The following is a 142,484-nucleotide window of genomic DNA, read 5'->3' as shown; positions in this document are numbered from 1 at the left end:
AATCATGTGTCATCCAGCATCTGTCATCATATCACTTTGAATACCTGGATGGTGTTTTCCTGGAGCCAAGAGGAGCCCCGGAGCTCTGTGTACCCCCAATAAGATGACCCTCCCCCCACGGCCCCCAGCACCACTGGTGGAAGCGAAGAGGTGGCCTTGGGACTCTGGGTGCTCCTGGGAACCCCCCCGGTGCCACACTCTTGCGCCCCACCCCACCCCATGCTCCCATCCTGACCACCACTCTCTCTGCCTAGAGACCCTCAGAAATCACCTTTTTCTGCCCTTTATCCCTTTTCCCATTAGCCACCCAGGACTCCTTGGTCATCAACCCTCATGTCCTGTTCTAATCCCAAAAGGACTGGCTGAGCAGAGAAGCCAATCGCCCACCACCCACCCTGGCATTGCCCAATGCGTTGCTTTATTCTCTTCACACTCCTATCCCCGTCGGAATACATGTGTTTGTGTATATGGATGGGTGGAACCACATGTGCACCTGTGTGCATACTGTATACACGTATGTCTGAGGTATAAGCGTCTGTCTCCAAACGCTACGGCAGAAGCCCCGCAAGGGCAGGGTTTCCGTCTGCTCCATTCTGTGCGTATCTCCAGTGCCCACACCAATGCCTGGCTCACAGGAAGCGAAGCGTGTGTGTTGAACGAATGGGTGGATAATTTCAGTATGATTTAAAAAACAAACGCTACCATAAGCCTCCCCAAATCTTCACCCTCATTTAGAATTTCCTTTGGGTAGAATCTCAGAAGAACAATTTGCTGGGCCAAAAGAGAGAAGACAGGCCACACTTTTCACGATTTTTTTTTTTTAAAGGCACTTGGGCAAACTTCAGCATGCAGGATTTAGAAGGCCTATTTCTCTGCCCCTTCAGTGACACTCAGGGTTAGCACTTAAAAACCTTGCTCCCGTTCTGGGGAAGGTGATGCTATAGCGATAGTCACGTGAGCGGTGGGTGCTAGGGGTCTGGGCAGAGGGTGGAGGGGGAAGAGGTGGAGCACAGGGGATTTTTTTTTAAGGCAGTAAAAGTATTCTGCATCACATTGTCATGATGGAGACGAGAGAGTCTGCATCTTCCAAAGCCCATAGACCTTGAAAGCACAAAGAGCAAACCTTAATGAATACAACTTTAAAAAACCAGGGATCCCAGGAAGGAAGGAAGGCCGTGAGGAAGAATCTAATTGTGATACAAAGGTATGCAATGATCACACGATAGCAGGTGGGGGGGAAAGGTGCTTTGGAAACCTGTGGAGTCTGGAAGACTAAAGGCAAAAAGAAGTGCAGGTGAGCACCATCCTCTAGTCGATGAAGTCATTTTCCAGGGGGCACCGGTGAACAGTTCTATTACCGCTGCACGTGTGTGCTGGAATTGAAGAGGTCAGGAAATGGATGGCTCCGGGCAGGAGCCAGGTCTCCCCCTGCTGGAGGGGTGGTTTACAAATAAGCAAGAGTAGGAGGCTGGGTGACCCACACCTTAATGAATTCGAGCTAGAGACACTGGTGTGAACTCAAATGTGGCTTTGTACATGGATTGTCACACGGAGTCAGTGAGTATGTCACACGCACTAGGCTTTGAACCCACATCCGTCTAATGCCAGAATTTCCTAACCATCACGCTGCACTGCGAAACGCCAAGTGTGACATTGGCAGGGCAGGGGAGGGAATCCTGGCAGCTAGCTTGGTGATCGGGGACAACCAGACAACCATTGCTGTCTGCTTTAGTGTAGTGATGACAATACGTCACCAAAGAGAGGCGGCATGTGGCCCAAGAAGAAACTACGCTAGAAGCCCCCGAGCGGCCGCTGTGATAAACGGCTCACTGGGGCACCAGACTTCCTGTCTCAAGCAGAGGAACCAGAGCCGGTGGCTCCAGACTCTTCTGAGGACAGCAGAGTGGACTCTCTGGAGTCGTGCCTGGAAGCATTGATTGTCGGGGGCTAACAGGCAACACAGTCCCAGGTCCTGCATTATCATAATTTAATGTTAAGGCTCCGAAGACTGAAGCCAGGAAGGGGAGCCTCATCTCAGCATGGTGACATCTCAAATAGTGTCCCAGCTATCGGGGCCCCACTCACACGCACCTGCTTCTGAGGCCTTGACCCCAAGGAGTGGCACTGAAATCCAAAGGCACTGGACTCAGGGGAGGGGCTGTGACCTCTGGTTTGGCTGTGAGTCTCGTACAGCTCTGAACGAGTCCATTCGCCACTTCGGTCCTTGGTTTGTTCCTATCAGAATAGGAGTTGTAGCGCTTGTCTTAGTGACCTCACGGAATTTTCCACCAGGTACAGACCAGCATGGTGTCTGCATCCTCTCGTTTAACATGTTAATTTTAGCATATGTTTATCCTCATTTTATAGTCAGGAAAACAGGTCCAGAGGGATGACGTTGCTTGTCTGAGGTCACCCAGCTTGCAAAGATTAAGTCGGAATTTAGAGCCCAGAGGGTTTTGTCCCTCACCACATTCCACGGTGATGCTAGACGGAAGGAATGTTTGGAGGACTTGGGACGCCTGGGGAAGAAGTTAGGAGCAGTCTGGAGACGCCCGATAGGAGTGGCGTGGCTAGTGGCTGGGGCCTGCTGTTAACTCTGGGTGTGCAAGGGAAGGGCATTTGCAGAGAAAAATAATAAGCTTGACCAGAGAGCTGGCGTGGAGGGAGAAAGGAGAGGAGCAGCAGCTTCCGAATGAAATGGAAAGCGGGGGAAGACAGAGACGCCAAAGGGGATTTTTTAGGGAGTCTCGTTCTCAGGGATGCTTTGCTATCCCCGTCCCCGGGCCACATCTAAACCTTCCGTGAAACCCCCACTTTTGGTCAATGCCGCCACAGCTGGGTCCAGGTGTACCGTGACTGGCCACGGACAGGTGCTGCCCGAGAGGGGCCAGCCCCCATCTGTCCTGGCTCATAGGCCCAAGGCTGCCCCACGACTCTGCAGGCTACTGCTTCTAGGAGCTCCAGTTTGGAGTCCACGGTGGACACGGCTTTTCGAGCGAGTCAGCTGTGCGTGCTGTGGGGTCCTCTTGGGTACATGCAAGTGGATGAAACTGAGGCGGAATCATCTATCCCCCTCCTTCCCTTCCTTTCCGCCTTCTATTTTTCTTTCTCCCTCCCTCTTTCTCCTGTTTTCTTCCTTTTCTTCTCTCTCTCACCTCTCATCTTTTTATTCTGGCTCCCCCAGCCCTGCCTCCCGTTTTCCTATGCGGATCTTTCATCCACAGTGTGCAAGACACTATGCTCCGCCCCCACTCGACACGCAGATCCCCGGAGCCCCGGAGCGCCATGAGTGGTGCGCCGTGAGTTTTATTCTTACATTTACTACGTGCTCGCCACCGGGCAGCGGGGCTCGGAGCTGGTCACAAATATATCTCCGTATTTATATAAATCACAGTCCCTATTCCCCACGTGTGCAGATCCCGTAGGGGGGCGGGGCCGTAAACCCATCCCCAGAACACGCCCCCTCCGGAGGGTTCGGCTCTCCTGGACAACCAGGCCCTTGCGAGACTTCTCTCATCTTCTCATTTGGGTGAAGGACGGGTTTTCCCGCCTCCAACTCCCAGTGGCGTCCTCTAAGCATTTTTCCATGTTGCTACACGAGCTCCGTCCTATTACCGTAATGGCTGCATGCATCATACACCGCCACGAGGTAGCCTCATTTACATAACTGGCCCCCTGTTGTTGCTCATTAGGTGGTTTCTCGTTTCTTTTACCTTCCTAGGTAAAATGGTTAGCTTTTTGAGACCAGCTCTTTGGGGCGGGGCGGGGCGGGGGTGGGCAGGAGGGTTGTGGGTCCAATGTAGATGAAGGCATGAAAGGCACAGGGTAGAGGGTCACGGGCTGGCTCGTATTCCAGCACCTGTCTGCCCTTTCATCGTGGCCTCAGTGCAGTGGGGAGTGTACAGCGGTTGCTTCCTGGATGCTGAGACACCCACCCTGCCTTTATCCAAGCACCTGCCACATTGCCTTAGAACACTCCCACCTGACTGTGGCCTTCCAGTGGCCTTTTCGTCTCTGTGTCCCCAGCTCCCGGCACCAGGTAGCCAAGCCGCTCATGAAATGGAAGGGAAGGAAACAAAGGCAAGAGGAAGGAGGCAAGAGAACAGTTCGCTCTCCGACTCTGGCTGCCCTGCCTTGATAGGGCCGGCGGTCGCCGTGGGGCATCAGCGGCTGACGCGTTGACACCGTGTAATTTATTAGCCTGAACTGTACAAATTACACCGTCCCCCCCCAAGGACTCGCCCACCAGGAGAAGCTGCGTTTTATGAGTTTGTCCTGGGGACCCAAATAAATAACCAGAGAAACAAAAAACCTTGTGCATTTTTTAAAGAGCTTATTGGAATTGGAGGAAAACCTGGAGCTCCGAGGACAGAAGTCCCGATAGGTCTGCATTCATTTGTCTTTACCCTCCTAATCTATTTTTAATCCTCTTGCTTGCCAGTGTTAATCTGAGCTCTTTTTCCCCGAATTTCCCTCGGTTTGGGATCAGCGGAGAACAGCACCCACCACAGGGCTTCCAGCTGCTTCTCGGGCCCCCCCAGTGGGCACCCTGGTGCCCAGTCCCCTGGTGAAGGTTGGGCCTTGAACTCAGAGGTGGCACAACCCCATTCTCTGCCTGGGGTAAGACTAAGGGCGTGGGGTCACCATGCTGAGACCCTGCATGTCCTCTTAAAAAATGCTTCTTGGCTGTGAGCAACACCCGAGCTTATCATCCTGCAAACCTCAGCCTTGCTGAAAGTTAAGCAGTTTACAAGGTCTTGCTGAGAAATTCCATGTACTAGAAACTAATAGAAGGTCAGCATTTTTCATTTTGATTTTTTTTTCCTTCCCGCTGCCCAGGCTCCAGGTAATGCTCCCTTCAGCATTTTGAAGATGTTCTTTAAAATTCTGGCAAGGTAGCTCATCACCGGATGTGATTTATCGTCCCCAAGCCTGTGAAATGAGGGCTGTCATTGTTGCCGTTTTGTAAATGGGGCAACGGAGGCATTTTGAACAGAGAGAGATCCCGTGCCAGAAGTCACACACCACAAGTGACAGAGCTGGGCTCTGGAGTGACATCTGTCTTAATCCAGAGCCCATGCTCTGGTGCATTGGGATTAGTTCCTCTGCCTGGCAAGTCAAGAATGCTCCCTCTTCCCTGGCCAGGTAGCTTAGTTAAAGCATCATCTTGGTTCACAAGGGTTGTGAGTTCGATTCCTGCTCAGGGAACCTACAAAACTCAACGAAGGAATGCATGAATAAGTGCAACAACAAATTGACATTTCTCTCTCTTTCTCTCCCTCTTCTTCTCTTTTTCTCTAAAATCAACTTTAAAAAGAAGGTCCCTTCTCCTGCCCTGCCTGTCCTTTTGCAGTGAACCTGACATCTGAGGTAAGCAGCCTGAGATCAGAGTTAACTGCAGCCGGGAGTAGGTACAGTGGACGTTCCATCTCCTCTAATTTCCTAGAGCACACATCAGCAAACTACGGCCCGTGGTCCAGGTCTGGGCCTGTTTATATACATAAAATTTTATCGTCACGCAACCACGCTCAATCATTATACATTGTCTATGGCTGCTTTCACGCTACAAAAGCCCGTTCAGTTGTGTGAGAGTCACCACAGGGTCCACAGAGCCTACAACATGTACTTTCTGATGCTCAGAGAAAAGGTGTTCTGGCTCCTAGAATATGGAGTAATCATCATTTATTATCCCCGAATCTAGGATGATAGATGAAGCAACAGTCCTATGGATAGATTGCGTTTCTTGAGCGCTGACTGTGAGGCAGGGAGGGGCTCTGCTACTTGCTTTCCACGGATACTCTTCTGGAATCTTCCAACAATATTATCAGGCAGGTCTCGGATAGGTGAGCAACTGCCCACAGTCACAGGGCTGGAAAGTGGGGGCCCAGGACTGAACCATGGAACTAACTTGCCAGCTCTTTATACAATGAAAAGTGCTCTACAAATAGATCGTCTGCCTATGTGTGGTATCACGCTGCATGTGGGGCTGGGAAGTGACATAGGGTGAGCAAGGGATAGTCTCTGTCCTCAGGAAATTCGTGGGCCTGTCTGGGTGACAAGGACACATCCACCTGGCACCGCTCCAGGCCTTCCAAAAAGTTTCCACTTTGGGGTCGGCTCCAGGGAGCCCCTGGAGAGGGCCACTCCGGAAAAGGCTCCTATTTCCCCACCAGTGCGGAGATGGCAGAACCGTGTTCTTATGCCCTGAAACAACCGCTCTTCACTGTTGACCATTGGGTGGGCGGGCAGAGAAGGGGGGAGAGCCCAGCCTTTGGGGCATCAAGGTCCCGGCTCTGGTCGTGGGACCCTGGGCAGGTGCCCGAATTTCTAGAGCCTGAGTTTTCTCATTGACAAAACAGGGGTGCTCATTCCTATGTCATGGGGTCAGTATGATACAGGGACAGCCTGCCAGGTGGTACACACCCAAGGTATTGGTTATTGGTAATTATTTTTATTTTTATTAGTGATGAGATTTCTGTATGAGTCAACTTTTGCTGCAGTATGATGCCATAATGCCCAATAATCTGTGCGATATACAAGAGCATTTACTTATTTATTTTTCTCATAGTTCCATGGATTACCTGCGGATGGGTCTGCAGGTTAGGCTTAAGCCTGCTCCCCTTGTCTTTCATTTGGGGACCAGTGGGCCACTCAGGACGTGACCTTCTGAAAGCAGCAAACAGACATTTCAAGATGAGCGAGTGAAAACACAGGCGCCACCTAAGGCTTGAGCTCAGAGCTGGCCCCACAGCCCAAGCAAGTCACATGACTCAGCCCATGCACACTAGGGTCAGAGGGCACCCTGCACCCGCAGTGAACAACGGTGAGGATGGAGAACGGAAAAAGACTGTGAGCAAACTGCACCACTACCACAAATGTCAAAACCCCTAGCACAATAGCCGTATGATCCACCTGATGTTACTGTCTGCTTCTCAAGGCTCAGCAGTGCATCCAGGTCCTCGCCTCACTGATGCAGAAACTGGGGTTTCGGCCCCTTCCTGTGGTTGTCCCAGTCACAGGGAGGCTTAGGGATTGCCAGATTGCCACAAGGACGCTGTAGGCCTTCTCTCAGTGGGGTTTGGAGAGGCAGGTCTCCAGCATGAACGTCCAGAACAAAGCCTAACTTACTGCTGGAAGCCGGAGAGAGCCAACCTCCACTCCTACTGTGCGTCCAACGTGAGCGGAAAAAACAGAACAGCCCTGGGTTGGAGAGTGACCACTGACATTTAAGGATCAGGGCCCAACACTGCCCATGCAGTTTCCTCTGGCTGAGATTTTTGGCTCTTCCGCTAAAACCAGGTTGGCTATTTATTCTGGACACCAATGGCTGTTGTTACTATACTGATAAACAAAGCTTGCAAAATCATCTCAATACCAGAAGAGTTCATTTAAAACAATAACAGCAGCAACGACAAAATCTACATCTGTCATGTGGCGTCCACCCTAACCCAAGGGACCCTGCCGATGAGTATTTTTGGACACGGACCCGAGCCTGGCCCAGGTCCCCTTATTTTCTCAGTAGCTCTTTCCAGAGTCCGAATTATTTCCTAATTTGTTCCAGCTACACCCTCTTCCATGGCTCCATTTGGACACTGAGGTCCTCAGGAAATGAATGAGTTGGGAAATGGAGGAGGTAGGGGAAGGAAAGAAGTCCTTCACCTACCTCATGCATTCCCTCCCTAGTTGCTGGATGCCAACGGCATCCTGGGGGCTGGGGGTTCAAAGCTGAGGGAAGCAGAAGTTCCATTGTCCTGGCCACACCAGATTCTCATTTGAATGCATCTTTGCAGGGCAGGTAGTTGCCTCACTGTACTACAGATGATTGATTTAAGCTAACCACAGCCATATCATTCTCTTACCCATGATTGGTTTAGGGGTTATCATGTGATCCAGTTCTGCCCAATGAAAGTGAAAGAAAGTCTATTAGTGGCTTTGAAACACATATCCCCACTACTAAGAAGGAGCTATAGGAAAGAATAGACACTCTGCTCTGTTGCTTGGAGCACATGCCAATGTGACAACTGTGACATCAATGGCCATCTTGCTATGAGCTAGAAGATGGAAGGTGAAGCCAACTCTGACAAGGGTGGAGTGGAAAGATGAGAGGACCTACATTCTCACTGATGTTATTGAGCTGCTAAGTCTCTGACCCCCAAAGGCCACTGGACCCTTGGACTCCCTGTTTTATGGGAAAATAGATTTCCTCAGTGTTTTAGCCAGTATAGGTTAGGATTTCTGTTATCTGCCTATCAAAGCTCCCTAGTCAATGCAGCACTATTGTTGTCAAACCTTGACCTGTCTACAAAGGAGCAGACACAGAGAAGGGTGTTAACTCGTCCAGGGCTACGCAGCTGGGAAATGACTGAATTTGAATGTCCTCTCGATGTGGACGCCTTTTATATTTTCTTGTCTGATTGCTGTGGCTAGAACTTCCAGTACTATGTTGAATGAGAGTGGTGAACACAGACATCCCTACCTCATTCCTGATCTTAAGGGCAATGCTTTTAGTTTTTGCCCATTGAGTATGATGTTGGCTGTGAGTGTCTCATATACAGCCTTCATTATATGGAGGTGTGTTCCCTCTGGCCTCACCTTGCTGAGAGTTTGGATCAGAAACAGATATTGGCTTTTGTCAGAGGTTTTTTTCTGTATCTGTCGATATGATCATGTGATTTTTATCCTTCATTTTGTTTGTGTGGTCTATTGCATTTATTGATTTGTGGATACTGTACCAACCTTGCAACCCCAGACTAAATCCCACTGGATCATGGTATATGATCTTTGTAATGGATTTCTGTATTCAGTTTGCTAATATTTTGTTGAGGATTTTAGCATCTATGTTCATCAGAGACACTGGCCTATACTTTTTTTTCCTTGTAGTGTTTTATCTGGCTTTAAATTATGATAACACTGGTCTCATAAAATGATCTTGGGAGTCTTCCCTCCTCTTGAATTTTTTCGGGAATCGTTTGAGAAGGATAGGTTTAGTTCTTCTTTAAATGTTTAGTAAAATTAATCTGTGAAGCTGTCCAGTCCAGAATTTTTGTTCGTTGGGAGTTTTTTGATTACTGCCTCAATTTTATTAGATGTAATCTGTCTATTCAGATTTTCTGATTCTTCCTGATTCCATTTTGGAAGGTTGTATGTTTCTAGGAATTTATTCATGTTGTCCAGATTATTCTATTTGTGAGCATACAAGGGGAGAACCCCCCAGAACAGAATTAATATATTAAAAATTGTGTGTTTATTCTTACATGTTTAAACTTCAGTCACTTTCAAAGTACTCTTTTTTTGAGGCAGTATACCTATCTGTAGGGGACCAGTTTATTTTGGTTTGGCAAGTGTGACTCAGCTCTGTATGGAAAACCTACAGAAGTGAAGTGGTGGGCAGGAGCCAGACCTTCAAACTGAGTTTTCTTGTGGGAATCAGGCCTAGAAAATGCATACAGACTGTTATGGCTTGCTCTTGCTAAAACTCCATCACCCTGGTCTAAAACAACAATTGTGTATTGTCTGTCTTCAAGGTAATTTCCAAAGCCTGTATAAACTTTTCCAAGGACAGAGCTAATCAGCTCATCACCATTCCCCTCTGCATGTTATTTTCAATTTCTTGATTATACCTAAAATGTAGACAACAATATTCTATGTAATCGATAATAAATATTTCTATGATGTAAGACCCCAGAAAAACAATAAAGGCCTGTCTAGGCAAGGGTCGAGGCACTCCCCTCTGGAGGGAGTGACCGAGGCATCCATAGACACTCTCCCCTTGAGAGTAGCCATGCTATTCTCTTTTTCTCTACAGGATTGCTGTCACCTGTGCATTCATGCTCATCGTCAGCCACAACAGGCAGACTCTGCTGGCCAGGGTCCGCCACACCTATTGAGACATTTTGTCCACTGCTCAAAACAGTTTTTGAACTCATCAATTTTTATGCTTTTCAGTGCTTCTGCCATTTTTTGTTTCACTTCTGTTCACATCTGCAAAATGTTTCCCTTTTGAGAACTTTTTTCATCCAGGGAAACAAACAAAAAAATGTGGCTCAGGGCAAGATCCAGTAAATAGGGAGGGTGGGGCATGGGGGTCATGCCGTTTTTGAGCAATAAACTGCTGAACATTTAGTATGATGTGGGCAGGCATGCTCATAAATCACCCGTAACAAAATGGGCAACTGCAGTGAAAAAGTCCTAAAAAAAAAATTCACTGAAGCCAAACTCAGCCTCTCACAACAACACCAGCTGACACACTGATACAGATGAGTTTCTAGAACACTCACGTAGAAGGGGAACCCTATACTACAAGAGGCCTGCTCTCTGGAAGATAATTCTAATTTTGGGGGGGTTTCCCCCTCATATAGTTATTTGTAATATTTTTCTTATAATCCTTTGTATTTTTGTGGTATCAGTGTTACTTCTCCTCTTTCATTTCTGATTTTATTAGGGTCCTTTATTAGGGTCCTCTCTCTCTTTCTTCATGAGTGTGGTTAAAGGTTTGTTAATCTTGTTTGTATTTTCAAAGAACCAGCTTTCGGTTTCATTGATCTTTTATATTGTCTTTTTTTTTTTTTTAAGATTCTTTCATGTATTTCTCCTCTGATCTTTATTATTTTCTTTGTTATATTCACTTTAGGCTTTGTTCTTTTTCTAGTGCCTTTCAGTGTAAACTTAGATTGTGTGTTTGAGGTTTATCTTGTTCCTTGAGATAAACTAATGAATGCTATGAATTTCCCTCTTAGGATTACTCTTTCTGGGTACCATAAATTTGGGGTTGGTGGATTCTCATTTTCATCTGTTTCAAGGTATTTTGGAGTCCTTCCTTGATCTCATTGTTAACCCACTCATTGTTTAGTAACATGTCACTGAGCTTCCATGTTTTTGTGTGTTTTTCATTGTGTATGTGTGTGATTGCTTTCTGGTCTCCTACCATTGTGGTCAGAGAAGATGCTCAATATGATTTCAGTCTTCATAAATTTGCCGAGACTCGTTTTGTGTCCTCACATGTGGTCTATCCAAACAACATTCCATGTGCCCTTGAAAAGAATGTCTATTCTGCTGCTTTGGGGTAAAAATGCTCTGAAGATATCAATTCATCTGGTGTAGTGTGTCTTTTAGGGCTGCTATTTTTTTTGTTGATTTTCTGCCCGGAAGATCTATCTGCCGATGTCAGTGGGGTGCTAAAATCCCCTTCTGATACTGTATTACTGTTAATCTCCCCCTTTATGCCCATCAAGACTTGCTTTGTATATTTAGACGCTGCTATACAGGAGGCATAAATGTTTACAAGGGTTATAGCCTTTGTTGGATCGCCCTCCTGTATCATTAGGTAGCGTCCTTCTGTGTCTCTTTTTACAGCCTCTGCTTTGGGTCTATTTTGTTTGACATTAAGTATTGCTACCCCAGTTTTTCCTTTCATTTCCACTTACACAAAATGTCTTTTTCCATCCCTCTACTTTGAGTCTGTGTGTATCTTTATTCTGAGACGTGTCTCTTGTAGACAGTGTATATCTGGGTTATGAAAGATGTTCTTTGAAGAGAGGCTTAGGCTGGTTTAAATTTTTTTTTTTTAAGGCCTGAAAACTTCTAAATTAGATAACTAACTTCCTTGTGCTCAGTGGTCCACAGCACAAGCTTTGGAGCTCATCGCACCCAGGTTTACACGACAACTCTGGCGCCATCGTGGTTGATGGGGAAGCAGGCAACTTCCCGGGCCTGTTTCCAGTCATCTACCAGCCGCTCATGAACGGTTCCTTTCCCCTCATCTCTGCCAGCAGGAGGTGTTAAAACTCTTCTTTAATTTTTGCCAGTTCGATAGGTATTTCATTGTTATTTTAATTTGCATTTCTTTTTTAAAAATATTTATTTATTTATTTATTTGTTTGTTTGTTTGTTTGTTTATTTATAGAGTGAGGGGAAGGGAAGGAGAAAGAGTGGGAGAGTAACATCAGTGCGTGGTTGCCTCTCATGTGTCCCCTACTGGGGGACCTGGCCTGCAACCCAGGCATGTGCCCTGACTGGGAATCAAACCAGTGACCCTTTGCTTCACAGGTCTGTGCCCAATTCGCTGAGCTATACCTGCTAGGGCTAATTTGCATTTCTTCACTTCTAGAGAATTGAAGCGTAGTTTCCTATAGTTGTTTGGCTGGCCAATCAGATTTCTTTCATGAATTCTCATCCTTGGCTCATTTTTCTATGGTGTCGATTGTCATTTTTCTTGTTAATTTGGGAGGGCTGTTTATAAGAGTGTGGACATTACCCTAATGCGATGGAACTCCAACTTTTACCTGCACTACAGCTTTCTTCTAGGCCTGTCTTTTGTTCTTTTTTATCTCATAACAGTGATGCTCATTGCATGTCTTTTGAGGATTAAAACACTGAACAGAATTCCTAGTATATAGTTCAATAAAGTATCTCTATCATTTACAAGTCTTTGGTGTGGGTAGAGGGTTCTGGAGTTATTTGAATGTGGATGTGCTAAAATCCCATTGGCCAAAGCAAATCACGTGGCTGAGCTGAGTTAGAAAGGGCAAGTTCTATGGTCATAATGTCAAGGACAAGGGCACAGGGAGGGATGAAGAACTGAGGCCATCTCTGCCATCAGCACACGGGTGAGGCACAGAGATTAAGGTGTCAGGTTACGGAAACAGGAAGAGCTGGATTTCGGTGCCTCTCCCTGCCGGGGTCTGCACACCTCCCCCACTGCGCCCCTTGGTGCCTGAACCAAAGCTGGTTTTCCACGAGGCTTTGTTCCCAGCTAGCTCATGGCCAGAAATCTCTTTCCGATGTTGCTTTCCAGCTGCTAATGCCCTCTGTCTCTTGCAAGGATATTCACATTCAAAGATCCTTACTACATGTTCTGATGGTGAGGTAACACACATTCAGTGCACAGTGCTCTCAGGCAGTGCAGGTCACCACGGTCCGGTCCTGTGACCCACACCAGGTGGGTGGGGCCTTTGCACTGTTAACTGACCTCCCAGACTTTCTGATGTGCCCATTTGAGACCTCTTGTCTTTGTCAAGTACTGGGTCATATTCGACCCAACAAGTATGAAGTACATCCGGCACTTGGCAACACCAAAGTGGGGTGTTTTCATACACAGGGTGCAGTCAGTGGACTGTACATCAAAATCACCCAGGAAGGAGCCTAGAAAGGGCCTCATTCCTAAAGAGTCCACTTTAAGAAGTCCAAAGGGAGGCTCCAAAATCCATGTTTTTAACTCATCGTAAAGCCACATTTTTGTATTTTAACAGGGCCTCCTTGCCTGGCACTGATATTGGGTAATGGTGCTGGAAAAAGAAACACCCAATGGAAGGAATGACCCTGGCAGAGGTTCCAGACCCTGTGACAGGCAGGAGGGGAGACAACCATGGTCAAACCTCATCACCCGAGCAGGCCCGCCTTGTGCAGAGAAAGGGTCTTGCCTTGGCTTCAAGCCACAGTTTCCCTGGCACCCGCCCAGGTATGGGTCCCTAAGTAACCACCAACTCGGGTGTCCCTGGGCAAGTGGCTACCTCTCAGCCTCAGTCAGCTCATCTGTAACATGGGGACCCCTCCATCCACGTGGCAGGGCCATTGAGGGAAGTGATGAGCCCCCACAGAGAAAAACTCACTCCAGGCATAGACTCACAGTAGGTCTACCATAAACATAGCTGCCCTTCCCCCAGGAGAGGAGGAGGGCAGGGACCCACTGGGCGATGTGGAGGAAGCCAGAGGCCCCGAAGAGAGCAACAGCCACATCCAGTGTCTTGATGAGTTAATTATGGAAAATTAGGGCAAGTCAGGTTTCTGCCTCTAGGAATCTCATATTAAGGTCTGGACGATAGTGCGGGATTTTAATTCTTCTCTAGGGGCTGGTGACAGGCTCTTTCTGCTGGGACCGATAAGTAGGAGAACCAATCAGAATATGCAAATCCAGCCTGGGGACTGGCAAGGGACAGCTTCAGAGAGAGCCAGGGCCTTTTCTGAATGTTTGCTAGCTGGGCACGCTTACCCAGGCAGAACCTGAAGGGACAGCCCGAACTCCTGACTTCCGAGTTATAGGTCACAGAGGCAAAAACGGCCACCATTCTCCACCCTTTCCCCTGTCCAGTCCTTTCCAACCTGCCTTGGCAGCTGCTCCCATTCATACAATAAGTAGAGCCTGCGCGGGGTGGTGAGCACACAATACAGTGTACATACAGATCATGCGTTGTCACCCGATCTGTTCACTGTACCTGAAACCTGTATCATTTAGTTTGCAGTGTTGCCCCAATACATTGAATAAAAAGGAAAAAAAGGAGAAGCAGAGTCTGCTTCCCTCACGCCCTTGAGCCCGAGCTGACCCCGCCACTCGTTTGGGCTCACAGACTATGGGACAAGTAACCACGACAGTTGCCAGCCCATGGGTCCAGGGGACTAGAACGCCTCTGCCCTGTTTTGGAACCCTGCCCAGCTGCAGGGAAAGCCAGCCCAGGCTGGTCTGCTAGAGACATGGGGGAGAGCCATCACGTCCTCCAAGAACTGTAGGAAGGGCAAGAGCTACCATTTGCTGTTCTGGGGACTGTGCAAATGAATGCATATAATTCTTTCAATTGTCACAATGGCCCTGCAAGGTAACTGTTATCATTCTACATTTTACAGAGGAGGAAACTGAGGTTCGGGAAGGTTTACCTGAATTGCCCACTGTGAGTGGTTTTCAAGTGGAGAAACCAGGACTGCAACTCAGGTCTGCCTGACTCCAGAGCTGGCGCCGTGTAAGGGCACTTACGCACCTACAAAGAAGCTGTTCTCAGAGTAAGGTCAGCTTCCCCGGCCTGGCCTGGTGGGCCCTCTATGACCTGCTCCTGTTTCCGCTCTGGAACCTTCTCCAAAAACATCTATGCCTTTTCCCAAGGCAGCCCCTCTTCCGGGGTTGACCTTCCCTCCTTCTTCACCTAGAAAACTTGTATTCATCCTTCAAGACCCGGCTCAGTTTCACCCCTATTGGTTGTTAGCAGCAAGAAATAGCAACTCCTTGTTCGAATCAGCATGACCCAAAATACAATTTAGTTGGATACCCCACGTGAATGGGGCTCCAGAGGTGAGGAAGGAAGGAGAGTCTTGGCTCAGCTGAGGCTGCAGTGCAATGGGGTCTGCAAGGACCCGTCCCTCCCATTTCTTTGTTCTGCAAGTTCTACCCCAGGCAGGTGGCCAGGTGTCTACGGGAGACTTAGAATCACAGCCGGACCCGGGCACACGCAGAAATATCAGAGATTTTTATTTCCTTGTGTCTCATTTTGAGAACCAAGGAGACTTTTCTCTGCACCCTCTGGGCAGGCCCTCCCTTGTGTCTCCTTGGCCAGGGTTGGGTCACGTGCCCTCCTCTGAGCCAGTGGCTGGCGGGAAGAGGATTGCTTCCCAACCACTGGTTTTGTCACATCTGATCATCTCTGATGGAGAGGCTGTGGGCAAGCTGACCCCCATGGCCATAATCTGCCTTCCTTGGGAAGCCACCTCTGACTGGCCAGGCTGGACCAGGTGCCTCCCCGGGTTCTCACGGTACCCGGAGCCTGCGCACTGTAACACAGCTTGGGTGTTGTGACTCAGCCTCCAGCACGGCTCTGATCACCGTGTGTTATTAGCAGCCACTTCACTGGTAGGACGTCCCCAGCCCTGGCTTGGTAGCTCGGGTGGTTAGAGCGTCCTCCCCATATGCCCAGGTTGCAGGTTTGATCCCCAGTCAGGGCACATACAAGAATCACCCAAGGAATGCATCAATAAGTGGAGCAACAAATTGATGTTTCTTTCTCTTTCTCCCTCTCCCTCTCTCTCTAAAAATCAATACAAAATTATTATTGTAAGATATGTCCTCCGACTCAGCTCTGTCACTGTCATCCATTGTCCGCGGCACCATCCCCCCGGTTCCCACACTTGCAATGGCTTACCCCAAGTCCCCCCGCAGAATTTGGATTTCACAACAGCCCGTGTGGTAACTGACCATCACCTTGCTTACTCCTTTATTCCCAATGCCTAGCAGAGCACCGGGCCATCAAGGGGCCCAGTAAACATTTGTTTTGCCAACGTCTCGTTTGCTCGCAATGGAAGTCTGGACCCAAGCAGAAGGAGGAGCCATGAGGGAACTATCTCGACGTCCCTTTCAAGGGCACCTTCATGCAGATTTCCATCAGAACAACCTGATGCTCTGCTGGATGCCCGCTGAGCTGAGGACACTTCACCAGCCACTCCGCATCGCCATGCAAATGACCCCGAATAATCAACGACGGTGGGGTGGCAGAGGCTTACGTGTCCTCTGACCCTCACAGCGACCCCAAGAGTCACCTCATTGTATAGATGACTCCTGGAGAGGTGAAAGGACACGCCAAGGGGATTAAATGATGAGTCCGCTTTCATCTCACGCTCCTGCCTTCTGCTCCATACAAAAGCCAATGGGTTTCCAACTCTGTCACCATCCAGGTATCTGTCCTTGGGACAATGTATAACTATTGACCACCACCTCTCTTAGGTTTTATGGAAGGAGCATTTTTTCTCCCTCATAATAATAATATAGACCTTTTGTTAAATATATGGTGTTCTGTACTATTATCCAGCAAATATTTACTCTGCCCTCCATGGTGAGCGAGGAATGTGTTTCCTCACCCTGTGGATATAGGGCTTGACCATGGAGGTCGATTTCGCCAACAGAATGTGGGCAGAATTGACGATGTACCAGTTCTCGGCGATGGCGTTCAGGCATGGCTAGTTCCTTCCAGTTCTTGCTCTCCCCAGAAAACAGCATGCCCAGGTGGGAGCTGGTCTTTTACCCTGGGCCCAAAATGGGAAGACACATGGGGCATCCCCATGCTGACCCAACTAACCTCCAGACATGTGAGTGAGAAATAACCTTGTTGGAGCACCTGAGGTTTTGGTGGGGGAATGTTTGCAAAGCCCGTGCAAAGCCCTTTCTATGCATTTGCTCATTCAACCTCCCAGCCACCTCTGAGGGACGTGCTATTAAGTCATCTGCTGATCTAGGAGTCCTTTTGCCCATCCCAGTGCTAGCAGAGCCTAGAACACTGCCTGGCACATAGTACATGCACAGTAAATATTTTTAGGTGAATTATTGTATTTTGCTGTGCTTAATGCGCTCCTGTGTATAATGCACACCCACGTTCTTGTGCGTATTATACATGCGATTATCTCACCCATGGTAGGTAATCATTATACCCTCATATAATGCACATCTTTATTTTTCCCTCAAAGGCTTAGGCAAAAAAGTGTGTATTATACACAAGAATAGTACAATAATAACGTGAAAGTAGGAACGGCGTGGCACTTATCTGCTTCGTGACCAACATCTGTGTAGTAATAATGAACTACTATGTGCCAGGCCCTGTTAGGATTTATTTAATTAAATCTTAAATAACTCTAGCACATGTTTATCGAACATCTAATTCATTCAAGGCATTGTTCTGGGTGCTGGGAATACAGCATGGAGGGAAAAAAAAAAAAAACAGACAAAACCCAGACCTTTTGGAGCTAAAATTATACTGGGGAGAGAAGATAAACAAAATGTAAAAATCCATGGTGTAATATATTGCTAATAAGTGCTATTAAAAAATAAATGGAAGCCAGGAAAGGAGATGGAGAAGGCCAAAGGGCAAAGTTGCAATTTCTACCAAAGTGGGGAGGAAAGGTCTCTTGAGGAGGCGGCATTGGGACAATGTCACCAGGTGAACAAAAAGCCAGGAGAACATCGAAGATTGTCCAGAGAGAATGACAATTATTAATCTATCGTGTGGTTGAGGAAAGGGGCTCAGAGGGGTTCATTTGCTTGCCCTTTGTCGGCTGGCAGAGCTGGGATTTGGACTTGGACTTGGACTTGGATAGCCTGACCCCAATGCTTGTGCCCACCCTTACATGGTAGGTGGTCTTCACAGGGCTGCTCTCGGACTTCACAGCCACTCTTGGGAATCCATACACCAATCCTGGAGCCCACCCCGTGGACCCTGAGCTGTACCATCATCCAATTTCAGTGGAGGACAGTGGGCAACCACTTTGGCTCCTAATGGATTCAGCACTCTCCAAATGCTCCATCGTATTAGCTGTGGAAATGGCCTTTATCTCGTTGCTTGATGAAACAAGCAGGCAATCAACCTCCCTAAGCCAAAGGTGATCTAAAAATATTGGGAGAGCCAACCTCAGGGGAAGCGTATGCAAACAGTCTCTTTGATTTGATTAGGGGCGGCTGTGGCCCTCCCCGGGGGGCAGGCCAAGTTCCCCAGGCTGGGTGGTCAGCATCACCCCCCACCCCGCCCCTGCCCCCGTGAGCCTCCTCCTGCTGCAGCCCGGGAGCAAGGTTAACCTGGGGAGAAGAGACAGGGTCCAGACGCTCTCTCCCGCCTGCCAGCGGGCGGAGGCAGAGAACAGCTCCAGACCTTTTTTGGAGATGTTAGTCCTGCTTCCTGCTCATATGTCCTGAAAGATTCCCTTCCTAGTCTCCATTCTTCCTGTGTCTCCTCATCTTTTTTCTTTCCCAGCTCCACTTGTGCACCACCAAGCCTCTGTAAGCACAGAGGTCTTAGTCTACCAGGGTAACATATCGGCTGGATTTTGTAGACTTAGTGCAAAAAAAATTTTAACACAGAGTGGAAAAAAAATCTCAAGATATATATATATATAAAGATTTTATTTCTTTATTATTAGACAGCAGGGAAGAGAGGGAGAGACACATTGAAGTGTGAGAGAAACATTGATCGGTTGCTAATTGCACACCCCCAACCCAGGCATGTGCCCTGACCGGGAATCAAACTGGCAACCTGTTGCTTTGTGGGCTGACACCCAACCCACTGAGCCACACCGCTGAGGGGCTCGATAATATTTTATATTAAAATGCTAATATCTTTGAGAGGCCGGCTTCCATAAAATATTTAAAATAGTGTAATAACTCACCTGTTTCTTTTTCCTTTCTTAATGGGACTGCTAGAGAAAATTTAAAATTGCCTGTGGCCGGGGGCGTATCTCTGTTGGAAAACGCTAGCCTCGCACCTCTTCTCCACCACCTCCCGTTGATTCATTCAGATTTCTTTCTCCCAGGTGCCATCCAGGATTGCAGTATCAGGTTGAAGTTTTGGGAATCAATACAATGAAAAGGACCCACTGTGCTGGGAGCGGCCCCCACGCGGTGTCCCCCTTAGGGCTGTGCGATTGGCTTAGGTCGGGGTTTCTCAACAGCAGCACGGTGGGCATTTTGTGCTGGATAATTCTAGGGACGGGGCTGGGTGGAGGGGACGTTAATGCTGCCGTTATTAATGCTCCCCCAAGAATGTCTCCAGATATTGCCAAAGGTCCCCTAGGGGCAAAGTCCGCCTGGTGGGGCACTGACAGCGCCCCCTGCAGAGAGCCTGAGGGTCTGCACCCTAATGCACCACTAATGCAGTCTGAATGGAGAACAGCTCTGCCCCACAGCGTCGCCCTGGAAATGGGGTGTATCCCCAATACAGCAGGGGAATGTGCTCCAGAACTGGGCCAGCCAGACTCCCCTTGCAGGTCCTGGGACTCACCATCTCCTTTCTCTCCTGCCAGAAAGGGTTCAAACAGAGCAGAGGGCGGCTTCTGGAAAGGCTGCAGCCCCACAGCAGGGTGTGGAGGTGCCTTGCTGGGTTATTCTTAGCAGTGAGTCCAGGGAGGAAACTCACTTGGGGCCGCTGGGCTGCATAGTGCCTTCCAGAGGGAGCGGCCAGACCACAGTCCTTTCTGGCCGGCCAAGTTGGGTTGGAAATTCTTCACGCCCCAGGCAGTGGGGAATGTGGGAAATGCAGGGTGGGCCCACCGAGGGCCTTCAGAGACCCTTAAACTAAAATGTTTCAGCTCTGGGGAGGCCAGGCATAGGGAGCTGTTCAGGCAGGGGGGCCTGGCCAGCAGGACCCCCGGGTCTGGGCTCCTGGCCCAGCTGTAGCTTCCCTTCCCCTGCCCTAATGCCGTGATTCATGCAGGGACTGACGGGAGGTGGCGGGGAGCTTGCAGAGGTACGTGCCTTCCAAACCAAGGCAGGAGGTGGGCGGGACACTTGCCAGCTTTTGAAGGCTCAGGAAGAGCTGGATCTGATTACGATTTGGCCTTTCGGTCCAAGTTGCCCTCTGCGGTTGAACAAAGGGTCTTCTGTGAGGCAGCAGAGTGGGCAAGAGCATAGGTTCTGGACAGGAGTCCTGGGTTCTAATCCCGGCTCTGTTGCTCACGAGCTTTGTGGCACTGGAGGGGGTTATTTTACATCGCTGTCCCTTAGCTTCCTGAACTGTAATAATCCCTACACCGGGAGGTTGCTGTGACAGTTAAATGAGTCAATATAGCCCTGGCTGGTGTAGCTCAGTGGATTGAGCGCAGGCTGCAAACCAAAGGGTTGCTGGTTCGATTCCTAGTCAGGGCACATGCCTGGGTTGCAGGCCAGGTGCCCAGTGGGGGGCCACATGAGAGGCGACTACACATTGATGTTTCTCTAAATCTTTCTCCTTCCCTTCCCCTCTTTCTAAAAATAAATAAATAAAATCTTTACAAAAATGCGTCAATATAGTGCTTAGAACAGAGCCTGCCAATCCAAAAAACACTCAGTCAGTAGTAACCCGTGAGCCTGGCGAACGGAATACATTTCATAAATAAATAGTAACCATCATGCATGCCGGCTGCTTTTCCTTTCATCCACCCAGTCCTTTGTAGAGTGTTCTAGAATACCAGATCGGAAGAGAGGCAGGCCTGGCCTGGAATCTCTGAGTTACTCATGAGCCTCTGACTCAGGCTGTAGCCAACGAACAGCAAGTGACTCGTCGGCAAAATGGGATTAATCCTAATAATAGTCGCCGCTCCGTAGAGTTGAAGTGAGGATGGAGTAAAGGACTAGAAGCCGCTTAGCGCTCGGTCTAGCACTCAGTAAGCACAGTTTTTAATGTTATTGTTATGTTATTTGTTTTTGCTAGCGTTACTCAGCAGTCTTCAGAAACCAGCTCTCGGGCAGGAATTGAATGAGCTATTAACCCTCAACGGGCTAATTCTAAGTATCTGTGATGCCTCAGGAAAGTAGGATTTGTTTCTAGAAGAAAGAGGAGAGTGGGAAGGCAGAAATAATGATGTCCACACCAACTCCCGGGTCTGGGGGTGCCGTTGAGGGGCGAGCTGGTACTGCAAGTGGATGCGTGAGCAATGCTGGGAAGCGGGGCTCACTCCGTTCTTTCCGACTCTGAGCCTCTTCCCTGTTCCCCTTGGGAGACCCTGGACTCAGGGGTGGGGTAGATAGAAGAGGCCACAAGTCTTACAGAAGGGCACAGGCTATTTTCTCCTTCTGCGAATCTGGGTAGGCCTTGGGGACTCACTCAACCAATGGAACATGGCATAAGTGCCGTCCTGGGGTGCGCAAAGCTGGGCCATGAGAAACCTGGTACAGCAGTCTCTGGAACAAGCCGAGTCTCCCAGCTGGGCTGCAGACTGCCTTTTATGAGACCACCCAGGCACATGGGTGCTTGCTAGTTAAATAAACTTGGGCAACTGCACAGTAAACCTGCCCCCCGACCTCGTGCAAAAGAGAGCTCTGCTCACACCTTTGCATTTCCCCCAGTTCTGCATTAAGGAATCTTTTCATCTCTGTTTGACGCAGTTACCTTGTAACACCTACTAAGCCAATCGGCACTAGGGAATACTAGCCCAGACTCATGAATTAAAAGATCTTGGGGCAGAGGAGTTACACTTGGAGAAAAAGCCCTTGTCTCTCTTCTCAACCCCCACCCCACCTCACACATGCCCTCCTCTGGCTGTGAGGGGAGGGGGCCAAGCATTGCAAACCAGCTTCCGCAGCTGGGTCCCCTCTATAGGATAAAATGGCAACTTTAGAGAGAAATCTTGCTGCAGGCCTTGTCAAATTACCTCTCCTCTCCGGAGAAATGAACTAGGGGTACGGCCCAGAAATTGGGGAAAATGCAATGCATAATAACGACCATTCAAAAGAAAAAAACCAACAGAGGAAAATAATTTAGAGGATTATTAAGTGCCAGACCCCAAAGCTATAAACAGGATGTTTGAAATGATTTCAAGCATAAAGGTCACAATCTGCAATTTAAATGGAGAGTCTGTTGCCTTCTTTCTTGGTTATGGTTGGGTACCACCAATTAGGTGTGTGTGTGTGTGTGTGTGTGTGTGTGTGTGTATTTGGTTTTGCAAAAAGAACATTGGGATTCTCCATCAGGCCAGGTTCACTCGACAGCCTCCGAACCCACACAGGGGCGGGCACGGGCTTCACAGCATCTGAACGAGCAGAACTCTAGGCCACACTGTGAAGGACTCCCTCCTCCGTTCAGAAAAGCACAAAACTAAGGCAGCACCAATATTTCATCACTCCGACTCCGGGCTGTGGTTTTACCCCGAAGGAAGAAACCATGGACCAGCTGTCCCTGGGGCGGGATTGCTGCGGAGCCCCAAACATAGTCCTTATTAACCCAAATCCTTCGAGCCTTTGCTTAGTGGATCAGCACCAGTGTTACATTTTGTGGCCCGGGGAGAGGTCAGTGAGCCAATGGCCCATCTCACCTTTGGGACCTTCTCTGCTGCCCCTGGAAGGGCGGCTGTGGCGGAGTCAGGCAGACAAGGCTACACGAGGAGCAGCGGTCAGGACAGGGTTTCTCAAAGTGTAGTACGTGCGCGAGTCACAGTTGAGAGTTCGGCCACACGACTCCATAGTGGCGCTGCCTCAGCACCTGTTCGGTGTGGCCACCTGGCCTGCAGGGTCCTTGCACGGACATGAGTCCCTTTCCAGAAGCACAAGCTCTAGATAACAGCCTGCAAGGTCACAAGGAAACGTAAGTTCCTGACATGACCCCCAGCCCCCAAAGGTCCTCATGGCTCTCATGCTCCCTGCCTCATAGGACCAGGAAGCTCACCAAAACCCTACTCTTTTTGGTTTGAATGACCGATCCAGTATTAGCCTAGGAACCCCAAAGCACTCAGCCCACGGACTAATAAGGACATGTGCCCCTTGTACTCGGCCTTGGTCTCTCCGCGGGGCCCTTTGAATCAGCTGGTACCTCCTCCTCCGGGACTCGTGAGTAATAAAATTTCCCTTGCAGTCCTTCGTTTAACTGTGTTTCAGCATTCACCGCTCCCTGCTTCCCCACCCTCCCCCCAGTTTAGAACGGGAACGTAACAAAGTCGCAGCGATCCTGCAGAACGCGGCAGGTCTGTACGGAACTCGAGCTTCTGCATGTCCACTGCGCCCCCAGCTGAGGCTGTTGCTGTAGGTCTGGGGAACAGCCCTCTGTCGAGCAAGCCTCTGGGCCATTCTGTCGCTGTCCCATAGAAGGTTCTGGGCTGACAGTAACGGTCCATGTCTGTGCGGCCTGATCCAACAGCCACCAGCCACAGTGCCTATGGAGCACTTCAAATGTGGACAGCGAGACTGAGGAACTGAATTTTAGATTTTACTTAATTGTGATTACTTTAAGATCAAACAGCTACACGTGGATCATGGCCACTGCATCGGCCCCACTGCTCCAGACAGTGGGCTCTGTATGGGCGGGGCCATATTTTTCTCTCACTCTTGACTCTCCATCACTTAGCACAGTGTCTGGTTCATACCAGGTCCTGAACAAACATTTATGGACCACATTATAACATAACACAATTGGAGGAGTTTTAAACCATATTTGTTAGAACCCTATGGTTGTAAGGGACCAAAACCCACCTTGAACTTGAACCTATCAAAGACTTTATTGGCTCTTATGACCCAATTGCATGAAGATCAGGGCTATAGCTGATCTTGGGGAGGAGTGGAGTCAGAAACTGATCAACAACAAGCTTTTTCTCTAGCTTTTTGCCTTATGTTGGTTCATTCCCTCAAGCTAGTCATGCCCACTGGGTTTAGACCAATGTCATAGGTAGCTCTGGGCCTTCAAACCTAGGATCATATGAAATAGGGCTGTTTCTCACCAACATCAGTCGGAAAATTCCCAAGGAAGTGCTCTGATTGGCTAATTTTCGGTCATGTGCTAATCCCTAGACCAATCACTGTGCTGGGAGCAATAGATTCTACTGGCTCAGCTGGACTCAGGATGCCCCTCCACATGTAGGGGTATCTTCCCCCAGACACACAAGTTTCGAGCAAGGAGGAGCAGTTCTCACACAGATGGCGTGTCCTCTTCTGGGCAAATAGAAGGACAAATGTGAGGAGAGGGGTGGGGCAAAGGTTTCCCGCTTCCGAAAATGGTTGTTGAAATGTATTTCTTTGAGTTAGACTGATTATGTCAAAAGGCATAATGAGAATAAGAAGACCCTTTGGCCAAACCGGTTTTCCTCTGCCCTCCCTGACGCTGCTTCATAAGTGAGGACACAGGGTTCCAGGATCCAAGGCATTCCAGGGGAAGGCACCATTTGGTACTGCAAGCTGAGCTGGAATAGGTTGGGCTGAGAAGTGGAAGGAAGAAATGAACGTTCCAAGGAGGAGACCTGGCACAGGCCAAGGCGGGGTGTGGACCGAGCCCTGCCTGTCAGGGGGAATGAAGATTCTGCCCTGCAGCAGTGAGTGAGGGGGCCGGAAGTGGACCCGAGGCCAGGCCACAGGGGGCCTCAAGGGCTGACTGAAGGGGTTCGGGCTCTCAGAGGTGGGAGTCAGGAAGCCACTGAGAGGTCTCAAGCAGAGGCTGGTGCCGTCAGATTGCTGTGTCTGAGTCTGGAGGGTGGACAAGCCGGGGATGGGAGGCACGGTGCCAAGGACAAGGCTGTCCCCATATGCCTTGGAGGAGCTGCTGCCTCGGAGGTGAGTGGTGGAACTCCAAGCTCTGTTCTGGCTTTGGTGTCCTTTCATTTCACATTCAGACACTGATCACATGGGATCCTGAGATTCTCCACTGTGCCCCTTACCTGCTCTGTGACGTTGGGCATGTTGCCTTATTTCCCTGAGCCTCAGTTTCTCCACCTGGAAAATGGGGGCAGGAATAACCTGCCGTACATGGCAGCTGGGAGACTGGCGAGGCTAACGTGGCTGTGATGGCCCCAGACCAGCAAACCCCGGACCTGCACACAGTGAGGGCCCAGGAGCAGCGCCTGCTGTTACTAATGGACTGTTGCTCCCGAGTGTGTTTGCAGGCAGGAAGTTTGAACAGTGAAGACACAGCGGGGAGGGAGGGCAGGGAGATGACATCCAAATCACGGGAGCTTCTTGGAGCCGCTCTGTAACCGGGTCAGGCCGACTTCTTCTCCTTAACACCAAGGTAAAAATCCTCCAGCCTGCAAGCCCACGGTTCTCTCTTCTCCCAGGAGACACATACGTCTGTAAGTAGGAATGCGCCAGAAGAGGCTGGTTTCCAAGAGCATTTCCCTGAAGGCCAGCCTGGAGTCTCCGAGGAGAACCGAGGGCACCGTGCTGCAGTGTGGGCAGCACCTTAGTGTGACCTGATTGGCAGTCCTGACAGCCACGTGTCCCGGTGGAAAAATCCCGGGGTGGAGCCAGGGGGAACCAGGCCCGAAACTGCAAGTTTGCAAGTGCAGGCAAGTCACTGCGCCCCGGTGTGCCTTAGTTTCTCTATGCAGAGGATGGGTGCATTGCTGTCCACATGGGCCCTCTGTGGGGATTAAGTTAACTAGTGCCTGGGGCACAGGGTCACGTGGCTGTGTGTCCAGTTTGGCAGCAGGGGTGTGCATCTATTGGCCCCTATGATGTGAAAGCCCCTTGCTAAGTACTAACAATACACAGGCAAGTAAAATATGGACATTGGCTTCAAGGGCAGGCTTGGGGTACAGACGACTGAACACGCCACAGGTGATTTGAGACAGTCTATGCTCCGTGTGGTTCCTCTCCATAACAGGTGGGCCAGTGCATGTGGAGTAGGATTTTTCTACGGAAGTAATGATATACTTTGAGGTAGTATTCGTGTTTTGGGGTACGGGAGCCCTACAGTTTATTTAAATCATCACAAACACTGAAAGTAACTATTTACACATAAATCTGCTGATGTAATAATGATGATAAAAGTACTGTGATAGCAGCATCTCACTGGAACTCAAAACAGACAAGTGACAGTGGGTAGATATTGTCCCGTTCTACAGATGAGTTAACAAAGGCGCAGAGAGGTGAGGTGACTTGCCTAAGGTCACACAGATCAGAAGAGCTGGGTCTAAGGCCTACACCCAAACCCGACAGCCATTCCCTCGTCCTCGTCACTAGAATACACTGCACGGAACATCCTCAGGAAATGTATGGCAATCACCAAACACTGAGGAGCTGGTCTGGAGAGTTTGTCAGTCCACAGGTACTAACTGAGCATCTACTATATTCTAGACCTGCTGTCTGCAGGGGCTACCTCCCACCCTGTGCAGCTTACAGAGGGGAAGATGGCCATGCGGTAATAGTCCCAATGTTTTTAAGAGACACTGCTGCCCTGCTCATAACCCATGTACCAAATAAACTGATGCTCCCTCTGCCTTCTGTGAAACATGCCGACTGATCCCTCCATCTACTAACCACCAGCAGCCTGGGCCATCCCTGCCCAACCTGGGACTCCACCAACAGACAGTCCTCACTCGGGGCTCCCGCTGGGCTGGCCCAGCCTTTCTCAGAGCTGAGCTGTGCTCCGAGGCTCTTCCTGCCCAGTCTTCCTTCCCCTTCTCCTTTCCCAGGTGTCGGACCCGCATCCCCACCTGAAGGCTCTGCCTACTCAGTCCTGCTTCTGCTCTCTCCAACCTCCACAGAGGTTTCCTCCAACAAATCCACCCACGCACTTCTAATCCCTTCTCCACGCGGGCTTTGCAGAGGCCTCAACCTCACTGAGCCTCCGAGGCCTGATGCCGGAGGAGCTCCGGGAAGAGCCGGGAGCAGTGCCCCCGGGGGATGGGCTGGCGGGAGAGGGCGTGGCGGTGAGAGAGTAAGTTCACAAATCACCACGTCCACTCCCGTCTGGTGTTCACACTTGGGTGACGCATTGGACCCCTCTGTACCTCAGTTTCATCCCCTGAAAGATGGAAATAACCCCAGGGAGATCAGCTTCTTGCTCGGGCTGTCAGATGAAAAGAGCTCCTTGCTCAGTGGCTCAGACTGCGTCCTGAGGAGGCCGTGGGAGAGCCAGCCCTGGCGCAAAACTGGCCAGGGCACCTGCCCGGGGCCCCTGGGGATCCAGGGCTGTCTTGGCTGTTTCCATGGCCTCTGCAGACTCTCCCAGGGCCGCCACAGCTCCTCTTGCAGAAATTAGACCCGAGAGTGGCACAGCCTCTCTCCTCTCTGCCCACAAATATGGCCCCAGGGACAGGGTCCGCCTCATGGGTGTTTTGGCCGGAATGTGGGGCGTCGCCATGGCAGTCTGACCATTATCTGGGTTATTTGATGCCAGGAAATTGCCAAATCAGATAATCTGGGTGGTTCACCTGTCTCCCTGGATCGGATGTCCTGAGTAATGGCCCTTATCTCTATCTGGCCGAGTCCGGGGTAGACAATCCCCCTTTCAGTGAGCCTGAAATGGAAGCTGGTTTCAGTGGGTGTGTTCAAGGTCAAGGCTTAGGAAAGGATGTGGATTTCGAGGCCTACATCTCCCCTCTTCATTACATGGCTTGATTTGTGATGGCGCATAGGTATTGGTAACTAATAAAGGATGAAATTACTGGAACTGGCTAATTTTCACATTTAAAAAACATTTGAATTGAAGAGTAATACAGAGCCATAAAAGTGAAAATAATAAGTGTGCAGGTAACCAGCACCCAGATCCATAAAGAGAAGCATTATCAGCCCCATGACGCCCCTCCGAGCCCCTCCGTCAGTGGCCTCCCACTGAAGCATCCTCAGTGTTCTGACCTCTAACAGCATCTTTGGGTCTGACTTCTTCTTTTTCTAAATAATCACCAGAGGACATTTTTTCGTTGCATTTAGAGAGAGAGAAAGGGAAGGAGAGAGGAAGAGAGAGAGAAAAACATCGTTGTGGGAAAGAAACGTCGATCAGTTGCCTTCCGTGGGCACCCAGACGGGGAATCGAACCCACAGCCTTTTGGTTATGGGACGATCCTCCAACCCACTGAGCCACACCTGCCAGGGCTGGGTCTGGCTTCTTTTGTTCACAATATGTGACATTTATCCGTGTGGTCATGGGAGACGTAGTTCTTTTATTCCCACGGCGGGATAGTATTCTGTCAAATGCAACACTATTTATCCATTCTTCTGTTGATGGACATTTGAATTGTCTCCATTCTGGGACTGTTACAAAGAGTGCATTGTACCGTGTGTATTTTTGCGCTCACAGAGGCATATTTCTGTTAGGTGTCAGATGTTTTTACCATTTAAAAATCTAAATTAGAAATGGATGAGTGTATAACATTATTTTCAGCCTGTTTCATGATGAGGTAAAGGTGCTTTGGGACTCGGATAGAGAGGGTACAGCCACATCAGGGGTGTGCTGTACCCTTGGGATCCATGTCCCGCTGCCCCAAGCAGTGGGCCTCTCTCTGCAGCACCTTCCCCAGCAGGGTCCCCCCCCACACACCCCGGATCCTCCGTTCCGCCTTCACACACCCCATGACCTGAAACCATTTATTTCACCTCTCCAGCCTCACGGGTTTCATCCGTAAAGGTTACAAATGGGTGACCTTCTTGGATGTTTCCCACTCTCAAATAATTTGAAATGGACTGTTGTGGACAATTCATTATGAAAATAGCTATCATTTGTTGAGTGCTTTAAATAATTATACATATTATCTCATTTCATTTTTCCGGGATTTATTAGCCCCATTGTAATGTTGGGAAAACTGAAGCTCAGAGAGGTTAAATCCCTTCCTGAAGACACACAGCAAATGTCAGAACAGGAGTCAGAATCAGGCCAGTGCCACTCTAGCCTTCACTCTCAATTGTTGCCTTGGTTTTTTGTCATTTTTCTTTTTTCTTTAATGAAATGTTTCAGGCATACCAAAAAAAAAATGCAGAAAACAATAGAACTTCTACCTACCTACCACATTGCCTTAGGTCTGAAACATCAAAAACACCGTTGAAACTCCCTGCTCTCCTCCCCACTCCGCTCCCTCCCCAAGAAGCGGCGGCCTCTCCCTTGAATTGCACCTCCATCATTCCCACGTACGCATTCCTACTTTTACTATACATGTGTGCAGGCGCTCATAAAAATATACCGAATTGTTTTCCAGATTTCTGAACTTTATGCGGTGGCGTTTTTCTGCGTATGTCCTTTCACAACTGGAGCTTGCTCCCCCACTCGGCTATAATTTTGAACTTTATGCACGGCGACAGAGTTCTAGTTCATTAATTCTCACGGCTGCCCAGTGCTCCCCCTTTAGGAATATTTCCAAATTGATCCATCTATTCTCTTGTTGATGCGCATTTGGATTGTTTCGCTTTTCCGCCGTTAAAATGGGCCACAGCACACATTCTATGTACCGTTGCGTCTCTCACCGGGATTTTAACGAGCGGACTTCCCTCATCATACCAGGTTTTCTTTGCGTCTGTGTAATAACTGCAGTAATACCAGGCAGTTTTAGGGATTCACCAATTCTTTGCTGAGCACCTACGCGACAGACTGAACATTTGTCCCGCCAATAGTCATATGCTGACCCCTAATCCATGGCATGGTATTTGGAGGTAAGGCCTGTGGGCGGTGATTAGGTCATGAGGACAGAGTCCTGATGAGTGGGATTAGTCCCTCACTAAGGGACCCCAGAGAACTCCCTCCCTGCTCTGCTGTGTGCCGACCCAGCCAGAATACAGCCGTTGGTGAACCAGAAAGGGGCCCTCACTGGACACTGAATCTGCCAGGGCCTTAACTTGGACATTCTGCCTCCAGAACTGTGAGAGAAGGAATGTCTGTTGTTGATAAGCTGCTCGGTTCATGCTGTTTGTGCCACAGCAGCCTGAACGGACTAAGACAAGGACCGTGCTGAGTGCTAGGCAGGAGAGTGGTTAAAAGACACAGCTCTTGATGCCCAGGACTTTGCACGGCAGACCAAGGCCAGCCATGACCAGATGGGACAGGGGGTGGCTGAGAACTCACGGTCAGGCTGAGCGGACAACCCAGGGAGCAGACAGAGGGGCCTCAGAGGAAGCATGAATGCAGGTGGGAGTGGTCAGCCCACCTGGGCGTGGTACCCAAACTCCTTGCAATTAAAGGACCTCCTCCATCATGTATGTGCCCCCAAGACAATGTCACGTCGACCTTCGCCATTCCTTCCTCTCAACCCTAGTCTCTCCTCCACACCTTCACGGCGATGTGTGAGTCAGGGTTTCGTCCCTGAAAAGAAATCTGCCAGCGGGCCACCCACGCGTGCTGGAATTCTGGGTGTGCGTAACATGTCACACGTGTGGCAGGCACTGCGGTGAACTGTCTGTGTGTCTGTCATCTCTGTGTCTTTAAAGATGAGGCCCAGAAAGGTTAATTGATTTACCGGAGGCCACCCAGGTAGGAGGGGGCTGAACTGGGGCTCCACCCCAGGTCTGGTTGACTCCAGAGTCCTTCATCTTAACCCTTTGAGCCCTGACGGGGTTTGCCTGACATTTCTGGAGGCAAGTTCCCATCTTCCCACTTTGGAAACATGTCATCAGAAAGGAGTTGCTTACCACCCCGCATGGCCCACTCACTACCCCACCATCAGGTACTCAAGGAAATGAGAGCAAATCCTATTTTTAGACTCTGTGGCTCAAATGACAGTGATGTATCAGTCAGTGACTTGTGTTATGAATGTGGCTCAGAGGGGTTACTTGATCTTATGCTTGGAAACTCTCTTACATCACCCTGCTTTAATCTCTATGATTTATTTCAAAGATCACTGTGTTTCTTCTCTCTCCTCTGTGAGTCCTGCCATAGACTTTGGCTAGAAATAAAAATCTGAGCTGAAATGCAAGGCGTGGAAAGGGGCTGAGGTTCCTCTCAGACCCTGGAAGCACAGATCACGCCTGGGATTAGCAGAGAGCGGTGCAAATCTTTAGCCCAAGTTACAACGGTGTCTAGTGGTTGGGTCCAGGGGAAGGTGACCTCATCCCTTCCTGCCAAAGTTGACCGTGTGTGTGTGTGTGTGTGTGTGTGTGTGTGTTAGACAAAAATCCTGCCGCTTCACTACTTACTTTTTATAGCTAATCACAGCCTCTTCTTTGCAAAGGCCAGCAACAGGGCTAAACAGTGTTTGTGGGGAACTCTGGTGACCCTAAAACTTAGGCAAGGAAAGAGAAAAGAACAGAAGAGGCGGGAGGGAGACAGTGGGAAGTGAAAGGCGTAAATACGTGCTCAATAAGTGCTGGGAATGCCCACCTCCTTCAACCCACTTCATTCTCTTGTTAACACTGATTATAGGCAACCGAGGTCAGAGAGGTCACGCAACTTACACCAGGACACACAGCTGGTAACTGTGAGGTCCAGGTGGCAAGATTTAACAAATGAAAATACAGGACACCCACTTACATGTGAATTCCAGATAAACAATGAGAAAAAATTTAGGATGAGCAGATCCCGTGTAAAATTATAGACGTATACCTCAAATGTAACTGAGCGTCTTCTGTTTGACCTGGCAAACCTTGCTGAGATTCAAACTCAGTTTTATTCAGTTATTTCCAAGACACCCCTTTGCTAGGAAATAGATGTAATGCTGTAGAACATGACCTGTGATCGTCACAAGCCGGCGCAGGCCTCACGCTTTGCACCTGTTATTTCACTCAAAGCTGTTTCATCCTCACTCCATTCCATCAAGTTTTACTGTTCCCATTTGATGGATGAGGAAACGGAGGCTCAGTGAGATTAAGTAACTGGACCATGGCCCCACAGCCAGAGAGTAACCAAGCTCATGTTTGAACCCAATTCCATTTTGCTCAAGAATTCTCACATAAAACACAGCTTCTTCGCAAGTTAAGATTTAACGCGTGTACAGAAAAGTGCTCAATACGTCAACGCACGGATCAGCGACTTTACACAAACACGGGGGCAATTACCGGCCAGAGCAGGGAAGAAAAGATGCCCAGCGTGCCAGAAACCACACATGCTCCCTCCTGCAACGACAGCTCACACCCGCCTCAGGTGTCCCGCCATCCTGGCTTCTGACGCTGAAGCTGACTTCTGCCTCAACCTCATTCTGCCTCAAACATTGTGCAAATGAAAACATGCAGCAGAGAAGACAGGGCTCACCTCTTCACCCAACCACATCAAAACTACAAATGAAATATAGAACAACCATCACTCAGAACCATCAGAAATCGAGTTGAATACAAGTCTGACAACTACGAAGCTAAAGAAACCACATCCATCCAGACTGGTAGGAGGAACGGAGACATGGAACGGGCTGGCCCCACACCCACGTGTGGTGGATAAAAATTCTGGAGGGATATCTTGGGAGCGAGGAGTCCCAGTCTCACATCAGACCCCCCAGCCCAAGGTTCCAGTGCCAGGAAGATAAGTTCCCACAACTTCTAGCTGCAGAAACCAGTGGGGATTGAGTAGTGGAAGAAACTGCTAGAGCCCTAAGTAATTCCTCTTAAAGAAATCACGTACGGACTCACCTACTCAGACTCACTCCCTCTGGGCTCCGGCGATGACGGGTACCGGTGGCCTACAGGGTGAAATTGAAGTGTCTGGCATCAAGGTGAGCAGAGGCCATTGTCCATTTTCTAAACCCTCCCCACAGAGCCAGCAGACTGGTGCCGCGTCTGAGACTCCATCAACCTGGCTAACACTGTTTGACCTGCCTAGATCCCCAGAGACTCCGCCCCACCCAATTTAAGGGCCCACCCCAGCTGCTTTTCCATATGAATGGCTGGTGTTGGCTTAGGCTGCAGAACTTTCTAAATCCTATCAAACAAGCAACAGCTGGCTAGATTCACAGCTTGGCCTCACCTGGGACTCTCCAAGCCCAGCACAAGTAGCAGCCATCTCAGACTGTATTATAGCTCAGGCAGGGAGGCCCTGGACAGAACGCAGGTCGGGGCTGACCTTGACCTGCACCACCCAGGACACCCCAGAGCCTGTGCACTCGGTGCACAGCTGCAGACCATGTTAGAGCACCAGCACCCTGCCCCTGCATAGCCGATCCTCCATGGAGGGCAGAGATTGGTGCCCTTCATAACCGATCCTCACAGCTGACTGGCCTGGGTAAATCCCTCTCATTGACCTCCCAACAGCAACCAAGGCTCAATGACAGGAGGAGGCTGTACTCAGCCCGCACAAAGGGTGCTCCTTGAGTTCCCAGTTTGGGAGACAGGGGAGGCTGTGCCACTGGACCCTTCAGGACACCTACTCCATTAGGCCGCTCTACCAAGACAAGGAATCAAAGCAGCTCTACCTAATCCATAGAAACAAACCCAGGGATGCTGAGAGTGGATAAAACTGAGAATCAAATCAATAATTTGGAACTTAAGGAAGCAAAAAACAACCAACCAGAACAAGAAGAAAAAAGAATTAAAAAAAAGAGAGAACAGTGTAAGCAGTCTCTGGGAGAACTTCAAGAGGTCCAACGTTTGCATCATATGGGTACCAAAATGAGAAGAGAAAGAGCAAGAAATTGGAAATCTGTCTGAAAAAAATAATGAAGAAAAACCTCCCTAATTTGGTGAAAGAAATAGACATGCAAGTCCAGGAACTACAGAGTCCCAAACAGGGTGAATACAAAGAGGCCCACTCCAAAATACATCATAATTAAAACGTCAAAGGTTACCTGGCTGGTGTGGCTCAGTGGATTGAGCACCGGACTGCAAAGCAAAGAGTCACGGTTTCAATTCCCAGTCAGAACACATGCCTGGGTTGCAGGCCAGGTCCCCAGTAGGGGGCTCTAGAGAGGCAACCACACATTGAAAAAGGAAAAAAAAAAATCTTAAAATTCCAAAGGTTAGAGATAAAGAGAGAATCTTAAAAGCAGCAAGAGAAAAGCAGTGAGTTACCTATAGGGAAGCTCCCATAAGACTATCACCTGATTCTCAAAAGAAACTTTGCAGGCTAGAAGAAATTAGCAAGAAATATTCGAAGTCATGAAAAGCAGGACCCTAAAGCCAAGGTTGCTCTACCCAGCAAAGCTGTCATTTAGAATCAAAGGGCAGATAAAGAGCTTCCCAGACAAGAAAAACACTAAAGTACCTCATCATCACCAAATTATTATTATATGAAATGTTAAAGGGACTTATTGGAGAAAAAGAAGATCAAAACTATGAGCAATAAAATGGCAAAAATACATATCTACCATATCTCTTTGGTGTCATTTCTATCACTCAACATTATGCTTGTCAGATTCACCTGTGTAGTAGTTGCGTGTGGCTGGGAGTTGGTCATTTTCATTGCTGTATAGTATTCATTGTATGACCACACATACACACACTTAGCCTAGTCTACTGCTGGCACACATTTCAGCTGTTGGAGGCTATGAAAATCCCTGCACAAGGCCACAAAAATCACTGCTGCACACAGCCCGTCCTTGTCTTTGGAGGGACATAGCACCCATTTCTGTGGGCTGCGTCCTGGGAGTGGAAATGCTGGCCGTAGGGAGGGCATTTCTCGTAGATGATGCCACACAGTTTTTCAGAGCATTGGTTCCAACGCACACCCCTGCCAGCAGCATATTTCATTTCTGGTTGTCCCGCATTCTCACCAGCACTTGGGATCGTCCGTCCTTGCAATTTCAATGTAGATGTATCTCCTTACCATTTTAACAGGTATGTCCTGGATTTGTGATGAGGTTGAGCACCTTGTAGCGACTTTATTGGCTCTTTGAACATCCTTTTTGGTGAAATGTCTGTCCCGGCTTCTGGACATTTGGTTGGGCTTTCTGACTTTTACTTACCAATTTGTAGAAATTCTTTGCAGATTCTGGATTGGAGCCCCTCTTTAGTTATGCATGTTGAAAATATCTGTTTTCTGTGGTTTGACTTTTTACTCTCTTTTTAACGGAGTCTTTTCATAAAGAGAGGGTCTTCTGATTTTAATGGAATGACATATATCAGTGTGTTTCTTCCTGGCGAGTGCTTTCTGCCTCGTTCAGGAAATCATTTTTTCTTTTGCCCTAAAGATATAAAGATTATCCCATTTATAAGCTTCTGAAAGCTTTGTTGTTCTGCCTTTTATGTTTAGATGTACAGCCCAATCAGGATTGATTTGTGTGTGTGGTGTGAGGTAGGGGATGGGAAAACTCAATCTTAGAAAGATAACCAGCTCCTCACACTGACCCGTAGGCCCCATCCCAAACCGAACAGGTCTTTTGTTGCTGTCGGCGTGGCGTGAAGGATCTGATACTCAGATTCTCAGGTGCATATAGGCAAGTGCGAAAGGCCAGGGGTAATCTCGCAGGCAAAAAAAAAAAAGGAAGAACATGTTTTACTGATATCAAAACTCTTCTAAAACTGTAATGATTGAGACCATGTGATAAAGATGACCAAATACGACACAAAGATAACCAGATTGACCAGTAGAACTGACCTGGCCCCTCCATGCACAGGGACATAGGCTTTATGACAAAGGTGGCCTCACAGACTGGTGACAGAAAGACAGGTGTTTCAGTAAATCCTGATGGGTCAAGTGGCCATCCATATGGGGAAAACCAAACTCATCTTCAGAGTTCCCGCTTTCAACCTCCGCCAAATGCTGTAGCATTCTGTTCTTTTATATTTTGACGATGATGGTGGTGATGATTATAATATCACCAGTATATTTTTCCAGCTTTTGCCATTCTCAAGGTGCTTTATAATCTGTCGTTTCCCCAACAACCCCATCAAGCAGGCGGGGAAGATGGTCATCCTTGCATACATGCTGAGGCACAGGCTCCGGGGCACAAGTGACCAGCAGAGGGACACTTGCCCAGCGCTGGGGCCTCCCCTGCTCAATTCCAACCCTGGGGCTCTTTGACTTCATGGGGGGGCCCAATTCCCATCCCTAGAGGGCTATTAAGGAGACTCTCTTTGTGTCAAAAGCTTTTACATGCAGGTATAAAGATGTTATATATCAAAATGTTAACAACCATTATCTCTGGTGGTGGGAATAGACTTGATTAGTGTTTCTTCATACTTTTCAGCATTTTCAAATTATCTGCATTAAAGAAGGATTAGTTGGAAAAACCATATGCTTTCATAAAATAAATGGTGGTGCCAATTCTTATTGCTAGTCCCAACAAAGAATAGTCTGCTTGTGGCCACTCGAGAGCCTCTGGTTGAGTCCCAAGCTCAGCAGATCCTGGTTTGGAGTCAGAAAGTCCAGGATTTCAAACCCCAGCTCTGCTACTTTCCAGCCCTACCAACCAAAGGTGAGCCGCTTAACGTTCCTCAGCCTCGGTTCTCCCATCTGAGAAATGGAGATGGAATTAGCTGCCTCCTGGGTTGTTAAGAGGGCTTAATAAGACACCATGTTTAAAACCAGTGAACTGGGTGTCTAGCACCTAGAGAGCTCTGTCAAAGGTGGACCTTGTCACATGCCGCATCAGAAGATGAGTTCCTTTCCTGGAGCTTTGCTGTGGCTCCTTTGAAGATTCGTGTATCTATCACTCTTTACTGCTTCCACTTTGCAGATGAAGTTACAGAGGTTCAGAGTGCTGAGACATACCCACGGTCTCAGAACTCGGAAGGAGTCTTCTGAAACTAGCTCAGAGAGGGTAAGTGATCAGCCTGAGGTCACACAGCTTAAACCTACTGCCTCTGAACACAACAAACTATAAATACCAAAATCCAAACTGCCCTCTATCTGTGAGGTGCCCTGTTAAGTCTCGTGAACAAGAGCAGCGGCGGCAGCAGCGAGGAAAACTCTGCCATTTATTGAGTGCTTACTCAATGCCAGGCAGTTTGGCACTCAGCGTAATAGTCTCAGTTAATTCTCCAGACGCTCCTAGGACGGGGTCTCTCCAGCCCGTTTTTTCAGCAGAGTACACTGAGGCTGGCAGGCGGAGGCCTTGGCCCGAGCTCCGCAGCAGGCCTGGCACCGGGTCTGCCCAGCTCCCCGGGAGGCTGCGGGAGGGCCGGGTGGCATGCAAGGAGTTAAGCGGTAGGCAGTGCTGTGGTTCCGTGTGAGGAGCGCGCCGGGCCGAGGCTCTGCTGGAGGCAGCGGCGGCAGCAGCGGCAGCGGTTCGGGTTGCTGGGGCTGGCGACCTTAAGTCCAGGGTAGCGACGATCACGGCAGGGAGGAGGCAGCGAGCGAGAGGCTAGGCAGCGGGGGCCGGAGTCCAGCCGCATCCCGCGCCCCAGGCACCCCGGGCTCGGGCGTCCCTGGGACGGGTGTGCAAGCGGGGCCTCACCGTGGAGCGGGGGCCTCGCCGTGGCGCGGGGTCCCCGCAGTGCCGCCCGCCCGAGCGCCAGGCTCGCAGGAGCCCGGCTTTCACTTCCTCTGCCTCCGCCCGTCTCCCCAGCTCGCCGGCTGGCGTCGCCACCTCCTCCTCGTCCCCCGCCACCGCTGTCGCCGCTGCTGCTGCAATCCAGGACGCACACTTCCACTTTCCCGCTGGAGGCGCGGGGGATGCCCCTTGCACCAGACCCGGAGAAGTAACGCCCGGGCCCGGCTGGAGGAGCCTTGGTGGCCAGAAAAGGAAACCCAGATCTGCCTTCCTTAATACCACTGCAGCGGCCGCCAGCCGGGGAGGCGCCCACGGAGTGGCACGCCGAGCAAGCGGGGCGAGGGAGTCTCCGAGAGGAACCCCGGACGCCCGCGAGGCTCCGCGGGCAGAGTTTGCAAGTGGCTGAGACCCTCTCAGGTAAGGGTGGCGCGGGCTGAACCGGGTAAGAAGGTTCCCTACGGGAGTGGGGCGCCGAGCGGCTACTGCGAAACGCTTCTTCTTGCCCCCCGCCTGGGCTTGCAGTTCTAGCCACTTCTCCGCAGGCTCGGGGTTCAGCGTTCAGCGTCCAGAGCCCGGTGAGTAAAGAACCTACAGCGGTGACAGCCGGGCTCTGGGTAGATGACAAACTTTCCTCTGGCAGAGGGTGGGACGCGCTGGCTCATCCGCGGCATCCTTCCCCTGGACATCCTCCTGCCGGGTCCCCAAAGGCAGGCACTCAAGGGCTCCCCAGGCCGAGCTGGCCGGGGGCAAGGCAGGGAGCCCTGTTAATCTGATTGATGTATTGGTGCGTTCAGAGCTCTGAGGGAGAACTGGTCATGTTCTCAAGTTGGTTTTGCAAGGGATTTGCTGGGGGTTGACACTCTGGTAGATGAGGCTCCCTGGTATCTGCAACCAGCACCCAGGGTTGCCCAGGTGATGGGCGTTGTGTCCAGTGCTTTGCAGGCTTGCTTATGTCCATCCCAGTGTGTGTGTGTGTGTGTGTGTGTGTGTGTGTGTGTGTGTGTGTGTGTGTAAGGAGAGGGAGAGACTTGAGGGGCAGGGGGACCCATTCAGCTGGATCACCTCCATCCAAGCCCTTCCAGCAGCCCCAAGTGCCATAGCGGGAGAGAACTCGCCTCCCTGGCAGTGACCCCAGGGGAGGCGGGGATCACCTTCCGTTCCTTGCAGCTCCTGAGAGGAGCCCAAGATTGGGGGAAGTTTCCTGGGCCGCTCAATGAGACCATTCAGGTCGGAGCTCGGGGAGGTGCAAAGGTTTTGCAGAGAAGGAGCTGGAGTGGACAGTCGGATGGGGGCCCCTGGCGTTCTCGTCCCCAGTTCCGAGGATGTGGGTGGTCCCCCACACTGCAGGCCCCAAGAGGCTCTGAGGAGGCCAACACACAGCTCATGACTTTGGCCGCATTATTCTTCCTCCTAATGAAAAGCATGATTCAAAGAGGCCACCTTGTCTCCAAGGATCATTTGGGAGCCACCCCTGTGGCCACAGCCCTCTGGAAGGCGTTGTGCTTCCTCACTGGGGGTCCGACCCGGGGCTGGGGTTATCTGGACGGACAGACTGGTCTGTGAAGCAGGCAGTGGAGGTGCTTCCAGCCACGGCCCGAAGGTGGGACATGCTTCCCGGGCCCTGCAATTGCCTGCTTGGGCTAGGTTGCTGCCTCTGGGTGCAAGGGTCTGCGTGTGGGTGTCGGACAGCATTTGAGGCATGAGGTGGGGGTGTGAGGACCTCCTGCTCTTCTTTGGAAGCCCGACCTGAAGCCAGGCTGGGAGTTGCTTCCCTAGGCTGCCGAGACCCACATATTCCTCCAGGGCGTCAGAGAGCTGTTCTTGATACCCTGGGGAACCCCATCTCCAGGTCAGGAGGTTCAGTTTCAAGTCTGCCTTGAGTTTGCTGTGTGACTTTAGGAAAATCACTAGGCCTCTCTGGTCCCAGCTACAGCTTCCATAAAAGGAAGAGATTTCATGTAACCTCAGAGGTCCCAGTGCAGACACTCTATGACCCTGAGCAATGATCACAGATGAGATTTTTCTAAATCCCAGGAGTTGGGGTAATTTCAGGTTTAAGGGGCTTGGGATTGAGGCACATCTGAGTTTGACCACACATCACCCTCCAAACTGTGCTCCCTCCACCACACAATGGGGAGCTCATAGTAGCGACTTCAGAAGGCTGTTGGGAGGATGGAGATGGTGCATGAAAGCACTTAGCGGATCTAGTGGAGCCGGGAGTGGAGCTCCGCAGACGCAGCAGCGGAGCTGTTTTCGGGTCTTGCGCGTGGACATCTGGCTGCTGTCTTCCCCAGGGAGGCCAGCCCTGTCCCACGTGAGCACCAGGTGATCCATGGCTGGGGGGCAGGGCCCCTGTTCTCTGCAATCACCTGGCACCTGCAGTCTCTGCCCCTTTGCCGCTTCCACCTAAAAGCACGGCTGGACCAGCAGCTTCTAGTGGGGAGCTCCAGGCCATCTGGGGAAGCAAGGAGGCATCCAGCTGTTATGTCACCATGACAACAGGAGGTGGAGGAGGTGGAGGTGAGCTGTGTGCACTGCTTCAACTCTGCAGCTTTCTGGGGGCCCAGGGCAGAGAAGTTCCCCGGGTCCGGGTGTTGGCACTCAGTCTGCGGAGGCTGTCTGAGCCGGCAAGGCTGCTGTCCCCACAGGAACGGCCACGCTTGGGAAAGTGCCTTGCGTGTGTGTGTGTGTGTGTGTGTGTGGAGGTGGGGGCACGAGGCATTGCCGACATCGTGGGGGAAGGCAGTAGGTCGGTCAGTCTTATGTCAGTCTTATGAGTGGTTCCAAGGCTTGGGACTCCTATGTCCCCCTCCACACCGGGGCTGTCCGGGCTCCACGCTGACCCCGCCATGGGGAAGGCAGACCCATCTCTGCCAACAGGGAGTGAACTAACGGGTGTGCAGAGGGGCCAGAGCAGGGGCCGTGCCGCCGCAGGCTAGCTCAGTCCGCACGCCTGACTGAGGGAGCCAACAGTTTGCTCTCCTGGTGGAGTAGGATGTGGGTGTGTGTAGACACATGTGTGTGAGTGCGTGTTCTCACACAGGTTGGGTACATGCGCTGTAAGAGCACGTCCATGTGGGTTTATGCATATGTGTGCATGTGCGTGGCCCATTAGAGAATACATGCCTTTGCGAGTCAGTGTGAGTGCGGGGACGTGAGCGCACTTGTGAGCGTTACACACTTGTTTGCACGTGAGTCGGGTGCATCTCTGCGACTAGCCCGCACATGCCGCACGGCTGCACGCATGTGCTGTGAGGGGCTGTGCGGCGAGGGGCCGGTGTTGGGCTGGCTGTCCACACTGTCTGCACACGTCTGTGTGAGGGTATGTGAGCATACACATGTGTGCAGTGATGAGGCGAGTGCGAACTTGTGTATCTGTGTGCACATGTGTGCACAGCGCTGCGCACTTGCGAGTGTCCCTGTGAATGTGTGTGACTTCCTGGGCGTGCGCACCTGTGAGTGTTGGACGCACTTCTGATTGCCTCTCTGTGTGTATGGTGCTTCTGTGAGTGTGCACATATGTGTATTCAGGCCAAACTTTTTGTGTGCTGGTGAGTACATGTGTGCTGCTGAGTGTGTCTGTGTGTTGCAGGACATGCCTGGTTGTAACTCTGAGTGTCTGTGTGTGTTTCCTAGTGCCAGTATCCGGGTGTGTTAGTTACAATGTGCCTTTGAGTGTGTGTCTCCGTGTGTCTGTGAGTGTCTGTAAATGTGCGTGCTGGGTGTTGCAGTGTGACTTCGGAGCATGTTGCCTGTGTACGTGTGGGAGTCAGCGTGTGTGCCTGGGGTGTGGCACCGTGTTCCCCTGCACATCTCTGGGTGTGCATTGTGTGTTTTTGAGCGTGTCTGCTCATCTGTGGGGCCGGGTCACTTTTGTGTGTGTTTCCGAGTTGTGCATCTCCGAGCGTCTGCGTGTCCGTAGAGGTGTACAGGTGCACGTGTGAGTGTGTAAACACTGCTGAGAGGCGCCAAACAGAAAACACTTCTGGACCTTTAGAACTTCTCCTCCGCCTGCTCTTCGGGTTGGAATGGGCTCGTCTGTGCACCTGCCAAGGGTCGGCGCCACGATCAGGCCAGCTCTAGGCTGCGCGCCCGGGCATTGCGTGTTTCTTTTCCCGTGCGCCTTAGATCCGAAGCCCGCGTATTCCCGCCCCTGGCTCCCTCGACCCCCACACAGCCCAAGTCCCTGTCGCCAGAAGCCTGTGCTTTCGGACTGTCTCTGAACAAACACTCCCAAATGTTAGGAGCACAGGTATAATTCCAGGCAGGCGGTCGCATGTCGGCAGCCGAGGAGGAGGCACGGAGCATCTCCACGGCACCATTTCTAATTAGGAACGACTTGTTTTCCTTAAATAAACAAGTCAAGTGAGGAAAGAAATTGCCCGAGATTAATGGCTCCCTGGAGCAGGTCTGGATGTTGGGCAGATGGGGGCGGGGTCTACACAGGTTACTGCTAAGGGTCTCTTCCAGATTTTGTCCAAGAGCTGATGAGGTGGGGCCTGAGGAGGAAGCTGGTGAGGCAGGAGGCCAGGGCAATGGGAGGCCCCTTTGCAGGGTTTGGCGGGTGTTTGGTTATTGGGGTACACACATCAATGGCCCCCACTCCTCCTTTCTCCCTGGGCCCACTCCCTCATCCAGGCAACTTCACCGTTCTTCCCAGCCAAGGGACAGGCAGGGTTTATGTCCCTGGCCCTTCATGATGGGTTTAGCGACATGGCCAGCTTTGGCCACAAGGGTCAGGCGAAAGTGACGGTGCGCTCATTCCAAGGCTAGGTAGGACTCAGGAAACCTTGCATGCTTCCACCGTGGCCGGCAGGAGAGCTCCTCAAGGTAGCCATCGTGCCCCTCAGCCTGGCCCAGAATGACCCTGAGCCCAAACCTCAGTGCAGAGCCCAGCTCAGCCACAGTCAGGTTTGCTAAACACACGCCTCTCACTGCACATTACTGGGCGTGGTGGTTGTTTGTTACTCGCCCTTCATGGTTACAGCTGACCGATGCAGCATAGGCAGCCTGTGTCTTTTCATCCTCTGAGTGGTGCTCACCCGGAACTGCACAATGACCACCTGTACTGTCCCACCATGGCTGTCCAATGCCTACCTTGCTTTCTGCTCATCCCAAGATTAGTGGCAATAATAATAGATGTTTGTGGAGCGTTTACCAGATACCACACCCTATGCCCAAGGCTTTATAGATCTTCCATCGCTTACTCACATGAACTCTTCGAGGTCGTTTCTCTTACAACCTTCTGCTACCACCTGTGAGGCTTAGAGAGGTGCGCTTGCTTGCATAGGTCGCACAGCCCAGAAGAAGCATACCTGGGATCTGTACCCAGATTACAGCCCATCAGAGACCATGTTTTTCACCGTGATGCCACATTGCAAACCCCCTGTCCCCGTGCCAGCAAGCATGCCGGACATACTGACATCCTAGCAGACATTCCACATTTCCCCCTTTACTCATCTGGAAGCTGGGTTGGCAGGAATGACTCTCCCATAGAAGTGGGGAGTGTCACTTTGGGCAGGGTGTGCGGTGAGGCATGTGCTCATTCATTCCTGCGTTCATGCACCGAGCGTCAGTATTGGCTGACCCTTGGTATTTGCTCAGAATCTTCTAAGGTCATAACTCTGTACCGGGCTCTGAAACTAGAGAGACGAGAGACACCAGTTCTGTCTTCAAGGAGCTTACAGTCTGGAGAGGAGGCCGGAGAACCTGGCCTCTGGGGGCGGGTGAGCCTGGGAGCTGGGACCACTTCTCCCCCCACCCCACCCCCGCCACCACCCACCCCAACCAGGCTGTCGGGAGGATCAAATGAGAACATGTTGACCCAGCCCTTCACACAGTGCCCGGCGGGTCGGAAGCAGTAGCCCTTCTTCCTCCTATTCTTTCTCTTCCTTTTCCTTCTTATGGAGGAAACACTGGAATGTCACAGCCAGAGCCACTCTGACGTGGAAGAAACCAGAGGCCACGGCATCCCAGACAGGGCTTCCGACCGTCCTCCGGCTTTGTCTGAGGCTGAGAGGTTCTCCGGAATGCGCGTTTCCGTGCTAACACCAGCGGGGGCCTGTGCGAACCAGTGAAAGTGGTGACTCTAGGCCCCGCGGAGGTGTCGGACCCAGCTTGGAGTGATTGAATGACAGAGGACAGGGCTGGACAGACCGGGGCCCACTAACCAAATCTGGCCCCCTTCCTGGCTTTGTAAGTAAAGCTTTATGGGGACACAGCTACACCCACTTGTTCGTAGATTGTCTGTTTTTCAGCTGCAACCGCAGAGTTGGGCGGTTATGACAGAGACCACGTGGCCAGCCAAGCCTAAAATGTTTACTACCTGGCCCTTTACAGAAAACATTTGCTGACCTCTGAGCTAAAAAAAAAGCCCAGCTGGGGTCCTGGACCTTGGCCTAGGCCAAGAGAGACGAGGCCAGAATTCAATGTCCTTGGGTCAGTCACTGTGGACGAGGCTCACATTTGTCCCCAGGTGGGGCGTCTAGGGGGTCGGGAAAGGTGCAGCAACCCCGGAGACTTGGTGAGCTGGGGGAATTCTTAGACGGGGAGATGCAGACCCCCGTCTCCAAGGGAAGGGAAGAGACGCCCCAAGGCCGCCCAGCCAGTGCGGGACGGGTGACTCTGGTCTTCAAACCCGGAGATCTGGGAGGACCACTGTGGGCCCCTCCCAGCCCCACCTCCAACAAATGGAGAAACCCAGCACGCTTCTCGCGTCCTGATGTGCAAGTTTCTAGCTCAGCTTCCAAATATGGTATTTGCTGGTGCCTTTAAACTCTCCACGTTGTCCTGTGAGTGCAGCGTGAAGAGAAGAGCCCCCGGGCAGGATGTGAAGGGTCCTCGCGCTGCCACCCGTTGACCGACCGAGCGGTCTTGAGCGCATCTCTGCCCCTCTTGGGTCCTCAGTGTCCCCACCCGTAGAATAGGAGGGGAGTTACACGTAACTCAACTGCTATGGACGTTTCCAGTCTGCCCCTCTACGGTCCCATTTCTTTTCTAATTGGAGTCACCCCCAAACCTTAATAATACATGTTGGCCACTGCAGCAAGGTCCTCCTGAGGATGACAGTCACCATCGCCCTCGTGGCCTCTGTCTGTGGGTGTTCCAGAGCCAGGCGCAGGCACGAGAGCTTCCCCTGCATTCTCTCCCCTAGTCCTCATGAGTTAAGAGACTTCTGCCTCCTTATTAGGACACAGAAGCTCACAGAGAGAGGTTCAGTCACGTGTCCAGGGTCACACTGTCCGTAAGCGGCAGGGCTAGGCTTTGAACCCAGGTCTGTCTGACCCCAAAGCCTGTACACTCAGCCTCTCTTCCATCTGTCCACCCCCCACCCCAGCCCACGGTGTCACCACTGTCTCTTCTGGGTGGAGGCGATGAGCTGTTTTGGGGACCCCTCAGAGAGGAACCCATTCCTCTCCATCCCATTTGTTAACGTGGAAGTGACATAAGCCTAGTCAGGGTCCCTGGTCACAGGCCTGGTGACAGCGTAGATGGGCGTATCAACACGGCTGCAGTCTGGATGGGCACGAGGGACTGTGGAGAGCTCAGGGGCCCCCTCTAGGACAGCAGACAGCAGACGACTCCAGAGGGGTGGGGGCACCAGGCTCTGGCTTTGCAGGTTCACAGACAGCCCCTGAACCTCCAGAAAGCTGGAACCACACAACATGTGCCGTGATGAACTGTGTGGAAGTTTCTGGAGATGGCAGATCACTCCTGTTTCTCTGTCTCTTGGGTTGTCCCCAAGGTGAGTCCCCCCTTGGCCGAGATGGGCCCGATTTCTCCCTCACGGATGTCCATTTACAAGTCCTCGGCCTGGGCCCTTGGCCGTTTGAATGCCCCACCTTGTGGGGCAAGGAGAAAATTCAGGGTCTGAAACAATCAGACTTGTCTTCGTTACCAAAAAGCTCTTAGGTGTAATCACCACGCGGCAGGCAGGTTGTCCCGGAGACTCAGCTACGCGTAAGGCAGGAACAGAGAGTCGTCCCACTGAATCGTCCCAGCGCCCATATCAGAGAAAGGCCAACGTGCCTTCACGCAGAGGCTGCTTCCTCTTACTTTGCACCCCATTCCAATCAGCTCGGTGACCTGATTTCCCGGCCGTGTAGGCCATAGAAGGAGCACATGAGAAGTGTGTAGGATGGTGGAGAAAGCACAGTGAGCAGCCAGAAGCAACAGCCAGCAGCTTGAGAACAGGAGCAGAGGTGACGAGATGATAAAAATAAGTGTGAAGACGAAGAATCACAGTGCGGGGCGGGCGGAGGATGTAATGCAGGGGTCGGATGGCCCCCTTATCTCGGTAGCGGGTTTTCATTTCGGGGTTACAAAACAATGTAACCACTCAGGGGACAATGCACAGTAGCCCCCCCTTCTCCGTGGGGGATGCTTCCCGAGATGCCCGGTGGATGCCTGCAACTTCAAACCCTATATATTCTGTTTTCTCCAGTAATACATATCTGTGATAAAGTGTAATTTGTAAATCAGGCAATTTCACAGATAGAAGATTCATTCTTCACTGTAGATCTTAGCAACCTCGGCATTCAATTTTTTTTCTTACATTATTAAGTTGACCACGTTCACCTTTTAACTTAAAGGAAACACTTCACAACTTCTCCTGGGCATATCAGAATGGCCAGCATCACTACTCTTGTTCTTCGGGGGCACAGCTACATCAAACAAGGGTGACTCGAGTGCGAGCACTGCTGATCCAATATGTGGACAGCAACTAAGTGACTCATGGGCAAGTCGCGTGCAGAGCCTGGAGCCACTGGACAAAGGGGTGGTTCACATCCTGGCTGGGAAGAGCAGGGCAGCGTGAGATTCCATCACGCTTCTCAGATGGTGCGTCCTTTAAAACTTAGGAATGGTGTACTCCTGAAATGACCCATCTAAATGGACCGCTGTTGACCGCCGGTGCCTGAAAGCGCGGCAAGTGAAGCCGCGGATAGACGGGACCGCTGCGACACGAGCAGCACAGGTGTTGCCGGCTTCCGGGACAGCCCTGAGACACAGCCACGCCCCATTCAGTAGGCAGGGGGAAGGGCAAAGAGTAATTCATTATATGGAACATTTTGATCCCACGGTTAACTAAGTGTTTCTGAGCGTGATGCCTCAGGTGCCTGGAAAATTCACTTACACAGAGCTCCTCATTTTTCAGTGTTGAGTTAGTGACATCTTTCTGCACCGAGAAGAGGATCAGGCAGGCGCTCAAGAAGTAAACATTCTTGGCAATCAGACCAGGGGTTCAGATGCTGGCCACTGACCCACAGCCAGTGGCTCCACCTCGGGCCTCAGTGTTCCCATCTGTAAAATGAGGGCAGCTGTAGGTGAAGAGCTAGCCCTGCTGCTGTGAACTAAACTGTCTGTCTGTGCTTGGCCTTGGGCTTCGAGCTTGTGATATTTGCTTGCATAATTCTCGTGCAGGCCAGTCACCACCAAAACCAGTCTAGAGGGGACTCTGAGACGCATCATATAATTACATCTCTAAGTAACTGCCAGGAGGGAGAGTACCTGCAACTGGGGTGAAGGAGGAACGAATTAGGGCATTTAAAAGGAAGCCTTCCCCAAGAAAGGGAAAAATGAGCTGGAATCTGAAGGATGATGGGACTAGCCAGGTGAGAGGGGTGGGGAGATAAGAAGAAACAGCACGTGCAAAGGTCCTGAGGTGGGAGGAAGTGTGGCATGACCAAGGACATAGACACCAGAGCTTTGGGGTGAGGAAGAGCTGGTATGTGATAAAACGGGCAACTCCCAGGGCCTTGTGGGCCCCACAGTAGTCTGCTCTTTATCCTTCCAGCAGTGGGGAGCCTTATATTTTAAGTACAAGGAGTGAAATGGTTCTGTTAAACCCTGGCAGGAGCAACAGGAAGAAACCTTGTACTCACATGAGGTGGGAGCCCACTGAAATCCCAACACAGAGGGAGCTGAGTGGGCATCACCAATTTCAGGTTTTCGGCCTCATTATGCAAAACACACAGCCTTCCGAGGGAGAGGAGAGCTTTCAGGAAAAGAGCCGACCAGTGCGTCGTTTAATGTGCTTGAAGTTGCTGAAATGCCCCTTCTCTGACTTCCATTGTCACCTGGTGGTCTGTGTGCTATTTTAAGTTTTATCTGAGATTTTTTTTAATTGAAGGAGTTTATTAGTTCTTTTTGAAAAATGCCAGCTGGATTTGATAAAACGGAATTTAACAATCACACTGGGGAAATGCCACAGAAAGCTTCAATTTTTCTCCTTTTAGCATCACCGCTCCGCCTCCCCTTGTCCCTTCCTGGCTTCTCCTAACACATCACACCACAGCACACCACAGCACCGGCAATGCTGAACATGTGCTGTCTCTAAACTCCCTACCCCTCAGCTCCTGGAGAAAGAAGGACAGCCCTATATGACACCAGGATTGCTGACCTAACCACTTCAGGTTTAGGGCAAATCTTGCTCAAATCTAGGTGCTACCATTTCACAGCTGTGTGGCCCTGGTATTTACTTCAGTCTCCTTTGCCTCCTGTAAAATGGAAACCATGGTAGTGTTTACAGTCATCAGGAGTCTTTTGGTTCTAAGAGACAGAAAATCCAAGGTAGATATCAGTACACTCTGAGTCTGAGACATAAAAGGGAATAGATTGGCTCATGTAACTAGCAACACCTTCAGGCTCGGCTGGATCCAGGAGCTGGACAGTGGTATAGCTGTCTCTTTCTCTCTTCCCCTGCCTGTCCTCCCTGCCTCCCTCTGAGTTTTTTTGACTCTCCTTTTCTCTGTGGACTTTCTTCTCAGACTGGCTCTGGCTCTCTTCTTCTGGGCTCAGATGCCCATCAGCAGCTCCATGCCTACACTGTGCCAGCTGCAAGCTCGGTTCCAGCAGGTCCTGGAATTGAGCCCCGGGGCCCCCTGGAACCAGTCACCATAGCCAAGAAATGGGCTATGTTGTCAGGCCAGATCAAGGTAATGGGACCAACCCTGGAGCCTCATGGGGGTGGCGGGGGGGTAACTGGCATTTTGCTGCTTCCTGAGTCACAAAGTCCAACAGTAGGAGAGGGCTGGGCTTGTGAGGGAAAACCAGGACGCAGAGAACAGAAGAAGGGAAGGTGAATGCTGGTCAGACTAACGTGATGAATCAGCAGGCTGTCTAGTCATCATTCAGAGGGTGGTTACGAAGATGCAGTGAGCAGAGGAGTGCAAGGTTTTTAGCACCGGCCCCAGCGTGCAATGTGCTCAGTAAGGGCTACCTATTATTACTACTACACTGAGGACTATTATTGGCATGGTGATCATAGAGGCCAGGCAGGGGTCCTGCAAGTATTCGGGGCAATGGGAAACACTTGCAACCAGAAGTCTCAGCTGAGACATCACACAGATGGGTGCCTGCGAGCCTTGGACCTGTCCCTTCCCTGCGGCTTTGGCTGCCGAAAGCCACTGTGCCCCCACCTGAGGGGTCACTTCACCAGCTAAAAGCTGTGATGGCTATAAGGAAACAGAGAGGGTTGCACAAATCCAGGTGCTTCCAGGGACAAGCAGGTCCCAGAGGAAGGAGGCAGAGCAGAGGGACAGGAGTGAACCAGAGACCAAGCACCTTGTCTGGAGGAGCAGAGGGGGATTCCTGCTCCGGTCCCCAGCCCTCTGTCACTCCATGAAAACGCAAGCCCAGGGCGACCTTGTCTCTTGATAGTTTTTTCCAAGAGAATTCCATGTCGTTTTGCGAAGTTCCCTTGATGGTAAGTGTTGGCCACCAACCCAGGCCATTATCAAACAGCAGGACAGACCGAACAGGAGTGTCTGTGGGCGCAGTGGACTGGGGCTGTAAAGCCAGGTCTTGCCAATGTAAGGGACGCAGAGCCTGTCTGTCTGAACCCTGGAGAACTCGTGTTGCAGATGACCTTGGAAGACACTCCAGTCCATTGTTCTAGAAACCTGCGTCGAATGCTATCTGGTGTCAGCATCCTCTTGGACAACCCCAGGCAGACCTTTTAACTCTGAGCTGCACCATTTTTAGCAGGCTCTATGGATGGGATTGAGCGAGAATGGTTGCTTCAAAGCAGTTCATTTTGCTGCCTGAGACCATTCACGTTCTCCCTGACTTCCTGCTTCACACGATTGGTTTCCAGGGATAAAACTTCTGCCAAGGCTGAGAAGGTGACTCAGCTGCCATCCTCCCGAGTGAGGGGGGCGTTGATTCCAGCCCCGCCACTCTCTGTTGCTTGACTGAAGGCAAGTCACTTTGCCTCTCTGAGCCTCAGTTTTCTTATCTGCAGCATGGGATCCTTGTTGATCTTGCCTCCTAAGGAGCCGTTGAGCACATAGTAGGAACTGGACAGAGTTTTAGCTCCTCCTTTAAAACTCCAGTGCCAGCAGCCTGGGCGGGGGATGGGGGGCAGATGATGGTCATACTCCACGTATATACTGAGCGCTCACTTGGTGCCAAGCCCTTTCCAAGCACAGCCCCTTTTTCGGCACACGTAGGCCCTGAGGGTAGTGGCTTTACCATCACCATCTCCATTTTTGCAGACAGGGACACTGAGACTCTCAGCAGTAAAGAGATCTGCTGAGGTCACACAGCTAGACGTGGCAGAGCTGAGGTTTGAACCCCAGCGTGCCTGAATCCGGGAGTCCTGCCTCCTGTGAAGGGCCCTGTCTTCTAAAGGAATCAGTTGCAGCCGCACAAACCCATGGGTGTCAAGGGCCCCATAGCAGTGGAGTCTCAGACCCAGCTCTGCTACTGACTTGCTGTGTTGCCCTGGGAGGCTTTCTTGACCTCTCTGGGCCTTTTCCCCCAGCTCCTTAAACGTACCTTGCTTCCTCCCACCTCAGGGCCTTTACCCGTGGTGTGCCATCTGCCCAGAACACTTACTTCCCTGTCCTCCTTCCCTTGGCCAATCGCAGCTTCTTCCGGTCCCCGGGTAGCGCATTACTTCTGAGATTCCTCTGCGGCTTCCCCTGGACCAGGTCAGAGCTTCCCTGCCTTGAACTCTTCACACTCCATACCATGCCTTCGGGGTTGTGATTACAGCACTGCTGCGCAGAGTTAACTAACCTGTGTCTCTTCTGCCAGTCCGTCACTTTGAGGGGGTCAGGGAGCCGTTTAGCTCCCTTCCTGTGCTCACACTCTAAGCCTGCCACATGCCAACGGCGCAAAGATGTGGCTATTAGCTGGAAATTAGGAGGCTCGAGGACGCTCGCGCACCGCTGGCAGGAGTGGGAGTTAGTGCAGCTGCTTTGGAAAACCACCTCGCAATATTTACTAAAGCAGCATGACGCTCTTCCACTTGGAGACAGAGACCCAAGAGAGAGGCTATATATGTAATAGTCATAATAGTGGAAAACTTTGAGGTGGGGCACCCGAGTGCCGAGTACCCACGGTGCTGTAACAGACAAGTGATGCGAGGCTCCTTCATGCCATGACAGTGCAAGGCAGTGAGGACAAGCAACCTGCAGCAAAAGCAACACTGAGCAGAAACATTAGACACAAAAGAGCGTGTGCTATACAATGTGTTAATTACATGAAGCTCAAAGCAGAAGCTGAACTGGAGAGTTTGGGGATGCGTGCATGCTTAGGTGGGGGTGCCACAGGGGGAAACAAGGAGGAAATGGCCTCAGCAGTCACGGCGGTGGTTACCTCAAGTGGGAAGGAGCAGAGAAGGGGCTTTGACCCACTGACCTCCTTGCCCTGGAAGGTGGTTACTTGAGTGCGTGCTAGTGAATTCATCAAATTAGACACTGTATTTTATGTTTTCTTTTGTACGTGGGTCATGGGTCCCATGAAATGACCCCTGTGTCTCCCCAGATACCCCTGGGGGGGGAACCCCACCTGGACCGTATCACTCAGCCTCATGCTCAGGGGACATCCCAGGCCATCCTGTCTCAAGCCAAGTTACTCTCTACTTAGTTGAGAGGGGCTGTGGCCCTCTCTGGCCTGCAAGCCCTGGGGGATCCAACCTCACAGGCATACAAACAACCCGAGGGGCCACCTAGTCAGAGGACACAATTAGCTTCTTTTTTTAGAACTTGATAGAGATGGAGGGTTGATTGCCCTGGGAGAAAATAAAAAAGAAAGAGAAAAATAAAACCCGAGAAAACATATTCAAGTTTCTAGTTGTGCAGGCTTTTTTGTTGTTGTTGTTGCAAGCTACCAGAAGCCGGGGAGATAAGCTGTCCCGGATAGAGGGTCAGATAGCGGGGCTGGCTCGGGGATAAGCGTGAGGACATGGGCTCCGGAGGCGGGCAGCTGAAGGTCCAGGACAATTAGGTCATTGGACTCAGTGCCACAGTCACTCTCCTGCAGCCGGACCTCCCTTTCTGTGCAGACAGAGGACGGACCTGGACCCTGCCCTGGAAACCACACCCGAGCTGGAGAGCAAAGCGCCAGGACTTGAATAGGTCCGTGGAACCCGAGTCAGAATGGGCTGAGCTTGGGGTCTTCCTGGGGCTTCCAGAAGTGCAGGTAATAGTTTTGGATTATTAACACCTTGATGAGGAACTTTATTTGTTCATCTATTTAAAAAAATTTTTGTAAATCTCCCACTCACCTATCATTCAACAAATGTGTTGGGCTCAGCTTGCACTGGACTCTGCTAAGCATCGGGGATACATTAGAGGGACCAGTCGGTTTGGGTTCTCCCGGGATTTTCCCGGTTGTAGCACTGATCGTTGAGGCAGCCCAGGAGCCCCTCAGTCCCATGCAAACCTGGACAGTTGGTCCATGGTGACTAAGACTCTTCTGATGCTCACCCAGTGAAAAAGGCAGGACTTACAAACCAGACTATCGGTGCTTTGATGAAGGAAGGGCAGGGCCCCGTGGAAGCCCAGAGGAGGCCTCTCACCTGGAGGAGGGTATCTAAGAAGGTTTCCCGGAGGAGGTGGCATCTAGAGGAACCAAACCCTTCTAGAGGAGAAGGGTCAGGCAGGAGTGAAGGGTGGGTGGGAGAGGCGAGAGCCTGCTGGGTTTGAGGAGGTGAATCGGGTGCGCTGTGATTGGGAAGGGGGCAAGGAGGGGTCCGGTCATGGTAGACCTTTTTACTCAGGGAGGGCACCCACTGGGCTTTTGGTGGCCCTAGGGGTTCAAGAAGGGAGGCACCAAATTCCTATATGAAGATTGCTCTGGCTGCTCTACAGAGTCGAGGAGGGATTGGCAGAGGAGGGAGAGTTAAAAGCGTGGACATGAAGAGACCATTGGGTCAGGCCGTTCGTTAATCCTTCCCGCTGCTCTGACCAGAGACCTCGGAGTCATCTTTGACCCCTGTCCTCCTCTGTGACCCCACATAAGCTCTTCCGTCATGCCAGCCCTGGGTCACCACCTCTAGCCCCGCCCCTGGCATCCCCCCTTCTCTGCTTTCGGTCCACAGCGCTTATCACTTCTAATCTACACGCAGTTGACCTACTTCCTTCACTCTCTGCTTCTTTCTTCCCTCTAAACAGGGCTTCTCTGCCTTGGTGCTCTTGACGTTTTGGACCACATCATTCCTCGTGGTGGGGCAGAGTTAGGCGTGTAGGATGGTGAGCAGCATCTGATTCCACGAGCACTTCCCCCTCCATTGTGACAAGCAGAACTGTCGCCAGACATGGCCACAGGCCCGCTGGGGTCGGGGGAAGGAGGCAAAATGGCCATCTGGACCAGTCATAAGCCATTCCCTGGGAATGAGCAAATTGCTACCCCCTCCCAAAGATACAGGCCCTGTTGGCTAAGCAGAGGGCAGGGGATGCACAGGGTAGATGACAGACAGTGAATGCCAGACTCTGCCATACAGAGTCTGTTCCTGCCTTCTTTCCTTCCATCCCTCCTCCCTCCTTCCCTCAGTCCCCTGCTTAGGAGAAAACTTTATGTACATTGTGTACAAACACAGGCAACCTGATCTCAGATTTGGCCCTCTGTGTGTGTAGTTTCAGACTCTTGGGAGAGGAAAAAACCCCACCCACTCAACCAACCAACCTCTCCTTCCTGTGATAAAACGCTTCCTTTAAGTCAGGAGCTTCCCTATCTGCCACCTTCTTTGTATATTGTTAGCCACATAAAAGACAATAACTCCATTCTTTTCAACCTTTTTGCCCTTATTTTTTCTCTTGGTAAAATACACATAACCCTTGCCATCATAACAGTTTTTAAGTGGACAGTTCGGTAGAATTAAATACACTCATATTCTGTGCCAGCGTCATGGCCATCCACCCCAGAATGCTGTTCGTTAGGGTGTCTGCCTCAGAGGCGGGTGAACTGAGACCATCCAGACCCACGCCCACAGTTTCAATCCAGGGAAATTGATGCCCAGAGGGAAAGGGACTTGCCGAGGTCCATAGCCAGTTAGAATCACAGTCAAGATTAGAATCTTGGCCTCACTCTGCCCAGCTGCCCCCCAGCCAAGTGGCCTTCCCAGGCATTTCCCAGAATTCCTTGCACACAAAAGGACCACATAAATATTTAGTGACTGCTGGGGACTGGGGACTCCACTGAGGTGCTCCTGGGGACTAACCCAGTTCTCTCTCTAATCTCGGGGAGTATTGGAGATGAAACCCTACTCCACAGGCTAATGGCCAATTAATGGCTCTCTTCGGCCAGATAGCATTTCTCATTCTTTTCTTCTAGAAATTGTGTTGGCCTCTCCTGAGATCCAGCCAGCTCTTTCTAGTAGTTCCCTCTGTTCTCTCCACGCCCTCCCCTGCCCACGCTGGGGCCAGACAGGAGAGAAGGGAGCTCTGCTCTGCGATAAGAGGGCTATCGATCCCCTTTCATGGACGTCACCACCCTGCTGGACCCTTCTCAAGACGTCTGAGATGCTTCGGTTACCCTCACAATGAGGGCATTTAGCCCGACTCTCCTCCCCCGGGATGCTCAGTGGCAGAAACCGGAGGAAGAGCGGAGAGGAGAGAGAGAGGCCACAAAACCCAGCAAAACCGCCCATTGCGAAGGCGACAGGCTGGGAGAATGAGGCCCAGGCAGCTCTGTTTTCAGAGATGCCATAGAAGGTGCCTCTGCGCGGCTTGTTTTCCCTGTTGGTGGGCTGACCAGGGACCGTGCCCAAGGAAGGACAAAGTTAGAGGCCCCATTCAGGCAAAGCGAGGCGAGGGTCCAACGTGAGCGGGGCGGGCTTCAGGGGCCAGGAGAACAAGGGCTCTGTGTGTTCTCGGGCACAGGGATGTGAGCTCCAGGCTCCCACCGGCCCCGGCCCGGCAGGCGATCAGAAATACACAGCGTGTCTGGGGAACTATGGATCGGGACTGCATGGGCACTGTGTAACTGAGCTGCGAGCAGAGCGTTTGCAGATCCGGCCGCAACAGGGAGGAGGGCAAATTCCCCTCTCGGCAGCCAGGCCTGCTTTGGGGTGAAGACAGCTCTCAGGAATGAGCTGGGCTGATCTCAGGACCCCACGGGGAGGGCTTGGGGTTTCTCCCACTGGAGACAGAGAAGAGTTTGGAGAAGGGGTTGCAAACTCCAGTTCCCTCGGGAGCCGGGCAGGTGACCGAAGGCAGGGGTGTCACAGACCGTGGCAAGTGGGGAGCCCCTGCCATACGCAAGGGCTCTGTTCTTCAATATTAATTGATGAGCTAGGCCAGAGTCCAGCTCCTCCGCCCACCAGCTGAGGAACCCCACACGAGCTGTGGTAGCTCTGTGCCTCAGTTTCCCCATATTGAATATCGAGTTAGTGCTATTACTTACCCTGTGGGGTTATTAAGAGGATTCAAGGAGTTAATTCACAAAAGCATGTGGACCAGTGCTGGTTCACTTTTATCTCTGAAGAGAAGCAAGGACTCTGGGCTTGTAATCAGAGGCTCCAAACCATTGACTGTTGGCAATCAATCCAAGTAGAAAAGTGAGTAAAAGCAAGCTTTGCCTTGGCCCACTGCAGACCACAGCCCGCGGGCAGGGCCAGCAACCTCTGGCCGAGGGTTTTGGGGAGACGCAGGCTTAACGAGTGACCCGACCTGTCCCTGTCGTGTTTGTGTCGCGCGGTATCATTCAGGAGCCTGGCAGGAAGCGATGACTCACTGAAATTGGGCAGCGGGGAAGAGTTTAGCAACGGTGGGGGCGTGATGTGGGGAAGTCACAAGGGACTGCGCAGCACTCAAGCTTAGTTACCGCCCCTCGTCCTGGAAAGACGAAGGGCAGGAGCAGTGACAGGAACCAGGAGAAGGGACCTGTGTGGAGAGGGCTGCCTGCAGGAATGGTGGTCTTCAGTCGAGGGGCCTGCCAGCCTTGGTGGCCCCACAGAGAGAGAGGTGCTGGGGGAAGGATGTCCTGACTGTTCCCTGCCCAACTTCCTGTCTCCTGCTGGCGCCCTCCCATTGGCCGAATTCAAGCAGAAGCCAGAGAACCAGAGAGCCTGTTGCTGTGGTCCATGCAGATGCCCCCCAGATGGACGGGGTCCATGCAGACTGCCCCACAACAGGGAGCACAGTGGAGGAGGGTAGGAGTAGGTGTTCAGGGGCAAGAGGAAGACCCATGATACTACCACCTGCCTGGATTCAGGGAGGCTTACCTTTGTCTGGCTAAAGTGTGATTAAAGGCATTCTCGTTATTATTGACGGGAAGAAAGAGGCGGTGCACGTGAGCCCCCCACCCCTCGCCTGTCCTCAGAGTGCCTAACTGGCCCCCGAGAGGCATTGAGAAGTATACCGGCTTCCCACAGCTGCTGGGACAAATTACTGCCAACCTGATGGCTTAAAACAGCACATGTTTATTCTCTTACTGTTCCGAATGTCCAAAACGGGCTTCCCTGGGCAAATATCAAGGTGTCCGCCAAGCTGAGGGCCTTCGGGGGGCCCTCGAATCATTTCGTTGCCTTTTGTGGCTTCTAGAGGCTGCCCACCTTCCTGGGCTCGGGGCCCCCTTCCAAGTTCAAAGCCAGCATTTCGGGCCCTCTGGTCTCTGCTGCTGTTGTCACACCTGCTTCTCACCGACTTGCCTGCCTTCCTCTTACCAACGATGCTTGTGAGACAGTGTGCCCACTGGATAATCTGGAATAACCTTCCCCCCCAACACACCCTAAACTTCGTCCACCTGCAAAGCCTCTTTTGTAGGGAAGATGACAGATTTGTGGGTTCTGAGGATTAGGACGGAGACATCTGTGGGGCGCTGTTGCTGGGCTCACCAAGAAAGAATTCTGAGAAGCTTCTCCGAGGAGAAATAACCTCCCGCTACCATGCCCGAGAATCCAGAATCCCCTCCATTAATGCCTCTTTCTTTGAATTAACGATATCCCCAGACTCCCACCTGTCTTCCTCTCCCTTCCAGAATTTTCCCAGAGCTGCACGCTGCTCTTTAAATGCATCCTCCATCAGCTCACTGTCTTACTCGCTTCATCCTAAGTGGTAACATATGTAACATCAAGATTTGATGTTCCCTTATAATCTTTCTAGCTCTTCCCGTCAAAATAATTACGCAACTGCTGACATTTAGAGAAAAGTTGATATGGGACCCCCGCTAAAAGTGCTTCGTGGAACACTGCCCGCACACGCCACGCGGCGGAGAGCTCTGTATCGCCACGTGAAAAAGCAAACAGTCGTCCGGATGTCGCATACCTATCCCAGCCTGCTGCCTACACAGCACACAGCGGTCTCGCGAGTCAGGGCTCCCCAGAGGATCAGAACCAATAGAAGATGCACAGAGAGACAGAGATTTATAATTGGCTCGCACAATTACACTAGTCAGCAAGCTGGAGACCCAGCAGAGCTGACGGTCTAAGTCCCGGTTTGAACCCAGTTTCCAAGGCAGAAGAAGACCGATGTCTTGGATACAGTGAGGCAGAAGCAAGTTCTTCCTCACCCCACCGTCTTGTTCCATCCAGGCCTCCTCTGAAGGATTGGACCGGACCCCCCCCCCAACCCTGGGGAGCACAGCTGGCTTTCCTCAGCCCTCCTGTTTAAACATTAATTTTACCCAGAAACCCCCTGAGAGTAATGTCTGACCAAATGTCTGCCCCCGCCCCCGCCGTGGCCCAGTCGAGCAGACACATAAAATGGGATGTTGCAGAAAGAGCCCTGAGAGAGGAGAGATGAGACCCTGGTTTGGGTTCTGGGTCCACTCTGTGACACTGGCCAAATTTGCTTGTCTCCTGGGACCTCGGTGTCCTCGATAGGGACAATTCCTCCGGTTCTCTCTAGCGCAGACAAGCTGAGCCTTTGCTGTTGGCTCACCGGCACTTTAGCAATGAGAGGCTAGACCATGGCTCAGGCAGGGGCTGACGTGGATGGCTGGAGCTGGCGGGGGGTGCGGACTAGAGGTGTCAGAGGGGTCTGCCTGCCCCTGGACCAGCATCGCCTGTTCTGGTTGGGCCTCACTGTATTGATCGTAGCCCTGGGAGGAGATCGAGGATTCCTGAGCCTTGTAACCACCACGCCAGGTCTAGAATGAGGACTGAGTATATTATCTGGTTGTTGAATGACCAACTGACTGACGGAAGAAAAGGCAGTGTAATGCACCTGGTAGCCCCAAGAGATCGATGCTCACTGAAAAGCCTCTCAAAGGACCGAACACCCAGAAAACTTAGTGGCAAGCAAGCACATGGACCTTGGGCCCAATGTGGGTTCAAATCCCAGAACCACCACTTAGGAGCTGCCTGACCTTGGGCAAGTTATCTCACCTGCCCGAGCCTCAGTGGTTTTGTCTGTGCAATGGGGATAATAATAGAACCAAATTGGTAAGTCCGTGCTGAGATTTAAAGGAGATCATCTATGCAAAGTTCACGGCCCAGTGGTGGCACATAGTTAGCGCTCTGTGAATGTTAACTGCCCCCCATTTGCTGTTTTTATTATTGTTATCATCTTGCCTCCCAGGGTGCAGAGATGATCCAATAATGCCCCATGCCTCTCTGGGGCCATGCGGAGGGGGTAGGTAACTGCTGGAGACGCCCCCACAGCTGAGGATGCATGTGGGCTTCTTTGAAATACACCTTGACCCCCTCAGACCAACCATGCCCCACCAGTCTGCACCAATGGGCTGTGCGGTGCAGTTTGAAACAGTGTTCAAATGGGATATTTTGAAACTATTTTTCAGATAGTTCTGAAATGCTGGCCAGAACTCTCAAAATCCCACAAAAACTATAACTGTTCATGGGCTTCGCATTGCATGGATTAGATTGTCGGATGGAGAGAAAATGGAGGCGTTAGATTTGATGCATCACAAACAGGAGCAGAAGGGGCCTGTGGAGGGCGCACACTCCGCACTCTGCCCCTTGCAACCCAGGCACCTCGGAGATGGCCTTTCAGTATCTCTGGCTGTTTCCTCCTCTGGGCCGTGAGTCACTCACAGGTTAACCAATCAGGTTAACTCAGCACCTGCTAAGCCCACCAACAGTAGCTGTTAAAACTGTTTCCAACAAAACTTGGGAAGTGGCTGGGATGTAGCAGGAGCTTCATAGATGTTTCCCCGTACACGGGAAGGGGGATCTGTGGGTGAATTTTGGTCGGATCTGAGCAGGGCCTTTCCAAGAATGGAGTGATGTTCAGCTTGCTCTGCCTATGTTAGGAGCCGACACACTTAAAAATCTGGTTTGGCAGATCGCCGAGTCCCGCTGAGGCAGGCAGGTGTGGGTGCTGGGTATCAGGGAATCATTGAAGCCCACACATTCCAGTGTGCCAAAAATAGGCCCTTTATTAAATATCTTTAAATGAATTCAAATTAGTCTCTACTGGGTTGCAAGAAACTTAATTTCTGTCATTGCTGGGGCTCGCTCACACCAGGATGGATGGCTATCCCTCCTGCCCACCTTCCTGGTCACTGTCAAACCCCATTCAACTTTATCCTGCGTGTTTCTTTCCAGTCTGGCAACTGTGCCACTTCCGGGCCAAGCCTGGAGCGCCGGAATCTGTACCGGGGGTGCTATTTCTGGCACCAAGGACCCAATCACTCCCCTCTGGCATGGCCAGGACTTGCTTCCAATCTCTAGCCAGTTCCTGGTCACAGAGAAATCACTTCCGTGCCTCCAACAGCCTTCCCAGGACTGTCCTGCAGGGTCACTGATGACCCTTCAGCGGAGCTTGTAAATGAAGGTTGTGAGACAGAAGGAGGCCACCCCCCCAGCCCCCGCCCCCACCCGATGTTTCACTTTGCCTGCTGGGTTTATTTGTTTGATAGATTTTATTGTGGAGGGGTCGGCAGGTTAGAATGCCCATAACCACTTTCAAGCTTACTCCCTGCCCCTCCCCCAGCTTCTTCTATGATGGATGTTTTATATTAGTGTGGTTATTCACTCCAACTAATAAGCCAATATTGACCTGAAGTCCATAGTGTACCTTAGAGGCCACTCCATGTTGTACATTCCGTGGGTTTTGACAGATGTGTAATGACATGTATCCACCATCACTGTAATCCACGGGCATAGTTTTCATGCCCTCAAAGTCCTCTGCTCCCCTCCCGCCTCCCCTCCAGCCCCGGCAGCCAACGATCTTTATGCTGACTCCAACCTCTTGTCTTTCTCCTGTCTTTTAAATTAATTAATTTATCTTCCACACTTTAAAAAGTGGGGTATTCTCTATAAAAGCCCAGTTGTCCAACATCTGTTGAAAAATTGGCGTATCTCAGGTACGGCTAGAACCTGGTACTGCCCTCTCGGAGGGGCGTGGCCTCTCCCATCCTGTCTGCGGGGTCAAGGTGCCTCCGAGCCCGTCCCTCCGCCCATAGGCACTGGAGTTTTCATCCCCTCGTGTCCCACAATGACCAGAACAGCTTTTGACTGGTAGATCGCTTCTCATTCCTGCTCTGCAACTATATCCCTGAGGCCGTGTGCCCCGGCAAGCCCAGCCACCTGCTGGAAATGGGGATGAGAGAAGCATACAAGCAAATCACAAACGCACTGATTCCTCTGAAAATTACCCTGCACCCCCTGGAGGCTCCTCCGAGGCCACTGCAGCCCCCAGCGGCAGGCCCATCTGGGGCCGGAACAAGGTCGCCCCACATTCGCCCATTTCTTCTGGGTTTTCTGCACAGCCCAGACCAACCAGCTGTCCGAGGCTGCGGGCCCAGCACGGGCCACACACCAAGCCCTCCCGTGGCTGCCGCAGCTCTGGGTCAATAATTGATGCTCCCGCCGCCATTCACCGTACTGACCTCCTTCCTGGAACGTGTCAGGCAACTGGACACCCAGAGATTAAATTGCCCCTGGAGTGGCAGTTGTACAGGGACACTGTGGGAGGTTCAAGGCCAGAGCATCGCCCATCAAGGCGCAGCCAGAAATGAAGACGGTCCCTTAATTAGGTGGCAAGGTTTTACTCTGGAGAAAAACCCGAGCCCTAGGTAGCGAAACGCTACCTGGCATGAGGTGAGTATTTACCCCCATCCTTCCGCCTAACAGGCCCCTGGGGGCTCAGGGCCTTCGGGACAGGCTGGAAGAGGTCAAAAGAGCACCAGGTGCAAGTCCAATGTCTTCCTCTTCTGTGCTGTGTGATCTTGACAAGTTGCTTGGTCTCTCTGGGTCTCCATTTCCATCTCTGGAAATGGAGACCCAGAGAGACCAAAAAAAAAGAAGAAGAAGAAGAAGAAGGTGGTAATCATGTTTTTCTCACAGGTGACCAAATGGGGTTGTCACACCCCAGGGGGTTCCTTTGGTGTCACACCACCAGACGTCCCAGTCTGGTGTCCTTCTCCACAGCACCGACATCCTGCTGACAGCCCCAAGTCATCACCCTCCAGTCCCTCCTCGTTCTCTCCATATTTATGCAATCCATAAATATTTACTGAGCAGCTACCATGTGCTGGGCATGGTTCTAGGCACTGGGGACACAGCAGTGAACAGGGCAGACACCATCTCTGCCCTTGTCAGATCAACATCCTGTCCATCACCTTCTCTGTGTGTCTCCTGCCTGCGGCCTCGCCTCCAACCACCCGAGCCAGGCCACCCCTGCCTGTTGCCTAGAGCCCAGGAACAGCCTCCACCCAGCAGCCAGAGCGCATCCTGAAACACACATCTGATCACCGCAGACCGTCTGTGCCTTCCCATTGCCCCTAGAATAAAACTGAAACTCCCCACGCACCAGCCAGTCTTTTCTGCCCCTGCAACTGAGCCCTTTCCTGTCTCTGAATGTCTGCCCTGGCTGTTCCCTCCATCCGATTTCCTTTTCTTAACACAGCGTCACCTTCTCAGGTATCACTCTTGACCCCTCGTTCTCCACCAGCCCTCCTCAGCCCTCTCTGCCTCCCCGTCACAGCCCTGCTGATAACAGCCAGCACACACGCGATGCTTTCCCCATGTCATGCACTCTGTCCTAAGCCTCTTCCTCGTGTTACTGCCTTTAGTCCTCATTACTTCGTGCCCATTTTACAGATGAGAGAACCAAGGCACACAGAGGGTAGCGGCTAGGCTGTAATTCCATAATACACTACAGTGCCCCTTGGGCGCTCCAGCCTGAGTCTCATGGAACAGGGACTCTTTCACTTGTCTCTGCATCTGTAACACACAGGGTCTGGCACATAGTAGGTGCTCAGCAAACTCACTAAATGATAATTTACTTTCTTTCTGAAAAAGGACTAGTGATAGTGAAAGCCTGCTCCCACTGCAAGGGACTACCTGAGTGTAGAGGATTCTTATTATTCCTCTTGGGCTCTGCATTGGTTCAGCCAAGGGAGGAATCTGTCCCCTGGCTCCAGAGAGCCCCTGGCGCCCACTGAAGCATCTGCTGCCAGGGAACGTGGGCGTGGAAGGAAGGTCCTTGCCATCGTTTGTTTTTCTCAGTGTGGACTGGCTTCCAACAGGAGCTGCCCTGGCCGGCAGGGGAAGCCAAGGAGCCAGTATTATGGAGGCAGTTCTGGCTGTGGAGACTCCTGGGGTTTCCCTCTGCACCGAGACACAGGGCATTTGCTTGGCTGGGGCTCTGCCGGGGGAATTTAGTGGAGGTAAGAGACATGGGCATGGCAGCGTGAGAGCTAAGGCCCCTTACAGCCTTCTACTTACTTCGGGGGCCTGGCTGGGCAGGGGGCAAGGGCTGCAGGGCATTGGGAGACCGCCGAGTGTTAGCTTCTTCGAAGACTCCTAGTGAAGGTGAACTGCTCTTGTTCTGCAGGAGGAGTGATTACGGGTGGGAAGGACCGGGGTGTTTTAGAGACGAGTTTAGAGCCTGAGATCTGGGGTGGACAGAGCCTGCTTTAAATCCTTGCCTAGTCACTCTGTAGCTGGAGAAGATGACATGACATGACGTAGGAGTTGAGACACACAGAACAACATATAATATTACACTATGCAATAAGCAGCGGAGGGGGAAAATGCCCAAGAGCACACACTCGAGAGGCAGACAGATGCCTAGATTCAAATCCCAGCTGTGCCACTGATGATCTGAGCGACCCTTGGCTTCATGGCCTTACCTCTCTGAGACCCGATTTCCTGGTCTGCGACACGCTGACGATAACCGAGCCCACTCTCCTGGGGTGTTACTTGGAAGCCCGGAAGCCGGCACAGGGAGGCGGTGGGGCGGGCGGTACAGGGAATGGTTTGCAGCTGTGCCCCTCAGCACACACGTGTGACACCGGGTGAGTCTTCACTCTCTGCACCTGTAAAATGAAATACTGGTTCTAATCAACCTTGGAGAGCTGTTATACGACAATGTCACACATAATGCACTTAGGGACTGTTAGGGGTTGAATTGTGTTCATATGTTGAAGTCCTAACCTCCCCTCCCCGTCCAAGTACCGCAGGATGTGACCTTATTTGGAACTAGGGCCACTGCAGGTGTAATTCATGAAGTAAGAGGGGGGTCCTGCTGGAGTTGGGTGGGCCTCCTCCTCCTCTCCTCTGGCTTCTGCAGGGCTGCTGGCAGGTTCCTCGGCTTGTGGAAGCATCACCTTGATCTCCACCTTCATCCTTACATGGTACTCCCCCATGCACATGTCATGTCCAAATCTCCCCTTTTTATAGGGACGCCAGTCATAGGACATCCCCCACCTCCTGGCCCAGGAGAGCATCATCTGAGCTGGTGGTTTGGGGTGTGAGGCAAGAGCAAGGGTGGAGAGGAAAGGGGACCCACTCTTTTTCTCACCTGGGCCCCGTTCTCTTCACACTGGACCCTCCCATTTGCTGAATGGGTGAGGCAGAAGTTTGGGGTTCAGTTCAGAGCACGGTGGAGACATCTCCCCAACATAACTCATCAGCCCAGCACCTTCATGGTTTTTGTCAAGTTGCTTATTTTTCTTTGAATCGACTTTTTTTTTTAAACTGAAGATCGTTTATTTAAGAAGCTAATTTACCTGCAAATATGAAATCAATATGACTTTTCCTAAAGAGAGGTTAATCACTACAAGCACTACAAAAAACAGAAAGAGGTCGATCAATGGTAGCCAATCACTGTGACCAGCCTGGGGCCATGAGCGAAGCCTCTCTCTGTCCCAAAGGCCGATTGGGAGGAGGTGTTAAAGAGCTATTCGCACCAAAGTGAGACTTTTGATTGATGCCATCAGACGACTGAAAGACAATCAAAAAGGAATAATCATTCTGTCACTGTGTATTCGAATGTTATTTAATGCCAGAATCTTCTCTGGAGCCAATGATGGTCCTACACTTTGGGAGACACAGGGATATTGCAAAGTCTCCAGGTCTGGGGGTGAGATCTTTGAGGCCTGTATTCGCTCTGTAATGTTGGATCTGCAGCTTCGCCTCTCTGGGCCTCGACTTCCTCACTTGTACAGTGGGGTCCTCAGAGCACCTGCCTTGAGGGCCTGCGAGGTGCCCATTAAGCGACCCTGGTCTTGGTGTTGTAATGACCGTGACCAGAGCGAGCACCCACTTCCGCACTGCGGCTCTGCGAGGACTCCTGAGCAGAAGTCATCTGTTAGCTTCAGCAGCATTCTCGGCTGTTACCGGGGAATGTTTATGCCCCTGGGATCCTGCCAAGGTTAAGTGGAGAAAATGGTCCTGGTGCAATTCACATACTTTGTCATTTGCTTGCAGGCGCGGACATTAAACCCCAACCACTGGAGTGTCGGCAGGGTCTCCCCGGCGCACCCGCTGTCAGGCGGGCGGTGATGTGTTAGGGGTGGTGGTTTCCCAGTCAGGCCCACGGGGGCTCCAAGCCCAGTTCCACTGTCTGGCCACCATGTCCTTGGCTATGCCGCTTCTCTCTGCCTCAGTTTACTCATCTGTAAATGGGAATATTCACCCCTGCCTCCTCGGGTGATAGAAGGAATGGATGAGATAAGGCACAAAACACCAGCCAGATAGTTAATAGACAGGGACCATTATCATAGCTATTCTTTTCCTGAAGGAGCCATGGGCTGCATTTTAATTCTATTCGGAGCTGATTCTGCCTCTTGAACTTACGATCATGCCAGGTCTTTGTCTCAGAGAGCCCCCCACACCCAAATTCAATTCCCCTCCAGGCTTCTGCCCCCCCCCACAGCCCAGACCACAGGTGTTCACAAACCTGGCTGAGAGTCCCCCCAACAGCTCTGATGCATGGAAAACTGTCTTTATGTTGAACGTGGCACAAACCAAATTCTAGTGGACTTTCTAGAAAGAGAATCGCTTACTCTGGCTCACAGACATCAAATTCACAGGCATGGCTTGATCCAGGTTCCAGCAAAGACCATCAGATCTTAGTTGCTCCGCCTTGCTACCTTTCCCCGGTCTTTGGCTGCCCTGATAGAAGCCAGATACTCCCAGGAACTCAGGCCCACTTCTTCCAGATGCCTTAATCCTTAAGAAACCAGCACCTCTCTCTGTTGGCCAGTCAGTTGGTTCTAATAAGATTATCTGTCTGTTCCTGGACCAGTCACCACGTGGGAGAGGGAGATGAGCTATGTAGATTGGCTGAGGCCAGTGAGGACCCTCTTTTGGAGCTGAATGTTGTGTTAACACTACTCGAGCCACATTGGCTGGAGCAGATGAAGATTCCGCAGGGTGCTTGGTGCTGGAGACTGAGATGGGGGTGAAGGGATGCTGGGGCTGCAATCAACCAATGTGCTGACACCCCTCTCAAGGAAATGACAGGCTTTCCTTCAGAGACCCAGGGATGCTGCAAGATTGAAGGAGCATCTCCCCCGCCCCCTTCCCTTCTTCCCACTGCCCTGTTGCCTGAAAATAACAAGGTTGGAGACAGAGTGATGAATGGGGCAAGATTGACTCGGCACTAATTTTGCCTGGAAGCCGTAGCTATTTTGGGCTCCTGCTGAGTCCTGGTTTGGCTTAGCTGGCTAGAGAGCAGGGCTCACAGGTCAAGGGTATAAAGAAAAGGGGGCAGAAACATGGGCTTCGAAGCAGAAGGCCTGGGTCCTGATCACGCTGTTCCACTGTGGACCTGGAGCCCTCAAGGGGGGCTTACCCTCCCCCAGTGTCCTTACCTCCTCCACTAGGCACCCCCTGCCCATCTCTGAGGTCACAGCCTGACTTCTCACCCCCGGGCTGGGTTGGATGCTCCTCCGATGTTCCTCTACAGTTTTAAGTCCCCCTGTTTAATTCTCCCAGTTTCTCAGTGAATGACTTCGGGCACATTTACCAACCTGTGACTCAGTTTTCTCATCTGTCAAATGGGGATAATATAAGCAGTATCCATCTCTCGGGGTTGTTGCATTGGGTAATGTAGGCAATGACACTGGATAATTTTTGTAAGCATTTAACACACGGCTGGTGATTCTGAGATCTAGGTGGAATATCAAGTGAGTGACATGAGGGTTCTACTCCCCCATCGTGAAAAATACATGGGCCCTGGATTTTCTATCATTCTCTTTTCTACCTCATTATCTAGAACTGTGCCTGGCACATAGCAGATGCGAAATTAAACATGTTGACAAAATGTCTCAGTTCAGCGTGTCCTAGGGAATTCCCCTAGCTCTGTCGAGAGCCCAGAATTGCACAATTAGGTTGTCCGCGGCTCTCGCCAGAAATGTCAAGTTTTCAAAGCCATTGTGAACTGGGACAGGAGGCTTCCTAGACCGAAAGGTGCTCCAATTGCTTCCCTTCTTTGAAATGACATTTTCCAGTTTCTCCAGTCCCCCGCTCCCCCCCTCACCCCACAGCCCCACCTCAGAGCCTTGAGGTTCAGGAAAACCCTGCTAAGGAGCAAATATTTGCATCTAAATCCACAAGCACCCTCTGTCACTGGTCGGGGAGAGTTCGTTGGGCTGGTAAGGTTTACAGGGTCGGAGATGAAGGAATGAAGAAGGGCAGAGAGGGCACCGCCCCGGGTGAGAGGAAGGGCAGCCAGGGCACGTCTCTGCTTCTGCCCAGGGCTTGACCCGCGGTGACTCTCTACAAACTTGGTTGGCATTAGCACCAACAATAAACAAACAAAATTCCCCTGAACAAGGTCCCCTCTGTTGGAGCAGCCCAGTCAGACCTGAGGGAGGTTATTTCACTTGGCACCTTCCCCCCTGGGGAGCCAAGAAGCCGAGGGTGGACACAGCGCGCCCTGGGCCTTCTTGTGCCGGGAAGGAGAAAGTCAGCTTCGTGGGACCTGCGGCTCGTGACTTCTTTTCCTTTCCCTCAAGGCGTCCTCAGAGCTGTGTGCCGGCAGTGTTCTGGGGCCAAGGAAAATGTCGTGTGTGTGTGCGTGTGTGTGCGTGTGTGTGTGTTCCAAACAAGAACCGCCTTTCAGCCTTGCCTTCACATGCTTGTGTCATTAGTTGAACTGCACACGATTCATTCCTTGGCCTGGTTGAGAAACCTGCCCACGGTGAGCTCGGGAACTCTGTGCCCAGCACTGTGCGAAGTGTTCACAGAATGCACAGTGGGGCAGCAGGTAATGATGATGATGACGGTGATGCTCATGGTGACAATAATGGCATCAGTGGTGATGATGACAAAAACAGTGATGGTGACAACAATGATGAGAATGTCAATATTGAGCATGGGGTGGTGATAATAACGATGATGACGTCAGTGGTGACAATGACGGCAATGATGATGTGAATGTTAATGTTGGTGATGAAGACCGTGAGGATGATGATGAGGATGGGAGCAGAAATCTACTGAGCACACTCTATGTGCCCAACACTCTTCTAAGTGCTTTTATTTAATTTACTAATTTTTTCTATCCTTACAACCACCCTGTGTGAAAGGGTCTATTACAGTTAAATCCATCATTTGCTAGTTGTGTGATACTGGATCCAATTATTTCATCTCTCAGAGCCTCAGTTTACCTATCCATAAAATAGGGGTAAAAATAGTACTTCTCGGTAACATACTTCATGGTTGGATAAGTGCTGAAGAGATAAAAGTGATTTTTATAGTGCCTCATTTGATGGTCTCGTCAGCCCTGTGAAGCAGGAAGTATTATTTTGACCCGGATTTTACAGAACGGTGGGCAGGTTCTCCCAACAAGGAATGGCCAAGCTGGGGTTTAAAGCCAGGCATGGACTCTGTCCTGGTGGCTTGCAGAAACCGTTTGAGCTGCCTCTGCAGGGCTGTTTCCGGTCCCTGGGGTCCCCAGGCCAAGGCAGGGCTCAGAGGTCTGCACGAGAACCGATAGGTCCCTGAGCAAGCTGGGCTTGGTCATCCACAGCAAGACCCTTGGTCAGGGTGGCATGGGGCTGCCACAGAGTGGGGAGCAGGGCTAAGGCAGGAAGGGGCTGGAGCTCGTGGGCACAAGGAACAAGTCACCTCAGACCTGATCTAGTCTGGACACCAAATATATAAGTGGTCCAGGTCCTTCACCTCCCATGGAAGGAGGCCATGGAGTAGCAGGAATGATGCCTCTTGGTCTAGACTCAGAAGAAGCGGATATTCTTTCCAACTCTGCAAATCCATGGACTTACATCCGGGTCTTCTGAGCCACAACCTCCCCTGGCCCGCTGTGGCCACGAGCACTCCGAGTGTGGCTAATCCAAACTAAGGCACGCTCCAAGTTTCAAATACATGCTAGACTTAAGTGTGGGTGTAAAAAAAGACTACAAAATATCTCATTAATAACAATGTTTCCTGGTTCACGTTGAAACAATATTTTAAGTTTCCCGGGTTAAATTATATATATTATTAAAGCCAATTTCACTGGTTTTTACTTTTTTTTTTAATGTGGCCATTAGTACATTTTAAGTTCTACATGTGACTCACATTCTAATTCTCAGCTCTAGAACTCACAGTCAGCCAAGGCCAGTTAACAGCTTGCCTAAGAGTTTCAGGCTTAGTGTCAGAGAGACCTGAATTCAAATCCCCACTTACCTACTAACCAGCTGTGTGACCGTGGGCAAGTCACTCCCCCTCTCTGGGCCTCGGCCTCCTCAATTGTAAAATAAAGGTACTAACTTCCCAGACGGTTGTTTTGTGGGTAAATGAGAGAGGATGCAGACAATGGTAAGAACCCGGCTGGGCAGGGGGTTTGCATTCTGTAACTGAGAGCTGTGATCCTTATTTGTTTTAGCTGAGATCAGCTCACCTCCAGGTTCCCAGCCTCCCCAGCCCTAAGAACTGTCTCATTGTTCATTCCTTCTGTGTTCAGAAAGACGCTGGTCTCCCAAATTGCAAAACAAACTGCAGTTTTAAATAAGAATTCTTTCCCCCTCCCCCTGACTAAATTACAAACTCTCAGAGACACTGGTGGTTATTAATGAGGAATTCTGCCTGCCTTGAGAACAGATGCTCTCTAGCACTGAGCCAATGCCATTCCGGCCACAAAGCACAGAGTTGAGCTTTTGTGGAGGGTTTATGTCCAACTTCTTGAGTTTTGGAAACCCTGAGAGGTCTCATGGGCCCCTAGGGTGCCTTCAGGACCTTTCAGAACCTGGGACTATGGGAAGGGGAGGAGGTCCATGATCTCCTTCAACCGCCTCCTCTTATGGACAAGAGAACAGATGGCCAGAGCAGTTAGGCAGCCTAATCAAGGTCACATGGCAAGGAGGTGGCGGGTCACCTGGCTCCGGGGTCTGTGCCCAGGGCCACTTGCTCTCCGGTACCACCACAGCCAACCATCACCACGACGCTTATTTAAAAATGAGGAACAGGGTCAGATAGGGTAAGTCACTTGCACCATCACCACCCGGCTGCAAATAGCAGAGGCTGGATTCAGTACCAGGTATACCGGGCCGGGGAGCGTCCCCGCTCCAAAAAAAAAAAAAAATCTGTGTCCGCCTTGAACTTCAGAATCGAACCTTCTTTGGAAATAAATGTGATGAGTTAAGAGGAAGATGTGCTAAATTTCAGTGGGCCTTCATTCAATGATTGGTCTCCTACAAGAAGATAAAACAAATACACAGAGATGAAGAGAGAACGTCATGCAGAGACAGAGGCTGAGATGGGAGTGATGCATTTGCAAGCTGAAAAATTCACTATGAGCAGTGGCTGCCGCCACCAGGAGCCAGGGGCAAGGCCCGGGACAGACCCTCCCTTCGAGACTGCAGAAGGAACCGGCCCTGCGCGCACCTTGATTTTGGGTTTCTGGCCTCCAGACTATGAGAGGATATATTTCTGCCATTTCAAAATTTGGCAGCTCTGGAAAGCCAATATGCCAGGCAGGACACACTTGCTGTCTGTTCACTGTAAAAGCAAGGCTGGCCCCAGGGATCTGTGGAGAGGTGCCCCCAGACCCTTCTATCAGCCCCTAGCTGCTGCCAAGCCTCCAAGTGGCCCCGTGGGCTCTGGGCTGTGAGAAAGGCCAGCTGTGGTCCGACCATGCCATCCCGTCTGTTCCCGGCATTGTGAATTCTTGCAAATTGCCCTTTTCACTTGAAAAGAGACTCCAGAGAGCTCTTCAGCTGCTCAGCAGGAGACGTGGATGCTCTTGAATTAACATGGAGAAGTGGAACCTTCTATGACTTGATGGCCAAGGCCCCCCTCTGTCTTGTCCCTCAGTCAGGCCTGGCAGGGACAGCGAGTTCCTCTCAGTGGTCCTCACAAGGGCGGTCTCAGCTGAGGCTGGGTCAAAGTCACCTGTGTTTTGCATGGCTGTTGAGAAGGGCTCAAGGGACTCTGAATTGGGCTTTGCAATTTCTAAGGGGTCAGCAGCCTTCTGACACTACAATGGAGGGGCCTGAGTGAATAAGAGACCCAACCCGAAGGCCTGTCATTGGTCAGCATGCACAGTGGGCCTTTATTGGGTCCAATCAGAGAGCAGGAGGCCATTGAGGGAGAGCCAGCTCCGGGTTCTTGAGGTGTGTGTGTAGTGAGGACCCTCAGGGATTCCAGCAGCCCATCTTGCTGGGTAATTTCATGTGACCACACCTCTACCTCTGGTTCCCACCTTAGCGTGGCCATTCCACCCAGAGCCCATTGCCCACACCCATCCAACCAGCATCTACTGAGCGTGGGCTATTCCCCGGCTGTAGTAAGCACTTCACAGCATTATCTCATTTCACCTCTACAAGAACCTTCTTCTGTATTATGGCCAGTGTCCCTACCTAACAGATGACAGACTAAAGGCTCAGGCTCTTGCCCAAGTTCACAGAGCTGGTAAGTGGCCAGGTGGTATTTCGATCCTGGCCTGTCTTGCCCCAAAGTCCATACTCTTTGCCATATTGAACTTAACAGGTTCCCTGCTTTTGGACCAGAGTCCCTCCCCACGCATGTGGATACAGGTGTCTGGATCTATCGTTAAAGACAAATCATAGAGGGACAGTAGTTAAAGTGATTAAAAACCCAGATTTTATTCAGGACTGTTGCAATAGGGGAAAGGAGACCTCAGGATAGAACCAGCTCTTTTCTGAAATCGGTAGGGGCATTTGTTGCCATGGAGCGGGAGGGGGGGGTGTTACGTGAATAGAAAATCACTAAGAGAAACATCAAGGACAGGGTAGGGTGCTGGCTAACCAGACCTAAAGGGATTCTCGCTGAAGACAGGCCAGGTGATCCAACATCACCTGGAGGGTGGTGGGGGGTGAGAAACCCAGTTAGGTACCGAGGGCGGTCGGACGGGGACTATGGGGAGTCTCGCCAAACTGGCCAAGGCAGGGACTCGGACGGAAAGAAGGGTTCAGAGGCACCTGAGTTGAGTTTGGCTGGGGAGAGAATCTTTGTCACTATGCGTTTCCACCTTGCCCTTGGAAAAGGCGGCTGTTTGAAGTCCAGTGTGATCATTAAGAAACTGAGCTGCAGCGTCAGAGGTGTCCAGACTCAAATCCCATCTCCACCACCCACAGGTAGGGTGCCTCAGTTTCTCACCTGTAAGATGGGGATAATCGTGGACCTTGATCTGGGCCCTGGGTGAGGGGATATGGGGACAGCCTGACACAGGATATGAATCCACACATGGTGGCCAGAGCCTGATCACTAGACGGTGTCCCCCAAACCAAGGCAGCTGGCGACCATCAATGTTCCTTTGCTGCCCATGTTCTGCATGGCTGTGGAGAAGGGGAGAAGGGATGCTGAACTGGGCTTTGCAGTTTCGAAGGGGCCAGCAGTCTTGTGGTCTGCTTGCTGCAGAAAATGTCTTTGACTTCTGCTCTGTGCATGTGCCAGGCAGAGAAGTGAGGACGAGAGAGTCAGTTGTCTCCTTTGGAGGGTATTGGACGGCAGAGGGACACCAAGCTGAGCTTGTGTGAGTGCGTGTTTGTGTCCCTTCCACTGGTTCTTACATGGGGGCACTTTTGCCCCTGGAGACATGTGACAATGTCTAGAGACACTGGTGATTGTTATAGTTGGTGGGCAGGTGCCGGTGGGTGGGTGCCGGTAGGCAGAAGCCAGGGACGCTTCTAAACCACCTGCAATGCCCTGGACCCTGCCCCCCCCACCCCCCGCCCTGCAACAACGAATCCTCCAGCCCAAAACGTCGGTAGTGCTGAGGCTGAGAAAAGAGCGGTGATGCCTTTCAGAGACCCCAGGGTTCCAAAGGACTGGGAGGAGCCACGTGTCTGCACCACCTTGCTTAGCCTGCCCCCTCCTGCCAGCTGCTCCCCGCCAGAGAGTCAGGCCTCCTCAGGTTTAATGGAATCCAGGCAGCTGAGGCAAATGTAAAAACAAAACACAGTGCAAACGTGTTTTTATGTAAACACGGCAGGGGGTGGCAGCCGCCTGTGGAGCAAGTACCCCTGTGGCTGGCACTTCTCAGAGCAAAAATAACCCCATGTTCCTGCTCCTGGAACAGAGAAGGCAAGGAGAGGCACGTGGGAACCCAGGTGCTCCTGGGAGCTGTCCCTGCCTAGGACGAGTTGTCCCTGCCTGGGACGAGCCGCCCCTTCCCTCCAGGTGAGCACCCCAGGGGTCCGGGGCACCAGAAGGGAGCAGGTGCTGATTCTCCTGGAAGCATCCCTGCCTTCGGGGCTCCGCCCCCGCAGCAAGAAAAAACAGTGGGTTTAAAAAACATTTTTTAGCATAACTTACCCATAGTAAAATTCGCCCGTTGTCGCTCACAGTTCTGCATCCTTAACAAATGTGTTCAGCCATGTAACCCCCACCAGAGTGGAGACACACAACAGTTTGGTCAGCCCCCAGAACCCCCCTTTGCAGGGAATCACTCCCCCACCCCACCCTAGCCCCTGGCGAACACTGGTCTGTTTTCCCTTGGCTTTGTCCTGAATGCCATAAAAATGGCTTCAACCACAGAAAGTTATTGTCTCGCAGTTCTGGAGGCAGGAAATCCACAACTAAGGTGTCGGGAGGGCTGGTTCCTTCTGGGGGCTGTGAGGGAAGGGTCGGGTCTGGCCTCTCTGCTTGGCTTGCCATCTTCCCTCGGTGCCTGTCTGTATACGAAGCGCCCCTATCGGGTCACTGGTCCTGTTGGATGAGGGCCCACCCTCATAACTTCATTTTAACTGGACCACCTCTGTCAGACACCTCCACATAAGATCACATTCTGAGGCCCTGGGGGTTAGGACTTGAACATAAATTTAGGGGAGACACAGTTCAACCCATAAGAGCACATACAAGTCCTCTCTGGGTATTAGTTCATTATTGGTGTCATGAGAATCACTCAATCCCTACCACAACCAATGAGGGGGTTGCTGGCCACTGAACAGGTGGAAACTGAGGCTCAGAAGGGCTCCTGGATGCACCCAGTGTCCCTTAGGATTTAAATCAAGGTCCACTCCCTTCCAGGGGATGCTGTCCTGACTTCTCCGGCGATCATGTCCCTGTGGGAGTTTCCAAAGTCTGGTCCCTGCCCCAGGAGCAGCAGCTCACCTGGGAGCTGGTTAGAAATGCGCAAGATTGGGCCCACCCAGACCTGCTGACTCAGGACGTTGGGGCCGGAGGGGGCCGGTGGGGGGCACCCAGCCACTTCCAGAGGATTCCACACAGGCTCCAGGCTGCGAACTCCCACCACACACCCTCCGGAAGATCACAGGGAGGCACTGAGCTGCCTGACGGGATCCAGATCAAAAGGCCACCTCAGATCTCAGTTGGGACCTAAAGCTTCAAACTCAAGTGGCTCAAGGCCAATGGCTTTGTCTGGCCTTGAATGTTTCCTGTCTCTGATTCGGGAGACTTCAGGGACCATTTTTGCTGTGGGAGGAGCACAGAAAAGGCCCTGCCTTTGATGGGGCTGGCACTTGCACTCAGATTCCTTCAGGAACGGTGTGCTCCAGACACTCCAACAGGACTTGCTGAAAGACGCCATGTCCAAGCTGCGGTGAGCTACAGAGACGAGGCAAACACTCAAAGTGGAACATTTCCACCCCTGCCCAGGAGCACACGCTCCCTTTGGGGAGATAAACTTCTGTCCCGAGAGGGAGACCTGTCACCAAAGAGCCCGTAGGAGCCACACAGCCTCGGGTTGGAATCTTGACCTTGAGAGTGAGTCCTTGACTTGCCTGAGCTTCAGTTTCTCATCTGGATAGTGGGGAGAACAGGACCCACCTTATGAAGGTCATTGCCAACATGGAAAAAGATGCATTTCTAGGTCTGGAAGCTCAGCAAATGGAACTGTCACTGTTCATGCTTAAAACCAACACAGACCCCGAGATTTTAAAAGTCACAAAATAAGGGTGCCATTTTCCCACTGCCATAGGCCACATCTGTGTAGCCGCAGCACCTGGCATACAGTAGATACTCAATAAATGTTCACTGAATAAAGAGATAAAAAACAGGCTGCCACCCCGGGCTGGGGTTGAGGAGAGAATACTGGGCTCCTGTGGATGGGAGCAGAGGTGTTTCAAGGTGAGGAAAGAGGAATTTTGTCCAGAGATGACACATTGGTGAAGTTTGTGCCGAACAAACTCTCCCTGTGGCTAAATCCCTGGGTTCAGGCCAGGCTTGGCGGGCGGCCGGCACTGGGTGAATGTTTGTTGAATGAATGAATGAACAAACAAACTGTAGTTTGAATAGTGGGGGCCAGTTAGTGGGAACCAGAAAGAATTTTGAAGTACTTTTTGTGTTTGTGTTTTCCAAGAGAAACTGGAGATGCCTCAAAGGTCATCCACCTGCCTCGCGCGCAGTCCTGAAACTCACTTGAAAATCCGGGTGGGACAAGGAAGGGAGTGAGAGACCCAGTTAGTGTCTCCATAGGTGCCCTGTTGGGCCCCCTTCAGCCCTCCCAACCCCCCAGGACCCAGGACATAACTGGCAGACCCCAGTGCAAAATGGAAACGCTCCTCATGCCAAAGTTATTGAGATGGTCAACCTGGGGACAGCACAGCATTGAATCAAGGGAGGCCATGACAAGGCTCCCACAACCTATTTACAGATGAGGAAGCCCCCGCTCAGAGACTCTGAAGATTTCACCCAGGACATGACACCTGTCCTCAGGGGCATCCGATTCGAACCTGTGAACCCTGGCGGTCCTTCAGTCCGCCCCTCCGGGGTACTAGCCTCGCTGGCGAGGCCGCCCCTGTCACACCAGCTGAGTATACAAGGGCTCTGACTCCTGGTCCCGTGCCCTGGGCATGGAGTGTCCTGTGCAGACCGAGAGCAGCTTCCCTGTCCCCAGGCACCTGGCTGCTCCTGTCTCCCTCCCCCTCCCGCCCGCGCTGCCGGGTTTATTCCTGGGGATGTGTAGGTGGATGAGTGTTTGTGAGTGGGGGGGGTGTTCGTCTAAATTTAAAGACACCGTGACAGCAGCAACCTATTCATGTTGGGGCTGGCGAGACCTCCTTTGTAAAGAATCACAAATAAGTGGAGGGTAAGGGTCCGCTTTCGGTTCTAACTTCTGCCTGGTCCCCGCCTGCCAGCCCTCCAGCGTGGGGTAATAACAGCAAGGTATGCCCGTGGGTGCCAGACGCCTGTGGGCGACCTTGAGAAGTGGCAGCCTTGCGCCCATTTCACAAGTCGGGGAAATGGAGGCCCAGAGAGGGGACGTGAAGGGACAGCTGAACCTGGACTCGATGACGCCGACACATTCCAGAAGCCACATGCCTTCGGCCAGGCCGTGGCTACTCGGGTGGACTCACACAGGAAGTTACTAACCACGGTGCCTGTGTTGAGGTCCAGAAGCGTGCCGGGCCCGTGCTCAGCATTTTACACGCATTACCGGTGCCCACCTCTCTCCAGCCCGTGCGGTGGGTGCCGCCATTCTCGTCCCATTTTACGGGCGAGGAACCAGCAGCTTCGAGAGGGTGAGCAGCTTCCTTACATTCTCTGTTAGCAAGCGGCGGAGCCAAGATTCTAACTCAAGTCTACGTGACGTCAAAACTCATGCTCTCTGCATCTCTCCTTAAACACAGACACTGTGCACAAAGAAAATACAGATTAGCAAAATGAAAAAAAAAAATCACTCCTGAGCCTCCCCCGCAAGAGGAAACGTCTCATGTGCCCTGGGCTGTTCCCGCCCCACTGTTTTTCTTGCTGGGGAAGGCTCTTGCTCCCGGCCACTGACCCTTGGTGTTCCTTAATTGCTGAGCAATTTAGAGGTGACTTGAAATATATAATTCATGGGACGTCTTTGATCCCGGTCCCTGGAAGGCAGCGGGGCATGGCCGTCTCCTGGGGAGAATTTCAACCTTGACCCAGGAGGAGATGGTGTTCAGGAGCTTAGAACAGAGTTTCGGAGTCAGAGAACTCTCCGGCACTGAAGCCGGCCCTCATGCCCTGCACAGGGTGCCGGGAGTCGGGGACCCTCACCGGGGACCCTCACCAGGGACGTCACCGTGGAACCCTGTCAGAGCGCGCCGGGATGAAATCTAGAACTGCACTGTGGAGTCAGAGACGAAAATGCAAACCTGGAGTCAGACGGGTCCCAGGGCGGCGTTGCGATCCACTCTTCTGCGGATTCACAAAAGCAGGGTCTAGAACAGAGTCTAGAGATGTCTTTCATTGTCACGACTGGGGAGACGACAGTGGCCTCTACCAGGCAGAAGCCAGAGATGCTGCTTAGACACCTGACAATGCGCAGGATGTCACTCCCCGTCCCCCACTGGTCCGTCCCACTGCCAACAGGGAATTACCCGGTTCAAAGTGTCAGGGGTGCCGAGGCTGAGAACCCCTGGTCTGGCCCATCGAAGACATGTGCTGCTTCATCCTCTTGGCGATCGCAGGCAATAAGAAACCACGTTTGGTCACAACAGAAAGCTGCAGCTCTCCTTTTACCGGCCACACCGAATGTGGGTGTAGGTGTGTGGTCCCCGGCCACCTTCTCCACGGTGTCCAGGCGGTGAGCCAAGGGGCAGTGTTTGCTGTCGTGTCGGATGCCAGCAGAACTCCTTGGGCCATTGAAGGACATGGTGGGGATACTACAGGGCATTGGGGATTCCATTGCCTTCTAGAAGGGGTTCATTACCCTCAGTGCCAGCTGAGGGGCCTCAAGAGGGGCCCTGGCTTGCTGAGCATCTCCCTGTGAGGTGCTCCTGGGTGTGGGGGACCTCGGAGCACAGCACTCACCCTGCAGAGGGCAGCAGGAGGCAATGTCACAGATTATAATCAAGGTTCCGGAGGCAGACTGGCCAGGTTCAAGTCCTGCTGTGCCACTCACCAGCCTCCGCCCTCCAGCAAGTTGACACCGACCCCCCACCCCTTCCTGCCTCATCTGTAAAGCGAGAGTGAAACCAGCCTGCCCAGCAGAGCCAACTGGGGAGAGTCACTGACATGGTGCAAGTGGGAGGCCTGGCACACAGTAGGTGTGCAACAGATAGTGTTTGGTCTTCCTTCCTTCCCAGGGAGGGCGCCAAGGTTTAAGGCTGGAGTTCAGGAGGCCCAGGTCTGGGGAGAATCACCACGTGGCCAGGGGGAGTCTCTCCACTGTCCCTTTGGACCTCAGTTTCTCCATCTGTGCATGAGGAAGCTGGCCTGGGGATGGTGAAGGGGCCAGGGCCTGGCAGCCTGTTCGAGGACACTGGGTGCCCCATGAGGGAAAAGAACTTGAACTTGTGCAGAGACCACAGGTACACACAGTAAATAAATGAAGTGCGCGCGCACACACACACACACAGAGGCACAGGAACACAGGGCCCGGGTGAGCTGGAAATGGGAACAGCGGCTCTTGCTGGGGAAAGTCCGGGTGGAAAATTCCTCTCTGGGAGGAGTTGCTAATGGGGGCTGTCATTGTGCCTACACTCGAGTCCAGTCTGCCAGAGTGGAGCCTGCGGGCGGTAACCCGGTTGTGGCTGGGGCCGGGAGTGAGGGGGCCTGCCAGAGAGAGGCGTGTGCCCCAGGAAGAAACCTGCAGGGCAGCAGGCTGGTCCTGGACCGAGCTCAGCCCCGGTCTGGCCACGTGACCCGGGGCCACTCGTTCAGCCTCTCGGAGCCCCCGGCTCCCCATCTGTTAGATAGAACACTTGTCCTGCTGGTTTCCGAGGGCCGTGCGGACTCTTTTCACTCTATGGTGTAATAACAGTGAAAACCACAGCAACGGCTAAAGCCTACTGGCCCCTTACTGGAATCTTGGTCCATGCAAGGCATTCCACATGGATGGTGGGTGTTACACTGCAGGGTCCCTGTGCCTCAGTTTCCCCTTCTGTAGAAGGAGGCTGTTTCGCTAGGCAGTGGATCTCTAGGCTTCCTTCCAGTTCTTTTGTTACATGCGAGGAAGTTGTGGAGAGACCAGAGGGTGGTCTTTGAGGGTGGACGGGACAGGAACAGCCTCCCCTGTGACCTCCCCCCTGAGCCTCCACTGCTGATAAAGATCAAGGTGGCAAATCCTTACGTAAAGAGCTAGGTAGTAAATATTTCAGGCTTTGTGGGCCACGTGCAGGCTGCTGCCGGGCTGCTACTCTTTATCCTTCTTCAACGCTCTGAAAAAATATAAAAGCCACTCTTAGCTCCAGGGCTGCAAACACAGGCTGCAGGCCGGCTCGGCCAAGGTCACGGCCTGCCAGCCCGTGGTAGCAATGAGTGGTCTCACCTCACGTCAGTGCCCGGCATCCTGTGCAGCATCAGGTCGAGCCCCAAGCCTGTCCTTCCTGCCAGATTTCTCCCCTGGGCCCTGCCCAGAAATTAACTCCGGAGCCACGACTGAGCCCTGCCAAGGGCCTGGACCATGGCCTGTTCTCAGCTTCCTCAGTCAACAAACATTTCTCCACAACCCCAGCTCAGCCTCTGAGAGCCACCGAGATGTGGCCATGGCCCACTGGGACAGGAAGGGCCCTGAGTGGCCCCCTTCTCCCCCACCTCCTCATTGTACATGGGAGGAAAGGGCCCCGCGCAGAATCCATGGGCCCCTGCAGGATGGGGTCCCCCACTCCACAGCCCCCGTTCTTCCAGGCCCCGTTCTTTTTTTTGGGGGGGGGGAACACTTTCTCTTTTTTTATTTTATTGATTATGCCATTACAGTTGTTCTATTCCCCCCTTCATTCCCCTCCACTCTGCATACCCCCTCCCCCACCATTTCCCCACCTTTAGTTTATGACCACATGTCTCAAGTTCTTTAGTCTATATTTCCCCTTCTATTCTTACCCTCCCCCCATCTATTTTCTACCTACCATCTATGCTACTTATTCTCTGTACCTTCTCCCCCCTTCTCCTTCTCCCACTCCCCTGTTGCTAACCCTCCTTGAGATCTTCATTTCTATGGTTCTGCTCCTGATCTAGCTGTCCTCTTAGTTTGCTTTTGTTTTAGGTGTGGTTCTTAATAACTATGAGTTTGCTGTCCTGTCACTGTTCATCTTTTTTATCTTCTTTTTCTTAGGTAAGTCCCTTTAACATTTCATATAATAAGGGCTTGGTGATGATGAATTCCTTGAACTTGACTTTATCTGAGAAGCACTTTATCTGCCCTTCCATTCTAAATGAAAGCTTTGCTGGATAGAGCAATCATGGATGTAGGTCTTTGGATTTCATGACTTGGAATATCTCTTTCCAGCCCCTTCTTGCCAGGCCCCGTTATTCCGAGCCACCATTTGGGTTTCTGAAATGCCTTCTCAGCGGGTCCTTCTGTGACCCGAAGTAGCTCCCGCCTACTGTGCTCTTTTCCCACCCTAAGGCTTTCAGATGCCTGTAACGGAGCTACAGTGGGAAATGCATTTTACGTGGTCATTTGGTACACACACATCTAAGGCCAGAGGCTCGCTAAATACTACTTCCTAACGCATGTGAGTCAGCAGCAGTTCACTCGGTTCCCCCCCCCGCCCCCCCGCCCCTGTTCTCCGCCACTCCCTGGAGGTCTGCCCCTGTGGGTAAACATTCTGCCCAGAACCAGCAGACCCATCCATTATCTCCCCCAGGCAATTAGCAACGAAGGAGGAGACCATGCAAATGCGCACTCAGTGGCCGCGACCACGACACAGCAGCTCCTGGAGGACAGGGAGGACTTCAGATGGCTCCGTAAAGGGGATCGAGAGCCTTTTCTTAGAATTCCCTCTTGGGGGAAAGTGACCTGCGCTCAGCGCCGCGCTGCCAGCTGCCTAAGGGGGGAGGCCAGTGGACTGGCTGACCGCCTCAGGGCCTCCTCCATCAACCCCTGCGCACACCCTTCCTGCCAATCAGCCCCTCCCCGGCCCCCCAGCCCAGAGTCTGGATGGTTCACTGACCCTACTCCTCCAGTGGCTTCCCGCCTGTTCAAGTATACGACTGCCCCTTTCTTAATTTTTTAGATAGACTTTACTTTTAGGGCAGTTTCAGGTTCACAGAAAAACTGAGCAGAAAGTACGGAGATTTCCCATAGGTGCCCTGCCCCCAGCTGCACACAGCCTCCCTCATTATCAACATCCTGCACCAGCCAGTCCGTCTGTTACAGCTGATGAACCTCCGCTGACACATTGTTAGCAAATCAAGTGCATAGTTTCCATTCGGGTTCACTCTTGGTGCCCGGCACCCAGTGCGTTTGGACAAGTGAACAACGGCACGTGTCCACCATCAGTCTCACGCCGACTAGTTTCACTGCCCTAAAATTCCCCTGTGCCCCCTCCTATTTTCCCCGCCTCCCCACCCCCTGGCAACCACTGATGTTTTCACTGTCTCCATAGTTTTGCCTTTTCTAGAATGTCACATAGTTGCAATCATCCAGTAGGCAGCCTTTTCAGACCAGCTTCTTTCACGTAATAGTATGCATTTAAGGTTCCTCCGTGTCTTTTCATGGCTTGAGAGCTCATTTCTTTTTCATAATGAACAATATTTCATCGTCTGGCTGTCCCACAGTTTATTTAGCCATTCTCCGACCAAAGGGCTTCCGTGCTTCGGTGGGAAAAGCACCTGTGTTTTTTCTCGTCCGGTGGTGCCTACTGCCCCGGAAGGCCGGTCCTGGGCTCTCCCCGCTCAGGAGCCCAGGGTTTTCTCAGAGTCTCCGTCTTGGTCGCTCTTCTGCTCATTTGCTTTCTTTTTCTCCTCTTGGCAGACTAACGTTTGCTCTTTCTTTGGGCTTGTGATGATGGCCCCTAAGACGACAGGTTGTCCGGATGACCGGCTGGGACTGGGCTGTCTCGAATCCCAATTCCATATTCCAGAAGGCGAGTACTGGTTGACTAGTTTCATATCCGAGTTCACCTGTGGCCGTCCAGCAATGCCAGTGGGCAGGGTCATGGGGCACAAACACGGCCACTGGGACCTGCCCCTGTGTGCAGGGGGTGGGGTCACTCACCACACAGACCTCCCCCAAGTGCATCTTCCACCTGTACCTTGGGTGGCCTCTAATCATCACAAGTTACTGAATCTTCATCTTTTATTGAGATGAATTCCAGGCAAGCGGTGTTGTCATGAGAAGGAGACGGTTTGTTTGTTGGCCCACGATGGGGCAGAGAATAGCAGTCTTCTGAGAAACTGTTATGCCAGGCTTAGCAGAGTGAAGGCTTGGGAGCCGCGCTGCCTGGGTTCGAGTTCTGCTCTACCATTCCTGGCTGTGTGACCTTGCGCAAGTGACTTAACCTCTCTGAATCCCCGTTTTCTCATCTGTGAAGGGGGGGCTAACAAATGAGACATTTCATATAGGATTGTTGTCAAGATTAAATAAGTTAATATCTAGAACAGTGCCTGACACCTAGTAGGTGCTCAGAAAATACTAGCGCATACAGCATTACGGTGTTATATATTTTAAACACATTCACTCATTTCACCTGCAAACCTTCCTAACGAGGCAGGGTGGGTTGGTCCCATTTTTCAGGTGAGGAAACTGAATCTCAAAGAGGCCACTTGCCGACGATCACACAGCCCCCACGTGGCTGAGGCAGGTTCGCACTGGGAATGTCCACCATGGGATGCGGCCACTTTGCCTGTTTCCTCCTGGTGGTCATTTTCACTCACTGTGGCCCGGCCAGCGTCCCTGCAATAAGGGACAACGGCCATAAAGTTTGAGCAAGAGGCACTGGAGTCATTACCCAGGGAAACAAAATTTTAATATTTATTTATAATGGGCACCATATGCTCCCTCTGATTTTTTTATTTAATTACATCATGGCAGATGGCTGGGTGTTAACGGCCATTTAGCTAATGGCCCTTTGCCTTCCCATTTATTTCCCCGAGTTTCGGAAGGGTGAATGAAAATGGACATGGATGGGGAGCTGTGAGGGCTGGGTGGTGGTGGGGAAGTCCCCGACCCAGCAACAGAGAGAAGCAAGCGTGGGGGTCCTGGGGACCCTTCCCAGGCGGCGTGGGAGGGTGCGTGAGGACGCACATCCTGTGGTTAGGAGCCTGTGTGCACATGCAGACATGTAGCATCTAGGACACAGTGATCTCGCCGTTTGGACCCGGGGGATAAGTCTCTATGTCCACAGGAGCCCGCGGTGGCTTTGCAAAGACTGACCACAAACCGAGAGAGCAACGCGGCAGCGGCCCACACACCGTGCGGAGGAGCGAAATTCTTCCCCGGGGTTAGTTGGGGAATTCATAAAATTCTGGACTCCTGAAGACTGTGGGTGAAAGCCACTGGGTAGCTATTGATAACGGTGTTTCTCAGACGATTTTATCCCTTCTTTCGCTTGCCAAGGGGCTGGTCCAGGAGCGAGAAGGATGAGAAGGGACTTTGATTAGAGGAGATGAGACGGGGTGGTTCACCTACCCAGAGAAGTGCCTGGGGGATGGCGCCCCCTGTGTACAAGCTTAAGCAGGACCCCTGAGTTGAGGCTGGGATTTAACTGAGAGACGTAGCGGGTGAGAGAGGATGCTGGGTGTCCTGTCGCTTTGTGACCTGCAGGCTGAGACAGCTCTGCACTCAAATTCGTGCTCCACCTCTTGCTCACTGTGCACGAACACAAGTTGCATAATCTCTAGGAGCCTTAGATTCCTCATCTGTAAAGTGGGTACAGACGGGCCTACATCTTATCGGTGTTGAGAGGCCCCATCTCCCTCCCCAGGAATCAGGACGATGATCCACGTACAGGGTTCCTTGCACATCAGGGAGAATGAAAAAACATCACACATCTAATGACGCGAACAAGGCTGAACAAATCCTGGTATCCGCCCAAGTCATCAGTATCATCGATTCGCCACTTATTTAGAAAGGGAAGAACACACTGGCCCCTTCCCTTCCCCGAGTCGGGAAGGGAGACAAGGAAGGAGGAAACCAGCAAGGCTGTCAAGTCAGCCCCCACGGAGGGCGACCGAGGCCGAGTCCCTCTGGGGAAGCTCGGGGAGCCCCAGGGTAAACGCAGCCTCCGAGTTAGTCTGGGGGAGGCGTGAGCGGGCTGGGGAACATACACACCAGCGGGCCTCGGCCACGGTCTGAGGCCGCCTTCGTATGGCACCTGGAAGTTAACCCTGGTGTGTGTGCGGGGGGCACACACAGCACTCACTATGGATCTACGGGGCTCACAGAAATGTAAAGGCCTGGCCACACTGTGTTGATGTGGCTTTGCAGCGACAGGCTCCTGAAGGGGGTCATCGCCGCAGCCACCCTGGAAAAACAAGCCAGCATTTGGGAGGACGGTCCTAAGCACACACAGTAGGACCTGGCCGTTTCACTCGTGGGTATGTACACACCCTGTATTATCCTGTGCGTGTGCCGGAGACAGGCTTACAGTGACTAGTGAGGGATGGATTCCATTCCGCCCAAACCGAGGAGGAAAACTCTTCCACCAGAATAAAGGAGCGCTAAGCAGGCAAAACCACATATGTTCTCCACAAATTACTATTAAAAAAAGGTAACACGGAGGTGGCATTTCCATATATTAACTCACTCAGTCCTCACACCAACCCTGTAAGTGCTATTATTTCCCTGTTCTATGGGTGGGGAAACCGAGGCACGGAGAGATTACCAGCTACTTCAAAGGGTTCCAGTGAGGATTTACTGGCTCAGGGGAAATGAGATTCTCAGCACAGTGCCTGGCACATACTAAATGCTCGGCAATCCCGGTGACTTCTGATGTTTTTAATCATTGGACCAAGACTGCACTTGCACCTCTGGCCAGGGCCCCCGTTGCCTGGAGACCACTTCCCCCCACCCCCCCACCCCCGGCTCCGGCTCTCCCAGCGAGAACTGCGAAGCTATCAAACCTTCACAAACCCGCTTACTCAGTAGCTACTTCTTGGCCCAGTGTGGATGGTCAGGGGGTCAGCTGGTCCTGGAGCCTCTGCCCTCAGGTAGAGCTCAGGGGGCTGTGGAGGGAGGACTGGACTCCTGCCCAGCCTCACGGGCTTCCAGCCAGATCCGCCTGCCCCGGAATGTGGAGGCAGAAGCACTGTGGCTCCTTTCAGGGGAGGGAGGGCAGGGCCTGCACGCCTTCTGTTTTCCCTTCCCGCAGGGCCGCTCTGCCCGCCACTCACTTTCTTGGCAGCTCCACGGCAGAGGTTCATTGCAGCGCTAAAAATAGGCTGCGTTTAGACACTCCGAGGCTCCGCCTGGAAACCCAGACTGCAGTAACCAAACGCCACCACTCCTGAGAAGAACCTCCTGCTAGCCCCCAGAGAGAAGCAAGCTGGGCGTCATCTGCCACAGTCACCAGACGGGCAAACTGAGGCTCAGATGACAGCCAGCTCTTAGCAAGCAGCAACTCCATCCAGGGTTATGGACCCTTCCACTGACTCCACCCCAAAGCCCTAGGAGGCATATTCTGTGGTCAACCCCCACTTTATGGAGAGAAAACCGCAGCTCCGGGAGGCCGTGGCCCATGCCAGGGCCTTGTGGCCACAAGTGACAGGGGAGGACACAGATGCGGTCACAGCTTCCTACACGTAACAAGCAAACAGAGACCAGGAGGCCAGGGGCTTGCGGAAGGCTGACTGGAGACCCCTCCACAGTCTGTGGATTGGGGAGAAACTTCATTACCTGCCTCCCAAGTGGCCAGGAGGCAGGAGTTTGTAGAAATGTGTTTGTAAAACTCTCAAACAGGGTCTGGCATGTAGTAGGTTCAACAAGTGGCAGAGAGCTTTACTTTCCCCCGCTCTTTGGGGAAGAATTCCTGTCTGGAGAGAGAAAAGAGACTCATGTGGGGAAGAGAGTGAAGGACAGACATGAGAGGCAGAGAAGACTTTGGGGTTCCTTTGGGGAGACAAGACTATGGCTCAGCAAGGGCCCCAAACCCCCGCACCACCCAGAGCTGAGGAAGGCAAGATGTCCCCTCCACAGAGTCCCAGATGGACAGTTCTCCCAGGCTGTCCCCGGTGTCCTGGCACATGGCACGAAGCCATGGTTGTAAGGTCAAGCCCCGGTGGGGAGGCCGGTCCCCTGATTCTTTGCCATCATCTCCTCCACCAGTGTTGGCTGGGGATCCACGGCCCACCACAGGCTGGGGCTAATGCAGTGAGGGAGCGGATGCAGCCCCACCCCTGTGGGGCTCAGATTCCAGGGTGCTCTCCCTCCAGATGTGCCCCACCCCCAGCACCAGCAGGACTGGTGTGAGAGGCTCATCCAGCACCCCCTTCCCTGGAGGGGCCCCCTCCTCACAGCCCTTTCCCAGGAGGGCCCCCTTCCCTCCCCACGCCACCAAAGCCTCAGTCTCTTTGTGTTCCCTGCCAGCTCCTAATGAGCTCGTTATCCTCTTAAAACCCATTTGGCACCCACTTAGAGAAAAGATGTGTTGAAATAGGAAAGAATGAGAAGGGAACAACAAAAGGGGCCTAGACCCAAAAATATCCTCAGAGAGACAAAAAGACAGAGAATACAGCAGCCGAAATTGTTGCCGCCTCCGCGGCAGCCATGTGCTCTATAGGCTGTTCGCTGCTTTAATAGTGTGCTCATGGGGGAGGGGGCTTTCTTGAGCACCTACTATGTGCCAGGCACTCTTCCTGCAATTTTTTTTATCCTCACCCAAGGACATGTTTATTGGGTTTTTGTTTGTTTGTTTTTTAGAGAGAGATGGGAAGGGAGGGGGGGCAGAGAGAAACCTCAGCGTGAAAGAGAAACATTGATCAGTTGCCCCTTGTATGTGCCCCGACCCAACTGGGGACCAAACCCATGATATTCTGGTCTATAGGGTGGCATTCCAACCAACTGAGCCACACCGGCCAGGCCTCCTTCTGCAACTTTTAATTCAATCCTCCCAACAATATACTTCTGGGGTATCAAGATACTTATGTTTACTTTACAGCCGAGGCACCTCAGTTTGTGCAAAGAGGTGTCTTGTCCCAGTCATACAGCTGGCGGGTGGGAGGGGCAGCATTTGAACCCAGGCCACCTGCCTCCAGAGTCCACACTCTTGCCTGAGTGCCGCTGAAGGGTGGGTGACCCCCTGCCCATCCCTGTGAGGGTTGCTGGCCACTTCTCGTCCCAACCCAGTAGCAAAGTGAGTTGGCATGTTCTTGCACATGGGCTGCCATGGGGCACCACCTCCCGCTGGATGCTTTCAAGCTATTTAGAAACTGGTCTTTCCACAGTGGCTATGGGACCAGGAAACTTCCATGGACCCCCACGCGCGCTCTTAGAGCACAATTCGGACTCCGGAGCTTGGCATCCGAGGCTCCCCACAGTCTGGCCCTGCCCACCGCCCAACTGTGTCCCCACTACGCCCTGAGCTCCTTGGTCCTTCCACCGCAGTGACCTGCCTTCCACGTGTGCTGTTCTTCCTCCCTGGGGCGACCTTCTGCTCTTCCTGCTCCCCAACACTGACCCCTCTTGAGAGACCTGCCAGTGCAAAGGCCCTTACTTTTCAGACCCTTATCGTCCTGGACTCCCACATTCCGGGACTTCTCAACCCCAGGTCCACAAACCTCCTGACATTGTAAACCCAAGTCTGGGAGCTTATGGACTAGGGCTTTTTTCCTGCACATATGTCTTTGATTTTCATCAGATTCTTAAAGGGATATGAGACCAGGCGAGATGCAGGGTTAAGGATACAATCTGTGGAGTCCAGTGACCCTGGATTCACAGCCCAGCTGCCGCTCACCAGCTGTGTTACCCTGGACAAGTTATTTGACCTCTGCTCTCTAGAACTGACACAGATCCCCCTCATAGAATTGTTATGAGGATGAAACCAGAGCACTATGTGTTTAGAGCGATGTCTAGCACATAGTAAGTACACAACAAACATGAGTTATTAATACTAATTGCTGTTCTGTCTCTTATACATACCTCCACTACAGGGTTTATCACTATCTCGTACAACGGTTTAGTATAGTGATTATTTAAATTGCTGACTCCCAGAGTCCGCTCCGAATCCTCTGAAAGCAGGGACCCTGAATTATTTATTTCTGCATCCCAGGCAAACACACAGTAGGCAAGAAACACGTGTTGCTAAATGAATGGAAGGATGGGCAGATGAATGGGTAGGTGGAGTCAGAGGGGTGGATGGGCTGTTACAGTTCAAATGGATGGATGGGTGGGTTGATTAATAGTGGATGGATGGAAGGTTAGGTAGATGGATGGATGGGTGGACAGCCTGTGACTGAGTGGATGGATGGGCAGGTGGACTGATGGATGGATTAAAGAATGATGCCTAGGTGGATGGATCAATGGATAAACAGAGAGTCAGACCCCACAGGAGCACAGCTTTGGGGCTGTTTCATTCACTGATCTATTCTGACTACCCCAAACAATAGCTGGTGCATTGTAGGTGCTCAGTACTTAGTTTCTGAGTGAATGGGAAGGCATATGGAGGACCGGCGGATTCCACCTTGAACCACAGTTAAACGTCCTTGCTACTGTCTGGATTAGGCTGTTCATCACTCAGGTGGCCCATGGGCTAACAGTGGAATCCCTGTATTGACCGAGGTTGTCATGAGGCCCCCTGCTGGTGGTGATGTAAAGAACATCAGCCAGTGGGAGTCTTTTATTTTCGCATTTCCGTTCTATTTTTCTCCTGGTGATGATCCTGAACCTTTGCTCTTAAAGCAGTGATTCTCAAACCTTGGTGCTCATCACCATCACCCGAGGGCACCTTGTTACACCTGTGGGTTTCCCCTCAACCAGAGATTCTGGTCGGAGAAGTCAGGAATCTTTAACCAGGTGACTCTGAATCCCGATGCTTCTCAGGCCACACTCTGAGGGGCCCTGTCGAAGGGTGAGCCACCGCTGGTCACTGGGAGCGACTGCTGCAGGGACATCTCTGAATTCCCCAGGGAAGTCCAGACCATGTGGGGAAAAGACAGACTCAAAAAGGCAGTGGTAAAGAGCGACGGTTTTGCATGTGGACCATCCTGGGTTCAAATCCCAATGCCACCACTCACCATCTGTGGCCTCAGTTTCTTTGTTGCCCCTGTAAAATGGGGCAACAGTTACCTCCCAGAGGAAACTGGGGGAGAATAAATGAGATGATTCAAGCAGAGGGCTTGTCACAACACAAGGCACACCGCAGTGCACGAATACATTGCTAAGCAATCCTGGCTTCCTTTTCCTCCCTGGATAAAGGAGCAGGGCTGGATCTGAGCTCCTCCTCCTAATATGTGAGCCCTGTGAGGGAAGGGACCCTGTCTCTCTCACGCACAGCTTTCTCTCCAGCACGCAGGACAGTGCCTGCTACATGCAGTAGCTGCTCACTAAAGTTTGGTTAGGAAAAAATGAATGAACTTGATCTGGTACATGCAGTAGCTGCTCACTAAAGTTTGGTTAGGAAAAGAATGAATGAATTTGATCTGGTTCAGTATCCGTCTGGTCCAGCAGACAGTTCAGCAAGGACCCAGGAAGTACTTTTCGGACATCAGGGAACCCACAAACCAGTGTGTGCTCGACAAAGATGTAGGAAGTGTGGGGCGCAGGAACCTGTGGTTGTCCAGGGTAAAGCTTGTCCCCAGATGAGCACCCAGCAGGATTCAAGCCCCCAAACTGCCCGTGCGGTTTGAAGGAAAAGGCAGGTATCCTGGACTGGGCTTCCATCCAGCACTGCTGGGTGTTTCAGGCCATTGGTTTACTTCCTTCTCTGCACTCGGCATCACCCCTTGAAAATGTTCCAGAACCTTCCAGCCATGACCTCTGTGAGGAAGCTTCTCACACTTTTGTCTCTGCTGTTTTGCAGGTGGCAGCCCTGAGCCCTAATGCATGACTGGATGGAAGCCCGCCAGCTTCTGCTTCCAGGAGGTGGACACGCCAAGCTCAGTCCCCCACTGGGAGAGAAGCCAGAACGGGCCTTAGGGAAGTAATCCAGCCGGACAGGCCCCAGGGGCCACTGGAAGGCAAGAGGGGTACTACTGCGGCGGGGCCTGCTCCAGTTCATCTTTTCAAAGTTCTTTGGGAACTCTCTGAGGCGAGGAACAAGATGTAGGAAAATGGGACCTACTCCTGGGTGTCCCGGGCCTCAGAACTCCTTTTGTGGCCCAAGGAAGCTCACCTTGACCTCCGGACAGCGGGGGAGCTCTGCCCTCGCTTCTCTCTGCCCAGGCCAAGTGCTACACTTGCCCTCCAGCTCTGGTCCTGACCATCACCTTCGCCACAGAGGGAATACGCCTGCAGACCCCCAGGGGGTCTGTCTCTAAAGGGAGCTTGGGAACGGAGGTCCCCCTGTCCCCTCCCTGCGTGCCTCCCCCAGCTAAGTCCTAGCACGCAAGTCCGGAATGATCCGGCTATGGCCAAGCTCTGGTTCAAGTTCCAGCGGTACTTCCGCCGGAAACCTGTGCGCTTCTTTACCTTTCTGGTGCTCTACCTGACGGCAGGGAGCCTCGTCTTCCTTCACTCCGGCTTCGTGGGCCAGCCCGCCGTGTCCCAAAACCAGGCCAACCCGGCCGCCGGGGCCCCGGCGGAGGGCGCCGAGCTGCCCTTCCTGGGCGACTTGCACTTGGGCAGAGGCTTCCGGGACACGGGCGAAGCCGCAAGCATCGCCCGCAGGTACGGACCCTGGTTCAAGGGCAAAGATGGGAGTGAGAGAGCCAAGCTGGGCGACTACGGAGGAGGAGCGTGGAGTCGAGCCCTCAAGGGGCGGGTTGTCCGGGAGAAGGAGGAGGAGCGAGGTAAGTAAGAGGCGTGGCTTCCGCGAAGGAAGCCGGGATGATACTAATTATCCCAGCCAACGGTTTTCAGTGCTTTAGAGGAACCAGCGGCAACTAGTTACAGCTGTAGGCACACAGTAGGTTTTATTATCACGCCCATTTCGGAGGAGAAAACTGGCACTCAGAGATTTAAGTAGCTTGCCCAAGGTCACGCAGCCCTCAAACTAGTAAGCATGGATTTGAACCTCACATCTGTCGGAGTGCAAAGTCTGACTCTCCCCTGCAGCCCTTTCCAGCCCGCGTTAAACACACATGAAAATAAAAGCAGCAGCTGGCATCTGTTCGGTACTTACAACGTGCCAGGTACCGTTCCAGGCACTTTCTGTGTATTGAATTGCGGCCACCGCTCTCTGTGGAAGATGCTGCTATTCCCATTGTAAAGATGAGGAAACTGAGGCACCAAGAGCCCAAGGTTAATAGCTAGCACGTGGCAGAGCTTCTGCCCCACCTCCCTGCCTCTGAACCCACCCTGCTGGTTCCCTTGGGGATAGCACTTGGGGGACAGCATTGTCGTGGGCACATTTCCTTGCATTTTCTTAACCTTTCACAGTCAAAAAGGGCATTTCATTGTGTGTTAGCTTATTTGACTTTCACTACGCTTCATGGACTTGAGCGAGGAGTATTATCTTAGGCCCAGTTAACAGATGTGGAAACTGAGGCCTGAAAAAGTGAAGGCAGTTGCCCAAGGCCACGCAGCCGCTAAGTGGCAGCACTGGAGTTGAGACCAGCTCCGTCTGGCCTAAAAGCTTGGCCCGAGGGCTGTCTCCCGAGTCCACTGACATCTGCCTGTGTGACCAGCACACGGGCGGGGGACCCTAGCCTGTCCCCTGCAGTTCATGAGATTAACATGAATGGACATTTCCAGACTCTGGGCCGGACGGCTCGGGAGGACCCACCGCCAGTCAGGACAGAAGGAAAACCTCCGAGCCTCGGGGCTCCCTGCCACATGGCACTCCTCTGCTGTGATGCAGTTCCATTCGTGGCAAACCCCTTCTCCCACCGTGGAGAGAAGCGGGGCTAACGGAGGGGACTCATCCTGGGAAGCACGTTCACCTGCCTCAGCCCCACCTTGCACCTGGCTCAGGAGCCGTCCACAAGCTCTTGCTTCTGCCCACAGGAATTGCCTAGAATTCGGCCACTTCCAGAACCCAGTGTTTATAGGGAGGTGACCGCGGGGTGGGCAGTGGCAGGACATATTAGAGGACTTCGATTCATACTCCAGCTCCCCCGCAGCCAGCCGTGTGGCCCAGGCAAGCGGCTTCACCTCATCTAGCCTCGGCTTTGTCATCTGTGAAATGGGAATAGTGGCTCTTCCCTTCCGGAGTCTCCTGCAAGTTCGGGAAAACAATGGTTAGGCAAACACCTAGCACGATGCCCGGCACCTCGTGGGTTCTTAGAGGTGACCCGGAAAGTCCCCAGGGTCCACCCTGGGAAGCAACCTGTCCCATAGACACTACAGAGGTGTGAGGGGCTATGTGGATGAAAACATGTGACGTGGCTTCTCTCTCTCCGCCACCTCCACTCACCGAGCTCCATCGCACCCCGGCCACTCCAGACCTCATCTGGCACTTTGCAGGCCCCAGGGATGGCTGTGAGCCCGCACCTTAGCGTGTGCTCCCATCGTGCTCAGGATAAACCCCAGAGTCCCTGTCTCGGCCCATCTCTCTAAGTCGCCTGGTAACGCCCCCCACGCCCCTCACTGCACCCTGCCCCACTGTTCTGGCTGTTCGTTGAGCACACCCAGCCCATCTGCACCTCAGGATCTTTATGTAGGCAGGTCCTCTCATCTGGGATGCTCTCCCTCTGGATCTTTGCATGGCTCCCTTGCTCCCTCCCTTCAGGTCCCCACTCAAACCTCAGTTTCCCACAGAGGCCTTCCCGGGCCGTCCGAACTAAACGGCGTTCCGCGTTCCCAGGTCTGTGTTTGGCCCGGTGCTTCTCACTGTCTGCAAGCAGCCTGTGGACGCATCCGTTTCCTTGTTTAGAATCTGCCTCCTGCACCAGACTGTCAGCTCCATGGAGGCAGGGGAGCCGCCTGTCCCAGTCGCCTCTGTTCCACCAGCCCTGGGCACGGCCCTGTCACAAAGGTGGTGCTCAGTGTCTGCTTGTGGGCGAATGAGTAACTGAGTGGACAGATGAAGGAATGACCGCCCCTCAGCCCAGAGCACCTCCAAGGGTCAGCGCTGCCCATTCGCCAGATCCCACTTAGCTCGCCTGCAGGAAACTGCCCCCTCCCCCAACCTCCACCCCGAGACCTGATCAAATGCTCCTCCTCTGTGCTCCCTGTCAGGGCCTTTATAGGAACAGTGATTGCCTGTGGTTTGTCACAGTCCCCTGATACAACACGGATTCCTCCTGGCATGAGGGGTACATGTAACAGCATATAACACTAATAACACCCCCCCCCACTTGTTAGGATGAGATGCCCCTGCCACCACCAGCAGTGACTACTGCCATCTCGTGAGCACTCGTCTGACCAGCCACTGTCCTGTTTGCTTTGCACGTGTTATTTCAGTGTGACGGTGCATGCCAAGGGCTCATCGGGTCTCCTGGCTCATAATAACTGGTTGCTTCATAGTTGCTGTTATTATTAGTTGTAGTAATAATAGCTAATATCTACTGAATGACTGAAGGGTTTCATTGCCTTATTCAACGATCACAGCAACTCAAAAAGTCAGGCTTATTGTTATCCTATTTCACAGACAGGAAAAATTAAAACTCAGAGAGAAGTTGCTTGCCCCAGGTTACACAGGTAGCCGGTGGAGGGACTGAGGTTTGAAACAAGGTTTGTTTGACTCCAAAGCTGGTGAGCCACATTCTATACCAAGATAACCCGCCTATCCTGGAAATGGTTCGTATTTTATCAAATGTAAAGAGAGAGAGAGAAGGAAGAGAAAATAAGAAAGGAGCCCACGGCCCAGAGCTCTCAGCAGGCGGTCTCTGGAATCAGGTGACATTACTAAGAAAATGCAAATCCAGCCTGTCCTTGATTAACTTATTCAGAGTTCAGCGAGCAAAGACAACATATTAGATTAACGCTAATAGAAACGAGGCGCTTCTCCAACCTGCCACTAAACACGTTCGGTTTTCCTTTGTGCTGGCTCACCTCTGCTGGGTGCAGGGATGCCGGGTGCAGGACTGAAGCTACAAAGGATGCAGAGCCCATCACAGAGCAAGAGGGGAAGGAGTTGCTTCTCCGGGCTGGGCTGGGCGGGGCTGGGCAGGGCGGGAAGTCTGACTCTGAGGGTGGAGATGGCACCTACTGTGTGTCAGTCCCCTTGCTAGGTCCGTTACCTCCCCCAGCCTTGAAAGAGACCTGTGCTTTGAGCAGTGGAATCAGGGTTTGCCTCCCAGTTCTGCAGCTTGCTGCTGGCTGTGCAGCCTTGGGCAGGTCGCCTCCCCTCTCTGAGCCTTGGTTTCCTCTTGGGGAAAAGAACGACTTAACATTAGGCAGCTGTCCTGACGATGACATTGGGCAGATCGATTGCGTGCTCCCTGACTGTCAGGCGCTCTTCTAAGCACTTTGCATTTTTTGCAACAAATGATTTTCAGAGCAACCCAATGAGGTAGACAGTGTTATTAACTCCATCTTACAGGGAGGAAACGCAGGCACAGAGAGGGCAAGTAACCTGCCCAAGGGTATCCAGCTGGAGGAGGAGGGTAAAGCAGCGTTGGAACCTACGTCACCTCACTTCTCAGGGCACAGAGGGCGCTCAGTGCAGAGTCTGGAAAGAAGCGGGAACTTAGCAAGTGCCGGCTATTGTTCTTAATTTGTAATTCTGCAGGAGAACGCAGAGGAACCCAGGGGTGATATGACTTGCCCAAGGGGACACCACCCTGGAGTGGGCATCTTAAAGGACCGCCTTCCAGATGGCCGAGCATCCCCAGCAGGAAAATAACTATTTCTTGAGTCTCCACTCTGTGCCAGGCCAGGCTCGAGGCTCAGTGCGTAGATTGTTCTGACAGAGTCGGTCTTACCGGTGCCCCTCCCTTGTCTGAGTGTCCGAGGGCTGCCATCGCCGAGTCCCCAAACAACAGAACTTCATTCTCTCGCAGTTCTGGGGGCCAGAGGCCCAGAATCAAAGTGCTGGCTGGGTGTGCACTATTACAGGTTCGGGTCCACGCCTCTCCCCCCGCTTCTGGCGTCGCCGGCAACCCTTGAGATTCCTTGGCTTGCAGCCTGTAACTTCTTCAGGGTCTGCCTTTGTTTTCACGTGGCGTTCTCCTTGTGTCTTCGGGGACTCTTCTTACAGGTAGGACACCAGTCATATCGGACCAGGGCCCACCAGACTCCAGCATGCCCTCACGACTTAGCAAATTACATCTGCAATGACCCTATTTCCAGATGAGGTCACAGTCCAAGGTATTGGACTTAGGACTACAATGCACCTATTTTTTTTTTGGAGGGGACACAATTCAACCCATAACACCTCTATTTATATTCCCACTTTTAGCATCTCCAGCAGCTTGAGTCATAGTGCAAGGCTCCTGCTGTTTCAGGATCGGAACCCAGGTCCGGTGGGTTCCCAAACCGTTCTTTTAATCGACGCTACCACCTCCTGGTTATGAATCTGCTCACAAAGGGGAAATAAAAGGAATACACATTAGGCATGTTTAGCTACCCTTTTAACAAGTTACCTTTATTGAAGAGAGCCCAATGTCTTGGAAAGGAAGATTAATTGAAGCAAAAGAAAACAGCAAAGGAAAGAAAACAACATCCTCTGGGGTGTGGGTGGCATTTCTCCAGGTGCCCACTCGCCCCTGAGCTCCCCGCTCGCTGGTTTCTGTGCTTCAGATGAGCAGTCTGGCCGGGCCGCGGTGACCATCTCCGCGGTCGTTGGGTAGCTGGGGAGACGAGCTGACAGGTCGTGTGGGCTCAGCCATTCATCCGCCCTCGCGCGGCCCGTGATTTTGTCTGGTGTACCTGCCTGGCCTCCCTTCTTGTTGGAGGGACTCTTTGACTAGGGCGAGGTCTGAAGGCAGGGCTTGGGGGAGGTGGCTGAAGTGGGTCAGCGGTCACCACACTTGGAGTTGGCTGGCATCCAAGTCCAAGCCCAGCGTGTCTGGGCCCCGAGCACCCTCCCGATCAGGTGTCAGTGTGGCTGTTTACGATCCTGAAGCCCGCGGGCCACGGGGAGGTGAAACCTTCCCCGATGTAAAGTGGGTGGAAGGTAGACCTGAGCTTACCTTTCAAGTGAGACTCGAGTGCAGGAACCTGGGCAGATCACATAGCTTCTAATTCCATTTAGGAAAGAGTAACATGAGTGGTCATCCATCAGAACATATGTCACATGTTCATAGCAGCACAATTTACAACAGCCAAGAGTTGGAAGCGACCTAGGTGCCCATCGGTAAATGAATGGATCAAAAACTTGTGGTACATTTACACAATGGAATTCTATGCAGCAGAGAGAAAGAAGGAGCTCCTACCCTTTGCAACAACATGGATGGAACTGGAAAGCATTATGCTAAGTGAAATAGGCCAGGCGTTGAAAGACAAATAGCATATGATCTCACCTTTAACAGGAAGCTAAACAACAAAACAAACAAGCAAGCAGAATAAAAACAAAGACACTGAAATAGAGAACAAGGGGACAGTGACCAGAGGGGAGAGGGAAGGGAATTTAAGAGGGAAAAAGGGGAGGGATTTGGAGAAGCAAATATGAAGGACACAGGGATGAGAACTGGGGGGGCGGGGGGTGGAAATGGGAGGGAGGTGGGGGCTGGGATGGGAGAAATAGACAAAAAACTGTACTTGAAAAATAACTAAATAAAATTATTAAAAAAAAAAAAAGAACATATGTCACATGCCAAAACTGAGATCGCCGCACGAGAGACGGTTGTAACTGTCACTGGGATCAGTTTCCTCATCCACAAAATGGGTTAATAAGAACAGTTTTAGTGTGGCATTTAAAAAAATTAGGTGTGGCCCATAGTAATGTACTACAGCATGTAGTAGGTCCTCAAATCATGAGGATTTTATCTCCCTCTCTTTCTCATGCACACACATGCACACACACACACACAACTCTTGATCTATGACAAAGACCCCATACTGCCAAAATAACCTTTTCCCCCTTCCTCTCTCCCTCCCTCACTCCCTCCCTCCTCATTCTCCTGTGTCTCCCTCCCACTCCCTCTCTTTTCCTCCCCCTGCCATCCTTGGACGCTGTGTCCTCTAGCGAACTATTGAGCTGAAGCCGGTGAGACCCCCTCCCCAACACCTTCCGTGGGCACCCTCCCAGCTTGGGTGTGAACGTCATCCATGCCCCCGGTCACAGGGCATGATTCCATCTGTGACAGGAGGGACATACCTTGTTGAACAAGCACAGTGACAAGATGTGGGCTTCTCTAGAGCTGTCACCCTCTGATGGGGCCACCCCAGGGCAGCGATCTTTCTTTCAGAAATGGACTGTTCTTAGTGGACCGAATCACCTCTGTCTTCCACCAGAAATTCAAGGTGGTGGAGGTCGAGGTGCACCTCCAGCAGAGCTGACAGACTCTGCAGGGAGCAGGGCGGCATTGAGGGGCACGGGGTCACGAGCGTGCATCTCTGCTGGACCCTGCTCCGCACTACCTGTGAATGGCAGGCAGCCCGAAGTATAAACAGGCAGCTTGCAGCCAGGGAAAGTGGTCAGGCAGCTGGTGGAATCGGCCTCAGTCCTTCCCTGGGAGGGCCGTGGAAGTCCAGGGCCTACTGGGTCCTCCATCCAACCTCCAGTAACTTCCAAGTGGAACAGAGGGAAGAGCCCTGGGGTGGGGTCCCACAGACCTGGATTTAAGCCTTCCTTCTGCCACCAGCTAGCTACAAGTTTTGGGTTCCCCACCCCACGACTTCATGCGGGTCATTGCAAACATCCCCAGAATCAAGAAGCAGCAAGCAGTAGCTCGAAACATAGGCCAGAGTGTGTGGGTCCGACCCTGGCTCCACACATGCAAACTGTGTTTCCTTGGGCAAGTGGCTTAACCTCTCTGGGCCTCAGTTTCCTCTTCTGTATAGAATGGGGATGTTAGCACTCATCTCGTAGGATCATTGTGGAGATTCGATATGTAAGGCGCTTAGCAAACTCTGTCCAAATTAATCATAAGAATTGTAAGAACACATGGGAAAGGACTTTATAAATAATGAAGTGCCATTTTCATGTGTGAGAATTACTGTTTACCATGAAGCCCAGGAATACGTTTACTGCTTTAAGAAAATGAAGTGCAGGGTTTAAAATCGGATGGTTGTTTTACATAATCTTACATTTTCCCCTGGATGGAAGCATTCACTTGGCCCACAACAGCGGCAAACTGCCAAGTCCGTGTACAGCATTGTGAATGGCCAGCTTCATATTCCACTCACCTTAACTCTGTGCCTGGAATGCGAGGCTGTGGTGGGAACATTTGCACAAATCCTTCCCCTTGAACCTCATTGAGCTGGTATTTGCATCCCCGCTATAAAGAAAACTAGGCCTCAGAGAGGTGAACTGGCCTGAACTTGCCAGGCCAGTGCTAGCATGTGACGAAAGTGAGCGGGTGACCGAGACCTCGAGCCCAGCGTTCTTCCAAAGAAAAATATCCGAAGGCGTCTTTTTGTAGAACTGATAACGTGCTTCCAATGTCCGACTCTTCAGAGCTGTCCTAACATGGGTCCCATCTGCCTGGTGCTTACGGAATGACCTCGGCTTGGATTCCTGCATGCCCACTTGTCACCAGTAGAGTCCAGGACTTTAACCTTCACCCTGGCCACAGAAGGGCCCCCCCCCCCCGTGCTCTGCTGGCCTCCACTGCCCTTAGGGACCAGATTCTGCCAATGCACATGCCTTTTAGTCCCTCTTGTCTGCTTTTCTGCTCAGAGGAAGAAATTGCCACCCAAAGGTCAAGAAGGCCACATGGCCGAGGCATACCGCTTCCTCCCGTAACCCCTTCAGCCTCGACCCCAGCCACATCTGACTTTTCTCCTCTCCCCAAAGCCAAGTACATCGGCTGCTACCTGGATGACACCCAGAGTCGGGCCCTGCGAGGCGTGTCCTTCTTCGACTACAAAAAGATGACTGTCTTCCGTTGCCAGGACAACTGTGCAGAACGGTAGGGCCCTGCATCCCAGACTCCAGTCGTTCCACAACCCTCCTTCTTAGGCCCCTGCCCATGGTGTTCTCTCTGTTCTCCCAGGAAGGTGTGATGGAGGGTGAGCGGGTGGCCACAGGAAAGGGTGCTGCAAGGGTGTGTGTGTGTGTGTGTGTGTGCACACGTGCGTGCAAATGAGGACTGTTTGGGAATTGGTCTGTGGGGGGCTACGGTTGTGCAGTTGTGTGAGACTGTGCCAAGGAGTGAATTTACAGGGTCCAGTGTATGCGTTCAGCTTGGTTGTGTTTGTGAGCTTAATGCCAACAGCCAGCCATCTTTAAATGTGAACGGCCGTGCGTGCTGGAGTTCTTGTGAATACTCGGGCAAGGGTCCAGAACTGTGCTTGTGCGTGGGGAAGCATGAGTGGGGGTTCATGTGCATGCAGGTGTGAATCTGTGAGCAGGAGGTATGGGAGGTGTCCTGGGGAAGGTGAGCTGGAGCCTGGGCTTCGGGCTACTTAGTGGTTTCCCTGTAGAGAAACCCCTGGTTTCTCTCCCAGGGAGAGACACTCACCTGTACAGACCGTGTCTTTTAATAGAAGAGAGTGCTGTTTCGGGTTAGAACATGCACTGGAGAAGGGAGCTGACTTTCCAAGCGTGGATGAGCCCCCAAAGGGCTGGTGAGCAAGGATGGGGCTCCTCAGGGGAACCTCTGCAGCCGAGATATCCCTTCCGATTTTTATCTACCACGCATGGGTGAGGGACCAGCTGGTTCCGCCCCCTACCAGTCCCGATGTGGCTTCTCCTTTATACCCTTAGTTAGAGGGCTTCTCTTCAGCTCGATTTCAGGGGGTTCTCAAGGGTGGTGGCCCTGTAGCTGAGCTGTAATTTTGATGCAAATGTGGGAGGATGTTAGTACTGCATTTGTTTGTGTCGCCATCTTGACCGGAAGCCTCACCTAGGAAACTTTATATATATTTTTTAATGTTTAAATCTCATTGGAGGAAACTTTTTAATTGATTTTTTAAAGAGTAAGGAGGAGAAAGAACGAGAGAGAAACACCACTATGAAAAAGAAACATCAATCAGTTTCCTCCTTTATACACCCCAACCAGGAATTGAACCCACAACCTAGGCATGTGCCCTGACTGGGAATCAAACCTGCAACCCCTTGATATATGGGATGATGCTCCAACCAACTGAGCCACTGGCCAGGATCACCTAGAAAACTTTAAAAACTCCTGCTGCTCAGGTTCCACCTGGACCAATTAAATCAGACCATTGGGAAAGGGGACCCAGATGTGGCACCCCATTTGAAAAACCACTACGGGAGGGTTTCTAGGCCGAGCTAAGTCATCTAGATGTTTCTGAGTGCAGTGGAAGCCACAGGGGGGGCTTTAGGCAGCGGAGAGGTGTGCTCTGTTTTAATTGCTGAGAGGTCCTTCCAGCAAAAGCGACAGCAGCGAGGTCAGGGTAGCTGATCAGGGGTGTGTGCAGGTGTGAGTCTGAGAGGGTCTCTCTTTCCAGCCGACCCCCTGAAGTTCAGAGTGAGGGCGTGAGCTGGCAGTTCCCACCAGTGCCACCTTGTGTGACCAGTGCTCTGCCCGCTGCTCCTTGAGGAGCCCCCCTGATTCTGGAGAAAAGCCTCAGAGGCCAAAGGCACAGCAGAACTGGGCTCATCCTATGCCCCTCCCCCCACCCTGCCCCCTGCAGCCAGAGCTAGCGACACCCTGTTCATCTGTTTACAGAACGGGTGGTCACGAAGAACACTTTTTAGGAAAAGATTCCATGATTATGGAAAAAAAAAGAAAAAAAGAAACCCTTGCGGTGCCTGGATTTTTTTTTGTTTTAAGGGAAGAAATTTTTCACTTGGCTGGATAAGCAACTTTGGTTTTGCCCTCTCCTGAAGGGATGCTGGAGTTGCTGCCTCCTCCCCTTGCTCCAGCTCCTCCTGAGGGACATAGAACATCATTCCTGGGGGGTGTTTCCTGGGATCAAGGGGCTGGACTTTGCAATTTATTTGGCTCATTGCTATAGACAGGGAGGAGCAAGAGAATGGGGTGGGGCAAGGGGCCCAGGATGTGAGGGCGGGTGTGTGTATGCAGTGTGCCTTGTGCCGAAGGTGTATACAGGTGGGTGTCAATATGGACGTGGTGTGCCTGTGAGCATAAGTGTACAGGCACGTAAGACATCGGGTGGGGATGAAGGCAGGATGGTGGTCCCTAGGGGTCATGGTCCCCAGAACCCTCCTGTCCCCCCGGTGTCCACACTGGGTGAGTATCCCTGTCCCCGAGGTCTCCACGGCGGCAGCTGCCCCAGCCTGACAGCAGCCTCCCCCAGGGGTTACCTGTATGCCGGGCTGGAGTTCGGCGCCGAGTGCTACTGCGGCCACAAGATCCAGGCGGCCAACGTGAGTGAGGCGGAGTGCGACATGGAATGCAAGGGCGAGCACGGCAGCCTGTGCGGCGGCGCCAACCGCCTCTCCGTCTACCGGCTGCAGCTGGCCCAGGAGTCGGCCCGCAGGTGTACGTGAGTTGGCCCCTGCCCTTCTCTGCAGCTCCTTCCTTGGCCCTCACCTACCTACCTGCATGTCTGGCCCGTACTTTCCATGGGTCCCCATCGCTCCCATGCCCTTGGGCGCCCTCCAAGGCTGCCACAGTCCTGCCCCAGACTCACCTCCCACCCTACCCTGTGCAGAGTCCTTTGCTCCAGTTACTTGGAATGTTTCCACCTGCCCTCTTCTCTCCCATCCTGAGCTGCCTCCTGGACCATGGCGCCTCTCATCCACTCCCATCTTCCTCCTTAACAAACCGAGCTAGAGCCTGAGCTTGGCCTGTCCCTCCTGATTTTCTGAAAGCAGATGGTCTCTAACGATGATGATGATGATGGTAACAATGACGATAGCAAACGATGCATCTTTTCTAAGTGCCTTCTACAGAATAGTGTACCTAATTCTCACACTGATGCTGGAAATAGGCACAGTTAGCCGCCTACTCCCATTTCACAGATGAGGAAACCGAGGTTCAATGTCGCATAAACAGCAAAGAATTTAAACCACCTCCAGAGCCTATGTCTTTGATGCTAAGCCCACTGCAGGGTCTACCTCATTTACCTTCCCTACAGCCTTTTCAGGCAGGGGTGGTACCATTGCAAACTCTGCACTCAGGTAACCTCAGGTAACTGAGGCTTCATGAATTTAAGTAAACCTGCCCAAGGCCACAGTCTAATTAAAGGTGACCTTCAGACCTATAAAAAGAGCATTGGAGGATCCTCCTGGTTACCCTTCTGATGCTGCCAGGAGACGCACAGGAATCCACAACCCGTCCCTAACCCTGGAGCCAGCGCTTTCCAAACTTGAAGGTTGCCTATGAACCCTACAGGGATCTTGTGAAAATGCAGACTCTGATTCAGCAGATCCAGGAGGGATTCCGCATTTTTAAGGAGCTCCTAGGTGATGCCAGGATGCTGGTCCAGGGACCACACTTTAATCAATAATAAGGCCTCAGACCCCAGTGCAGTTGACAAGGCCAGCCCAGAAGGTTGGCTTGGACTTGGCAGAACTTCACATCTGCCTGCACACAGAGAGAGGTCTCTTCCATGTGAATGCCATTGTTTATAAAACTTCACCGTTGGTGTGCCCGCTAATGTGTTCTGTCTTTCAAAGGCTGTGTTTCTGAACCCCGTTCAAGCTTTGCTCTGCAATAGGGTCAAGCATGCTGCCAGTTTGACGAGGGGCTGATTTCTGCAAATGGATGCCCTGCCCACCTCCCAGGGGTCTGAAAGCCCAACTGGCAGAGGTGGCGTGTAAATCCAAGCTGGAGAACGTCCACACAGCGAGTTCCTGGTCTGGCCACTCATGTAACGAGGTTTTAATATGATGGCAGATTTATCATCTTCATCACTGGGCTCTTTATGCCGATTTGTATGTTGTTTTGATGGTGACCTTGACCATCTGAAGAGATGGCCTTGGCTTTGTGGGTGTTCAGAGGGAAAGCTGCCACCACTAAAACATCCTAGTGGATGAGGCTGAGCCAGATAACAAGATTGGGGCTGTATGTGCCACTGGCCAGATATTAGCCAGATGTCCTTCTGGTTAGTGTTCAGATTGGCTGAACTACTAAGATCACCTGTAATTATAACATGCTCATTGAGCATCTAAGATTTTTCAATAAGCTGAAATACATCGACATGCAAAGGCCTGGGTGGTTGCTGGCGAGCAGCCCCTAAGGTGTCTAGTGGAGAGACAGGCCCAGGACCACTGGGCCCTGTCCAGGCAGGAGAGTATGTACAGGGAGTTTGCGGGACGTGCTCTGCAGGAGGCAAGGGAGCAACATTTGAGCTGTGCCCTCCTCTAAGGAGGTGTCGAGGTAACAGGGAGGAGCCGTGCCTTCTAGCCTGGAGCAAAAGTCCAGGGTCAGGTAAGATCAGGTATCAAATGTCGTGTTGGAAGCACCTTCCTTGCTGATGTCCCATTCTGCCATTTTGGAAACTGAGGCCCAGAGAGCAGAAGTGGCTAAATTGAACCTCCTTGGGGGAGGCTCCCAGAGGATGGCTGTTTGATTAGGGCCTCAAAAGGCACATAAGATTTTGCCTGGTGGAGAAGAGGAGGATATCCAGACTCCAGACAAGTTGCCAGGAGGTGGGAGAGAGATCTAGGCAGAGAAAATAGAGTGTGCAAAGACAAGAGGTGATTTCAGGACGTGATGGGCAGGCATGATTTTTCAGAGGCCGCGGAGCCTCTGAGGGACTGAGTATGGGCTGGAACCCTGCTCTCTGACTTCTGGTCAGAGAGCTCACTCCCAACAGGGCTGCAGACACCTCTCATATTGGATTCTCTTTCAGGAGAATTTCTTTTTTTAAAAAAATCTATTTATTGGTTTACTCTTTCCCATCACCATTTATCTCCCCTATTGCCTCCTCCACCCCAACCCACCCCTACTATCACCACACTTGTCCGTGGGGGGGAATTTCATGCTCCAGCTTAACTCCTTTTTCTCCCTGGCCCCTGATTCCTCCTCCGCCTTGTTTCCTGACTCTGAACAATACAGAATCTCCAATGTGTTGGCTCTGACCCAGGGGCACCCTTGGCTTCCCATTCCTGGGGTCTGATTTACACACAAATAAATGAGAGAGGGAGGCCTCTGAGTCACTGCCACGTGACACTAGCTTGTAGTCCATCAGGAAGCAGGTAGGAGGGAAACCAGATTCCATTAGTAGGGTCATTAGTTGGTTTTAACCCTGTGTTGTAATCGTGCATCCCTGAGCAGTGGCACAGAGCCCTCCAGGATTGCGAGGATTCAAAGGAATCCTTGGTGTCCCCCAAGCACCACTCGGGCGGGTGGGGGACAGCCCTCTTTTGTGGGGAGGGGCTGGAGTGCTCCTACAGCAGGCAGAGAATGAAAAGGCCAGCAGAGGTGCAAATGCTTGCAGACACCCTGCTGCTCTGCCTGGACATCGCCTCTCATGCACATGGACTCTTTGCCCTTGGTACAAAGGAACCGAGAAATGGACGTCCTTCTTGGTTGGATTACATTTTTCACAGCAGTTTGCTAAATGTGTCAGCAAGTGTAGCTCTCCTCCTGGGGGCAGAGGCCTGCTGGTGATTTGAGAACATTATGGTTTTATAGGCTGTTGCAAGAAATATCATTTACCTGAGAGATTCTTGCAAGACTTGGGTTGCAAGGTTCGCCAGAACTACGCAGAACAGGACACGTCAGGCCTGTGGGGCGGCTGTCCATGGTGCTGACCATCCTTTGGGACTGCCTAAGGCCCTCAGGACTGAGACCAGCCTCTCCTGGGCTCAGCCCTTTCTCCTCTTGTTTTGTTTTGTTTTTCTTTCCCACTTGGTGAAAATATTATGAAGCTTACGCTCTCACAGGAAGATATAGATCCTTGGCCTATGGTTCACAATTCACATAGTAGATTTTGTATACCATTGTTAATTCTGGCAGGGTTTTATTTTATTTTTTGTCTTCCAAAGTTAGAAGGAATTTTTTTCAGTGCTTGATATTTATGCTCAGTGATACTCCCTGCTAACCACTGCTGCTGGGGACAGCCTCTGATGGCCATGGAAAGTCACAGTTTGATGGATAGACCAAGTCTGGCTCCTCCTTCGCAAGCCTGGAGGCCTCTCCTTGCCCTTGATGTATGTCTGGGGCTCCTGAATTTTATAATTCCCATGGGCCTTCATGAATTATGCTGTGTAACACCAAGGAGATGACAAAGAGAGGTTCTCAAAGTTTTTTTCTCCTTTTCCCTCATGATGGGGGAGAATTGGTCAGCTGTTCTCCTGTAAGCAGAATCCAGGAAGGCTGTGGGAGCAATTTGACATCGGACACTGTTTCTATGTCAGCTCTTGCACATACTTCCTGTGTTGGCTTTGGCCAAGCCATGTAGTCTCTTTGAGCCTCAAAGGCCTCATCTGTAAAATGGGGACAATTCTGACCTTTAAAGATCACTGTGCCTACCCAGTGAGGTATAATCGAGAAGGCGGCTATCTCAGTGCCTGTAATGAAGTAGTTGTGACCCCCCCCCTTTTTCTTCCTAAAATGAAAACTCAATTCACTCTGAGCAGCACCCAATTCAAGCTATTTGAATTCCCGTAAGCCCACAGGAGCCTTTGGCGATGCCTAAAAATGGTGGTTTGAATGCTCCTCAGACAGGCTCTTTGTGTAATTCAGTCTCTCTCTGATTATAGGTAGCTGTTAACAGCTCCCAGCTCACTGCCTTTCTGCCTCACCTACATCTTTAAAACAGTTGAGCTTGGCCTAATTACCTGGGGGGTGGTGGCCTCTTTCACACCAAGGAGAACTCTCTCTTCCACACCCACCTTTAAGCCAATGCCTGATGACAGTTACTTCATTTTTTTAAAAACCCAAGAACAAAGAGATGATAGGACTTCAGAGACACTTGCAGCTGATTCTGGGCTGTTCTTTATCTGCCCCCAGCAAAGAGAGTTGGTAAACAGTTGCTCTGCTCACCTCTTGCTAATGAAAAACCCAAGCTGCTGAGGTCATGCACCATCCCAGCTAGCCTGGCAAGGAAGCGGTGACATTGTCAGAATGTGGGGCATGGGCTTTTATGATCCCTGGACCCCTCCTGGGGGGGACCCAGAGGGTTTCCGGGAAATTCAGGCAGCTGGCATGGAGCTCTTGCATGCCAGAATTGAGCTGGCCCCCTGCAGAAGAGCAGAGAGTGGGAAACTGGGATGTGATGTCCAACAAGATTGGGGTTATATCCCAACTCTGTTCCTCACTGGCTGTGTGACCCGGAAAAGTGCATGAGTCCTGTTACATCTCAGGGTCTCTGCCTGCCAACCAGGGTAGGCTGTGGTGAGGATTAGCTGAGACACGGTATGTGGAACATGCTTGGCACGAATGACACGCAGTGAATTAACTGCTATTTTAACCATGGCTGTTATTCTTTAGTGAGTGTTGGTCGGTAGGAAGACACTACTCAGGGTCGCCACTATTGCCCACAGCCTGCATACTACACTGCCAGACAGACCAGGGGCTGTGAAGAACAGTGGCCCCAACTTCTGTGCAGAATTTCCCTTGTGGATTAAAAAATGCTCAAAGACCCAAGATATTGTCAGTTGGGTTGCCCTAGAGACAAGGATGTGGACCTCGGTTTGCTTGAGAGGTGACCCCAGGATGCACCCACAGGGGAGAGGGGAAGTGAGACAGGGAAGGGAAGAAACCAATTCAAGGTCACTGCTAAAGACAACTGAAACTTCATCCCACTGGGAAACCCTGGCAGACAGTGGAGGCTGTGCTTCAGAAGTGTGCCTTTTGGGGAGCAGAAGCCTGCAGTGTTTATCTTTTCTTTGCCGTCACCAGCTGAGGGTGGCTGCCAGGGTGATCAACTCCCTATAGGCCCCTAAGGCCGGGTCCTGGGTGGGTGCTGCAGGTCACTGTCAGCCTACACAGGGACAATGAGTGCCAGGGGCATGTCACTGGGGCACTGCTGGCATCTGCTATGTAGGAGCTGGCCACCCTCCACACGTCATGAACAAGCCATGGAGAAAGAAATAGGAAGAGGTGCTGACTGAGTCCTGCTTGGGTCCAAGTGATGTACTTCCAGCCCAACTGTGCAGGGTAGATATGATGATCCCCATTTACAGATGAGGAAAACGAGGCTCAGGAAGTAAAGACACCTGCCAGGAACACAGAGCTGAGTAAGTGGCTCACCCAGGGTCTATCTGAAGTTAAAACCAATGCCCTTTCCTCTGGGCAGCAGAGCTTTGCCAACAGGAAGCTGTCTGCTCACTGTAGTGCAAGTTCAACATTCGTTCTATCACAGAGAGTGTTAGGAAGGTCAAGGGATCTGGGCTGGCTACTTCTTCTTTGTTTGCCACCATAAGAGATGAGGGGGCCTCTCACATTGGTGGGGAGAACCAGGGGACCCATTTTACAGATCAGATGGAGGGAGTGAGGGTAGAAGGAGGACTAGGTGTCCTGAGCACCGAGCCATAATGGGGGGTGGGGGAGTGACCTGCAGAGAGAAGTGGCCTTTAACGTGTTGCCTCGATCCCTGGGAGTCCAAACCTAAAGCCCTCCACAATCAGGTGGTTTCCTCCCAACAGCAGAAATGAGCAGGACCGTAGGAAGGCCCCACAGCCAACAGGTTACCAGCTCCTGGAACCAGCTTCCCAAACCTGTTCCATTCCCCACCTCAGCCCCAGTGCACTCCTTGACCGAAGAGAGACTCAACAGCCTTAGCTCCTAATCCCCATCGCTGGCCCTTTAAGACTTCTGAAAACCTCACCTTATCTGGTATTCAGAGCACTCAGCTCAGCCCTCTTCTCTAAACTGGGAGGGTCAGGGACTCATTAGCAGATGCTTAAATGCTGAAGAGGACCAACCACACAGCAGAGCTGGGCCTAAGAGATTTCCTTCCTCCCCACCCCCACAGCCCAGCCGAGCCTCTGCCCTCCAGGCACGCGGGAGAAAAATCCCCAGGGGAGAGGCTGGAGTAGGGCCTCGCTTCCTCCTCCCCTTCCTTTTCCTGGAAGTCTGACGGCAGCAGGCCGGGAGACAGAGTCACAGACCTTGGCCTGCCCTTCCGCAGTGCTCACAGCTCCCGAGGCCCATTCAAGGCCATCTCTGAGTAGTCTGTTCCATGTTCACGGCTCCATTTTAGAGATGAGAACACCAAGGCTCCAAAAGCAGAGAAAACTTGCCCAAGATCAAAATGTGAGGACGGGTGGAGCTGCCGCTGTGGGCACTTGGAGGGACAGACGCTGTGCTCCAGGGACGAGAAACCGGGGAGGGACCAGAGCTCAGGTCTGCTGGCCGCCAGCCCTCTGAGAGCAAGGCCGGTGTTGCATTACCTGGGGGCCACTGTTGGCATCCGGCTGAGATCTTGGGCTTAGTCAGGGTTCACCAGTGCTGCTTCGGGCTTCCCACCTCCCTGTCCTCACTATGTGTGGTGCCTTCTCTGAGCAGCGTTATTTCTTCCTTGGGGTGACTGATGAACTTACAGGGCCTCCCTCTGAGCACCCCAGGCCATGAGACAGGAGACTCCTATGCTCCCCCCCCCCAGGGTATGAGTGGCATTTGGGGTGTGACCCATTCACCTGGGAGAGAATGGAGGGCTGTCCTGTACAGAAGAGAATCACTGCATAGCCTGACCCCCACTCCCTGCTATTCATATGTGAGAAACTGAGTCAGCCACACCCTGGCCACTCTGGCCACCACCTCCACCGCCCCTACCTCTGATCAGCCCAGAGCCGGATGTGGGGGGAGTGGCAGAGATAGCGCTGGATGCATGTTCCGGAAACCAGCCACTTAACCCAGTTCCAGATGTCTTCGCTAGATTGGCCTCCACAGTGAACAACTTCAGACTACTGGGGGCCAGGCAGTAGGAATAATCACTAGGGTGCCTTTGACAGCTGGAATTTAAAATGACCCTTCCCAAACTCCCTCTCTTCCTCCTCCTCCACCATCCTTCTGCCCAGGGCAGTAATTTCTTAGAAATCCCTTATCCTTCACTCTGCACACGCACATAATGTGTATGCACAGGCTAGAAACATGTTCTGCACTATACAGGCGCCCAGACACAGTATGGATAGAGGTGTATGGTTTGCAACTCGCTGCACTTTTTTCCAAGGGTTAACATTTTGTTCAGCGACTTCTTTGCAAATGGCGGGGACTCGGGTTTGTCCCATAACGTCCCCTCTCGAAGCCCTGCTTCTCTCATCTGTAAAATGAGAGTTGACTACAGACCTTGCAGAGGTTTCAGGAAGGTCAGTGATGTTTGCAAAGGTCTCAGCAGAGAGGGTCACACATAGTAAGTGCTCAATAAACACGCCTACTTGGTGCTCCTGGGTTTGAAGCACGCTGAGCCAACAGCGCCGTTTGTTTCATGCGAAAGCTGTGCTTCTGGAAAGGGGTGTACAACTCCGATCTGAGCGCAGCTGAGCCCGTTTCAAATGGGCCCCAAGAGCCTTTCCATAAATTGGACAAGAGGGCTGCTTTTCTCTTTCAGTTTGTCTTTATTACATTTAAAAAAATGCATATTCACTGTAGGAAAAGAAAAGCTTTACAATATGATGGGAATGAAAATCGCCTATAATCCTACTTTTGCCAGTCAGGAGTTTTCCAGAGAAAGAGAACCTGAAGGACATTGGGTAGAAGGACAGACAGACAGGGAGAGACGGTGGAGAGGTTTACATCTAAGGAGCGGACTCACACGAGGCGGGACTGGCGGGCCGAAAGCTGTAGAGCCGGTCGGCGGACTGGCCGTGCAGGCGGGAGTGGGCGCTGCAGTCCCGACGCAGAAACCCTTTCGTTCTGGGAAACCTCCGCTTTGGCTCTAAGGCCTTCAACTGATTGGGCGAGGCCCACCTGCCCACCCACTTCTTTGAAGGAAATCATAAAGTCAACCAATTGGGATATTTCCTGATTGGGTTATTTCAAAGGGAGTCCCTGGGAGCCTGCAGGTGTCCCCTAAAGCCTAGGATGAGGCGAGCAGAGGGCCACCCTGGGGCCCTGAGGAGAGGGGCAGGCCAGGCCTGGGCTTCCCTCCACTGTCAAGTGCTCCACCCTCTCCTGATGAGATCACGTCAGTCCTCCAGGCATCTCTCATCTCCCTGAATGGGGGACACTGTGGCCCAGCAGCTCAGGGCCTGGGCAGCTGATGGAGGTGCCGGGATGGAGGAGAACGTTGACTCAGCTAGCTCATTCGCCTCCATTTCATTCACTGTGTGATCCTGGGCAAGACTCTTGCCTTCTCTGGGCTGAGTGTAAACTGCTTTCGTCAGAAGGTGGTTCTCCCAGCTGCGATCTGACGACGCCCTCTCCCTCTGGCCCTCCAGATGGAAGCGCAGTCTTCCGAGGCTGCTTCCGCAGGCCCGACAACCTCTCCCTGGCCTTGCCCGTGACGGCCGCCATGCCGAACATGTCTGTGGACAAGTGCGTGGACTTCTGCACGGAGAAGGTGAGATGGGAACCCTGGGGGTGGCAGTGTGGAATGGCTGGAGGAACAGGGTGCCTGGCTGGACAGGGAGGTCACAGCTGAGATCCGTGACACAGGAGAGGGCCGTGCCCATTTCCTGTAGATCCAAGGCGTAGGAGTCCTGAAGGGTCAGTTTCTTACTCTCTAGGAAAGTGTGTTTGTTCCGATAGTGAGGAACACCCAGGGATGAAGGTGACGTTTGAACTGACTCTAAAAGCATGAGTAGAAGATCGCCAGGTAAAGGCGAAGACCATCCAACCTTGGGTCAGAGTGAGGTCCCCATCACTGGAGGTGTGCAAGCTGAGCGGGGCAGGCATCGCGCCCAGAACTTTGAGCACTGGAGAGCTGTTGGCCTGGATGATCTGCGGGGGCTTTCTCAGCCTAAGATCCCTGATGGCCAACTGCGTAGTCTTCCTCCCTAGCCAGACAGTGAATGCCACAGGAGTACGAGCGGGACCTTAAACATGTTGTGCCCCACCCCCTAATTCCCAGCACAGAGCAAGGCACATCACTAGCCGTGATGTCTGAGGAGCCCCCTTCCTCGCTCAAGATGAGCCAAAGTACAGGATTGTCCCAAAGAGAGCCCCCCTCCCCCACCACAGGATGGTCCATTTCGTTCACTCACTCAGCAAGTATTTAATGAGGACCTACTTTGTCACAGACCCCATGCTCAGCGCTGGGGATGCAGAGTCCACCAGGTATGGCCTCTATCCTCAGGATGCTGGCATTTGCTGGGGGTCAGCCTGTGGCCCCTTTTAGGTGCTGAGCCCACACCCCGACTCCTGAATGCCCCCACCTGCTCGGAGTTGTCGCTGGCCCGGAGGCCCCCACCCCACGAAGCCCTGTTGAGAAGACAGAGAGGCCATGGCATCGCGGAGGCTGCTGTGCACTGCGCACCTTCTCAGTCCGCCCTATGCCCCACGGGTCACTGTTTTCTCACAAGTCTAGGGGTTGGGGTGTTCACCCCCATGTCGCACGCAGATGGCAACACCAAGGCTCAGACAGGTGAAGTCACTTGCCCAAGCTCACAGCACCAGCAAGTGGCAGAGCTGGGACCGACTCCTGGGACCAGCTCCAAATCCATGCTCTGAATTCCTGAGCTACCCCAGAGACCCCACAAAGAGGCTCCAACAGCCATTCAAGGGCAGCCAGGTGACCTGAAGCCACTGAGCATTTCCTGAGCACTTACTCTGCTCCCAAGAGGCACCCTGGAAGGTGGGGGCGAAGTTCATGAGATTAAAGGTTCGACCAGCATGAGGTCTAGCTCTCCCCTCTCGGGCAGGAATCACCCACACCTGCCACGGCATCCCCCAGGGTGGTCAGCCCTCCGTCCCTGAAGCCCCAGAGGACCCTACAGATCAGCTGGAGGTGGGGGACAAACACACATGGGACAGTGAGGTTGCAGAGCAAACCAGTGTAACAAAGGGTCCCACTGCACTCAGGACTAGAGGGGCTGTGGGTGGACAGGAAGGTCCCTCTGCAAAGCCCCCTCTTCCAGCTTTCTCCACTCTCCTTAGGGGCCAAAGAGAGAAGTGGCGGGGTTAGTCCACCGAATGTGGGCAGGGGAGCAGGGCTGCTTGTGCCAAGGGTGGAGGGTCCGAGGTTTACAGTCACAGAAGGCTCCAGTGTGTCGCAGCAGTTAAAAAACATCCTCAGTCAGGGCACAAGCTGACCCACCTCCTCTCTGTCTCTTTCTTTCTGTCTCCTCTTCAACTAGGAGCTGCAGTTCATATTTAATACCTGCTAAACAAGACACCAAACCTACTCTGACAGAGCTCACAGGGTCCAGCCATGTAGGGGCGATTTTGGCTTGTGACCAGATTATTCCTGGAGTGGCTTCTGGGGGAAATTCAGGGCTATGGGTCTTGTATAGAGGCAGACTGGACAAAGGACAGCCCCCGCCCTCCAGATCTCAGGCCCGTCCTGCTGCCACTTAGCTGCTCCACAGGACAAATAAAGCAATTAGGAGCCTCTCTCCCAACAGAGACCACGGTGCACAGAGGTCCCAGTATCCTCTTTGGCCTGAAAGAATGGCTTCAGACAGCTCCTCCCAAGGCGTGGATTTCATCTCGCTGCCAGGCCTGGGGCATTGACCATGGGGGTCACACACACCGGGAGAAAGGCATTAGTTTTCCAGTTTCTTTCAAGCCCTCAGGCAGAAAGCTCATCTCAGTGCCAAAGTGTCTTTAACACCTCTCTACCGGCAACTAATCCTTTCGCAGGAAGAGAGGAGCAGACACGGCTCCGTCTTGGCAGGCAGAGTGCCTTAGTTAGAATTTAATTACACTGTTGTGTGTCTATAGTATTTGCTTGTATATAGTGTGGAAACGCTAGCGGTGCCACGTGCCCCCAAGCACTACTTGTGGGAACGACACAAAGTTTCCTCAGAAAGCAAAGTTCCAAAAGGCGAGTTGAGTTAGAGGAAACAAACCAACAAGTCCATCAATGTACTTAGTACAGGGAAACGAAAAAAAAAAACAGGCACTGTGCAAGGTAATGTGTATGTTAATTAGCTTAATGGTGGTGGTTAATTTGCCGTGTATCCATTTACCAAGATATCAAGTTGTACACCTTAAATCAGGGGTGTCAAACTCACGTTCACCGGGGGCCACATTAGCCTGAGGTTGCCTTCAAAAGGGCCGAAAGTAACTTCAGGACCGTGTGAATGTAACTACGCCTTAGCTAGGGGCAAGGAGCTCTGCATTCAGCCCTCGAAGGCTACCTTGGGCTGATGTGGCGCCCAGTGAAAATGACTTTGACACCCCTGCCTTGAATGTACACAGTTTTTGATTGGCAATTACACCTCAGTGATGCAGGAAGAATACAATAATGCAGGAGCTATGGAGACGGGGCCAAAGGGTAAAAGCCGGGTTTGCTGGTGAAGCTTGGGGACCCTCAGGTTGGGGAGAGCGACGGGGAAGGGAATGCAACTGCTGCCCCACGTCCCCCATCGGGGGCTGACGGGTGTTCTTCCTCTTCCTCTTCCTCTTCCTCTCCCCGTCCATCCCCAGGAGTACCCACTGGCGGCACTCGCGGGCACCGCCTGCCACTGTGGGTTCCCCACCACGCGGTTCCCGCTCCACGAGAGGGAGGACGAGCAGCTCTGTGCCCAGAAGTGCAGCGCGGAGGAGTTTGAAAGCTGCGGGACCACCAGCTACTTCATTGTGTACCAGACGCAGGTCCAAGGTAGGCCAGGCCGCCCCCGGCAGGCCCCGGGTGTTCTCCTCGCTCCCAGAGGTGCCTGGTCGGTCCATGTCACACTGCCCAGACTGCGCAGGCCAGAGGGCCGAGGGCTGAGCTAGTGAACCTGGCCAGACTTAGAGACCCTGGGTGGGCAACAGAGGGTCCCGGGCAAGACAGTGTGGCTTCTAAGGACCCTCAACTCTCCCCCTCATACTGAGGTCCCCTCCTTGGTGGCTCTTTTCTTGAACCAGACAGTGACATTGTGGGGGAGACATCTGGGCTGGGAGGGGGAGACCTGGGTCTCCAGCACAGACCCACTGGGCAACCCTGGGCAAGTCACTTCCCCTCTCCAGGCCTCGGTTTCTCCCTCTGTAAATTGTTGACCTCCAAGGGCCCTTCCAATTCCAGGATTCTGTAAGTGTACCTATAAGTTCTTTTTCTCTTTCTCTCGGTCACCCTTCCTGCTTCTATCCTTCCTTTGCTGGTGGAACCCACTCTCACTGCTTATCTCCCCTCTGTCTCCTGGGCCACCAGACCGAGATAATGACGGCCCTGGTGGTGGCGATGGCGGTACCTAGAGTTTCCCAAGGGCTGTCTCTGAGCCATACTCCGTGTGGAACCCTCTGTTTGCTCTTTCCCCCTCGGCCCTCCTACTGGGTGGGAGCGCCATTATGCCCACTTTACAGGGAGGGAAACTGAGGCCCAGAACAGTGAAGGGACTTGCCTGAGGTCAGGCTGTTTATACAATGTCTAGATGAAACCCCTCTCTCCTGACAGGGACATAACAAAAAGTGGGGGGCCTTTTGGAGGTGCCTTGCCGAGACACTCAGCCCAAAGGAGACCCCAGTATCTGAACACCCTGACCATGGAGGGTGCCCCGGGCCTGTGCCCAGCCTCGCCTCACCGATGCTGTGGAGCCCACAGTCAGCCTAGGACTGGGGTGATGTCACTCCCGTTTACAGGTGGCAAGAGCACACAGCTCAGCGGCGGTGGGCACCAGCCACCGTCACACGTCCACGAAGGCGATTTGCCTTTGGGTCTCTGGCTCCACAGCCCCTGTTAGCAGCCCCTGCCCACAGTGCAGAGGACGCTCCCACACCCTCTGAAGCCTGGAGAGCCAGCACAACCCCACGGGGCTGGACCGCCTCTGCGCCCCCAGGAGCCAGGCGGCTGTGCGCGCGGCTGGGCAGGCCGCACACCACACAGGCACAACCTGCAGGGAAAGAGGCGCCCGAAGGCCGGCCTCGCTCTGCCCATCACACCGGGCACCGCAGCACATCCGCCCGGGGAAGGAGGCGGCTCCTTCTGATTCACACAAAATCTTGCTGTAAGAACCAGAGACAGCCCCCCGTAGCCCATCCCCTGTTTGGCCTGAGGGGGGGTCCCAGTGATGGGCCCTTGTGGTTGCTTCCCAGGTGGCTGCAGTCCAGCCGGTGCCTGGGGCCTCATTTAGCAGGTGCGGCCCTGGGCTCTGTCGGCCCTGCAGTGAGGAAGCAGTGGTGTTCCTGGGCTTCCAGAAGTGCCGCTTGGTCTGTGCTGCTGGGAACCGGGTTGTCCCAGCCTGGGGGAGGGTCCCGCACAGAGTAATTATCCCGTGACCCATTTGATGTGGATAAAACAGACACTGGAGCCCTTTCAATAGCAGAGAACGAGGCCCTCATCCATGGGTCTGCTCATTCCCAGGGCCCTGCCCCCAAGTCATCGCTGACCTTCAGTTTTTTCCATGTCAGGCTTTGCACTGGGGATGTGGAAGGCAGGGGAGAGAGAGAGAAACGATTTGCTGTTCTGCTTATTGATGCATTCGGTGGTTGATTCTTGAATGTGCCCTGGCGGGGGATCTAACCCACTGCACCCTTGGCATATTGGGGACAGCGCTGTAACCCCCTGAGCTACCCAGCCAGGGCCTCACACTGGGAAGTTTGAGGGTCATGTGAGTTCATCAGACTGCAAGAGCCCGATCTATTGTGGGCTGCCTTTATTGAGCACCTCCTATGTGCTAAGTTCTGTTGGTCTTGGGGGGGACAAAATAATTATTGAGCACCTACTGTGTGCCACATGCTGTCTAAACTATTTAGACTGAATTAACTCTTCTAATCCTCGGGATAGTCCAGTGATAGAGGGGCTGTTGTTATTATCATGTTACAAACAAGGCAGCTCGGCACAGAGAGGTTAAGTAGCTCAGCCAGCGTCACACAGCTAAGGTCGAGCAGAGTTGGGATTCGGATCCAGGCATTCCAGGTCCCAAGATTTCACTCCTAACCACAGCATCTCAACATACACTGCAAGTACCTCACATGCAATACGCATTTAATCCTGTAAAGTTTACTAGCCCCATTTTACAGGTGAGGAAACTGAGGCTCGGAGAGGTGAAGTGCCCTGTTCCATGTCACAGCTAGGCCGTGACAATCCTGGATTGAAACCGGGTCTGTCTGATTCCAAAGCTACATAGAATACTCCCTCTGGCACTGCTTTGATTTGTGGAGCTTAAGAGCCAAATCAACTTTCTTTTTTTAGTGCTGAACACAACAGCTTTGACCTTGGAGTTGGCTTTGGCCTGCCAGGCAGTGTTGGAAAGGAGAATCCCATTTTCCAGGGAAATTGGGGGCCTAGCTTCTTCCTCATTCCCAGCATTTTGCTATGACAAAATACGAGGCCTCCAGAAAAATTAGAAAGAATTACACAGTGAACACTCGTATGCGTAGCCCATAGATTTGACATTTGTCAACGTTCTGTTACATTCACTTTCTTGACTCTCCATTTCTCCACCCTTATTTTTGGGCAGCATTTTGAAGTAAGTCATGAACATCATCCCTCTTCAGTGTGTGTGTGTGTTGTTAATTATAATTCACTATTTGCTTATGATTTTCTGAAGGAACATTTACACAGAGTGAGCTGCACGGATTTGAGCTGCATTGATCAGTGACATCTGAGTACTCCCCGGCCTTATCAAATACCCAACACAACCATCCCCCAGAACGCTGCACATCTAGGCTCCTTCTTGTGGTGTGTTCCCATGTACTCCGTCCCCAGACGCCCGCTTGCCTTCGACAAAGCGGACTTGGTTTACTTCTCCCAAAGCCTGTTCTCCCCTGAGCCGACAGGTGGCACCATGGGAGGGGACTGGGGTCCTTGGCGGGGGCAGCCACCGTTGATTGGTGCTCCCACTGTAAGCCCCGTGCTAACACTCGAGGCGCCTTTTCTCGCGTTTAACCCTCCTAAGAGCCCTGGGATGTTGATCGTCCCGTAGTCCCATTTCACAAGTGAGAAAACTGAGGCTCTGACCCATCCTGCTTCCGAGGTCTCCCAGCAAGTAGTGGCAGTATTAGAAGTTAAATCTAAGAGTTCTGACTTCTCCCCTGAAAGACTATCGGGAGAAATCAACGTGATCAGAGTAAGATTCCAGTAGTGACGCACAGCACAGAGGAGGAAATACCGGTGTACCACCTTGGAGGGAGATGTAAGAAAGGCAGAGTGACAGGTGCTCTTGGATGTGCTGAGTGGCCCAGCGAGGGGCGGCCGGACTGAAGGTCACTGGTGACCTGACCGTGGCAGGAAATGGGATGGGGGCGCGGCCAGCTCTGCCAGCAGTGTGAGCGGGAATGGGGCCGGGGGAGAAAGGTTGCTGGTGTGGGGTTTTCAGTGATGGAGCCCTTTGCTCATGTCTGCCCGCTCACGTGATGGGGCCCGCTGAGAGGGAGAGAAAGGAGATCGGGGGGAACCAGTGGAGCAGGGAGACTGGGGTGGGGGGTGAAGATGGGATGGAGATGCTAGAGCAGGGTACAGCCCCCTCTTCCATGGGGAGGAAGAAAGGGTGGGGGCAGAGGAGCCTTGTGAGCTCAAGGGACGTGGAAGCCGGGGCTGGGAAGGGAGGTTTGCCTGCGCCCCCTTGAAGGTCAATAAGGACTGAGGTCAGCGGCCCAGAGCGAAGAAGCAGGACTGAGACCAAAACTCAAGGATTCTCTCTGGTTCCTTTTCCACTGCAGAGCCCCCTGTGCTGGCTGCCCCCCTCAGCTGATCGCCACTGTGCCTTCTAGCTCCAGGATGGGCTGCCCAGGGGGGTGCTGAGGCGGAGAATAACCCTTCCCATGGGCTCTGACAGCAGAGGCGGAGAGTCTAGGGTATCAGAACGGTGCTCACCTGTCCCAACCCATTTTACAGATGTGGAAGTTGAGGGCCAGAGAAGAACTACTATCCCTTTTGAGCACTGTAGTGTATAAATACATTACATGCATTATTTCATTTAACCCTTACAAGAGCCGTACAATGTGGATATTATTCTTACCCACCTATCCAACCAATCACTGTTGCACCCAGCTACCCACCCAGCTGTCACCTGCCCATTCCTCCACCCGCCTACCCATCTATCTAACTACCCATTCACCACCCCATCTATCCAGGTACCATCCGTCCGTCCATCCGTCCAAGAAACACTTATTATCTCTACTATATGCCAGCAACTATGGAAAGTATTGGGGAATCATCAAAGCACAGTATGGCAGGGTTTCTGACCAAACAAATAATTGTTTGAATCACAGCTGTGATAAGCGACATGAAGGGGATGGATACAGTACACTAGCGATAGCCCAGGGGTCAGGGGAGGAAGGGGCACCAACTCAGCAGAGAGTGGGAGGGTGGGAAGCAGTCCCCTGGCAAGGACAGGGGAGGGACGGCTGAGGGAGCAGCATGTACCTGACGGTGCTGAGTGAGGACGGAGCAGAGCCCAGGTGAGGAAGTGAAGGGACAGCACAGGGGGCTGGCAGGTCGGGGTGGGAGGGGGAGCAGGTGAATGGGATGAGCCTGAGAGGATGCGAGGGCCAGACCACACAGGGCCTGGAGGCCGAGGTAGGAACCTCGGACTGGCTTGCATGTAGATGGATGCCATTTCCGGAGGTCAGTCTGGAGGAAAGTTGGGGATAGGAGAAAGTGACTTACGATGATGGGGGAAACTGAGGCAGTGGAGAAGAGTCATTTTCCTAGCTGAGTTTTGTTGACTCCCTACTATGTGCTAATCCCATCATCTCATTCAACCCTCACCATCAACCCCATAAAAGAGGAATCACTCCCCCCATTTTACAGATGGGGAAACTGAGGCCCAGAAGAGGTTCCATCACGTGCACTGGGTTGGTTGAAAGGCCAGGAGGCAGCAGGGGTGGGACTCACACCCAGGCTTTGTCTGCCCCTGCCCCACACCCTGCCCTTTGCAGACAACCGCTGCATGGACAGAAGGTTCCTCCCAGCCAAGTCCAAGCGGCTCATCGCTCTGGCCAGCTTCCCGGGGGCCGGCAACACATGGGCCCGCCACCTCATCGAGCTGGCCACTGGCTTCTACACCGGCAGCTACTACTTCGATGGCTCCCTCTACAATAAAGGTGAGGAGGCTGCCTGGGCTGGAAAGGGCTCCCTGGGAGGGTGTGGGAATGCCCTTCCCGAGCACCTACTATGTGCTGCTCAGCTTACCCGGGCATGTTTATTGAGACCTACTATGTGCTCGGTACCTTCCCTTCACTTACATCCCACAAACGTTTCCAGAGCATCATGTCCTGGGTATCATACCTGCCTCCATTCAATAATGGGCATTTATCAAGTACCTACTATGTGCCTCGTACCTTCCCTCCATTTAGATCACTGCAAGCCTTCCTTGAACACTGTGTGCAGGTACCTCCCCACAGACGTTCACTGACCAGCAACTCTGCTGTACGCAGAGGTCCGATAACTATGTTCACTTTGAAGACGTTTTTTACTGACTGCTATTTGTCAGTGTCTTCTCTGCCTTTACGTCAATGACGTCAGTTCTGTGGCTGCTTTGTTTTCACTCTGTTCACAGATGTTGGCTGAACAGTGCTATGTCCTAATGCACTTCCCAAGCCTACTTTCCCAGCAGGCACGTATGGAGCGCCGTCTGTGTGCCAAGCACTTGGGGGAGGTTCGGATGACCACAGACATTCTCTTGGCCACCCACTAGGTGCCAGGAGCTGTGCCAGGGGCTCCGTTTCTGTTTAACCCTGCACAGCAACCCTCGGAAGAGGATGTTGATACCTTTTCCCAGATAGGAAACCCGGGGCTCAGAGAGGAGACGTCACTTGCCCAAGGTCACACAGATCTTTTTCAATGGGCTGATCGGGGGGCATAGCCCAGTGTTTCCCGGCTTTGTAGCCCACACGCATCATCTCGCCACACAGGCAAGAAATCCCTGGGGTTTTGCAAGTCTCAGATGAGGTGCCCGTGGGGTGTGAAGCCCTCCTCCAGGCATGGCGGGGGTATCAGGGAAGCCGTAGCTCTGCCTGGGAGGGGCTTTGAGTTTCTGTGTGAAACAGCCCTTGTCCATGGGTCTCTGTAGCTGCTAACAGATGATGACCACTTCTTGGCTGTGTGACTTGGAGCAAGTTACTGTACCTCTCTGGACCTGTGTCATCATGCACAAATTAGAGATAACAGCACACACCTGGTAAGGTGGTTGTGAAGGTTCACGAGTTGATCTCTGCCACAGACTCGGCACATAATAAGTGTTTGATAAAGGCTGTGAATGCTTCGGTCTGGGTACCAGGCACTGCCCAAGCACAGCCTGGTGTTGACAGAGAGCCATCCCTGATCCCCAGCTCAGGGAGAGCCAGGGGCAGGTCTGTCTAAGGGCGAGAGGCAGGAGGGGGGTAGAGAGTGGGAGAGAAAAGGCAGGAAGGGTGAAGAGAGACACATCAAAGGATGGGGTTGGCGAGGGCTGGTGTAAGGGGCCTGCCTTCGGGTCCTGATTTTTTGTATATTTATTAATTTCTGGCTTCAGCAATCATCTGTTAGGTGCCTATTATGTACAAGGCTGCAAGCCGAGTGTTTTGCATACTTATCCCAGAAACTGAGCCCACACCTGGCTGTCACCAGCACCTCTGCTTTTAAACCACTAGCCGCACTGCCTTTATGGCGGCTGCCGGGAGGAGCCAAGCACATTCTGGAATCTCTGGGGCAGCGGCTGGGGGAAGCGGGCTCAGAAAGCATCCTGTGGCTGGCCCGCAGTCTAACCTTCCCAGCGGCAGCAGCAACCCTGCTCAGGGAACCCCAGAATGCCACAGTTAAAGGGCCCCTGAGCATCATTTAGTTCAGGGATCCAAAGAGGTTTCACCCCACATGTCAGTTCCAGCGAATCCCTGCTTTAGGAGGATGTGTTAAGAAGGACTCTGAGGTTCTGTTCTCCCTGAGAAATGAAGTGCCTTCATCTAGTAGTGATGCCCGCTGAGGGTGCAGAGGCGGAATTGTCCACACACCACGTGTTTACCGTCCCCCTCCACCCCAACCTAACTTTAGAGAGAGGGAGACAGAATCTCAAGATGCAACCTGGACATCGAACTGTCAATCTGGACTCTGTTGCTGATCAGCTGTGAGACTTCGGGCAAAGTTGCCCTCTCTGAGCATCTATACCATTTCCTCATCTATAATCTGAGGATGTCAATGCTGAACCCACAGAGATTTCGAACAAAATATAACATAATGCATGTGAGATAGTATGTGTGAGGCTGTGGTACAATATGGACTCTATTTTTTAAGTGATGTGTAACCGGTGCAGTCCAGTATTCCGTCCAAGTCAGCGGGGGTTGGTTTCTGACTACGCATCAGAATCACCAGGGAGCTTTTAATGTTCTGGTGCCGGAGCTGCACCAAGGCCGTTTCCATCAGACTCTTGGGAGTGGCCAGGGCATCAGTCATTCTTAAAAGCCCCCAAGTGACCCCTGGCTGGGTGGCTCAGCTGGTTGGAGCATCGCCCTCACGGATCCCCAGTCACGGTGCACGCCTAGGTTGCAGGTTCCATCCCTGATCCGAGTGTGTACAGGAGGCAAACAATGTTTCTCTCTCTCTCTCTCCCTTACTCTCTCTAGAATATCAAGAAAATCAATGAATATATCCTTGGGTGAGAATTTTTTTTTAAAACACAAGAAGCTCCCAAATGATTCCCATGCAAAGTCAGAGTGAGACCCCCGGCCCTAGAGCAGGGGCCCGGGATTCTCACTCCCAGACCCGCAATATTCCCAGAACTGGTCCTGGTTCTATGTTGTTTATACTCAAGTCCTGGGGAATATCAAGAGTTGATAATTAATAGAGAAGGTGTCCCTAAAGTCTTAGCTAGAGAAGGGGAGAAAAAGAAAGGGAAGAGAAGGGTGGAAGGGAGGGAGAGAGGTCGGGGGAAGGGAAGGCAAGAGGAAGAAACAGAAAACGGAAGGGACACAAAGCGAGCAAGCAGCCGCCCTCCCTGGCACTTCCGGGGCCCGAGCTGTGGGATGTCAGTCCCACCGAGGAAGGCAGAGGTCTGTGGGCTGGTCGCAGGCGCCTGATGCTTTGAGTGCAGCTGCCTTTTGAGGGGCTTAAAAATACTTCCTGTGGCCTGAGCTCTTGCAGGTGACAATTTCTCTCCCTGGGAGTTCAGAGCTGGCAGTGGGGTGCAAGCAGAGGGGACCCCGCCCTCAGATTGTTCAATCTGGTGAACCCCCCCAGTCCCTCCTCCATCACTTCTGCAGTTGACAAATGTCTAGCTTAATGAAACCCTCACACCTTCCGGGCCCTGAAGCATGGGGGGCTGGAAGGGGACATGGTGCCAGAGGTGGGGGTAACTGCTGTGCCCGGGTTTGCTCTCACTGGGTGGCAGTTCAGCCGCCCCCTCTTGCATCAGACTCCAGGCAGAAAGAGCGATTTGTAGTTGCAAGACACACCAGACACATCACACACTGTCTACTCTCCCTGGGACATCAGTCCTGCCACCACCCTGTCCTCGCTCATCTGCCTGGAAACCCACGCCCCTAGCTGCAGGGCACGGCCCCCTGCAAGGTCTCTGGCAGACTCAGGAGTCCTTCTCCTTTATCTTCCTTGTACCCAGAGCACTCCTTCATCACGGCCCTTATTATTATTCATATATTCATGTCGCTGCTAATAATACTAATAATCATGGGCATTTACTGAATGTCTACCATGGGCCCAGCACTGTGACCAGTGATTTATATATTTTGGGGTGTGTGTGCAGAATGTGGGGAAGACTTACCCAAAAGGGGAGGAGGGAGTTCCAGGCAGAGGGCACGGAGTGGGTGGAGCCTGGAGAGCGCCGCAGCGTGACTGGCGAAGTGAAAATAGTTTGAAGTCTGTCTGACTGTGAAGGGAGTGGGGGGTGGGGGCTGGGGGCACGCAGCAGGAGGGGCAGCCAGGACTGGGTACTGCAAAGCCCTTGAAATGCCCTTCCGAGAGTTGTGCACAGCATCCAAGGGGCACGGGCCGGCAGGGTGGGGGAGTGGGGTTTAGAGGATTTCAGGTCAGGAAGTGGCGTGCAAATGAGTAATATATCCCTCAGGCCACAGGGGTTGGGTGGGGGACATTTAGCCTGCAGGATTGTTGGGGGAGCAGCAATAGTGGGGAGAAGGGGACAGTGGGGAGGGACATTTAGGGATCAGTAATTAGAAAGGGGCCTCAGTGGTGGGCCAGGAGGGGCTGGTTTCTATATGAGCTGGTCTTGCCTTGACTCTCAAGGTGCTTTATTTAAGTTCCTCCCCCATCCCTTCGACTAACTGAGCGCAGGCCCCCTCCTCCACCAGAGACCAGATTCCCATTCTGTAACAAGCACAGACCATGCAGGTGACCCCCAGCACCCTCCTAAGTCTGTGGGGCTGCCTGACGTTCTCTCCTCTGCCCCCACTCTCTCTGCAACATTTTATTCCCTCATCCTGGCACCCCATGCACACCCAGCAAAGAGCTGTCCAGTCAAGGACGAGGGAATCAGTGAATGAATGAACGAGCTTCCCTCCCAGAATCCCAGTGTCTGATCCACTTGAGCGTGGTTTTCCCTGTGACTTTGTCCATCTGCCTGTCTCTTTTTCCTGATTTTTTTCCCTCTGTTTCTGTCTTTCTCTCTGTCTCTCTGCCTTGTTGTGTATCTGTCCCTCTCCTGTGTCTGGCTGTTCTCTATTTTGTTTCTAGGTCTGTTTTTCTTCCCCCTTTCCCCCTCCCTCTGTTGCAGTCATCTTTCTCTCGGACACCTGTCTGTTTCTGTCCTTTCCTTCCCTCTCCCCGTCTCCCCAGGCTTGGTCTTTCCCTTGGTGTCCCCTGCCCCTCTCAGATCTCAACAGCCCAAAGTGCAGGCTCAAGCCCTGTAGGCTGCTGGGACCCAGAGCCCAGGCCTCTGAGGGAGGCGAGACAGAGGAAGGAGGGGCTGAGACCCGGCCCAGATTGGGCAGGGCCCTTCTCGGCCTCTGGGGAGCCCACAGATCAGGTTTATATGGCCCAGGCTAAGAACTGGGCAGATGGTGTGGGGGAAATACGTATTATCTACAGAAAAAAAAAACCCCACAAAAACCAGTAAGACCCATGGATCTTTTTGCAAATCACTTTCTCCCAAGTTCCCATCACTGTGCCCCGCACATAGTAGGTGCTCAGTAAACATGCGAATAAATGTGGGAGTTAATATAGGAGGACTCCCAGAGAGGCCCAGCAGGGGGCGGGGTGGATGGCTTGCCTCCCCCAGCTCACTTGTCCTGTTTCCCGCCCCCTGGCTGCGGGAAGGGTTTAAAGGTGAGCGGGACCACTGGCGCAGCGGGAGGACCATCTGCATCAAGACACACGAGAGCGGCCAGAAGGAGATCGAGGCCTTCGATGCCGCCATCCTGCTCATCCGTAACCCCTACAAGGCCCTCATGGCTGAGTTCAATCGCAAATACGGCGGCCACATCGGCTTTGCTGCGCATGCCCACTGGAAAGGCAAAGGTATGGCTGGGGCGGGAAGGGGGAGGGAGAGAAGGGAGGGGAACAGAGGGATTCTGGGTTGCAGGGCGTTGGGCCCGTGCTGTCTCCTTCCAGGAATCCAGGGACGCATCCTCGCTGGCGCATGCACTTCCTCCATCCCACCCTGCCCACTAGCATCACGTGATCCTCTGTGAGGCAACACAGTGGTGAACGACATGGGTTCAAGTCCCAGCTCCATCACTTCCCTGGGTAAAGCTTCTTAACCTCCCTGATTTTAGGTCCTCCCATCTGTAAAATGCGGCGCTATGGAATTTAACCCTTTAAGCCACTCTGTAGCTGTGACCCATGCTGCACGACGGAAATGGAGGTCCCCCAGTGGAAATGAATTGGTTGGAGCAGGTTCGAGAGCTCTTTCCTGGAAGTTAGGAGACCTGTATCCAGACCAAGGCCAGCAGCTGAGTGGCCCTGAGTGGCTCTGAGGTCCCGAGAGATCCCTTTATTGAGCAATCCCAACAACTCTGGGTTGGGAGGCTCGGAGACAGTAAGTAGTACATGCTTGTTCCCACATCACAGCTGGAAAGGGACTTGGCCCCTAACCACCGAACTTCATTAAGACAACCTGGGTTTGAGACAATCTGACACTTATGAGTAGGTGGCTGCTGTGTGGGCGAATGTCTCTGTGCAGGGTGGGTGGTGGGTGGCGGCTGGGGGCAGCGGTGAGAGCTTTTAAGTCTGGCCCAAATTCTGGCATCTTGAGGACCTTTGACCCTACTGGGTCTCAAAAGCCCGTATCAGCCATCACCTGTACCTCCATCATGGTAAAGGGAACCACATCGGTGAGCACTTTAACGCCCCACAATTAACTCATTTTATAATGGGGACAAGCTAAGATCAGGGTGAGGAGGCGGGTGAAGCAGCTTTTCCAGGAAGTTGGGAGAGCTCGGGTTTGATCCCATTCAGCCTTCCCCCAGAGCGCATGCTCTTAACCACGGTGCTAACCCTTGGTAATGGGTTAGGCCGACCGTCTGTGAACAAGAATCACCTAGTTTAGAGCGTCTGTTAATGTGAGCTCCTCCCCACTTCGCCTAGGAACCCGGCTGCTCCAAAGCCAGGGTGTGGGGGCGGGCAATGCTTCCTGCTCCGCCCCCCTGCCCCTCCCAGCTGCTCCAAAGCTCTGGCCCCGCCCAGAGAGGCCTGGAACTTGGCCGTGGGATGCGTTAACTCAGCAGTCCACCAATCACGGTCTCGACCACATTGATGTCCTTGATGAAAAACCCTCGGGCCTGCCTCACCAACTGTGCGCTGGACTCCTGTTCACCCATCTGTCCCTCCCTCTGCCTTGCTTCCCCTCTCAGGGAGGGGGCAAGAACTTGGACAGGTGGTGACATTTGTTCTCTTGTTCCCAGGAGAAATGAGGCCTCTGAATTATTTATTTGTAGAACAATTGAAAGTGAGCCCTGGTCAGGGCCAGGGCCAGGCTGAGAAGCCCGCGGATGCAAACGGCAGGAGCCTGTCACGGGAACAGACCCTCCGCTTGCTGGGCTGAAAAGGACCACTGAACACAGTGGGCTTCTGAATGGCTGCACATCAGAATCCCCAGAGGATTGTGGGAAGACCCGGTGCTCAGGCCACGCCCCAGGCCGTTCCTGGAGCAGAGCCTGGGCATCAGTTTGTTTAAAGCTCCCAGATGCTTCCCGGGTACAGGCTGGACTGAGAGCCGCTGATACGCCCTCTCTTTCTTAATGGGGAAACTGAGGCCCAGAAAGGCAGGGACCTGCCAGGTCACTCAGGCACATGGTGGCAGGACTAGAACCCAGCTCACCACCCCCCGGGCATCCAGTGCCCCGAGCGAAAATGGAGGGGCTCACTTGGGGAGCTCAGGGGAGCAGACACTTAGCCTTCGTTACCTCATTTAAACCATCTAGTTTCAGAGGAGGTGAGAGACGCGGCCATGATCATTGTTAAATTCCATTTCGCTGGTGAGAACTGCAGCCCCGGAAGGGAGTAAGCCCTGTGGCGGAGGCCCCAGGTGCGGACTGAGCTGGGTTCTAACCCAGCCATTAGCCACCGGGCTCTCTCTTACCTGGCAGCTTCTCTGACCTTCTGGTGCCTTCGGAGGTTCTCCTCTCCTGGCACAGCCCCTTGTCTCAGGTTCAGGTTCAGGCCACTTTAACGCCCAGGAGCCTCTCTTCCCTTATTCAGGACAGCTGGGAACTTTAAAAACAGAAGGGGGAGTCAGGACTGGCTGAGCCAAGAGGCTTCAGGGAAGGGAGAGTGGGGGTTCCAGCACATACGTCTCATGTGAAGGTCTGGGGGCCCCACCTGAGTCTGGAATTGGGTGGGGAAGCTTCTCCCAGTGTCCCCTCCCAAGCCTGATCCAGGTCTTCAGACCTGTGGCTGAGAGCCTTCCTCGAAGAACCCAAGTGCCCTGCCCCCAGCCAGCCCTTCCCGCTCATTTGCATTAACCTCTGGCACCTGAGTCGGAGACCCTTCCTTGTGGACACCAGGCACCTCCATTTCACCTGGGGACTGGCTGGAAGCACAGGTCTGAGGCCCCACCCGAGACCTGCAGAATAATTGGAAACCCGGGGGAGGGCCTAGCCGTCTGTCTGTCTGTCCATCTGTCCTTCGGTGTGGCAGCAATCCCTCCGCTGTTTCTGACATGCCTTCCAGTTACAGAAACTGCTGCTTCAGATTCTTGCTGCTCCAAGGGCTGCCTGGGGACCAGCCACCGCATGGACTTCACCTGGGAGGTTTTTAGAAAAGCAAACCTCCCCCCATCCTTCCCAGGCTCACTGCGTCAGAATCTGCATTTTTTTTTTTTAAGATTTTATTTATTTATTTTCAGAGAGGAAGGGAAGGAGAGAAGGAGAGAAGCATCAATGTATGGTTGCCTCTCACACGTCCCCTGCTGGGACCTGGCCTGCAACCCAGGCACGCTCCCGGACTGGGAATCAAACCGCGATTGTGTGATTGTGTGGTTCGCAGGCCCTCGATCAATCCACTGAGCTACACCAGCCAGGGCAAGAATCTGCATTTTAACAAGAAGCTTTGTGTGCACTTGAACATTTGAGAATCTTAGCTTTCAGACACTCTCAGCCTAGAATATGAAGGTCACCCCCTCAGAGCAAAGGTCACCCAGCTGTTGAGCATGTCCACACCACCCTGCCCACGGCCCCTCTCAGTGATAGCTGGGTTGAGGCTCCTCTAATGCCCCCGCCCCCCCCACCAATATACATGTGCGTGCACGCACACACACACGGTTCCATAACACTGATTTTACAATGTCCCTGGAGTGCGTCCAAAGCAAAGTTTTATGTGATATGATTACACAAGGTGAATTGTCCTGGATCTGTTTAATGAAACAGAGGCTGTGTTTAATGATTCCGTGGGGAATTAAGAACAGTTAAGCTATTAATCAGACCCCAGTTCCCCCCGGCGACAAGAAGAGGGAGCAAGGTGGCTGGCGGAACCAGCCCCGGACCCGTGGTCCGTGGCTCAGCGTGCCTCTGTTACCCACTTTGAAGGCAGCGACCACATACTGGAAATCCTGAGCTAATCAAGGGCTTTTGTTTTGTTTTTAAGCTTTATTCTTCTTTCCAATGAAGCAATTGAGGTGCTTCAAGTGAGGGGTCTGTGCCGTGGGTGTCGGGGGGTGCCTGCTGCTGGAACAGCCTGGGTGTCAAATGTGGTTTAGCTGGGGGGGGGGATGGGACGGGGGAGCCCTGACCACAGTGACGGTGCCTCAGAGATGCTGGGGCAGGGGTGGGGGCAGGGCGCAGCATAAGAAGAATTGTAACAGGAGCCACACTTTTCAGGCATCTCCTATATCCTCCCCCCCCAAACCCGCCCCTGTGCCAGGGCCTTAGCAAATCTCATCCCATTTCATCTGCACAGCATCTGGGATGCACGTCTAGCATGCTCACCATTTTGCAGATGGGTAAACTGAGGCTCAAGGAGATCAACCGATGTCCCTAACATCACACAACTAACGTGGAGAGAGCTGGGTTTTGAACGCAGGTCATCTGACTCCCAAGTCATCTGTGAACAGACCACGTGTCTTAGTGTCCGGAGAGAAGAATGTCCGAGCCAATCAGACCAGAAGCCCTCAAAGGGTTGGCTAGGGGAACAGGAGCCAGGCTCAGTCTAGCTTAGACACAGGTTTGAATCCTGCCTTGGATACGGAGCAGTGGGGCATCGTAACCCACCCCACTGTTCTTTTGACAGTGTTTCTGTAAGTGCTGACTCTGACTGAATATGTAGCTTGTATATAAACAGCATGTTTGTGTAAGAATCCTAGGAACCGGCTTCAAAAGACACAGGCTCCAACCTTCAGTCATCCCAGCAACTCCGGGAGATTTGCTGACTTTCAGCTATAAAACCAGGATCACGCACCCCGGTCCATCACGGGACCGGTTTCAAGGTCCTTATCGAAATGGACGGGGCTGGTCCGCACGCAGAGGACTTTTCAACCCCTTCCCCTTGGTCTCTTCATTCTGTTTTCCACAACCGGATACTGGCTTTTTGTGTCCTGTCGTGGAAAAATCAGATTCCTCTTGGATCCATGCAAACAAGCATGTCGCCATGGAAACAACACTCACTCCTGAAGAGTTTTCACATTCGGAGGGATCAAGTGGGCTTCCCTCGTCTGTCCGGAATGGAACTTTGGTTACAGCTGTTCTTCGCTTGCTTCCTTACTTTCTTGGTTCGGTCCTTGCTGTCTCGCATGCACTGGAACCCGCCTTCTGTCTCTGGACCTGGACGGGGCTGTTTGTGCTACCAGTTGGTGGGAGATAAAATTCCGCAGCTAGCGTCTCTGTGCCTCCTTTTGGAGGATTTAGTTTGAGGCTGCTTTTTTGTTTGAAATTTGTCTTTGCTTTAGATTCTGTTTTTGTTTCTGTTTGGAAAGGAGCAGCTGGGTCTCAATCCCTTTGGGGGCCTCGGGCCATCGGCCTCCTGCCCCTGCGCCCGTGTGTGGAACGGGGCTGGTCATTCCTGCCCCCCAGGCTTCTTGTGGGCACTGTGTGAGGTAATGCATGCGAATTGCCCCACACAGTCCCGGCACACAGTAGGTGCTTAGGAAACACGCTCCCATCCAAGGGAGCTTTGCAATCAGCAAGGATGCCCTGTCATCTCCATCCCACCTGTGTCCAAGGCTAGGGGTGCCAGCGGGGTACCCCGACCACCCTGCAGAATGGCCCCTTCCTTTTATTTGGGGACCACCCTGTAGCCCTCTTCCAGCAATGACTTGAAGTGGCCAAGCCTCAAAGTCCGGATCTGTGTATCTCTGGGTGACAGAGGGTCACCTCCATCCGTCTGGGCTTCTGCCAAGGAAGCCGCAGTTGCCCTGAGTCACCAGGGACGCTGGGAGATGGCTCAGGAATGGGGAAATCCTTTTTAAAAAAAAGCGAAACAGACTATACGCATGCTAAATTTTTTCTAATCATGCAGATACATCTGGTCTTAACCCACTATAACAGTATGGGCCCAATTAGCCAAATACATTGTAAATAATCTATCTTAAGGATCAAAAATGGCCTTATCCACAGCATAAATATTTCCCTGGTAGCCCTGCTGTTCCAGCGGGGGCCCTGGGGGGAGCAGGAACCCCACCACTGATTCCGATGTCTTCTGCACAGAAGGAGTCGTCCTTGGTGGTTGGGGATTTCAGTTTCATTCAACAACTATTGACAGAGCCCCTGCTGGGTGGGAGGCAGTGCAGGTGAGGCTGCTAGTACCTGGGGCAGACCGGAACCTGGAATCCGGCAGGCCTGGTCTGGACGATGCTTCCTGGCTGTGAGGCCTCGGGCCAGTTCCCTCCCCACTCTGAGCCTCAGTTTCCTCAGTGGTGATAAGTGAATAGTAGCCCTTTCTTTTCAGGGTAGTCATTAGCATTAAGTGAGATCATGGGTATCCATCACCTAGCAAGGGAGGAGGATTTAGTTCTTAAGGACTAGCTGGGCTCCCCAGACTGGCCTGGGAGACTCACTGGCACTGGCACAGTTACATACCCTGTGGGAGGGCACCCGGGGCTCTGCCCCTGAGAAAAGCAGCAGGTCTGGCTTCAGGGGTTCAGAGAGCCGGTGCTGTGATTCTGCAGCCAGGCTCAGAGCTGAGGCTGGAGTCCCTCCCTCTGTCCCCAGCCTCCTCCCTGGGGGAGCCCGGGGCCGGGCTGGCTGGCTGGCTGGCTGGTTCTTTGAGGTCCAGGGCTCCCGGAGGAATTCCCTGCACTGTGTTGGAGCCCCAAACGTACCCTTCACGCTGGCGGCAGTCCGCCCTGTCATTTACCATAGCGAGGTAACAGACAAATAGCCAAAGAAGTGGCACGCAATCCCGTCTTGCAAAGTAAAGAAAGAAAGGTGGGACGGACAGGCGAAAAGATAACGCTAACCTAACGGGCCACGCACGGTGTTGGAGAGGCGGGTGACGTATGTACGTGGAGGGTGTGAAGGGGCTGCCAGGCCCAGCGGGGGCACCTGCCTGAGCCTGGGGAGTCAGAAAAGAGAACTCCACACCTGAGACCAGAACACCCACAGCGACAGCGACAGTAACAGCGTGTACTGGGTACAGGGCACCATGCCGACAACTTTACGTGCTTTTCCACTTACTTCGTATGACAGTCCTATTATTATCCCATGAGTGGATACTCTCACTGCACAGGGTACAGGTTACTACCCAGAACTGTTACTGCCCAGCACAGTTTTGTAGTCAAAAGCTCAGACTTTGAAACCAGAATGTGTGGGTTCGAGTCCAGGCGCTGCCAGTGACTAGCTGTGTGCCCTTGAGCAAACTCCTTACCCTCTCTGTGCCTCCTTCATTTCCTCGTGTTCAATGAGGGAAAAATGATGCTACCTGCCTCCTCGAGTTGTTGTGCAGAAGAAGTGCATTAACAGCTGTAATCATATACTTTTACATATTAACATAAATATATGCTAAAATATAAAGGTACAGTAACCTACATTATATGTGCATCTGTGCTTGGCATGTAGCAATCACCCAACAAATGTTGTTCCCGAAGGGAAGGAAGGGCTGAGATTGTTCCAGAAGCGCCAAGGGGGAGGAATCAGCAGCGTATGCAGAGAAAAGGAGTCAGTGGTGTTATTATTGCCGTGATTCGCGGTGACCGCGGCCAGCGCCATCGGGCCTGCGTCCTGCGAGCCCCTCCCCCCGAGACTCAGCCCACCCTCCTCTCCCCGCAGAGTGGCCGGAGTTTGTGAGGAACTATGCCCCGTGGTGGGCCACACACACGCTGGACTGGCTCAAGTTCGGCAAGAAGGTGTTGGTGGTGCACTTTGAGGACCTGAAGCAGGACCTGTTCGTCCAGCTGGGCCGGATGGTGGGCCTGCTGGGCGTGGCCGTCAGGGAGGACCGGCTGCTCTGCGTGGAGAGCCAGAAGGACGGCAACTTCAAGCGCTCGGGGCTCCGGAAGCTGGAGTACGACCCCTACACGGCGGACATGCAGAAGGCCATCTCCGCCTACATCAAGATGGTGGACGCGGCCCTGAAAGGGCGGAACCTCACGGGCGTTCCCGATGACTACTACCCCAGATGATGGGTCGTCCGAGGAAGGGGGTCCTGACCAAGCCGGGGACTCGAGGCCCCCGGGGACCCCTGCCCCTCTGTCCTCTCTTTGGTATGGGGACATCCCCTTGGCTGCTGCTGGCCTTCGATGAGTTTCCTGCATGACCGAGGAGCCTGGGGGAAGAGATCCCAGGCACGACCCGCCCACTCACAGTCCCCTTTACAGCAGCAGGAGGCTACTGGTGGGGGCGTTCCAGCCACGCAGACCCTCCCCTGTCTCTCCCTGCCTCTACCACTCTGGGTTCCGCGGTGGGAGGGAGGGCTCATGGGGGTCCCGGAGACATGGGTGCCTCACCCAGGTGCTGAGACGCAGGAGCCCAAGGGGCAGTAGGAGGGAAGCAGCCCCGGTTGCCCTGCCGCCCAGGGCTGAGCTTCTGGAGCCTCCTGTCCCTCCACCCGAGGGGCCCCCAGGTTCGCCAGGCTGCTCGTGTGTGCAGATCACGAGTCGCTGGGAGGTTTCTCTGCAGCCTTAGGTTTCCGACATCGGGTGGGGTGGGGGCGCCCTGGTGCTCACGGCAGGTTAATAATCACCACTGTGGGGGGCTACTGCCCACCCCCAGGTCACACTGCTCCTGAAAAGAAATCAGTGGCCTGTTCACCTCTGAGGTCAGAATTCTGCCCCTCTCCTCCCCCACGGGGACCAGGAGGTGGCTGTGGGTTCTCCAGGCACCGCAGTGACTCCACTAGGATGGCCATGTGCCACCCGCAGAATCCGAGTAAGAACAAGAGCCCTAGTAATGCATCATTCCATTGTGGGGGGGCGACACATTGATCTTACACTGCCGTCTGCCCCCACCGATGGGCCCTTCGCTAACCAGGTGAGAGCAGAGCCAGGCTGCCCCCAGTCAGGCGGGTCCAAACCCAAAAGAGACCCCGCTGCCTTCACAGACCGTCAGCCTCCCTGTGACCACAGTTCAGAAGTGGCAGCTTCTCTTGGGAGTCCTTTAAGGGACAGTGAGACAGATGGGGTGGTCCTTCATTGGCACACAAACGCTGCTCCCCCGAAGCTGAGGCGGCAAACCAAAGGATCCCTGAGGCCCCGGTCCCCGATCCTCGGTGGTAAACAGCAGCGGTGCAGAACCCCTCCGCCTCCCCCGCCGGAGACCAGGGGCTGCCCACCATGTAGATGCAAAGCCATAGGCCACTGCTCTTTACTCTTCCGTCTGGAGCCGCCTCCTGCCCCCCAGCAGCCCCTCTGAAGCCTTGGGTTGCAAGCAAAGGCTCATTCCCAAGTAGCCGAGAGACTACGCAAAAGGCGAGTGTGAAGAGATCTATTTTTTTAAGAGGACTATGACTCATACATTTTGCCCCTTGGAACCTGGCCGTGAAAGAGGAGGGGCCAGGGCATGGGACCTGCCGTGGTCTCCCTGACCCCCCCATTTGCAGGAGGTGGGCTCCCCCAGAGCCCAGCCAGGGGGCTCTGAATGTATTTTGTACCGTGTTTCTCCCCCCCAGGCTAGTTTCTAGTCTTCTTTTGCAAAGAGGAGAGGGCCTGGAACCGCGTCCCTCAGAGGCCAGCTCCCCGGGAGCCTCTTGGTCTGTGACCTGGGGCCAGTTCTTTGCCAGCGGCCAGCTCAGGCCCCAAGCCCCTGTCTGAAGATTCCTCAGGTCAATGCCATCATTAAAAGTGAGTTTTGTTGGTAACTGTCTCCCGTGGTGGAGTGTTGTGTCAGGCGCGTTCACAGGCGGGGTGGTTTGCAGTTGTGTCCGCGTGTGTAAGAGGCAGAATGGCCTGCGCTGCAGAACCGTGTTTGTGCCTCTGTGAGGCCGGCGCCACCTGTGAAGAACTCTGTGCCTCTGCGTGTAAAACAGTCTCTGAGTTCAACTGCCCCCCTGTATCCGGAGACTGTGTCCCCCACGCTGGTGTGACACTGTCCTATTTCTGATGTGTCTATGTAGGTTTCTGTGTGTGGAATTAATCGCACACGTGCAGAGGAGGAAATGGCTGGTGATCCCATGATCCCTGGGCGTGAGAAGGTGCCTGTGTATTGTGGAGGGATGACTTGTCTTCTGCACATGCCTTTTGTCCTTGGTGTGTGTGTGTGTGTGTGTGTGTGTGTGTGTGTGTGTGTGTGTGTGTAGGGGTGTGCCAGTAGGGAGGGATTACTAGAGTGAGGTTTAAGTGTCCCTGCTTGGAAGCCACTGAGAGTACCAAGGGGCAGAGAAGTCCCCTCCATTCCCTGGTGGGTGGAGTGAGTCTCAAACCTCCAAATACCCCTGAAGGAGGACCCTGTGTCCTATTGATGGAGGGGCTTTCTGTGGACAGGTGCCAGTGCTCCAGGGACTGTCCCACCCCAAGGGAGGGACATGGGTGCATGTCCTGCCAAGTGGACAGTAAGGAGGAGAGGCGCTCAAAACAGCTGGGACGGGCAGCTGATGAGGGTGGGGGGAGGGAGGGACTTCTCCACGCCCAGCAGAGAGCTCAGGAGGTCTGGGAGTCGGGGGCCGGGTCTTTTCCCCAGTCCTGGGCCCCTGAAGTAGGGAAGTGAAAGGAAGACCCCAGAAAGAGGAGTGTGAGGTTGCTAAGACAGTTTACATCCCTGCAGAGCTTACGTTCACCAAGCACCAAGCAGAAACTGGACAGTGGTCGGGAAGCTCGGGGGGAGATGGCAATGGAGCAAAGGAGTAGGAGGACTTGGGCAGCTCCTGACCGACCCCAGGGGGAAATCGACCCCATCGTTCAGAGGGACGCTGGCCCAGGTCTCATGGAGGCCCATCACAGAACTGGGGCCACCCGGCTGGGGCCACCTCCCAAACATCCAGTCCACGCACACAGAGGGACAGCATCCTTGCACTTGGTGAGAAAGGAAAGCTCTGCCTTCCAGTGCAGGGACATGCCTGGGACACCCGGGCTGTCTCCTGCCAAGGCTCCAGGATGCAAGGAGGGCAGGCAGGGCCCAGCATCTGCTCACAGCTGGGATTTCCTCCTGATGTCTCCCGTAACCCTGGAGGCTGCTGCTGCTGTATTTCCAGCAGGCAACATGGGAGGGGGGGAGGATGGGGAGGCGGGCAGGGGCTGGCAGGTCCTTTGGGGGCCCATCTCCTCCCAGAGGCCCCGCCGCTCTTCCTCTCCCCCTGCTCTCTTGCACTGGTCTGCCCTCTCTCCCCCCACCCCCTGTTCTCACTGTTCCTTTCCTCTCCCTCCATCCCTCAACTTCCCTCTTTGTGGTCTCGTTTCTTTCCTCCAGCTACTCATAAAGCTTTTTCTTGTCCTTCTCTCTCCCTCCCTCACTTCGTCATTATTTCTCCCTCGATTTCCGCTGTGCTTTGCACCAGCATCTCTCTCTCTTTCTGTATCTCTTGATCTCTGAGCTCTGTCTCTCTGCCGGCCTCTTGCTCCCTCTGTCCTTCCTCACCACCCCTATTGTCCTCTCCCCAGTCCTCCTCCTCCTCTTCCCGGAGAGTGGGAGCAACTCAGTGGGATCCAGACACAGAGAAACAAATGCTACCCAGGCCAGTAACCAAGGAAGTGGTTTCCTTAGCAACAGAATCTGCAGGCACATGCTTCACTGCCCCATCCCTTCGTTATTACAGTAGGTCCTGGGCGGGTGGGGCGGGCAGGCCCGGAGACGGGGAAGTCAGTAATGGCACCGTGTAGTGATCTGCTTCAGAGGAGGCAGTGGTCAGAGCCCAGCTCTGTACCTGGCACTGTGGAGACAAAAACCAGGGAGGCTGGCGGGGCGGAGAGAGTCAGAGGGCATGGAGACAGCTGGGCGAAGAATCCACAGACAGGACTTGAAGACAGACTGGCTGTGGGCAGGAGGAGGTGACAAGGATGAGAGGCCACCGAGATTCTGCCTGTGCAGCTCCTGGAAGGAGGTCCTTTGACAGACGGAGAGTAGCAGGGTGTGGGGGGTGGGCGGTGAGCCAACCTAGCTCCCCGTCCCTAGGAGTTCACCGTCTAGTAGGGGTGGCACTGGGGGTGGGCAGTGGAAGGTGGAGACAGACAGAAATATCTCATTCAGTTCTCCCTGTGAACTGGTCAGGAGGGCCCCGGCCAGTGTGGCTCAGTTGGTTGAACCCATAACCAAAGGGTTGCAGGTTCAATTCCTGGTCAGGGTGCATGGCTAGGTTGCAGGTTCGATCCCCGGTCCAGGTGTGTCTGGAAGGCAACTGATCAGTGTTTCTCCCTCACATCGATGCTCCTCTTTCTCCCTTCCTCTCTCCCATCCTCTCCCTAAAAGTAATGAAAAAATGTCCCCAGGTGAGGATAAAAGAAATAAAATAAGATAAAATACAAAATAAACTGGTAAGGAGGAACACGAGAGTCCAAGCACAGCTCTGAGAGCGCCGGGCGGCTCAGAGAAGGTGATTCATTTGCTCAGGAGTCACGAGGGTTGGTGCGAACCCCAGGACTCAGGCATGGGGACAGTCCAGAGCCTGTCCAAAGACAGAAGACAGAAGAGGGTGCAAAACGTGGAGAGACAGAGAGAGAGAGAGAGAAGGAGATTTACATCACTTTGTACTCTTTCCTACTGGGAAAACAAAAATAAATTCCGTGTTAGAGAAATAAACGAGAAGGGGGAGGGAGGAGGCAAAAGCACCCCACAGTACGGTAGCTCCTGCAGCTATAAATAACTGTCCCCAAAGAAAACACCTGTTACGATGCATTTGCTCCCAGGGAGGGAGACCTCGCCCCCATTTCAGGTGGATGTTTAAAGGATTCAGAGGGGGTGACGGCGTGGGCGGGGCTGGGGGGCCACTGGTAGGAAGTTGGTAAAGGTGACACTTGAAAACCTCGCTCTGCTTTTCCCCAAACGCGACAAAATGTGCAGGCGAGGAGAGCCATAAATCTGGGTGATAATAACATCCGTCCTCGCAAGAGCAGCATGTTTATTTATCGTGTTTGCACGTTTACAATTTCCCCTCAAATTTACAGTCTGCAATCTGCCCGTGTGCAGGGGGAGAACCATGGAAACAAGAACAAACCGGCGGCACATCAGGGATGAGAAAATGATAAAATATTTATCCCCTCTGTCCACCCCCCCCCACTCCCAGTACCCTGGCTGCCTTAAATCCAATTTCAAACAAAGGTGGTGATTTGCCCGAGCGAGGCCCTGCGCCTCTATTTCAGGCCGCTGAGAGCTAATTGAAATGAACGGTCATTATGGAAGGGAATGTGTTACAACAAAATGATTTTTGTGTGTTCAGAGTCATTTACTAAACAATTATGGGGAACGAACAGTCAGCCAGAAGTGAGAGAGGCGGTCAGTCTTGGTGGGGATGAGATGGCAGTGTCCTGAAGTGAGGGACGAGAGGGAGGGGAAGGCAACTTGGGGACCAAAATTTCTTCTGAGAGCTGAATTAGGCACCCAGCCCCATAATCAGAGTGACCTGAGCTTGAAAACAAGCCCTGGCTGGTGTAGCTTAGTGGTTTGAGCACGGGCCTCCTAACCAAAGGGTCGCCAGTTCAGCTCCCAGCCAGGGCACATGCCTGGGTTGCAGGGCCAGGTCCCCAGTAGGGGGCGCATGAGAAGCAACCACAACCACACATGAATGCTTCTCTCCCTCCCTTCTCTAAAAATTAACAAATAAATATTTTTTTAAAAAAAGAAATGAAACAGAATGCCCAATGCTTATCCCAGACCCTCTAAAGCAAATTTTGGGGGAAAAAAAAATGAAGCCCAGGAGTGGGTGGGAGGGACCCTGGGAGGCCAAGCTGTGTTTCCAATGGTCTCCTTGGTAACCACTGGCCTGCAGAGGGTGGTCAATACCCTGTGAGTGCCCATGGCTCTCCGTGCACTGTGATCATGCATCCCTAACACAGTACCTGGCACGTAGTAGGTGCTGGGAAATGCTTGTTGATGTCCTGAATAGGCGAATCAGGACTATTAAAGGATGTTCAGAGAAAAGCAACAGGTCATCCATCAGCTGAAGCCAGCCTGGGTCTTCCCCTCAGTAGCATTTAATTGGTTTTCCTCTCCCTTCCCCTGCTCGAAGCCCCAGCACCAAGGCATGGTGGGGTGCAGCCCACTCATACTGGCTCTCGAAAGCCAGCTAGGCACTTGGTCTCTCAAATTCACATTCAGTTACGTCACTTTAGTAGCTTGCAATTGGCCGTGGTGAGAATATTTACACCATGGAAATTGGCAAATGCTACAAATCGGGCAGGACTTTTTGTTTTGGTTTGCTGGCTGTTGTTGAGATGGGTGGTTAAGTGTTCACCCACGCACAACTGCCCCAAGCCCACAGACACACTCGGTGCCATTTCTTGTCCTTTCTGTGTCTTCCTTCATAGTGTCCCCTCTACCCGAAAAGCTCTATTCTGGCTGATGTCTCTGCCCCCTCAAGACTCGGCTCAGTCTCTTCCTCTTCCAGGTGGCCCTGCCCGCAACCCACAGGACCAAATTCAGCAACTTCTCTAACCTCCATTGCAGCTCTGGACACGGCCATTGCTATGGCCACTTCAGTAATCTTGGGTGTGTGTGTGTGTGTGTGTGTGTGTGTGTGTGTCTCTCTCTCTCTCTCTCTCTCACCAGGGCATGAGCTCTGTTAGGACAGAAATTGTGTCTTCACCTTTGGATCTCCATGTGCCATCTCGCACAGACTAAGGGATGAGCCAATGTTCAGCCAATCAAAGAAGAATATATCAATTACAGTTAACGCCACCCACCAACCTCCCAGCTCTTGCAAGCTTTGGGGTAGATGGACAGAAGGATCCACCTGCCCAGATATTGGCCAAGAAAAACGGGGAACATAAAACTACACACAGTGATGATTGCAGCTACTATTTCTTGAGTGCTAACTAATTCCATATTGGGCACTATGCTAAGAGCTTCCCATGTATAACATCACGGAATCATCACCCTGGCAGATAGGGACTCCCTTGAGTCTCCCGTGTGACAGACAGGGAAACCAAGGCTCAGAGAGGTTACATAACTCACCCAATGTCACACAGCTGGGAAATGATAAAACTGGGGTTTGAACTCGGGAAGTCTAGCATCAGAGTCCACATGTCTCACCACCACGCTGTCTCCCAAGAAGAGAAATGAGCCCAGAGCCAAGAAGGAAGGGGTGGGTCTGCCAGGGCAGTGTGGAGAAGGCTGCCGCGCACAGGGCGAGGGAAAGAACCCAACACGCACAGGGGGCGTGTCTGGGGCTGAGGCCCCAGGGGATGCGGTGAAAATGGAGATGCTAGTCTATCGCTCGTGAGGCATGCTGGGAGCGGGTGCTCCAGATGACTTTGGGTTCTGAGCCACAAGGCGGGGGGGTGGTTTATAGATTCCCATGGCAACTGCCCAGCAATAATCTCATACTCCACACAGCTCAGTGAGTCTCTAGAAATTCCTTCCTTTTTGCTTCCACTGCCACTCCTCCCAGCTGACGGAGGCAAGGTGACAGCTTCTTCCCCAAGAGAGACTGTGCCAGAGAAGAAAAGATGACCTGAGATACTTTTATGATGATGACGGGGGAGGGAAATTTAAGGGGGGGGGTGGACGGAGGAAAAGAGAAAGAGGGGTTTCAAACCCCCAAGGTCCGTCGTCAGACCTGGAGGGACTGCAGAAGGGGGTTCTCAGACCCGCTGACAAATCTCGTGAGACCATGAATTAATCGTCTCCCCAGGAAAATGAGCACATATGCATACCCCCCACACAGAGTTTTGCATATAGTTACCAGCAGCCTTCAGACCTCTCGGGACCAAGAGTAGGAAATGAAAAACCACCTGATCCAGCGTTTTCCAAATTAAGGCAGCAGAAGCCTATCTTCCATCAAAACAGAACATGAAACCTTAATTTCTAAAACAGTGGTTCTCAGTCCGGCTGGGGGAGGTAGATTCCGTCCCAGGGATATTTAACAACGTCGTCCGTCCAGAGATACTTTTGGTTTTTTTAAAACGGGGGGAGGTGGGGTGCTATCGCATTTAGTGAGGAGAGACCCAGAATACTGCTCAAAAAGTACAAAAAGCATCTCTTTATTAGGTCTGAATGTCCTCTGTGCAGAAGTGTCTGTTCAGGTCCTCAGCCCATTTATTAATTGGGTTGTTTGGTTTTGCGGGGTTTTTTGGTGTTAAGTTGTATGAGTTCTTTATATGCTTTGGAGATTAACCCCTTATCAGATGTATCATTGGTGAATATCTTCTTCCTTCCGGTAGGTTGTCTTTTCATTGTGTCGATGGTTTGTTTCATCAACACTTTTCGTCCTACAAAAAGTACATGTGCACCTGCCACAACAAAGGATGACCTGACCCCAATACCCTCAGTGCTAATGCTGGCAAACCCAGGGGCAACGCAACAAAAGGGGGGCTGTTCGTTCACTCGTTCACTCATCCATTCAGTGAACCGTGCAGGGAGCGGGTCACAGAGCTCCTCCAGCGCCAGACGATCCTGACTCACTCAGCTGTGTGATCTGGGGCCAGTGGCCAGACGTCTCTGAGCTGTACTTTCCTCATCTCTAGAATGGAGATTACCACGGAAGAAAATGATGAGGGGGGTTGTGCTAGGCACAGTCACTGTGTACACAAGGGGAAAAAAAGAGCATGGGTTTTATTTTTATTATCATTCATATTATTATTAATGGTGTTTTGGAGGATGTCGCAAATGAGAAACTCGGTTTGTAATCACTCGGAACAGTGCCTGCCATTGGCTAGCTAGAGGGATCAGAGACCGCTGTGGACTAAAGGCTTGCTTGTCCTGCCAAATTCCTTCACTGAAGCCCCAGTCCCCAACATGCTGATAAGAGGGGTGGGCCTTGGGAGGTGACGCAGATTAGATTAGATCATGAGGGTGGGCCCTTACTAAGAAAAGGAAGAGACATTAGATCTTTCTTGGCACCATGTGCTCATGGATGAGAAGAAATGAACATCATTAAAATATCCACACTGCCTAAGGCAATCTATAGATTCAATGCAATTCCTAGCAAAATACCAATGGTAGATTTCACAGAACTAGAACAAATATTCCAAAAATGTATATGGAACCACACAAGACCCCAAATAGCCACAGCAATCTTGAGAAAGAAGAACAAGGTTGGAGGTATCACACGACCTTATATCAAACTATACTACAAAACTATAATAGTCAAAACAGCACGACACTCACATGAAAACAGATCAATGGAACAGAATAGAGAGTCCAGAAGTAAACCCATGTCTACATGATCAATTTACTATTTGACAAAGAAGGCAAGAACAAACAATGGGGTAAAGACAGTCTATTCAACAAATGGTGTTGGGAAAATTGAACAGACACATTAAAAAAAAACTAGACCACTTTCTTACAACATATATGAGAATAAGCTCAAAATGAATTAAAAATTTAAATGTACGACTCAAAACCATAAAACTCCTAGAAGAAAACACAGGCAGTAAAATCTCTGACATTTCTCATAGCAATATATTTGTGGACATAGCTCCTCAGGCAAGGGAAACGAAAGAAAAAAATAAACCAAATAAACAAACTTTATCAAACTGAAGTTTTTACACATCAAAGAAAACTATCAACACAATGAAAGGACAACCCATGGAAAGGAAGAAGATATTCACCAATGATACATCTGATAAGGGGTTAATCTCCAAAGCACATAAAGAACTCATACAACTTAACACACAAAAAAAAACAAAAAACCAATTAATAAATGGGCTGAGGACCTGAACAGACACTTCTGCAAAGAGGGCATTCAGATGGCCAATAGACCTAATAAAAAGATGCTCAACATTGTTAGTCATCAAATTAAATTAAATACAAATTAAAACCGCAACAAGCTATCACCTCACACCTGTCAGAATGGCCATCATCAATAAATCAACAAACAAGTGTGGGGGAGGATGTGGAGAAAAGGAGACCCTCGTGCTCTGTTGGTGGGAGGGCAGATTGGTGCAGCTACTACGAAAAACAGTATGAAGTTTCCTCAAAAACTTAAAAAAGGGACTGCCTGTGACCCAGCCAATACACTTCTGTGCATATATCTCAAGAAACGCAAAACATTAATTTGAAAGAATGTAGGCACCTCTGTGTTCGTTGGGGCATTCCTTACAATGGCTAAGATTTGGAAACAGCCCGTGTCCATCAGTAAGCACAGCATAGGAAATACGGTCAGTAATGGTGTGATCGCTCGGTATGGGGCCAGGCGGGCATTGGAAATATCCAAGGGTCTCTCTGTAAAGTACACAGTTGTCTAACCGCTATTCTGCACACCTGAAACTAATACAAAAAAAAAAAAAAAATTGAGTGTCAACTGTAACTGAAAATACAATTAAAAAAATAGCGAACACGACTTTACTATAGTTCAACTAATGGTAAATAGTGGTGTTTAAGTGCTAGTTATTGTTATCACAGGCCCCTTTCTGCCTTAGTAGGGACATGGATTCAGTAGTTGTCGCCCCTGTTCTCAAGCAGAAACCAGGGGCTCCCCCGATGTTAGGGCTGCATCTTCTCCCAGCAACAGACCTGGTTCCCGAGCCACAGGAGGGCAGGCTGGGGGTCTCGAAGCCTGGATGAGGGGTCCTGGAGAAAGTGCAAAGGCTATGTCTTCCCCTTCCCAGATGCATTGCCTTGGAAATGTTGCCTTGTGTCTTTGAGCACCGGTTCCCTAGTCTGGGGACGGAGAGAACTTATAGAGTGTCTGACCCACTGAAGGGATTCAGCTGTTGTCACTGTCAGTGTGAGCACTTCCTCCACTGTGTGCTTAGTGCTTTCTTTTGGGTCGGCTTTATTAAAGCACATTTTACATACCACAAAATGTGCAAACGCCGAGTGTACAATTGGATGAGTTTTAACTGCCGTGACATCGCCACACGACCACCCTCACTGTCACTCTGAAGAACGTTACCGCTTCCCCACAAAGCTCGTTCAGGCTCCTGTGTCCTCCGTCCACCCGCACGGCCCTGCAGGCCAGAAACGCGTCCTCTCAGGCTGCACGTCCCACCAGGGACCCGCATGCTAACAAGACCCCAGAGACCTGCACGCACAGTCCAGTGTGGGACGCACAGCCCTGGCCAACTCGCTCTTCCAGCCCTGCCTCCCCTGGGGAGCAGCTAGGTTGGGTGAGGTGACCCTCTGGCTGCTGCCTCTTTATTTGGGTGGGATCTCCGGAGAAAGGGCAGCCCCCACGGGAGCAGACGCTGTGACTCCTCATCCTGACTGCCGTTCTTAGTGGCCACTGTTTGGGTGACTATATTAAACAGCAGGTGCTTTACCAGCAAGTAATTCTCACGCTAACTCCTACCGTCTCCTCTCCCGGCTGAGGAAACTCAGGCTTCAAGGAAGAAATGGGTCGCTCAACACCAGCATGAAAGAGGCAGAGCCAGGACTTGAACTTCTGGGGCAGGGGAGGGGAAGGAAGTGCTACCGTCTCCTGTACAAAACCAAACGTGGACACCAATACACCAGCGCCTTGTGCCGAGAGCTCTGGGGGCCCAAGGAAGCAGAAAATCTGAAAGCTCTGAACCATTTTTTCTCCCGCTCCTCTGTGATTTCCGGTCCCCAAAGTCAAGCCTCCCCTTAATCCAATTAAAAACGGACTTGTTTATGGTTATCAGCTCTCTATTTGGTTTGTTAAAAATGTGTAAATTACCCAGAGGCCTCTTCATTCCCCCCCCCCAACCAAAGGCATCGATAAAGCTATTAAGTTAAATCCAATTAAACGCAGCTGCTGGAACCCCAGTGTGAGAGCTTGGCGGCGCGGTGGGAGGGCAGGGCTCCGCTGCAGAGAGATCGGATCCTGCCCAGCCTGCCCCTCGGGAAGCATTCGGAGTGTGGGCAGGGAAAGGGCACCAAGAGGCACCGCCTTCCCCAGGCCAGACCAGGGTAAATGGAGTCTATCACTTACTTATCTCAGGACTCCAGAAGGCCGGCCTGGTTGGACCCGTTTTGTAGATGAAGACACTGAGACTCGGAGAGGTCAAGCAACTTGTCCTGAAGGGCACATGACTGGGAAGCGGCAGAGACGGGATTGGAGCCCTGAAGTGTCTAATCCATGGGCCGAGAATCT

General features: G+C 52.4%; 1 protein-coding gene across 1 annotated transcript; it reads left to right on the top strand.

Annotated features, from left to right (window-relative positions):
• Positions 1–36,980: 36,980 nt before the first annotated feature.
• WSCD2 (WSC domain containing 2) lies at positions 36,981–132,200 on the top strand. The gene is made up of 9 exons (XM_037156131.2): positions 36,981–37,602; positions 88,618–89,545; positions 97,540–97,654; positions 99,972–100,156; positions 108,949–109,070; positions 112,100–112,274; positions 117,476–117,640; positions 122,796–122,996; positions 130,175–132,200. The coding sequence occupies exons 2-9, from the start codon at positions 89,164–89,166 to the stop codon at positions 130,525–130,527; spliced, it is 1,698 nt and encodes a 565-aa protein (XP_037012026.2). The 5' UTR covers positions 36,981–37,602; positions 88,618–89,163; the 3' UTR covers positions 130,528–132,200.
• The last annotated feature ends 10,284 nt before the right edge of the window (positions 132,201–142,484 follow it).

The sequence above is a fragment of the Artibeus jamaicensis genome, unplaced genomic scaffold, assembly GCF_021234435.1.
Source record: "Artibeus jamaicensis isolate MK-2021 breed Jamaican fruit bat unplaced genomic scaffold, CSHL_Jam_final contig_525, whole genome shotgun sequence".
Taxonomy (NCBI): Eukaryota; Metazoa; Chordata; class Mammalia; order Chiroptera; family Phyllostomidae; genus Artibeus; species Artibeus jamaicensis.
Note: the sequence above shows the minus strand (reverse complement) of the source record. Positions and strands in the feature narration are given on the sequence as shown.

What these genes read in the sequence shown, in the direction of transcription:
- WSCD2 (XM_037156131.2), top strand. Translation starts at nt 89,164, where the DNA reads ATGGCCAAGCTCTGGTTCAAGTTCCAGCGGTACTTCCGCCGGAAACCT. An exon ending in GTACCAGACGCAGGTCCAAG is followed by an intron (nt 112,275 to 117,475) that starts GTAGGCCAGGCC and finishes TGCCCTTTGCAG; the next exon opens with ACAACCGCTGCATGGACAGA. An exon ending in TGCCCACTGGAAAGGCAAAG is followed by an intron (nt 122,997 to 130,174) that starts GTATGGCTGGGG and finishes CTCTCCCCGCAG; the next exon opens with AGTGGCCGGAGTTTGTGAGG.